This window comes from Salminus brasiliensis, chromosome 8 (assembly GCF_030463535.1).
Source record: "Salminus brasiliensis chromosome 8, fSalBra1.hap2, whole genome shotgun sequence".
NCBI classification, from domain to species: Eukaryota; Metazoa; Chordata; class Actinopteri; order Characiformes; family Bryconidae; genus Salminus; species Salminus brasiliensis.
In genome coordinates this window covers 29,294,986-29,438,565 of record NC_132885.1, presented here as the reverse complement: position 1 = coordinate 29,438,565, position 143,580 = coordinate 29,294,986, and the positions used below count along the sequence as shown (strand labels likewise).

The 143,580-nt window shown below is 39.6% G+C and overlaps 6 protein-coding genes and 1 long non-coding RNA gene across 7 annotated transcripts; all 7 read left to right on the top strand.

The window, feature by feature from the left end:
* The first annotated feature begins 3,279 nt into the window (after positions 1-3,279).
* Positions 3,280-8,323, top strand: LOC140561288 (uncharacterized). Its single transcript, XR_011980046.1, has 2 exons — positions 3,280-3,464; positions 7,799-8,323. It is a non-coding gene; the product is annotated as an uncharacterized lncRNA (long non-coding RNA).
* A 17,072-nt stretch (positions 8,324-25,395) lies between these two features.
* On the top strand, positions 25,396-37,446 carry LOC140561416 (cation channel sperm-associated protein 4-like). Its single transcript, XM_072686612.1, has 16 exons — positions 25,396-25,509; positions 26,903-27,043; positions 27,892-27,965; positions 28,675-28,725; positions 28,851-29,007; positions 34,357-34,518; positions 34,689-34,748; positions 34,953-35,093; positions 35,302-35,403; positions 35,515-35,603; positions 35,780-35,909; positions 36,051-36,187; positions 36,393-36,531; positions 36,691-36,893; positions 37,019-37,181; positions 37,300-37,446. Exons 1-16 carry the CDS (start codon positions 25,396-25,398, stop codon positions 37,444-37,446), a joined length of 2,010 nt encoding a protein of 669 aa, XP_072542713.1.
* Positions 37,447-38,517: 1,071 nt separating this feature from the next.
* Positions 38,518-53,673, top strand: LOC140561412 (cation channel sperm-associated protein 4-like). The gene is made up of 17 exons (XM_072686607.1): positions 38,518-38,675; positions 39,615-39,624; positions 43,155-43,295; positions 44,144-44,217; positions 44,927-44,977; positions 45,103-45,259; positions 50,584-50,745; positions 50,916-50,975; positions 51,180-51,320; positions 51,529-51,630; positions 51,742-51,830; positions 52,007-52,136; positions 52,278-52,414; positions 52,620-52,758; positions 52,918-53,120; positions 53,246-53,408; positions 53,527-53,673. The coding sequence occupies exons 1-17, from the start codon at positions 38,518-38,520 to the stop codon at positions 53,671-53,673; spliced, it is 2,064 nt and encodes a 687-aa protein (XP_072542708.1).
* Positions 53,674-54,744: 1,071 nt separating this feature from the next.
* Positions 54,745-69,925, top strand: LOC140561410 (cation channel sperm-associated protein 4-like). Its single transcript, XM_072686604.1, has 17 exons — positions 54,745-54,902; positions 55,842-55,851; positions 59,382-59,522; positions 60,371-60,444; positions 61,154-61,204; positions 61,330-61,486; positions 66,836-66,997; positions 67,168-67,227; positions 67,432-67,572; positions 67,781-67,882; positions 67,994-68,082; positions 68,259-68,388; positions 68,530-68,666; positions 68,872-69,010; positions 69,170-69,372; positions 69,498-69,660; positions 69,779-69,925. Exons 1-17 carry the CDS (start codon positions 54,745-54,747, stop codon positions 69,923-69,925), a joined length of 2,064 nt encoding a protein of 687 aa, XP_072542705.1.
* Positions 69,926-70,996: 1,071 nt separating this feature from the next.
* Positions 70,997-86,179, top strand: LOC140561407 (cation channel sperm-associated protein 4-like). Its single transcript, XM_072686600.1, has 17 exons — positions 70,997-71,154; positions 72,094-72,103; positions 75,636-75,776; positions 76,625-76,698; positions 77,408-77,458; positions 77,584-77,740; positions 83,090-83,251; positions 83,422-83,481; positions 83,686-83,826; positions 84,035-84,136; positions 84,248-84,336; positions 84,513-84,642; positions 84,784-84,920; positions 85,126-85,264; positions 85,424-85,626; positions 85,752-85,914; positions 86,033-86,179. Exons 1-17 carry the CDS (start codon positions 70,997-70,999, stop codon positions 86,177-86,179), a joined length of 2,064 nt encoding a protein of 687 aa, XP_072542701.1.
* A 1,071-nt stretch (positions 86,180-87,250) lies between these two features.
* LOC140561401 (cation channel sperm-associated protein 4-like) lies at positions 87,251-102,654 on the top strand. Its single transcript, XM_072686589.1, has 17 exons — positions 87,251-87,408; positions 88,349-88,358; positions 92,111-92,251; positions 93,100-93,173; positions 93,883-93,933; positions 94,059-94,215; positions 99,565-99,726; positions 99,897-99,956; positions 100,161-100,301; positions 100,510-100,611; positions 100,723-100,811; positions 100,988-101,117; positions 101,259-101,395; positions 101,601-101,739; positions 101,899-102,101; positions 102,227-102,389; positions 102,508-102,654. The coding sequence occupies exons 1-17, from the start codon at positions 87,251-87,253 to the stop codon at positions 102,652-102,654; spliced, it is 2,064 nt and encodes a 687-aa protein (XP_072542690.1).
* A 1,071-nt stretch (positions 102,655-103,725) lies between these two features.
* Positions 103,726-119,156, top strand: LOC140561399 (cation channel sperm-associated protein 4-like). Its single transcript, XM_072686583.1, has 17 exons — positions 103,726-103,883; positions 104,824-104,833; positions 108,586-108,726; positions 109,575-109,648; positions 110,358-110,408; positions 110,534-110,690; positions 116,067-116,228; positions 116,399-116,458; positions 116,663-116,803; positions 117,012-117,113; positions 117,225-117,313; positions 117,490-117,619; positions 117,761-117,897; positions 118,103-118,241; positions 118,401-118,603; positions 118,729-118,891; positions 119,010-119,156. Exons 1-17 carry the CDS (start codon positions 103,726-103,728, stop codon positions 119,154-119,156), a joined length of 2,064 nt encoding a protein of 687 aa, XP_072542684.1.
* The last annotated feature ends 24,424 nt before the right edge of the window (positions 119,157-143,580 follow it).

Below are 143,580 nucleotides of genomic sequence, written 5' to 3'. Positions count from 1 at the left end.
GAAGTTTGACTTTTTGCTCCATTACAATACTTATAGGCAACTACAACAAATTTCCGCGCAATGAAACATGGTAATGCTTAGTGGTGCACATAGATGCTCCTTTAATATATTTGATATTAGTAAAATGCATTCATTTTCAATAGGCATCTATGCAGCTGAAACAGGTAGCTTAGTGCATCCCAACCTTTTCAACATTAACATTTTAATATAACATTATAGTCATTATGGCTTTTAGAAAAATGTTTTTGTCAGGTGGGGGTAGTAGGGTAGTGTTTGTTTTCTTTACATTACTTACTTTTATACTTCAAGTAGTTTTGAAACCAAATTAGTGCAAGTCAGATTTTACTACATCGTAATTTGATATTTTAGTGAAATGTACACTTTTCTGTGTAAATGAGTTGATTATGGTTTATTCTTTTTATTAGCTTTGAATGTCCAAGCACCTCCACCCCCAGTAAGAGATAAATGGCCTCAGGAACAGTGTGTAAGTTGTAAATCATTGTTTTGAGCAGTGCTGGAGAAGTAAATGTACTTGTAATTTGATTCCTAGTATTTACTAATCTCAAATTTGACAGTTTTGATTGGGGAACAGATGATCAGGAAGAAAAGGAAAAGGTGACGACAGCCAAGATGAGGAATATGTTCCTCGTCTTTGTAAACAGTATGTTAGAGTTCCTACAGCTGCTGCTTCGTGACTGGCAGGGGAACGCCCAGACTAAGGATGCGTCGCCCTGATGATCCCAGAGGTTTTGACCTGGTTCTACCAGTCCCGGCACAAACCATAGAGGAACTCAAACCCAAGTCAAGAGAGGTGTTGGTAACTGGAAAACACCTGTGTATTATGTTTTTCTTGAGCTAAATAAAATACACTTGAGGCTTGACCGTATGCTGCACTAAACGGTCCTTTCTTTTCTACAGTTGAAACCAAAAGTTATATAGCATACAATATATGAAAAGACACACATGCATTTTCCCCCTCATTGTCTGACATGAATTTAGAATAAACTTTTCCCTTTTTAGGTCAATTAGGATTACCTAAATTATTTCTATTTGCTAAAAGCCAGAATAGAGAGAATTTAAGGCAATTGTCATGACTTTCTTCAAAGCTTAAATACACCAAGATTACTATGGTTTATTGGCAACATCTGAGTTAATCAGAGACACACCTGTGGATGTATTTTAAGGCACACCTGAAACAACATGGGAAAGTCGAAAGAAAGCCAGAATATCAGGAAGAGAATTGTGGACTTGCACAAGTCTGGCTCATCCTTGGGTGCAATTTCCAGATGCCTGAAGGTGCCTTGTTCATCTGTACAAACAATTATACACAAGTACAAACAAGATGGAAATGTCCAGCCATCATACCGCTCAGGAAGAAGACAGGAGACAGAGATGAACGTGCGTTGGTCCAAAATGTGCAGATCAACCCAAGAACAAAAGCAAAAGACCTTGTGAAGACGCTGCACTAAAGCTGGTAAGAGTACGTCATTATCCACAGTGAAACAGGTACTGTATTGACATGGGCTGAAACGTCACTCTGCCAGGAGAAAGCCATTACTCCAAAAGCCAGATTAATGTTTGCAAATGCACCCAGGGACAAAGACCTACATTTTTGAATACATGTCTGTATCCATATCTGTGGTCTGATAAAACTAAAATGTACCTGTTTGGCAATAATGACCATTGTTACGTTTGGAGGAAAAGGGGGGTGCTTGCAGGCCCGAGAACACCAGCCCAACTGTGAAACACGGGGGTGGCAGCATCATGTTGTGGGGTTGTTTGCACTTGGTGCACTTTACTAAAAAGATGGCATCATGAGGAAAGAACTTTATGTGGAAATACTGAAGCAACATCAAGACATCAGCCAGGAAGTTAAAAGCTTGGGTGCAAATGGGTCTGAATGACCCAAAGCAAACTGCCAAACTGGTTGCAAAGTGAGAACAAAGTCAATGTTTTGGAGTGGTCATCACAAAGCCCTGACCTCAATCCTATTGAAAATATATGGGCAAAGCTGAAAAGACATGTGAAAGCAAGTCGGCCTACAAACATGGCTCAGTTACACCAGTTCTGTCTGGAGGAATGGGCCAAAATTCCTGCCAACTATTGTGAGAAGCTTGTGGAAGGATATCCAAAACATTTGACCCAAGTTGTACAGTTTAACGACAATGGTACCAAATACTAATGAAATGCATTTAAACTTTTATGACTTTTGAGAAAGTCATAAAAATTGTAATTTCTAGTTTCAACTGTACATCACACTGTGCTAAAGAACTAGCCCACAAAACAATAACCACATTTTTTCTGTAATAACTTTAATTATTCTCCACAGTGCCAGTGTTCCAGACTAATGAGCAACAATTCCCATTGGAATTAGCTCTACTACATTTTCCACTTATTAATACTCTAAATCATGTTTATCCATCATTTTAAACAATGTGATAACTATTTTAATACTTTGTGTGTGTATGTAAACCTTAAACCCTGTTAAATAAAATTGATCATTTTCATCTTGTCTTTCATCAACTCATGAGTCACCCTGATGTGTATTTTTAAAGAAACAGTTTTTAATTAATAATTTAATTAATAATTTCAATTTATTTTCAGAATGTTAACAAAGTAAATGAGGGTAAACACAATCTAATAAACGAATGTGTAACAATAACTACTTGAAATGGAAGTACCTGGGTGAGGTTTCTAATATATGAAAACTAAAGGGATGAAAGCCCTGATGATGTCTCCATCGATGGACTGTGGAGTGCCTTTACAACAGCAGCTGGATCTGTGGGGCAAGCTTGACTACCTCCCTGCAAAGCGTCTGGAGAGCTCGTCCCTTTGCGGTCGCCATGTTCCTGCGACAAAAACGCAAACAACGGTCAGTGAGACAGAGTACTGTACAGTAACACAGGGAAAGTAGGGACGGTCGCTCGACGCTCTGTGTCGAATCACGTCTCGTTCCTTCAAAGCAGAACCACATGGAAACAGCATTTCACAATCACGCTTCAATACATGTCAGTTCCCCGGTCCCGCTGTAGACCGGAGCGCAATGAGCGGAATAGAAACTGAAATATGGCCTTAAATTAAATAGAAATATAGTAAGTGTGAGAATTTGGATGCGTTTCATTTTAAAAGACAACTTTGAAGGTCAAGTGTTGTATTCAAACCAACAAAAGAGAACAAAAAGTAACTGACAAACCTCCTCCGTATTCCAGGGTTTTTAACTGGAAACGATGGAAAATGACCTTGACTAACACAACGCTAACGCTTGTGGGAAATCCTTACTCCAGACCCGGTCCTTGGAGGAATCACTGTCTCCGTGTTTAGCTTGTTCTTTCTGCTTTCTATCACTTTCTAGCGCTTTTCCTCGTAACTGCTTTTAGGTTGTGTTTACAGTCCACAGGTTTATTAAAAAAGCGGAGTACCCCACAACAACAACTTTATTTCGGTGCCTAAATCAGCTGAAAGCGGTAAGTTTGTATTTTATTAAGGCTGTTTCTGGGCTTTTTGAGTGTGAGAAGTGTGGCATGTTTAGTCTAGACCCTTTTCCCACCGCTAGTGATAATGATAGTGTTTGCACTAAATGTGAGTTAGTTAGCTCTCTGGTGGAAAAGGTGGACCAGTTAGAGGTGTGCATCATGGGGTTACTGAAGGATAGAGAGCAAGAGTTGCCCCCCGTTGCCTCAGGGAGAGCTAGCACCCCCCCCCCCCCCACTCCGGCGTTAGAGCCCTCACAGCGGGGCGAATGGGTGACGTCTCGGCGGCATAGCCGGAAAGCTAAGGCTAATGCTAGCGCAAAGGCCGAAGCTAGCCCACCGGAACACCACGCTCCCCCCCACCCGCCCCACCCGATTCGCGTGTCAAACAGGTTTGCCCCGCTCAGCGAAACACCCGCTGAGGAGCCTGTTCACAGTACTCTGGTCATAGGAGACTCTATTGTTCGACACGTGAAGATAGCTAGTCCTTTAGGGGCTCCAGCAGTGACCGTTAGCTGTTTACCGGGAGCCAGAGCGCCGGACATTAGCGGCAACCTTAAGCGGCTAGCAAACAGGAGATATTCTAGGATAGTTATTCATGTAGGGGCCAATGATATCCGTCTGCGGCAGTCAGAAATAACTAAGGATAATATTAAAGAGGTGGTTAAACTGGCCCAGACTATGTCCGATGCCGTAATTTGCTCTGGTCCCATCCCAATGAGGCGCGGCGCTGAGTCCTACAGCCGACTCACAGCGCTGAACCGCTGGATGTCCAAGTGGTGTTCCGAAAATCATGTGGGCTTCATAGATAATTGGTTAAAGTTTGAGGGCAAGCCTGGTTTTTTAGGTAGGGATGGTGTCCACCCCACGCGGGAGGGTGCTGCCTTACTTTCGTGCAGCATAGCCCATAGTCTGCTAGTTAGTCGCAGAGGAGTGTAAAAGACTGCTGACAATCCAGAGCCGAGACCAGGCCGCAGACAGACCGGCTAAACCGACCGTCTGCGAGCTGCTTTGAGGCGTCACCCAGGTTTCACTGTATTGAGACTGTGTCTGTGCCCCGAATTAAAGCCAAACAGAGAACATCTAGATCAGCTCGTTTTAATACTTTAATCAGTGTTAAAATCTCTCATTTCAACGATAACACCAGCACCTCAGACCTAAAGCTCGGTCTACTTAACATTAGATCACTATCCTCAAAAGCAGTGATCGTGAATGAAATTATATGTGATCAGAAACTAGATGTTTTCTGCCTCACCGAAACCTGGATTAGACCTGATCAATATATAGCTCTAAATGAAGCCACCCCCGCAGGCTATAAATATGTACATAGCCCTAGATCATCAGGCAGAGGAGGTGGAGTATGTATAATCTACCAGAATACACTAGAGATTATTCAAAAACACTGTAACACCTTCACTTCTTTTGAGCTTATCTACATTAATATATCAAATCCGACCACAAATAAAAATGTTTTCTCACTGATTAATATTTATAGGCCTCCAGGGCCCTACTCTGAATTTTTAAAAGAATTCAGTAATTTTTCTGCAGACTTGGCAGTGTGCAGTGACAAAGTTATAATAGTAGGAGATTTTAATATTCACTTTGAAAAAGCAGACGATCCATTAACAAAGGCGTTTGTATCAATTTTAGATTCTGTTGGCATTATACAAAACATAACTGGACCCACACATTACTGTAATCATACCCTAGATTTAGTCCTGACCCTGGGTGTTAGCATTGATCAGCTAAATATTCTACCTCAAAGCTCAGTAATATCAGACCATTATCTAATCTCCTTTGAGCTACATCTAAGGCAAAATGTAAATTCTTCTCCCCAACACTGCCTAAAACGCACAATAACACCAATGACAGCTGTACAGTATACTAAAAATCTCCCACCCCTATCGACCTTAGCTTACACTCCGTCAGACCAAACGGAGCTCGTCAAATTAACAAACGATCTAGAGAATACCCTCCGATCAACCTTAGACAAAGTAGCACCGTTCAAAAATAAAATGATGAGGCAAAAAAGGCTTGCACCGTGGTACAGTGATCAAACTCGTACCTTAAAACAAACAGTGCGGAAACTAGAGCGTAAATGGCGGACGACCAAACTAGAGGTGTTCCACTCTGCGTGGAAGGACAGCCTCAGTCAGTATAGAAAGGCACTCATTAAAGCTCGCTCAGTGTATCTGGCCTCGCTGATCGAGAAAAACAAAAACAATCCCAGTTCTTTTTAATGAGATCTCTAAACTTACTAAAAGCCAGGCAGATACTCAACCCCAGATTCCAACATATTTAACTAGTCATGTTTTTATGGACTATTTTAATAATAAAATAGAAAATATTAGACAACAAATCCAACCCTGCTTATTAAATCAAACATGGCCGTCACCTGATGTAGTTGCTTTAGAACAAAACTTAGTTGTAGAACAAAGGCTGGAAGCCTTCTACCCACTTCCACAGCCAGAACTAGAAAAAATTATATCCTCAGCTAATTGTACAACATGTACACTCGACCCGATTCCCTCTAAATTGCTAAAAGAAATTCTCCCAATTATAATCGGACCTCTTTTAACAATTGTAAATTCATCCCTTAGCCTTGGGCATGTACCCCAAACCCTTAAAATAGCAGTTATAAAACCTTTAATCAAAAAACCAAATCTTGATCCTAGCGTATTATCTAATTATAGACCCATCTCAAACTTAACATTCGTATCTAAGATATTAGAAAAAGCTGTGGCCCAACAACTCTGCTTATACCTGAGTAAAAATGACATGTATGAGAAATTCCAGTCTGGATTTAGACTCAATCACAGCACAGAGACAGCCCTAGTGAAGATTACGAATGATCTCCTTCTTGCCTCTGATCAAGGCTACGTATCTTTATTAGTCCTACTAGACCTTAGTGCAGCCTTTGATACAATAGATCATACTATATTACTAGAAAGATTAGAGAAAATGGTTGGAATCACAGGGACAGCCCTATCATGGTTCCAATCATATCTAACGGGACGCTTTCAATTTGTAAAGATAAATGATTTATCTTCAAACTACGCAGAAGTAAGATATGGAGTTCCGCAAGGCTCAATTTTAGGACCACTATTATTTACATTATATATGTTACCACTGGGCTCAGTTATAAGCAGACATGGCGTTAATTTCCACTTCTATGCAGATGACACACAGCTCTATATATCAGCCAAACCTGACGATAAATTTAGATTACAGAAAATGGAGGACTGTGTAGAGGATATAAAACTCTGGATGTCACATAACTTCCTTCTCCTTAACAGTGACAAAACCGAAGTTCTCCTTTTAGGTCCAAAAGACTCTAGAAATAAACTATCAGACTTAATGTTAGACTTGGCAGATTCTCCCATCATTCCTGGTTTAGCAGCTAAAAATCTTGGCGTCACATTCGACTCAGATTTATCATTTGAGCAACATATAGCTAATATTAGTAGAACAGCCTTTATGCAGCTTAGGAACATCTCCAAACTAAGAAACTCCTTATCACTACAAGACGCAGAAAAGCTAGTACATGCTTTTATTACCTCAAGGCTAGATTACTGTAATGCACTACTGTCAGGTTGTTCCAGCAGGAACCTCAATAAACTTCAGCTGGTGCAAAATGCTGCAGCCAGGGTCCTTACTAAAACTAGAAAATTTGACCATATCAGTCCAGTTCTATCAGCACTTCATTGGCTCCCAGTTAAATTCCGTATTGAATACAAAATTCTTTTATTAAAATATAAAGCCCTACATGGCCTCGCTCCTGAGTACCTGCAGGATCTTATAGTATATTACGAACCATCAAGACTACTTAGATCTCAGGGTGCTGGCCTCTTACGCGTTCCCAAAATTCAGAAAACCTCAGCAGGGGGAAGAGCCTTTTCCTATAAAGCCCCCCAGCTCTGGAATAACCTTCCAGATAATGTTCGGGACTCAGACACAGTCTCAATCTTTAAATCTAAACTGAAAACTTATATGTTTAGTTTAGCTTTTGGTAATTAATGTTTCTTAGATAAGGGCTGCAGGTCCAGGGGTTCGCGGACCCAGGGAATTGTAGTACTCTGAGATGCTGGAGCTGTCGTCTCGCTGCTTACACGCGATCACTCAGGTTTGTTGACGGTGGAGCAGATAGATGCTGGTGTTCTCAGGGTACGCCTGTGTCCGTGTTACCTTCTGGCTCTCTCCTTTTAATTATGCTGTGATAATCAGACCTGCCGGAGTCATCAGACATACCCAGATGCTGATGATCACCATTCTCTGCACTCCATAAAATTCCTCTTAGAACTAACTTCTCTCTCTTTACCTTCCCCGAGTAAATGGCCACCCAGCCCGATCTGCAGGAAGATTGCCCGCTGAGGTCCCCTCTACCTGCATCTAACCAGCTGCCACCTACCAGTCCAGCCAGCGGGTCCCCCCCCCCCCCCCCCCCCAACCCGCCACCACCCATGGCTCACCCGCCAGCCGCTGCTGCCTGTTTGGTGGCCGTGCTGAAACCTAGATGGACTCGTGCCTGTCTGACACTATTAATATCACAACTATTAACTTTCTGTTGTACCTGGTTTGGTAATTTTTATCATTAATGTTTAAAACAGTCTGGCCAGAGGAGGATGGGTCCCCCTTGTGAGTCTTGGTTCCTCCCAAGGTTTCTTCCTCCAGCTCTGAGGGAGTTTTTCCTTGCCACTGTCGCCGTTGGCTTGCTCACAGGGGTCTTTGACGCTTCATGTTATTTCTTCTTTCTTCTCTGTCTCTGTTCTTTATTAAGTAATAATTATGTAAAGCTGCTTTGTGACGACAACAGTTGTAAAAAGCGCTATACAAATAAATTTGACTTGACTTGACTTGACTCTTCCTCCAGCGTTGGTTCTTCTAAAGCCAGGAGTTGTGAACGAAGTGTACGTGATGGGTTGTGTGGTTTAAGAAGTTCCTCAAGATATTGTGGGGCCAAAACATTTATTTTATAATCAATGCCGAATTTAACTGGTAACCAGTGCAGGGACGAGAGAATAGGACTAATATGGTCAGGTTTTCTAGCTCTGGTGGGAACTCTCATAGCTGCCTTTTGAACCAGATTTTTTAATGATTTACATGAACTTATGAATGCATGCACCAGCTTCTCTGTGGTCATGTAAGGAGAGTACATTATGCAGATTGGCAATATTACGTAGGTGGAAGAAGGCCGTTTTAACTATGTAACAGATGTGTGCATCAAATGAGAAGACAGAGTCAAAACAACTCCTGGGTTTTTTACAGTGCTGCTGGTTATGACTGAGAATCCATTTAATTTTACAGTAATATTTGCAATTTTTGGATTTATTCATATTTGGATCAATTAGTAAAACCTATGTTTTTTTCTGGATTAAGCAAAAACAAGTTGTGAGTCATTCAGTTCTTGTCCAGTTTATGTCTGCTCCAACATTCCTGCACATTTTAGTCTCTGTCTTGTGGAAACCTTTCTGTATTTGCTCACTCTATCCTACCTGCAAATTAGGATGGATAAGTGAACAGATTTGCCTGTATTGCTCTGCATCACAGCTGATCAAGATGGAGAGAAGAGTCTCTTCTTAAAGGGGCTTGAAAATCACTTTTTAAGAGAAAGAAGTTTGGGGAGATGATGAAGAGAAGGATCTTTCAGAATTTGAAGATCACATTTTTGTTGATTCAGGAAGAGGATGCTTGTGCCCTCTCAGCCCAACCCACAGAACAACCATCTGCAGAACCTGAAGTAGGTGTAAGATGCTGTGCATGTGGTGTACGTCTGTAGCAGCAGAAAGACTCAGTCTACCTGCATCAAGTGCAGGAAATACATCTGCAGCTCACACACAGTACAACTCTGCCCCTCATGTGTTCTGTAGGCTGGCATGAACTGACTATGTGTTCAGTGAGGCTGATGTGCTGATGTGGCTCTATTGGGTTAAAAAGCCAGTAATGCAGAGTGTCCAACCAGACCTACAGACATTGGCCGAGTGACACAAACACAAACAGCACAAGACTTCAGTCCATTTTGTAGCATTTTGTACTTTTATACTTGAGTAAAAAAATGTAAATCGTACTTCAGCTTTATTAGGAGCACCTGTACACCACTTCCATCCTGCAGTGATCTACTCAGCCAGTAGGTGGCAGCAGTGCAATAATGCCCATAATGCCCCAGAGTCTGTTCAAAAGCTTGAGCAGCTAATGCTGTCAGACACTCAACAGACAAGGTAATGCAGCTCAGAGCTGTGTGTGCTTTAGTTAAGGCCTTTTATAAGCGGATAACTTACCAACACACACATGAGAACAGTAAAGAAAAGGCATCAGTAGCGTTAGCATAGGCTGTATTTCTGCTAGCTAGTGAAAGAGGCTCTGATAACACAAGCTTGTAAAATGAGCGTCGCGAGCTCGCCAATATAGCAGTAACCTCCTCATTAAAAAGCCTGGCTTCTCCAACTAACATGAGCTGATGATGCAAAGATGACATCACTATTTCACATGTAGTTTTATTCAGCAAAGAGAATAGTTCATACATGTGAGTGACAGCAATATTACTAGTATAATAATCTTCTTCTTCTTATTAACTAGTAAAATGATTAGACAAGCAGAGGTAAAACTAGTCTAGAAACGCCCTGTATTGGATGATAACTATAAATAATACTACACTCCCATGAGGAGAACTTTGGAGATGATTTAATGAACACAGTGATGAAAAACCACAACTTTCTATAGGAATGTTATTAGTATTTATTTTAATATTAATGTTTTACTGAGGAAATAAACACTTGCTCAGAAAAGCCGCTTTTTAACTCTTAATTATCACAGATATCTAAAACATCTGCACAGAGCTGTATAGTTTTATATATTTTTAAATTATTTAATTTTTGTCACCTTGCAGTTACTTCTCTATCTAGATCAACATCATGAACCGAGCGGTGGAGCTTTTAAGGAGCAGACAGCAGCTGATCGAGTCTCAGACAGACGTGTTTCTGATGGAGGAGCTTCTTTAACCGCTCCGTTAGAAGAGATGACCGATCATCAGAGGAAGAAGGAAGAAGAAAGAGAGGAGAAAGCCCTTCTGTCTCCTAGCATGAGAACCTGAGGTGGCTTGTAATTAATGCTCACTCTTCTCTTCTCACATGTAGACTGAGTACAGCATTGGAAACTACCTCACTGCAATGTTCCAGTATATTGTGGAGCATCCCATTCTCCAGTTCCTCATCATGGTCATTGCTCTGGTTAACTGTGTCATCATCAGCGCCAAGACCATCTCAAGAATTGCCAAGGTGAGAACACTAAATCTTAACGCCACCAGATATTTTCAGACAGTCCGATCATGTTGCCTCTCCCACTGATTGACTAACTCTACAGCACAGCTCTGTGCTTCTATCAGTGTGTTTTGTAGGTGATGACGGGTGATGTTTCTGAGACTTTCAGAAACCCTGTATATTAAACTCCACTCTCTTTCTCACTGTAATTTCAGGACCATGAGACTGCATTCCTGATCTGGGAGCGGATCATCTTCACCGCTTTTATTTCAGAGATTGTTCTCAAATTGACCTGCGGTTTCAGTATTTTTTTGGTGGCATTGTTTTTTACAGTTTTCTCCTGGAACCTCCTCAAAATGTTTACTCCTATTAATCCATATTTTCCTTGTAGAAGGTTGCTGTGTCTCATCAAGTCTTATTTGATCTTTACTTCTTCTGTATCTGCAGAGCGGGTGGAATGTCCTGGATTTCTTGATCAATCTGGCTCTTAGATTGATCAAGGGTACAGATTCTTGCCCCCAAGCCAAAATAGGGTCATCAGGTGAGGAAAATTACAGTGACGTGTTCCCACATTTTAAGATCTCATCAGGTTTTTCATCTAGATCAATGGTCCTCATAAAGAAATGGACAAGAGGAGAGTGATGATGTATCTGTTTAGACCGAGTTTACAATTCTTAACTGTTCAATATTTGTGCTTCTTTCTTTTCTCCTTTTCCAGAATGCTGCGACTCTTTCGGCGTGTCAGGCTGTTTGCTTTCTTCTAGGGATTTTCCAGAGCACTCAACAGCATCTCCCGCTCCTTCTCTTGGGCATGGTGTAATGCTCTACGCTGTGTGTGAACAGCTTTGTCTTTAAATGTGCTCTAGATGTTTGGCCTGTGTGGAGTGATGCTGTTTGAGGATGATGTTCCATTTGCTTTTGGAGACTTCCCTACAGCCCTGTACACTCTGTTCATCTGCATCACCCATGGCTGGTTTAAAATCTACTATGGTTTTAAGGGGTAAGCAGCTCTTGTCTGGATCTCTGACTTTAACTAAATGAGTAAAAGTGTCAGTTCTGAAAGAGAACACTAGGTGAACATATGTGAGTGCAGTAAACTTCAGTGTACGTCCATCTGTTTTGGCACGTTTGTATTTGGTGAAGAGTCATATTTTATAGCCGCTCTACTGACAGTTTTGTCTAATTTAATATTCTGTCCATTTCAGTGTGGATGAAGCTCTTCGCTATGCTGCATTGGTGTACTTCTTCATCTTCAGCTGTGGGTTCATCTTCCTGAACATTTTTAGTTCTGTGATTATCATGAATCAAGAACTAGCTGTGGAAGCAGATTCCACTAAGGTAAGCCTGCTTTACATCCTAGCTTCACCTCCTGAGAACAACAGTGTGCAAATACCCAGTTTAACCCCCTACTTAAAGATACGCAAGATGAACATATTAATATTGTCTGCATATAAGTCATTTTTCTTTCTCTATATTTATTCAAACTGAATTATTTTTGTCACAATAACAGTCAGAAGAAGATGAATCCCAGAAGGATCTGGTACATGTGGAGGAAATAGTCGCATAAACCAGCATGACCCAGCGCCAGACACAGTCTCATGACAGGTGTCTCACGAACCTGACTTTTGACAAAATCTGGTCCTGTTAAGTTTGGCCATTGACCGGAATGAGTTCCAGGAGATTCGCCAGAAGTTGATGAAGTATGGGTCAACAGCACAGCTAATAAACACCTTATTTTACTTTCAGTCTGTCAACGGCTATTATGAAAAGGTCCGCCTGGACCGTAGAATGATGCACTGCTCTGACTGTAAATGTGTTCATCCAGGATTGTGGATGAGGTCCGAAACCTGCCCATCAATAAAGAGCGGGAGCTCCAGGCCCAGACGGAGAAAGAGATGGCCACCACCTTGACGGACAACTTGTTGGGTGATGACATCGCCTCTGGCCATGATATTCTGTCTACTTTCATCGCTCTGGAAGAGGTGAAGAAATACTGTTACTTAGCACAAACACTTGAAGCACTGTAATCAGATGAGAAGTGTATCTTGTTCCTCTAGAAATAAGACTTCTATTTACTCTGAGCTTTCTTCTCTGTTTCAGGCCAACCTTCTGTTTTCTATCAACCTTTTATTTTATATTCCTGTTAAAAACAGAAGGACAGAGGTGGACATCTGGCAACTGGTCTAAAAGATGAATAGTGAGAGATAGATATAGAGATAGAGATGCAGCAGAAAGATGATGGAGAGAGGTTAAGCAGTCGAGGATGGAAAGAGAAGGGCGGGGAAGGAGAAATAGGTGGAATTTGACCTGATGGAAAGAAGATTGATGTTCAGATAAACAGTTAAAAGAAAAAAACTACACAGCCTCGTCATTACTGCACTTTGTGACAACGCTGGGGTGTGTGGATATTGTAAGATTACTGTGGATATAAGTGTAAATATTGTTCAAAATAAATATATTTGATAACCGCCTTTTCTATCTTGTTTGCTTAATTTGGTATCAGCTAGCTAGCTGAGACTTTGTAAAACGCGTAGCTAGTCGCTAATAAGCTAGCATGTTAGCGAGCTAGCTGAATATTCAAAATTAACCAGCTAACGTTTTAAAGAGGGTCAAATATTGTGTTATGTGCTAAATATGAGATACATGGTCATAAATGTAATAAACTGCATTATGGACAGTTTACTTAGCTAGTGAAGTTATAATCAAACTCAAAAATACTGAATAACATGAAGTTACTTCAGAGAAGACGGCTATGAAGCTAGCACTAGCTAGCTAACTTACTGTTAGCTATGTTGATGGTTTCAGGGCAGCTTGGTGAAACTACTTACTGAAATGTATTATTAATAAGAAAATTAGGAGTGATATTTCATGAACTTGTCCCTCAGTAGATGATGAGTTAGCACTAATGTTATATTAATTGGGGTTTTGGGTGTTTTTTCATTCATTTAATGTAATGTTTAGCTTCTACAGTCTCCACTCACTCTGTGTAGGATTTGTACAGTAGGGGTTGGCTCTGTTCTCTTGTCTGCACTCATATTAACGGCCTGTGCTCCACCCATAACTTCATTACTTTAATGCTTTTTGTAGACCCACATTATATAAATTATGTAATTTACAAAAATCTAATTTATCCTGTGTGTTTTTTCTTTATTTTGGTTAGTTTGGAGGTGAGTGAGTGAGACTGTGGAATAGTTTAATTTTAAACTTATTATTAGCACTGCTGAGATAAATAATTATTAGCACTGCTGAGGTAAATTATTATTAGCACTGCTGAGGTAAATAATTATTAGCACTGCTGAGGTAAATAATTATTAGCACTGCTGAGGTAAATTATTATTAGCACTGCTGAGGTAAATAATTATTAGCAATACTGAGATAAATTATTATTAGCACTGCTGAGGTAAATTATTATTAGCACTGCTGAGGTAAATAATTATTAGCAATGCAGAGGTAAATAATTATTAGCACTACTGAGATAAATAATTATTAGCACTGCTGAGATAAATTATTATTAGCACTACTGAGGTAAATTATTATTAGCAATATTGAGGTAAATTATTATTAGCAATGCTGAGATGGAATTATTATTAGCACTGCTGAGGTAAATAATTATTAGCACTGCTGAGGTAAATAATTATTAGTACTGCTGAGGTAAATTATTATGCAGACTCTGAGGTAAATAATTATTAGCACTGCTGAGGTAAATAATTATTAGTACTGCTGAGGTAAATTATTATTAGCACTGCTGAGGTAAATAATTATTAGTACTGCTGAGGTAAATTATTATGCAGACTCTGAGGTAAATAATTATTAGCACTGCTGAGGTAAATAATTATTAGTACTGCTGAGGTAAATTATTATTAGCACTGCTGAGGTAAATAATTATTAGTACTGCTGAGGTAAATTATTATGCAGACTCTGAGGTAAATTATTATTAGCACTGCTGAGATGAAATTATTATTAGCACTGCTGAGGTAAATAATTATTAGCACTGCTGAGGTAAATTATTATTAGCACTACTGAGGTAAATTATTATTAGCAATGCTGAGGTAAATAATTATTAGAACTGATGAGTGCTGAGGTAAATAATTATTAGCAATGCTGAGGTAAATAATTATTAGTACTGCTGAGGTAAATTATTATGCAGACTCTGAGGTAAATAATTATTAGCGCTGCTGAGATGAAATTATTATTAGCAATGCTGAGATGAAATTATTATTAGGACTGCTGTGTGCTGAGGTAAATTATTATTAGCACTGCTGAGATTAAATTATTATTAGCACTAGCCGAGTGCTGAGGTAAATTATTATTAGCACTAGCCGAGTGCTGAGGTAAATTATTATTAGCACTGCTGAGTGCTGAGTTCAATAATTATTAGCACTGCTGAGTTCAATAATTATTAGCACTGCTGAGGTAAATAGTTATTAGCACTGCTGAGGTAAATAGTTATTAGCACTGCTGAGGTAAATCATTATTAGCACTGCTGAGGTAAATTATTATTAGCACTGCTGAGGTAAATTATTAGCAATGCTGAGGTAAATCATTTTTAGCAATGCTGAGGTAAATTATTATGCAGACTCTGAGGTAAATTATTATTAGCAATATTGAGGTAAATTATTATTAGCAATGCTGAGGTAAATAATTATTAGCACTGCTGAGGTAAATAACTATTAGCAATGCTGAGGTAAATAATAATTTGCTCTGCTGAGGTAAATTATTATTAGCAATGCTGAGGTAAATAATTATTAGCAATGCTGAGGTAAATAATTATTAGCACTGCTAAGGTAAATAATTATTAGCACTGCTGAGGTAAATAATTATTAGCAATGCTGAGGTAAATAATTATTAGCACTGCTTAGGTAAATAATTATTAGCAATGCTGAGGTAAATAATTATTAGCAATGCTGAGGTAAATAATTATTAGCACTGCTGAGGTAAATAATTATTAGCAATGCTGAGGTAAATAATTATTAGCACTGCTGAGGTAAATAATTATTAGCACTGCTAAGGTAAATAATTATTAGCACTGCTTAGGTAAATAATTATTAGCAATGCTGAGGTAAATAATTATTAGCACTGCTGAGGTAAATAATTATTTGCAATGCTGAGGTAAGTTATTATTAGCATTTACACTGCCCGCTGCGTCCGCAAAGCAACCACCATTGTGGATGACCCCACCCACCCTTCACACAGACTGTTCTCCCTCCTGCCATCAGGAAGAAGGTACCGCAGCATCAGGTCCAACACGACCAGACTCTGCAATAACTTCTTCCCCCAAGCCATCAGACTGAAAGTAGGGTGTCGGATTAAAAAAAACTAGCTTTCTACAAAACCACCTTCTCCAGTTTTAACTGGATGCACAAGAAAATAGAAATGAAGCTCCAGTCACTGGTTAATCAGTATTCCTCCCTACAAATGAAGACACCATGAAGACTAAAGAAAGAACACTCCACACAGCTCCGAGAAATGGTTATTGGTGAGTGTGAGTCAGGGAATGGAGACAAAACAATTTCCAAGTCACTGAACTTCACCTGGAGTTCTGTTAAATCCATCATTCAGAAATGGAATATGACACATGTGTAAATCTGCCTAGAGCCGGCCAGTCATAGGTGTCTTGGTGGCCTTCCTCTCTAGCCTCCTTCTTGCACGGTCACTCAGTTTGTGAGGACAGCCCTGCTCTAGAAAGATTTACGTGTGCCATATTCCTTCCATTTCTAAATTTAATTTAATTTCTTTTGTAAATTATTGTGACAAAAAAAATAAAATGATGTTGACCATGAAAGCAATAAAAGGGGAAACCATCCAATGGGCTGAATACTTTCATAGGCGCTGTAGGTCGTATATCACCTCCACATAAACAAGGGCACTATAGACTACTGTACTGTAAATCATCTGCAAACTGGTAAATCTGGTCTCTTCATTTCACTGTGATATAGAGAGACTATTCTCACAGGTCTCAGGTCAGTACCAGTAATTACCATTCACAGTTTCTCACTTCCTGTTCTGTTTGAGTATTTAAGCTTCATCCAAAACTCTTTTCTAACATCCAGCAAAACAAACGCTGATCTTACATTCAAGTTTTTCTTTGATCTCTGTTTATGCTTTATGAAACTTTGTGTAATTAAATCTGACATATGAAAATATTTAAACCTGCACAAGCCTTCATTTTCTATCTTTCCTCTTTCTTAGAGTGTCAGAACTGTCTGTATTTAAATGTAAAGGTAAATATTCAGCAGTTCCTGATTGTCACTCTCCGGCCTACCTGTGATTAGTAGCTTAGTGTGTTAAAATTATTACCTGTCCACATCTTAACTCATTGAATTTATGCAGTATAACAAATATTAAATATTATTTTATTATTAAATAAGCAGGCATTAAATGTGGTATTCACTTTAATGTGGCTACAATGTAAGTTTCAGTCTTTACCAAAAACCTGCAGATCAGTGCCCTCTACTGGTCACGTGTCCGACATTCTTGATGAATTTAAAATTTTCAATAAATATTTCTTTATTATTTAATAAACGTCCCTTACCCCATAAGCAGTCAATCCCCCAGACATGTTTGATATCTGAAGGTGCTTATTATGAGGGGAATATAATGATAAAAATGTATAAATGTGAAATCTAAATATAAATTTTGTAACTTTTGTTGATGTAAATTCCCAATATAAAATATGATAAAAATATCAGTGTGTTTGATGTGGAACAGACTGTAACATATCTTATATTTATAAAACAATGAAATCTTTAGTTTATGGATTTTCTTCTTTTTCATTTTTAAACACATCGTTGATGAAATTTTTCTTTAGACAAGTTTTTTTTTAAAGAAGCTGCAGAAAAGTTTATTTACTTATTTGCAAGCTCTGTATTTCCTTCAGGTAATGCTAATCTGTAATATCACAATACGGGTAGTGTATCGAACACAACCTAAACCTTTATATTTCATCAATATTCATTATTTTTTCTTTAAAGTGGAGCTAAATTGTCTGTTAACACAAATTCAGAATGACTTCAGTGAAACACTTCCAGCAATAAAGGGGTTGGTTTTATCAACCGGAAGTTGATCCTCCATGTTTACAGTTGTCAGTGAACCGCCTATAAATATAAGTATATCTATAAAAAATATTCTGTTCTAATAATTCTAATATTTTAATCTTCATTTTTATTGATCAGTGACCACTAGATAATATCATATATGAATATTCTGTCCATTTACAATCACTTAGTATTCAGATCAACGACATGTGATCAGTCCTCGTGACCCAACTAGACTAGCATATGCGCTAACTAGCAGATGCGCTTGTCGGCTGGGTGACGTTTGATGGTGGAACGTTTATGACGTCATAGAGTGAGAGCGATTCCATGGTAACGAACAGAGCGGCGGAGCTTTTAAGGAGCAGACAGCAGCTGATCGAGTCTCAGAAGAGATGAGCGATCGCCAAAAGAAGAAGAAGAAGGAGGAAGTAAGAGAGGAGAAAGCCCTTCTGTCTCCCAGCAGACAGAACCAGAAGCACCTCGCCATGCTCAAGGTGGACCAGGTTCTTTTTTACCTGTTCTCTTAAACTTCTCCATTTACCTGTTTTTTCAGGTTCTTTCCAGAGCTTTTGGTAAATACATTTTGTGTAAGATGTGTGTATGGATATAGAGTCTAAATGAATGTCTGTCTTTTTGGGGGCAGAAAACATCTAAAACCTCTTTGGAACCACAGTCCGTGATGGAGGAAGTGGAGGAACCAGGAGAGGGCTTCATGGAGCTGCTCCACGAAAATGTAAGAAAGACAAAGGAGTTTCACTTCAGTAATGAACTATAAGGAGTCACTGGGTTTAATCCATCATGTCCTGAGTTGTGGAATTGCTCTACTATAAATCCTAAGACCTTTATAAGACCAGCTTTGGCTCTTCACTGGGCCTTTGAGTCCTGACCAAAAGTTCTGAGATGTTAATAATTCTCACTCTTCTCTTCTCACATGTAGACGGAGTACAACATTGGAAACTACATCTCTGCAATGTTCCAGTATATTGTGGAGCACCCAATTGTCCAGTTCCTCATCCTGGTCATTGCACTCCTCAACTGCATCATCATCAGCGTCCAGACCAACTCGAGGATTGCCAAGGTGAGAACCCTAAATCTTGAAGTCACCAGATATTTTCAGACAGTTCGATCATGTTCCCTCTCCCACTGACTGACTAACCCTACAGTACAGTTCTGTGCTTCTGTCAGTGTGTTTTGTAGGACAGGTGATGTTTCTGGTACTTGTGTTTGAGTGTACTTTCAGAAACCCTGTATATTAAACTCCACTCTCTTTCTGACTGTAATTTCAGGACCATGAGACTGCATTCCTGATCTGGGAGTGGATCATCTTCACCGCTTTCATTTCAGAGATTGTTCTCAAGTTCACCTACGGTTTCAGGATTTTCTGGATGGTACTGTTTTTTTTTCTCAAAATGTTTACTTCTATTAATCCATATTTTCCTTGTAGAAGGTTGCTGTGTCTCATCAAGTCTTATTTGATCATTATTTCTTCTGTATCTGCAGAGTGGGTGGAATGTCCTGGATTTCTTGGTCAGTCTGGGTCTGATGGTGGGGTACAGATTCTTGCCCCCAAGCCAAAATAGGATCATCAGGTGAGGAAAATTACAGTGACGTGTTCCCACATTTTAAAACTCCTCAGGTTTTTCATCTAGATCAGTGTTCCTCATAAAAGGATGGAAAAGAGGAGAGTGATGGTGTATCTGTTCAGACTGAGCTCACAGTTTGTAACTGTTCAATATTTGTGCTTCTTTCTTTTCTCCTTTTCCAGAACGCTGCGACTCTTTCGGAGTGTAAGGCTGTTTGCTTTTTCCGAGGGATTTTCCAGAGCACTCAACAGCATCGCCCGTTCCATGTCTGCACTGCTGAACATCTTCATCCTCATCATGTGCTTCATGGTGGTATGTGCTCTTCCACAATTCGTATTTGTATGATAAAATCTCAGAAACGATCCAAAAGATAAGGTCTCTGTACTTGTGTTTTGTTCATGGTGAAATGCTGTACGCTGTGTCTGAAATGCTCTGTTATTGATTGTGCTCTAGATGTTTGGCCTGTGTGGAGTGATGCTGTTTGGGGATGAAGTTCCATCGGCTTTTGGAGACTTCCCTACAGCCCTGTACACTCTGTTCATCTGCATCACCCAGAATGGCTGGTTTAAAATCTACTATGGATTTAAGGGGTAAGCAGCTCTTGTCTGGATCTCTGACTATAACTAAATAAGTAAAAGTGTCAGTTCTGAAACACAACACTAGGTGAACATATGCGAGTGCAGTAAACTTCAGTGTACGTCCATCTGTTTTGGCACGTTTGTATTTGGTGAAGATTCATATTTTATAGCCACTCTACTGACAGTTTTGTCTAATTTAATATTCTGTCCATTTCAGTGTGGATGAAGCACTTCGCTATGCTGCGTTGGTGTACTTCTTCATCTTCATCTTCAGCTGTGGGTTCATCTTCCTTAACTTTTTTAGTTCTGTGATTATCACCAATCAAGAACTAGCTGTGGAAACGGATTCCACTAAGGTAAGCCTGCTTTACATCCTAGCTTCACCTCCTGAGAACAACAGCGTGCAAATACCCAGTTTAACCCCCTACTCTACCTGAACATATTAATATTGTCTGCATGTAAGTCATGATTTTCCTCTTATTTTATTCCAACTAAAACTTTTGTCTTAATAACAGTCAGAAGAAGATGAATCCCAGAAGGATCTGGTACATGTGGATGAAGTGGTCGCAAAAACCAGCATGACCCAGCGCCAGACACCGTGGCACGACAGCTGCCTGACGAACCTGACTCTGGAGAACTTTGAGAATCTCGTCCTGTTAAGAGAAGCCATCGACAGGAATGAGAAAGAGTTCCAGGAGATTCGTCAGAAGTTGATAAAGTAAGGTTCAACAGCACAGCTGATAAACACCTTATTTTACTTTCAGTCTGTCAACGGCTATTATGAAAAGGTCCGCCTGGACCGTAGAATGATGAACTGCTCTGACTGTAAATGTGTTCATCCAGGATTGTGGAAGAGGTCCGAAACCTGCCCGTCAATAAAGAGCGGGAGCTCCAGGCCCAGAGGGAAAAAGAGATGGCTACCACCTTGACGGACAACTTGTTGGGTGATGACATCGCCTCTGGCCAGGCTGGAGATATTCTGTCCACTTTCATCGCTCTGGAAGAGGTGAAGAAATACTGTTACTGAGCACAAACACTTGAAGCACCGTAATCAGATGAGAAGTGTATCTTGTTCCTCTAGAAATAAGACTTCTATTTACTCTGAGCTTTCTTCTCTGTTTCAGGCCAACCTTCTGGATTCACGGACAACAACTGACGTGTTTGGTGAAGGTTTGGTGCAGGAAGGGATTCGCAGGCTGGCCAGAGAAGCTGTGACCGATTCCCTGTTGCGCAGCAAGTCTTCAGTAATGTCCGTGACCCATAGTAATTAAGTCATGCTGAAGCATTGACTATTGATCCTTGGTGGGATGTTATTGGACTTCTGTGCTAGTCACAGTTTGTCCATAACAAACAGCACATTCAAACACAAGGTTGCTTATAAGTGTACTTGGTACAAGAGCACCTTGGGTCAGAGGTAAGTTACCGACATTGAGGTCTTGTCGTCTGACCTGTGGCTGCGTGTTTCGGATGCATTGGTAAAGAGAGGTGCTGAGCTGTGAGCTGATCACCATCTGATGAGTTGAATCAGGTGGCAGCTAAACCTGCCAGACAAACCTGACAGGCCCAAACGAGTAGTCTGTGTCTGCCAGGGAAAGCTGGCAGAGGACTCTGATTTTCATCTCCGAACTCTCATCTCCAAGGGAGCTTCTCACATGTTCTGGAGGAGGTTGGAGACACTGATTCAGAATTGACCTTGTTGAAGACCTCAGTTGTGGAAGCAACTGTTCATAGCTGTTGCCAAAACCTTGTCCGTGCCTGTTATGATGGCAACCAAAGAACCTGTTGGTGAACACCAGCAGTGAGGGAGGCTGTCAAGCGGAAGAAGGAGAATCGGGGCACTCTTGATTCCGCTGATTGGCACAGACAAGTAAATAAGGTAGCAGCTTTGGCAGTGGCAGAAGCGAAATCCAGGGCATGTGAGGAGTCTGTAGAGTTAATGGAGACTGATTTTCAGGTGTCTTCAAAGATGTTCTGGAAAAGGCTCCAACAACTCAGAAGGGGGAGGAGGGACATTGCCCAAACTGTGCTCAATAAGGGTGATGAAGCTCTGAACTCAGCTGAGGATATTGTTGGGCACCAGAAGGAACACTTTGAGAAGCTCCTAAAGCCGAGGAACATGCCTTCTAGCCTGAAGGTTGAGCTGGAGACTTCCAGGGAGGCAGAATTCGTCTGTGGCCAAAGTCACTGATGTAGTGAAAAAGCTTCACAGTGACAAGGCACTAGAGTGGATGAGATTCGCCTGGAATTGCTGAAAGCTCTTGCATGGACCTCGGAAAGCTCTCAATTTACCAGCTGAACTACATCCCCACCCTGGTCACGGACACAAGCGGTTGAAATGAGGTTATGTCCTCTGTTATCTGGGAGAGTCTCAGAGTAGAGCCGCTGCTCCTTCTCATTGAGAGGAGCCAGCTGAGGTTGTTGGGGCGTCTGATAAGGATGTCCCCCCAGTTGCCTCCTGTTGGAGATGTACTGGGCACAGCCAGCTGGGAGGAGACCCCGAGGTAAACCTTGGACTTGCTGGAAGTATTATATCTCCTGGCTGGCCTGGGAGCGCCTTGGGATGCTGGAGACAGGGATGCCTGGGTTTCTGTGCTTCCCCCATTGCCACTGCAGGCCCTGAGCTGAATGAAGTGGATAAGAATATGAAAAAAGACGATTAGGCATTCCACAACATCTTCTGGGTGAAACTGGTTGTTAGGTAACATTAAGTAAAGTCCAGCGGTAAGATGAGGTAAGTTTGTGTTTTTTTTTATTTCTCTTGGCTCTGATTTAAACTCCTGCAGCCGTGTTTGAATCAGCTGGAGATGTTTAATGATCTTTTTGGAGTCAGTTTAGGTTTTTGATTCTTTATTGTTGAGATTTTAATACAAAGTTGTTCTGGTGATTTTTTTTCAGGGTGAAGATCTGAAGGCCACTAGTGCCATGGAGATAACAGCTGCTTGAGACCTGGTTTATTAATTTCTAACTGGTTTTGATCAGAGGAGGATGGGTCTCCCCTTGTGAGTCTTGGTTCCTCCCAAGGTTTCTTCCTCCAGCTTTGAGGGAGTTTTTTCCTTGCCACTGTCGCCTTTGGCTTGCTCACTGGGGGGTTTTATCTTCTATGTTTTGTTTCTTTTTACTTTTTTCTATCTGTACTTTTATTTGTTCATTTTTTTAAACTGGTGTCTCTTTGAATGACCTTCAATCAAAGAACTGGTAAGTAATACTTTTTAAAGACATTTTTAAAAATCTGTATTGTATTCTGAAATATTTTATTAAGAAATAAAAATATATTAATATTAAGAAATAGCCAGTTGTTTATATTGTCAGGAAATTGAAAAGAGCCTGGTAAACTAATTACAGACCAGTGGGTCTAAAATGATCACTGATAGCAGCTGTATGGAGCTCATCATTTCTTCATTAATATTCTGTGTCTTTATTTTATGCCCTGTTATAAACAGGAGGACAGAGGTACATCTGGCAGCTGGTGTGAAAGATGAAGAACATAGCGAGAGAGAGAGAGAGAGAGACGCAGCAGAAAGATGATGGTGATCAGGTGATGGAGAGAGGTTGAGCAGGCGAGGATGGAAAGGGAAGGGTGAGGAAGGAGAAATTAGAGGAATTTGGTGTAAAGAAGAGAATAGTACAAATAAACAGTGAAAAGAAAAAACTACAAAGCCTTGTCATTACTGCACTCTGTGAGAAAGGTGGAAAGTGTCACAAGCTCCTCCAAAATCCTCTCTAACCATGTTTAGACACAGTGGTGCTCAGTTCTGGAGATCTATGAGAGTTCATATCCAACACATGGTTCTAATACTCTGATACCCCTGAAGGTCTTCATGACCTGTTTCTGGTGTGTTAGATTAGGACTGGAGATAAACTCATCAGGGTCAGGATTGGACACCCTTGTTCTAACAGCAACTTCTGTCTCAGGTAAACTGTTGTCATGAAGTCTGCTAAATGTCACTTATACCTCCACATTAATTATGGCCGTGTACGTTATGTGGTCTACATGTGTTTACAGTAGAAGTCTTAGTAAGTGTGTAGAATTTAGAATTAAGAAAAAGCACAGGCTTTCCTGAGGGTTGATTTATGTCTCCCTGTTTTCAGGAAACAGTGCCTTCATAAATGTTAGTCAGTTGTGCACGCTAGCTATTGTTTCTCCCATTCTGGTTCTGCCAATTAACCCACACGTTTGTAGCTCCTAGAAATGCTCCTGACACTCGGAGGGTACTTAACCCATGTCTCCAACAATACATGCGAAGCCAGCCCCCGCAAACATGCTGAACCGCAGCTCCACTGCACCAGCTAACAGAACTATGCCTGCCAACATCACTTAGGAGTGATAAGAGGAAAGAGCACGGCCAATTGTGCTCACGAGTCATAGTGAAAAGAACTAAATTCTAAAATAAGACCTGAAATCTAGACTGTTATTATGTGTGTAAATCGAAAACTCAAAAGGAGCATTAAAAAAAAAAATCACTTTTTTCTCTTTTACTTTTTTTTTTTTACACTCTGTCCTTCTTCTACATAGCCTGGTGTGTGTGTGTGTGTGTGTTTGCATGTGGTTACATTTCAAGCACTGAAAACCTGTCAATTCAATTCAAATTTGGGGGGTAATATAGGGGGACAGGATCCAAAGTGTAGGCAAGGGCAACCGACCACAAATGGACTCGGATCAGCAGCAAGCAGACAGCAGAGGGCAGTTCAGCACACAGGGGAGAGAAAACAAAGGAGAAAATGTTGATGTGTTTAGGAGTTTGAATAGACTGATGTGCAGCCTGTAAAGGAAGTAGATTAGAGAGACTGCAGCACTGATCAGGGACCTGTGAACAGAGAGCTGTACAGTCCAAATGTGTTAGTATTCTTACAAGCTCCATCAGCAAGGATAACAGTACAGTGCATTAATGGATTATCTGAGTCCCGTATTGAGTATTGTGGGGCCAAAACATTTATTTTATAATCAATGCAGAATTTAACTGGTAACCAGTGCAGGGACGAGAGAATAGGACACAGCTTCTCTGTGTCATGTAAGGAGAGTACATTACGCAGATTGGCAATATTACGTAGGTGGAAGAAGGCCATTTTAACTATGTAACAGATGTGTGCATCAAATGAGAAGCCAGAGTCAAAACAACTCCTGGGTTTTTTACAGTGCTGCTGGTTATGACTGAGAATCCATTTAATTTTACAGTAATATTTGCAATTTTTGGATTTATTCATATTTGGATCAATTAGTAAAACCTATGTTTTTTTCTGGATTAAGCAAAAACAAGTTGTGAGCCATTCAGTTCTTGTCCAGTTTATGTCTGCTCCAACATTCCTGCACATTTTAGTCTCTGTCTTGTGGAAAGCTTTCTATCCTACCTGCAAATTAGGATGGATAAGTGAACAGATTTGCCAGTATTGCTCTGCATCACAGCTGATCAAGATGGAGAGAAGAGTCTCTGCTTAAAGGGGCTTGGAAATCACTTTTTAAGAGAAAGACGTTTGGGGAGATGATGAAGAGAACGATCTTTCAGAATTTGAAGATCACATTTTTGTTGATTCAGGAGGAGGATGCTGGTGCCCTCTCAGCCCAACCCTCAGAACAACCATCTGCAGAACCTGAAGTAGGTGTAAGATGCTGTGCATGTGGTGTACGTCTGTAGCAGCAGAAAGACTCAGTCTACCTGCATCAAGTGCAGGAAATACATCTGCAGCTCACACACAGTACAACTCTGCCCCTCATGTGTTCTGTAGGCTGGCATGAACTGACTGTGTGTTCAGTGAGGCTGATGTGCTGATGTGGCTCTATTGGGTTAAAAAGCCAGTAATGCAGAGTGTCCAACCAGACCTACAGACATTGGCCGAGTAACACAAACACAAACAGCACAAGACTTCAGTCCATTTTGTAGCATTTTGTACTTTTATACTTGAGTAAAAAAATGTAAATCGTACTTCAGCTTTATTAGGAGCACCTGTACACCACTTCCATCCTGCAGTGATCTACTCAGCCAGTAGGTGGCAGCAGTGCAATAATGCCCATCATGCCCCAGCGTCTGTTCAAAAGCTTGAGCAGCTAATGCTGTCAGACACTCAACAGACAAGGTAATGCAGCTCAGAGCTGTGTGCGCTTTAGTTAAGGCCTTTTATAAGCGGATAACTTACCAACACACACATGAGAACAGTAAAGAAAAGGCATCAGTAGCGTTAGCATAGGCTGTATTTCTGCTAGCTAGTGAAAGAGGCTCTGATAACACAAGCTTGTAAAATGAGCGTCGCGAGCTCGCCAATATAGCAGTAACCTCCTCATTAAAAAGCCTGGCTTCTCCAACTAACATGAGCTGATGATGCAAAGATGACATCACTATTTCACATGTAGTTTTATTCAGCAAAGAGAATAGTTCATACATGTGAGTGACAGCAATATTACTAGTATAATAATCTTCTTCTTCTTATTAACTAGTAAAATGATTAGACAAGCAGAGGTAAAACTAGTCTAGAAACGCCCTGTATTGGATGATAACTATAAATAATACTACACTCCCATGAGGAGAACTTTGGAGATGATTTAATGAACACAGTGATGAAAAACCACAACTTTCTATAGGAATGTTATTAGTATTTATTTTAATATTAATGTTTTACTGAGGAAATAAACACTTGCTCAGAAAAGCCGCTTTTTAACTCTTAATTATCACAGATATCTAAAACATCTGCACAGAGCTGTATAGTTTTATATATTTTTAAATTATTTAATTTTTGTCACCTTGCAGTTACTTCTCTATCTAGATCAACATCATGAACCGAGCGGTGGAGCTTTTAAGGAGCAGACAGCAGCTGATCGAGTCTCAGACAGACGTGTTTCTGATGGAGGAGCTTCTTTAACCGCTCCGTTAGAAGAGATGACCGATCATCAGAGGAAGAAGGAAGAAGAAAGAGAGGAGAAAGCCCTTCTGTCTCCTAGCATGAGAACCTGAGGTGGCTTGTAATTAATGCTCACTCTTCTCTTCTCACATGTAGACTGAGTACAGCATTGGAAACTACCTCACTGCAATGTTCCAGTATATTGTGGAGCATCCCATTCTCCAGTTCCTCATCATGGTCATTGCTCTGGTTAACTGTGTCATCATCAGCGCCAAGACCATCTCAAGAATTGCCAAGGTGAGAACACTAAATCTTAACGCCACCAGATATTTTCAGACAGTCCGATCATGTTGCCTCTCCCACTGATTGACTAACTCTACAGCACAGCTCTGTGCTTCTATCAGTGTGTTTTGTAGGTGATGACGGGTGATGTTTCTGAGACTTTCAGAAACCCTGTATATTAAACTCCACTCTCTTTCTCACTGTAATTTCAGGACCATGAGACTGCATTCCTGATCTGGGAGCGGATCATCTTCACCGCTTTTATTTCAGAGATTGTTCTCAAATTGACCTGCGGTTTCAGTATTTTTTTGGTGGCATTGTTTTTTACAGTTTTCTCCTGGAACCTCCTCAAAATGTTTACTCCTATTAATCCATATTTTCCTTGTAGAAGGTTGCTGTGTCTCATCAAGTCTTATTTGATCTTTACTTCTTCTGTATCTGCAGAGCGGGTGGAATGTCCTGGATTTCTTGATCAATCTGGCTCTTAGATTGATCAAGGGTACAGATTCTTGCCCCCAAGCCAAAATAGGGTCATCAGGTGAGGAAAATTACAGTGACGTGTTCCCACATTTTAAGATCTCATCAGGTTTTTCATCTAGATCAATGGTCCTCATAAAGAAATGGACAAGAGGAGAGTGATGATGTATCTGTTTAGACCGAGTTTACAATTCTTAACTGTTCAATATTTGTGCTTCTTTCTTTTCTCCTTTTCCAGAATGCTGCGACTCTTTCGGCGTGTCAGGCTGTTTGCTTTCTTCTAGGGATTTTCCAGAGCACTCAACAGCATCTCCCGCTCCTTCTCTTGGGCATGGTGTAATGCTCTACGCTGTGTGTGAACAGCTTTGTCTTTAAATGTGCTCTAGATGTTTGGCCTGTGTGGAGTGATGCTGTTTGAGGATGATGTTCCATTTGCTTTTGGAGACTTCCCTACAGCCCTGTACACTCTGTTCATCTGCATCACCCATGGCTGGTTTAAAATCTACTATGGTTTTAAGGGGTAAGCAGCTCTTGTCTGGATCTCTGACTTTAACTAAATGAGTAAAAGTGTCAGTTCTGAAAGAGAACACTAGGTGAACATATGTGAGTGCAGTAAACTTCAGTGTACGTCCATCTGTTTTGGCACGTTTGTATTTGGTGAAGAGTCATATTTTATAGCCGCTCTACTGACAGTTTTGTCTAATTTAATATTCTGTCCATTTCAGTGTGGATGAAGCTCTTCGCTATGCTGCATTGGTGTACTTCTTCATCTTCAGCTGTGGGTTCATCTTCCTGAACATTTTTAGTTCTGTGATTATCATGAATCAAGAACTAGCTGTGGAAGCAGATTCCACTAAGGTAAGCCTGCTTTACATCCTAGCTTCACCTCCTGAGAACAACAGTGTGCAAATACCCAGTTTAACCCCCTACTTAAAGATACGCAAGATGAACATATTAATATTGTCTGCATATAAGTCATTTTTCTTTCTCTATATTTATTCAAACTGAATTATTTTTGTCACAATAACAGTCAGAAGAAGATGAATCCCAGAAGGATCTGGTACATGTGGAGGAAATAGTCGCATAAACCAGCATGACCCAGCGCCAGACACAGTCTCATGACAGGTGTCTCACGAACCTGACTTTTGACAAAATCTGGTCCTGTTAAGTTTGGCCATTGACCGGAATGAGTTCCAGGAGATTCGCCAGAAGTTGATGAAGTATGGGTCAACAGCACAGCTAATAAACACCTTATTTTACTTTCAGTCTGTCAACGGCTATTATGAAAAGGTCCGCCTGGACCGTAGAATGATGCACTGCTCTGACTGTAAATGTGTTCATCCAGGATTGTGGATGAGGTCCGAAACCTGCCCATCAATAAAGAGCGGGAGCTCCAGGCCCAGACGGAGAAAGAGATGGCCACCACCTTGACGGACAACTTGTTGGGTGATGACATCGCCTCTGGCCATGATATTCTGTCTACTTTCATCGCTCTGGAAGAGGTGAAGAAATACTGTTACTTAGCACAAACACTTGAAGCACTGTAATCAGATGAGAAGTGTATCTTGTTCCTCTAGAAATAAGACTTCTATTTACTCTGAGCTTTCTTCTCTGTTTCAGGCCAACCTTCTGTTTTCTATCAACCTTTTATTTTATATTCCTGTTAAAAACAGAAGGACAGAGGTGGACATCTGGCAACTGGTCTAAAAGATGAATAGTGAGAGATAGATATAGAGATAGAGATGCAGCAGAAAGATGATGGAGAGAGGTTAAGCAGTCGAGGATGGAAAGAGAAGGGCGAGGAAGGAGAAATAGGTGGAATTTGACCTGATGGAAAGAAGATTGATGTTCAGATAAACAGTTAAAAGAAAAAAACTACACAGCCTCGTCATTACTGCACTTTGTGACAACGCTGGGGTGTGTGGATATTGTAAGATTACTGTGGATATAAGTGTAAATATTGTTCAAAATAAATATATTTGATAACCGCCTTTTCTATCTTGTTTGCTTAATTTGGTATCAGCTAGCTAGCTGAGACTTTGTAAAACGCGTAGCTAGTCGCTAATAAGCTAGCATGTTAGCGAGCTAGCTGAATATTCAGAATTAACCAGCTAACGTTTTAAAGAGGGTCAAATATTGTGTTATGTGCTAAATATGAGATACATGGTCATAAATGTAATAAACTGCATTATGGACAGTTTACTTAGCTAGTGAAGTTATAATCAAACTCAAAAATACTGAATAACATGAAGTTACTTCAGAGAAGACGGCTATGAAGCTAGCACTAGCTAGCTAACTTACTGTTAGCTATGTTGATGGTTTCAGGGCAGCTTGGTGAAACTACTTACTGAAATGTATTATTAATAAGAAAATTAGGAGTGATATTTCATGAACTTGTCCCTCAGTAGATGATGAGTTAGCACTAATGTTATATTAATTGGGGTTTTGGGTGTTTTTTCATTCATTTAATGTAATGTTTAGCTTCTACAGTCTCCACTCACTCTGTGTAGGATTTGTACAGTAGGGGTTGGCTCTGTTCTCTTGTCTGCACTCATATTAACGGCTTGTGCTCCACCCATAACTTCATTACTTTAATGCTTTTTGTAGACCCACATGATATAAATTATGTAATTTACAAAAATCTAATTTATCCTGTGTGTTTTTTCTTTATTTTGGTTAGTTTGGAGGTGAGTGAGTGAGACTGTGGAATAGTTTAATTTTAAACTTATTATTAGCACTGCTGAGATAAATAATTATTAGCACTGCTGAGGTAAATTATTATTAGCACTGCTGAGGTAAATAATTATTAGCAATACTGAGATAAATTATTATTAGCACTGCTGAGGTAAATTATTATTAGCACTGCTGAGGTAAATAATTATTAGCAATGCAGAGGTAAATAATTATTAGCACTACTGAGATAAATAATTATTAGCACTGCTGAGATAAATTATTATTAGCACTACTGAGGTAAATTATTATTAGCAATATTGAGGTAAATTATTATTAGCAATGCTGAGATGGAATTATTATTAGCACTGCTGAGGTAAATAATTATTAGCACTGCTGAGGTAAATAATTATTAGTACTGCTGAGGTAAATTATTATTAGCACTGCTGAGGTAAATAATTATTAGTACTGCTGAGGTAAATTATTATGCAGACTCTGAGGTAAATAATTATTAGCACTGCTGAGGTAAATAATTATTAGTACTGCTGAGGTAAATTATTATTAGCACTGCTGAGGTAAATAATTATTAGTACTGCTGAGGTAAATTATTATGCAGACTCTGAGGTAAATAATTATTAGCACTGCTGAGGTAAATAATTATTAGTACTGCTGAGGTAAATTATTATGCAGACTCTGAGGTAAATTATTATTAGCACTGCTGAGGTAAATAATTATTAGTACTGCTGAGGTAAATTATTATGCAGACTCTGAGGTAAATTATTATTAGCACTGCTGAGATGAAATTATTATTAGCACTGCTGAGGTAAATAATTATTAGCACTGCTGAGGTAAATTATTATTAGCACTACTGAGGTAAATTATTATTAGCAATGCTGAGGTAAATAATTATTAGAACTGATGAGTGCTGAGGTAAATAATTATTAGCAATGCTGAGGTAAATAATTATTAGTACTGCTGAGGTAAATTATTATGCAGACTCTGAGGTAAATAATTATTAGCGCTGCTGAGGTAAATAATTATTAGTAGTGCTGACGTAAATTATTATGCAGACTCTGAGGTAAATTATTATGCATACTCTGAGGTAAACTATTATTAGCAATGCTGAGATGAAATTACTATTTGCACTGCTGAGGTAAATTATTATTAGCACTGCTGAGATGAAATTATTATTAGCAATGCTGAGATGAAATTATTATTAGGACTGCTGTGTGCTGAGGTAAATTATTATTAGCACTGCTGAGATTAAATTATTATTAGCACTAGCCGAGTGCTGAGGTAAATTATTATTAGCACTAGCCGAGTGCTGAGGTAAATTATTATTAGCACTGCTGAGTGCTGAGTTCAATAATTATTAGCACTGCTGAGTTCAATAATTATTAGCACTGCTGAGGTAAATAGTTATTAGCACTGCTGAGGTAAATAGTTATTAGCACTGCTGAGGTAAATCATTATTAGCACTGCTGAGGTAAATTATTAGCAATGCTGAGGTAAATCATTTTTAGCAATGCTGAGGTAAATTATTATGCAGACTCTGAGGTAAATTATTATTAGCAATATTGAGGTAAATTATTATTAGCAATGCTGAGGTAAATAATTATTAGCACTGCTGAGGTAAATAACTATTAGCAATGCTGAGGTAAATAATAATTTGCTCTGCTGAGGTAAATTATTATTAGCAATGCTGAGGTAAATAATTATTAGCAATGCTGAGGTAAATAATTATTAGCACTGCTAAGGTAAATAATTATTAGCACTGCTGAGGTAAATAATTATTAGCAATGCTGAGGTAAATAATTATTAGCACTGCTGAGGTAAATAACTATTAGCAATGCTGAGGTAAATAATTATTTGCTCTGCTGAGGTAAATTATTATTAGCAATGCTGAGGTAAATAATTATTAGCAATGCTGAGGTAAATAATTATTAGCACTGCTAAGGTAAATAATTATTAGCACTGCTAAGGTAAATAATTATTAGCAATGCTGAGGTAAATAATTATTAGCACTGCTTAGGTAAATAATTATTAGCAATGCTGAGGTAAATAATTATTAGCAATGCTGAGGTAAATAATTATTAGCACTGCTGAGGTAAATAATTATTAGCAATGCTGAGGTAAATAATTATTAGCACTGCTAAGGTAAATAATTATTAGCACTGCTTAGGTAAATAATTATTAGCAATGCTGAGGTAAATAATTATTAGCAATGCTGAGGTAAATAATTATTAGCACTGCTTAGGTAAATAATTATTAGCAATGCTGAGGTAAATAATTATTAGCACTGCTGAGGTAAATAATTATTAGCAATGCTGAGGTAAATAATTATTAGCACTGCTGAGGTAAATAATTATTAGCACTGCTTAGGTAAATCATTATTAGCACTGCTAAGGTAAATAATTATTAGCACTGCTTAGGTAAATAATTATTAGCAATGCTGAGGTAAATAATTATTAGCACTGCTGAGGTAAATAATTATTTGCAATGCTGAGGTAAGTTATTATTAGCATTTACATTGCCCGCTGCGTCCGCAAAGCAACCACCATTGTGGATGACCCCACCCACCCTTCACACAGACTGTTCTCCCTCCTGCCATCAGGAAGAAGGTACCGCAGCATCAGGTCCAACACGACCAGACTCTGCAATAACTTCTTCCCCCAAGCCATCAGACTGAAAGTAGGGTGTCGGATTAAAAAAAACTAGCTTTCTACAAAACCACCTTCTCCAGTTTTAACTGGATGCACAAGAAAATAGAAATGAAGCTCCAGTCACTGGTTAATCAGTATTCCTCCCTACAAATGAAGACACCATGAAGACTAAAGAAAGAACACTCCACACAGCTCCGAGAAATGGTTATTGGTGAGTGTGAGTCAGGGAATGGAGACAAAACAATTTCCAAGTCACTGAACTTCACCTGGCATATGAAAATATTTAAACCTGCACAAGCCTTCATTTTCTATCTTTCCTCTTTCTTAGAGTGTCAGAACTGTCTGTATTTAAATGTAAAGGTAAATATTCAGCAGTTCCTGATTGTCACTCTCCGGCCTACCTGTGATTAGTAGCTTAGTGTGTTAAAATTATTACCTGTCCACATCTTAAACTCATTGAATTTATGCAGTATAACAAATATTAAATATTATTTTATTATTAAATAAGCAGGCATTAAATGTGGTATTCACTTTAATGTGGCTACAATGTAAGTTTCAGTCTTTACCAAAAACCTGCAGATCAGTGCCCTCTACTGGTCACGTGTCCGACATTCTTGATGAATTTAAAATTTTCAATAAATATTTCTTTATTATTTAATAAACGTCCCTTACCCCATAAGCAGTCAATCCCCCAGACATGTTTGATATCTGAAGGTGCTTATTATGAGGGGAATATAATGATAAAAATGTATAAATGTGAAATCTAAATATAAATTTTGTAACTTTTGTTGATGTAAATTCCCAATATAAAATATGATAAAAATATCAGTGTGTTTGATGTGGAACAGACTGTAACATATCTTATATTTATAAAACAATGAAATCTTTAGTTTATGGATTTTCCTCTTTTTCATTTTTAAACACATCGTTGATGAAATTTTTCTTTAGACAAGTTTTTTTTTAAAGAAGCTGCAGAAAGGTTTATTTACTTATTTGCAAGCTCTGTATTTCCTTCAGGTAATGCTAATCTGTAATATCACAATACGGGTAGTGTATCGAACACAACCTAAACCTTTATATTTCATCAATATTCATTATTTTTTCTTTAAAGTGGAGCTAAATTGTTAACTGTTAACACAAATTCAGAATGACTTCAGTGAAACACTTCCAGCAATAAAGGGGTTGGTTTTATCAACCGGAAGTTGATCCTCCATGTTTACAGTTGTCAGTGAACCGCCTATAAATATAAGTATATCTATAAAAAATATTCTGTTCTAATAATTCTAATATTTTAATCTTCATTTTTATTGATCAGTGACCACTAGATAATATCATATATGAATATTCTGTCCATTTACAATCACTTAGTATTCAGATCAACGACATGTGATCAGTCCTCGTGACCCAACTAGACTAGCATATGCGCTAACTAGCAGATGCGCTTGTCGGCTGGGTGACGTTTGATGGTGGAACGTTTATGACGTCATAGAGTGAGAGAGATTCCATGGTAACGAACAGAGCGGCGGAGCTTTTAAGGAGCAGACAGCAGCTGATCGAGTCTCAGAAGAGATGAGCGATCACCAAAAGAAGAAGAAGAAGGAGGAAGTAAGAGAGGAGAAAGCCCTTCTGTCTCCCAGCAGACAGAACCAGAAGCACCTCGCCATGCTCAAGGTGGACCAGGTTCTTTTTTACCTGTTCTCTTAAACTTCTCCATTTACCTGTTTTTTCAGGTTCTTTCCAGAGCTTTTGGTAAATACATTTTGTGTAAGATGTGTGTATGGATATAGAGTCTAAATGAATGTCTGTCTTTTTGGGGGCAGAAAACATCTAAAACCTCTTTGGAACCACAGTCCGTGATGGAGGAAGTGGAGGAACCAGGAGAGGGCTTCATGGAGCTGCTCCACGAAAATGTAAGAAAGACAAAGGAGTTTCACTTCAGTAATGAACTATAAGGAGTCACTGGGTTTAATCCATCATGTGCTGAGTTGTGGAATTGCTCTACTATAAATCCTAAGACCTTTATAAGACCAGCTTTGGCTCTTCACTGGGCCTTTGAGTCCTGACCAAAAGTTCTGAGATGTTAATAATTCTCACTCTTCTCTTCTCACATGTAGACGGAGTACAACATTGGAAACTACATCTCTGCAATGTTCCAGTATATTGTGGAGCACCCAATTGTCCAGTTCCTCATCCTGGTCATTGCACTCCTCAACTGCATCATCATCAGCGTCCAGACCAACTCGAGGATTGCCAAGGTGAGAACCCAAAATCTTGATGTCACCAGATATTTTCAGACAGTTCGATCATGTTCCCTCTCCCACTGACTGACTAACCCTACAGTACAGTTCTGTGCTTCTGTCAGTGTGTTTTGTAGGACAGGTGATGTTTCTGGTACTTGTGTTTGAGTGTACTTTCAGAAACCCTGTATATTAAACTCCACTCTCTTTCTGACTGTAATTTCAGGACCATGAGACTGCATTCCTGATCTGGGAGTGGATCATCTTCACCGCTTTCATTTCAGAGATTGTTCTCAAGTTCACCTACGGTTTCAGGATTTTCTGGATGGTACTGTTTTTTTTCTCAAAATGTTTACTTCTATTAATCCATATTTTCCTTGTAGAAGGTTGCTGTGTCTCATCAAGTCTTATTTGATCATTATTTCTTCTGTATCTGCAGAGTGGGTGGAATGTCCTGGATTTCTTGGTCAGTCTGGGTCTGATGGTGGGGTACAGATTCTTGCCCCCAAGCCAAAATAGGATCATCAGGTGAGGAAAATTACAGTGACGTGTTCCCACATTTTAAAACTCCTCAGGTTTTTCATCTAGATCAGTGTTCCTCATAAAAGGATGGAAAAGAGGAGAGTGATGGTGTATCTGTTCAGACTGAGCTCACAGTTTGTAACTGTTCAATATTTGTGCTTCTTTCTTTTCTCCTTTTCCAGAACGCTGCGACTCTTTCGGAGTGTAAGGCTGTTTGCTTTTTCCGAGGGATTTTCCAGAGCACTCAACAGCATCGCCCGTTCCATGTCTGCACTGCTGAACATCTTCATCCTCATCATGTGCTTCATGGTGGTATGTGCTCTTCCACAATTCGTATTTGTATGATAAAATCTCAGAAACGATCCAAAAGATAAGGTCTCTGTACTTGTGTTTTGTTCATGGTGAAATGCTGTACGCTGTGTCTGAAATGCTCTGTTATTGATTGTGCTCTAGATGTTTGGCCTGTGTGGAGTGATGCTGTTTGGGGATGAAGTTCCATCTGCTTTTGGAGACTTCCCTACAGCCCTGTACACTCTGTTCATCTGCATCACCCAGAATGGCTGGTTTAAAATCTACTATGGATTTAAGGGGTAAGCAGCTCTTGTCTGGATCTCTGACTATAACTAAATAAGTAAAAGTGTCAGTTCTGAAAGAGAACACTAGGTGAACATATGCGAGTGCAGTAAACTTCAGTGTACGTCCATCTGTTTTGGCACGTTTGTATTTGGTGAAGATTCATATTTTATAGCCACTCTGCTGACAGTTTTGTCTAATTTAATATTCTGTCCATTTCAGTGTGGATGAAGCACTTCGCTATGCTGCGTTGGTGTACTTCTTCATCTTCATCTTCAGCTGTGGGTTCATCTTCCTTAACTTTTTTAGTTCTGTGATTATCACCAATCAAGAACTAGCTGTGGAAACGGATTCCACTAAGGTAAGCCTGCTTTACATCCTAGCTTCACCTCCTGAGAACAACAGCGTGCAAATACCCAGTTTAACCCCCTACTCTACCTGAACATATTAATATTGTCTGCATGTAAGTCATGATTTTCCTCTTATTTTATTCCAACTAAAACTTTTGTCTTAATAACAGTCAGAAGAAGATGAATCCCAGAAGGATCTGGTACATGTGGATGAAGTGGTCGCAAAAACCAGCATGACCCAGCGCCAGACACCGTGGCACGACAGCTGCCTGACGAACCTGACTCTGGAGAACTTTGAGAATCTCGTCCTGTTAAGAGAAGCCATCGACAGGAATAAGAAAGAGTTCCAGGAGATTCGTCAGAAGTTGATAAAGTAAGGTTCAACAGCACAGCTGATAAACACCTTATTTTACTTTCAGTCTGTCAACGGCTATTATGAAAAGGTCCGCCTGGACCGTAGAATGATGAACTGCTCTGACTGTAAATGTGTTCATCCAGGATTGTGGAAGAGGTCCGAAACCTGCCCGTCAATAAAGAGCGGGAGCTCCAGGCCCAGAGGGAAAAAGAGATGGCTACCACCTTGACGGACAACTTGTTGGGTGATGACATCGCCTCTGGCCAGGCTGGAGATATTCTGTCCACTTTCATCGCTCTGGAAGAGGTGAAGAAATACTGTTACTGAGCACAAACACTTGAAGCACCGTAATCAGATGAGAAGTGTATCTTGTTCCTCTAGAAATAAGACTTCTATTTACTCTGAGCTTTCTTCTCTGTTTCAGGCCAACCTTCTGGATTCACGGACAACAACTGACGTGTTTGGTGAAGGTTTGGTGCAGGAAGGGATTCGCAGGCTGGCCAGAGAAGCTGTGACCGATTCCCTGTTGCGCAGCAAGTCTTCAGTAATGTCCGTGACCCATAGTAATTAAGTCATGCTGAAGCATTGACTATTGATCCTTGGTGGGATGTTATTGGACTTCTGTGCTAGTCACAGTTTGTCCATAACAAACAGCACGTTCAAACACAAGGTTGCTTATAAGTGTACTTGGTACAGAGCACCTTGGGTCAGAGGTAAGTTACCGACATCGAGGTCTTGTCGTCTGACCTGTGGCTGCGTGTTTCGGATGCATTGGTAAAGAGAGGTGCTGAGCTGTGAGCTGATCACCATCTGATGAGTTGAATCAGGTGGCAGCTAAACCTGCCAGACAAACCTGACAGGCCCAAACGAGTAGTCTGTGTCTGCCAGGGAAAGCTGGCAGAGGACTCTGATTTTCATCTCCGAACTCTCATCTCCAAGGGAGCTTCTCACATGTTCTGGAGGAGGTTGGAGACACTGATTCAGAATTGACCTTGTTGAAGACCTCAGTTGTGGAAGCAACTGTTCATAGCTGTTGCCAAAACCTTGTCCGTGCCTGTTATGATGGCAACCAAAGAACCTGTTGGTGAACACCAGCAGTGAGGGAGGCTGTCAAGCGGAAGAAGGAGAATCGGGGCACTCTTGATTCCGCTGATTGGCACAGACAAGTAAATAAGGTAGCAGCTTTGGCAGTGGCAGAAGCGAAATCCAGGGCATGTGAGGAGTCTGTAGAGTTAATGGAGACTGATTTTCAGGTGTCTTCAAAGATGTTCTGGAAAAGGCTCCAACAACTCAGAAGGGGGAGGAGGGACATTGCCCAAACTGTGCTCAATAAGGGTGATGAAGCTCTGAACTCAGCTGAGGATATTGTTGGGCACCAGAAGGAACACTTTGAGAAGCTCCTAAAGCCGAGGAACATGCCTTCTACCCTGAAGGTTGAGCTGGAGACTTCCAGGGAGGCAGAATTCGTCTGTGGCCAAAGTCACTGATGTAGTGAAAAAGCTTCACAGTGACAAGGCACTAGAGTGGATGAGATTCGCCTGGAATTGCTGAAAGCTCTTGCATGGACCTCAGAAAGCTCTCAATTTACCAGCTGAACTACATCCCCACCCTGGTCACGGACACAAGCGGTTGAAATGAGGTTATGTCCTCTGTTATCTGGGAGAGTCTCAGAGTAGAGCCGCTGCTCCTTCTCATTGAGAGGAGCCAGCTGAGGTTGTTGGGGCGTCTGATAAGGATGTCCCCCCAGTTGCCTCCTGTTGGAGATGTACTGGGCACAGCCAGCTGGGAGGAGACCCCGAGGTAAACCTTGGACTTGCTGGAAGTATTATATCTCCTGGCTGGCCTGGGAGCGCCTTGGGATGCTGGAGACAGGGATGCCTGGGTTTCTGTGCTTCCCCCATTGCCACTGCAGGCCCTGAGCTGAATGAAGTGGATAAGAATATGAAAAAAGACGATTAGGCATTCCACAACATCTTCTGGGTGAAACTGGTTGTTAGGTAACATTAAGTAAAGTCCAGCGGTAAGATGAGGTAAGTTTGTGTTTTTTTTTATTTCTCTTGGCTCTGATTTAAACTCCTGCAGCCGTGTTTGAATCAGCTGGAGATGTTTAATGATCTTTTTGGAGTCAGTTTAGGTTTTTGATTCTTTATTGTTGAGATTTTAATACAAAGTTGTTCTGGTGATTTTTTTTCAGGGTGAAGATCTGAAGGCCACTAGTGCCATGGAGATAACAGCTGCTTGAGACCTGGTTTATTAATTTCTAACTGGTTTTGATCAGAGGAGGATGGGTCTCCCCTTGTGAGTCTTGGTTCCTCCCAAGGTTTCTTCCTCCAGCTTTGAGGGAGTTTTTCCTTGCCACTGTCGCCTTTGGCTTGCTCACTGGGGGGTTTTATCTTCTATGTTTTGTTTCTTTTTACTTTTTTCTATCTGTACTTTTATTTGTTCATTTTTTTGAAACTGGTGTCTCTTTGAATGACCTTCAATCAAAGAACTGGTAAGTAATACTTTTTAAAGACATTTTAAAAAATCTGTATTTTATTCTGAAATATTTTATTAAGAAATAAAAATATATTAATATTAAGAAATAGCCAGTTGTTTATATTGTCAGGAAATTGAAAAGAGCCTGGTAAACTAATTACAGACCAGTGGGTCTAAAATGATCACTGATAGCAGCTGTATGGAGCTCATCATTTCTTCATTAATATTCTGTGTCTTTATTTTATGCCCTGTTATAAACAGGAGGACAGAGGTACATCTGGCAGCTGGTGTGAAAGATGAAGAACATAGCGAGAGAGAGAGAGAGAGACGCAGCAGAAAGATGATGGTGATCAGGTGATGGAGAGAGGTTGAGCAGGCGAGGATGGAAAGGGAAGGGTGAGGAAGGAGAAATTAGAGGAATTTGGTGTAAAGAAGAGAATAGTACAAATAACCAGTGAAAAGAAAAAACTACAAAGCCTTGTCATTACTGCACTCTGTGAGAAAGGTGGAAAGTGTCACAAGCTCCTCCAAAATCCTCTCTAACCATGTTTAGACACAGTGGTGCTCAGTTCTGGAGATCTATGAGAGTTCATATCCAACACATGGTTCTAATACTCTGATACCCCTGAAGGTCTTCATGACCTGTTTCTGGTGTGTTAGATTAGGACTGGAGATAAACTCATCAGGGTCAGGATTGGACACCCTTGTTCTAACAGCAACTTCTGTCTCAGGTAAACTGTTGTCATGAAGTCTGCTAAATGTCACTTATACCTCCACATTAATTATGGCCGTGTACGTTATGTGGTCTACATGTGTTTACAGTAGAAGTCTTAGTAAGTGTGTAGAATTTAGAATTAAGAAAAAGCACAGGCTTTCCTGAGGGTTGATTTATGTCTCCCTGTTTTCAGGAAACAGTGCCTTCATAAATGTTAGTCAGTTGTGCACGCTAGCTATTGTTTCTCCCATTCTGGTTCTGCCAATTAACCCACACGTTTGTAGCTCCTAGAAATGCTCCTGACACTCGGAGGGTACTTAACCCATGTCTCCAACAATACATGCGAAGCCAGCCCCCGCAAACATGCTGAACCGCAGCTCCACTGCACCAGCTAACAGAACTATGCCTGCCAACATCACTTAGGAGTGATAAGAGGAAAGAGCACGGCCAATTGTGCTCACGAGTCATAGTGAAAAGAACTAAATTCTAAAATAAGACCTGAAATCTAGACTGTTATTATGTGTGTAAATCGAAAACTCAAAAGGAGCATTAAAAAAAAAAATCACTTTTTTCTCTTTTACTTTTTTTTTTTTACACTCTGTCCTTCTTCTACATAGCCTGGTGTGTGTGTGTGTGTGTTTGCATGTGGTTACATTTCAAGCACTGAAAACCTGTCAATTCAATTCAAATTTGGGGGGTAATATAGGGGGACAGGATCCAAAGTGTAGGCAAGGGCAACCGACCACAAATGGACTCGGATCAGCAGCAAGCAGACAGCAGAGGGCAGTTCAGCACACAGGGGAGAGAAAACAAAGGAGAAAATGATGATGTGTTTAGGAGTTTGAATAGACTGATGTGCAGCCTGTAAAGGAAGTAGATTAGAGAGACTGCAGCACTGATCAGGGACCTGTGAACAGAGAGCTGTACAGTCCAAATGTGTTAGTATTCTTACAAGCTCCATCAGCAAGGATAACAGTACAGTGCATTAATGGATTATCTGAGTCCCGTATTGAGTATTGTGGGGCCAAAACATTTATTTTATAATCAATGCAGAATTTAACTGGTAACCAGTGCAGGGACGAGAGAATAGGACACAGCTTCTCTGTGTCATGTAAGGAGAGTACATTACGCAGATTGGCAATATTACGTAGGTGGAAGAAGGCCATTTTAACTATGTAACAGATGTGTGCATCAAATGAGAAGCCAGAGTCAAAACAACTCCTGGGTTTTTTACAGTGCTGCTGGTTATGACTGAGAATCCATTTAATTTTACAGTAATATTTGCAATTTTTGGATTTATTCATATTTGGATCAATTAGTAAAACCTATGTTTTTTTCTGGATTAAGCAAAAACAAGTTGTGAGCCATTCAGTTCTTGTCCAGTTTATGTCTGCTCCAACATTCCTGCACATTTTAGTCTCTGTCTTGTGGAAAGCTTTCTATCCTACCTGCAAATTAGGATGGATAAGTGAACAGATTTGCCAGTATTGCTCTGCATCACAGCTGATCAAGATGGAGAGAAGAGTCTCTGCTTAAAGGGGCTTGGAAATCACTTTTTAAGAGAAAGACGTTTGGGGAGATGATGAAGAGAACGATCTTTCAGAATTTGAAGATCACATTTTTGTTGATTCAGGAGGAGGATGCTGGTGCCCTCTCAGCCCAACCCTCAGAACAACCATCTGCAGAACCTGAAGTAGGTGTAAGATGCTGTGCATGTGGTGTACGTCTGTAGCAGCAGAAAGACTCAGTCTACCTGCATCAAGTGCAGGAAATACATCTGCAGCTCACACACAGTACAACTCTGCCCCTCATGTGTTCTGTAGGCTGGCATGAACTGACTGTGTGTTCAGTGAGGCTGATGTGCTGATGTGGCTCTATTGGGTTAAAAAGCCAGTAATGCAGAGTGTCCAACCAGACCTACAGACATTGGCCGAGTAACACAAACACAAACAGCACAAGACTTCAGTCCATTTTGTAGCATTTTGTACTTTTATACTTGAGTAAAAAAATGTAAATCGTACTTCAGCTTTATTAGGAGCACCTGTACACCACTTCCATCCTGCAGTGATCTACTCAGCCAGTAGGTGGCAGCAGTGCAATAATGCCCATCATGCCCCAGCGTCTGTTCAAAAGCTTGAGCAGCTAATGCTGTCAGACACTCAACAGACAAGGTAATGCAGCTCAGAGCTGTGTGTGCTTTAGTTAAGGCCTTTTATAAGCGGATAACTTACCAACACACACATGAGAACAGTAAAGAAAAGGCATCAGTAGCGTTAGCATAGGCTGTATTTCTGCTAGCTAGTGAAAGAGGCTCTGATAACACAAGCTTGTAAAATGAGCGTCGCGAGCTCGCCAATATAGCAGTAACCTCCTCATTAAAAAGCCTGGCTTCTCCAACTAACATGAGCTGATGATGCAAAGATGACATCACTATTTCACATGTAGTTTTATTCAGCAAAGAGAATAGTTCATACATGTGAGTGACAGCAATATTACTAGTATAATAATCTTCTTCTTCTTATTAACTAGTAAAATGATTAGACAAGCAGAGGTAAAACTAGTCTAGAAACGCCCTGTATTGGATGATAACTATAAATAATACTACACTCCCATGAGGAGAACTTTGGAGATGATTTAATGAACACAGTGATGAAAAACCACAACTTTCTATAGGAATGTTATTAGTATTTATTTTAATATTAATGTTTTACTGAGGAAATAAACACTTGCTCAGAAAAGCCGCTTTTTAACTCTTAATTATCACAGATATCTAAAACATCTGCACAGAGCTGTATAGTTTTATATATTTTTAAATTATTTAATTTTTGTCACCTTGCAGTTACTTCTCTATCTAGATCAACATCATGAACCGAGCGGTGGAGCTTTTAAGGAGCAGACAGCAGCTGATCGAGTCTCAGACAGACGTGTTTCTGATGGAGGAGCTTCTTTAACCGCTCCGTTAGAAGAGATGACCGATCATCAGAGGAAGAAGGAAGAAGAAAGAGAGGAGAAAGCCCTTCTGTCTCCTAGCATGAGAACCTGAGGTGGCTTGTAATTAATGCTCACTCTTCTCTTCTCACATGTAGACTGAGTACAGCATTGGAAACTACCTCACTGCAATGTTCCAGTATATTGTGGAGCATCCCATTCTCCAGTTCCTCATCATGGTCATTGCTCTGGTTAACTGTGTCATCATCAGCGCCAAGACCATCTCAAGAATTGCCAAGGTGAGAACACTAAATCTTAACGCCACCAGATATTTTCAGACAGTCCGATCATGTTGCCTCTCCCACTGATTGACTAACTCTACAGCACAGCTCTGTGCTTCTATCAGTGTGTTTTGTAGGTGATGACGGGTGATGTTTCTGAGACTTTCAGAAACCCTGTATATTAAACTCCACTCTCTTTCTCACTGTAATTTCAGGACCATGAGACTGCATTCCTGATCTGGGAGCGGATCATCTTCACCGCTTTTATTTCAGAGATTGTTCTCAAATTGACCTGCGGTTTCAGTATTTTTTTGGTGGCATTGTTTTTTACAGTTTTCTCCTGGAACCTCCTCAAAATGTTTACTCCTATTAATCCATATTTTCCTTGTAGAAGGTTGCTGTGTCTCATCAAGTCTTATTTGATCTTTACTTCTTCTGTATCTGCAGAGCGGGTGGAATGTCCTGGATTTCTTGATCAATCTGGCTCTTAGATTGATCAAGGGTACAGATTCTTGCCCCCAAGCCAAAATAGGGTCATCAGGTGAGGAAAATTACAGTGACGTGTTCCCACATTTTAAGATCTCATCAGGTTTTTCATCTAGATCAATGGTCCTCATAAAGAAATGGACAAGAGGAGAGTGATGATGTATCTGTTTAGACCGAGTTTACAATTCTTAACTGTTCAATATTTGTGCTTCTTTCTTTTCTCCTTTTCCAGAATGCTGCGACTCTTTCGGCGTGTCAGGCTGTTTGCTTTCTTCTAGGGATTTTCCAGAGCACTCAACAGCATCTCCCGCTCCTTCTCTTGGGCATGGTGTAATGCTCTACGCTGTGTGTGAACAGCTTTGTCTTTAAATGTGCTCTAGATGTTTGGCCTGTGTGGAGTGATGCTGTTTGAGGATGATGTTCCATTTGCTTTTGGAGACTTCCCTACAGCCCTGTACACTCTGTTCATCTGCATCACCCATGGCTGGTTTAAAATCTACTATGGTTTTAAGGGGTAAGCAGCTCTTGTCTGGATCTCTGACTTTAACTAAATGAGTAAAAGTGTCAGTTCTGAAAGAGAACACTAGGTGAACATATGTGAGTGCAGTAAACTTCAGTGTACGTCCATCTGTTTTGGCACGTTTGTATTTGGTGAAGAGTCATATTTTATAGCCGCTCTACTGACAGTTTTGTCTAATTTAATATTCTGTCCATTTCAGTGTGGATGAAGCTCTTCGCTATGCTGCATTGGTGTACTTCTTCATCTTCAGCTGTGGGTTCATCTTCCTGAACATTTTTAGTTCTGTGATTATCATGAATCAAGAACTAGCTGTGGAAGCAGATTCCACTAAGGTAAGCCTGCTTTACATCCTAGCTTCACCTCCTGAGAACAACAGTGTGCAAATACCCAGTTTAACCCCCTACTTAAAGATACGCAAGATGAACATATTAATATTGTCTGCATATAAGTCATTTTTCTTTCTCTATATTTATTCAAACTGAATTATTTTTGTCACAATAACAGTCAGAAGAAGATGAATCCCAGAAGGATCTGGTACATGTGGAGGAAATAGTCGCATAAACCAGCATGACCCAGCGCCAGACACAGTCTCATGACAGGTGTCTCACGAACCTGACTTTTGACAAAATCTGGTCCTGTTAAGTTTGGCCATTGACCGGAATGAGTTCCAGGAGATTCGCCAGAAGTTGATGAAGTATGGGTCAACAGCACAGCTAATAAACACCTTATTTTACTTTCAGTCTGTCAACGGCTATTATGAAAAGGTCCGCCTGGACCGTAGAATGATGCACTGCTCTGACTGTAAATGTGTTCATCCAGGATTGTGGATGAGGTCCGAAACCTGCCCATCAATAAAGAGCGGGAGCTCCAGGCCCAGACGGAGAAAGAGATGGCCACCACCTTGACGGACAACTTGTTGGGTGATGACATCGCCTCTGGCCATGATATTCTGTCTACTTTCATCGCTCTGGAAGAGGTGAAGAAATACTGTTACTTAGCACAAACACTTGAAGCACTGTAATCAGATGAGAAGTGTATCTTGTTCCTCTAGAAATAAGACTTCTATTTACTCTGAGCTTTCTTCTCTGTTTCAGGCCAACCTTCTGTTTTCTATCAACCTTTTATTTTATATTCCTGTTAAAAACAGAAGGACAGAGGTGGACATCTGGCAACTGGTCTAAAAGATGAATAGTGAGAGATAGATATAGAGATAGAGATGCAGCAGAAAGATGATGGAGAGAGGTTAAGCAGTCGAGGATGGAAAGAGAAGGGCGAGGAAGGAGAAATAGGTGGAATTTGACCTGATGGAAAGAAGATTGATGTTCAGATAAACAGTTAAAAGAAAAAAACTACACAACCTCGTCATTACTGCACTTTGTGACAACGCTGGGGTGTGTGGATATTGTAAGATTACTGTGGATATAAGTGTAAATATTGTTCAAAATAAATATATTTGATAACCGCCTTTTCTATCTTGTTTGCTTAATTTGGTATCAGCTAGCTAGCTGAGACTTTGTAAAACGCGTAGCTAGTCGCTAATAAGCTAGCATGTTAGCGAGCTAGCTGAATATTCAGAATTAACCAGCTAACGTTTTAAAGAGGGTCAAATATTGTGTTATGTGCTAAATATGAGATACATGGTCATAAATGTAATAAACTGCATTATGGACAGTTTACTTAGCTAGTGAAGTTATAATCAAACTCAAAAATACTGAATAACATGAAGTTACTTCAGAGAAGACGGCTATGAAGCTAGCACTAGCTAGCTAACTTACTGTTAGCTATGTTGATGGTTTCAGGGCAGCTTGGTGAAACTACTTACTGAAATGTATTATTAATAAGAAAATTAGGAGTGATATTTCATGAACTTGTCCCTCAGTAGATGATGAGTTAGCACTAATGTTATATTAATTGGGGTTTTGGGTGTTTTTTCATTCATTTAATGTAATGTTTAGCTTCTACAGTCTCCACTCACTCTGTGTAGGATTTGTACAGTAGGGGTTGGCTCTGTTCTCTTGTCTGCACTCATATTAACGGCTTGTGCTCCACCCATAACTTCATTACTTTAATGCTTTTTGTAGACCCACATGATATAAATTATGTAATTTACAAAAATCTAATTTATCCTGTGTGTTTTTTCTTTATTTTGGTTAGTTTGGAGGTGAGTGAGTGAGACTGTGGAATAGTTTAATTTTAAACTTATTATTAGCACTGCTGAGATAAATAATTATTAGCACTGCTGAGGTAAATTATTATTAGCACTGCTGAGGTAAATAATTATTAGCAATACTGAGATAAATTATTATTAGCACTGCTGAGGTAAATTATTATTAGCACTGCTGAGGTAAATAATTATTAGCAATGCAGAGGTAAATAATTATTAGCACTACTGAGATAAATAATTATTAGCACTGCTGAGATAAATTATTATTAGCACTACTGAGGTAAATTATTATTAGCAATATTGAGGTAAATTATTATTAGCAATGCTGAGATGGAATTATTATTAGCACTGCTGAGGTAAATAATTATTAGCACTGCTGAGGTAAATAATTATTAGTACTGCTGAGGTAAATTATTATTAGCACTGCTGAGGTAAATAATTATTAGTACTGCTGAGGTAAATTATTATGCAGACTCTGAGGTAAATAATTATTAGCACTGCTGAGGTAAATAATTATTAGTACTGCTGAGGTAAATTATTATTAGCACTGCTGAGGTAAATAATTATTAGTACTGCTGAGGTAAATTATTATGCAGACTCTGAGGTAAATAATTATTAGCACTGCTGAGGTAAATAATTATTAGTACTGCTGAGGTAAATTATTATGCAGACTCTGAGGTAAATTATTATTAGCACTGCTGAGGTAAATAATTATTAGTACTGCTGAGGTAAATTATTATGCAGACTCTGAGGTAAATTATTATTAGCACTGCTGAGATGAAATTATTATTAGCACTGCTGAGGTAAATAATTATTAGCACTGCTGAGGTAAATTATTATTAGCACTACTGAGGTAAATTATTATTAGCAATGCTGAGGTAAATAATTATTAGAACTGATGAGTGCTGAGGTAAATAATTATTAGCAATGCTGAGGTAAATAATTATTAGTACTGCTGAGGTAAATTATTATGCAGACTCTGAGGTAAATAATTATTAGCGCTGCTGAGGTAAATAATTATTAGTAGTGCTGACGTAAATTATTATGCAGACTCTGAGGTAAATTATTATGCATACTCTGAGGTAAACTATTATTAGCAATGCTGAGATGAAATTACTATTTGCACTGCTGAGGTAAATTATTATTAGCACTGCTGAGATGAAATTATTATTAGCAATGCTGAGATGAAATTATTATTAGGACTGCTGTGTGCTGAGGTAAATTATTATTAGCACTGCTGAGATTAAATTATTATTAGCACTAGCCGAGTGCTGAGGTAAATTATTATTAGCACTAGCCGAGTGCTGAGGTAAATTATTATTAGCACTGCTGAGTGCTGAGTTCAATAATTATTAGCACTGCTGAGTTCAATAATTATTAGCACTGCTGAGGTAAATAGTTATTAGCACTGCTGAGGTAAATCATTATTAGCACTGCTGAGGTAAATTATTAGCAATGCTGAGGTAAATCATTTTTAGCAATGCTGAGGTAAATTATTATGCAGACTCTGAGGTAAATTATTATTAGCAATATTGAGGTAAATTATTATTAGCAATGCTGAGGTAAATAATTATTAGCACTGCTGAGGTAAATAACTATTAGCAATGCTGAGGTAAATAATAATTTGCTCTGCTGAGGTAAATTATTATTAGCAATGCTGAGGTAAATAATTATTAGCAATGCTGAGGTAAATAATTATTAGCACTGCTAAGGTAAATAATTATTAGCACTGCTGAGGTAAATAATTATTAGCAATGCTGAGGTAAATAATTATTAGCACTGCTGAGGTAAATAACTATTAGCAATGCTGAGGTAAATAATTATTTGCTCTGCTGAGGTAAATTATTATTAGCAATGCTGAGGTAAATAATTATTAGCAATGCTGAGGTAAATAATTATTAGCACTGCTAAGGTAAATAATTATTAGCACTGCTAAGGTAAATAATTATTAGCAATGCTGAGGTAAATAATTATTAGCACTGCTTAGGTAAATAATTATTAGCAATGCTGAGGTAAATAATTATTAGCAATGCTGAGGTAAATAATTATTAGCACTGCTGAGGTAAATAATTATTAGCAATGCTGAGGTAAATAATTATTAGCACTGCTAAGGTAAATAATTATTAGCACTGCTTAGGTAAATAATTATTAGCAATGCTGAGGTAAATAATTATTAGCAATGCTGAGGTAAATAATTATTAGCACTGCTTAGGTAAATAATTATTAGCAATGCTGAGGTAAATAATTATTAGCACTGCTGAGGTAAATAATTATTAGCAATGCTGAGGTAAATAATTATTAGCACTGCTGAGGTAAATAATTATTAGCACTGCTTAGGTAAATCATTATTAGCACTGCTAAGGTAAATAATTATTAGCACTGCTTAGGTAAATAATTATTAGCAATGCTGAGGTAAATAATTATTAGCACTGCTGAGGTAAATAATTATTTGCAATGCTGAGGTAAGTTATTATTAGCATTTACACTGCCCGCTGCGTCCGCAAAGCAACCACCATTGTGGATGACCCCACCCACCCTTCACACAGACTGTTCTCCCTCCTGCCATCAGGAAGAAGGTACCGCAGCATCAGGTCCAACACGACCAGACTCTGCAATAACTTCTTCCCCCAAGCCATCAGACTGAAAGTAGGGTGTCGGATTAAAAAAAACTAGCTTTCTACAAAACCACCTTCTCCAGTTTTAACTGGATGCACAAGAAAATAGAAATGAAGCTCCAGTCACTGGTTAATCAGTATTCCTCCCTACAAATGAAGACACCATGAAGACTAAAGAAAGAACACTCCACACAGCTCCGAGAAATGGTTATTGGTGAGTGTGAGTCAGGGAATGGAGACAAAACAATTTCCAAGTCACTGAACTTCACCTGGCATATGAAAATATTTAAACCTGCACAAGCCTTCATTTTCTATCTTTCCTCTTTCTTAGAGTGTCAGAACTGTCTGTATTTAAATGTAAAGGTAAATATTCAGCAGTTCCTGATTGTCACTCTCCGGCCTACCTGTGATTAGTAGCTTAGTGTGTTAAAATTATTACCTGTCCACATCTTAAACTCATTGAATTTATGCAGTATAACAAATATTAAATATTATTTTATTATTAAATAAGCAGGCATTAAATGTGGTATTCACTTTAATGTGGCTACAATGTAAGTTTCAGTCTTTACCAAAAACCTGCAGATCAGTGCCCTCTACTGGTCACGTGTCCGACATTCTTGATGAATTTAAAATTTTCAATAAATATTTCTTTATTATTTAATAAACGTCCCTTACCCCATAAGCAGTCAATCCCCCAGACATGTTTGATATCTGAAGGTGCTTATTATGAGGGGAATATAATGATAAAAATGTATAAATGTGAAATCTAAATATAAATTTTGTAACTTTTGTTGATGTAAATTCCCAATATAAAATATGATAAAAATATCAGTGTGTTTGATGTGGAACAGACTGTAACATATCTTATATTTATAAAACAATGAAATCTTTAGTTTATGGATTTTCCTCTTTTTCATTTTTAAACACATCGTTGATGAAATTTTTCTTTAGACAAGTTTTTTTTTAAAGAAGCTGCAGAAAGGTTTATTTACTTATTTGCAAGCTCTGTATTTCCTTCAGGTAATGCTAATCTGTAATATCACAATACGGGTAGTGTATCGAACACAACCTAAACCTTTATATTTCATCAATATTCATTATTTTTTCTTTAAAGTGGAGCTAAATTGTTAACTGTTAACACAAATTCAGAATGACTTCAGTGAAACACTTCCAGCAATAAAGGGGTTGGTTTTATCAACCGGAAGTTGATCCTCCATGTTTACAGTTGTCAGTGAACCGCCTATAAATATAAGTATATCTATAAAAAATATTCTGTTCTAATAATTCTAATATTTTAATCTTCATTTTTATTGATCAGTGACCACTAGATAATATCATATATGAATATTCTGTCCATTTACAATCACTTAGTATTCAGATCAACGACATGTGATCAGTCCTCGTGACCCAACTAGACTAGCATATGCGCTAACTAGCAGATGCGCTTGTCGGCTGGGTGACGTTTGATGGTGGAACGTTTATGACGTCATAGAGTGAGAGAGATTCCATGGTAACGAACAGAGCGGCGGAGCTTTTAAGGAGCAGACAGCAGCTGATCGAGTCTCAGAAGAGATGAGCGATCACCAAAAGAAGAAGAAGAAGGAGGAAGTAAGAGAGGAGAAAGCCCTTCTGTCTCCCAGCAGACAGAACCAGAAGCACCTCGCCATGCTCAAGGTGGACCAGGTTCTTTTTTACCTGTTCTCTTAAACTTCTCCATTTACCTGTTTTTTCAGGTTCTTTCCAGAGCTTTTGGTAAATACATTTTGTGTAAGATGTGTGTATGGATATAGAGTCTAAATGAATGTCTGTCTTTTTGGGGGCAGAAAACATCTAAAACCTCTTTGGAACCACAGTCCGTGATGGAGGAAGTGGAGGAACCAGGAGAGGGCTTCATGGAGCTGCTCCACGAAAATGTAAGAAAGACAAAGGAGTTTCACTTCAGTAATGAACTATAAGGAGTCACTGGGTTTAATCCATCATGTGCTGAGTTGTGGAATTGCTCTACTATAAATCCTAAGACCTTTATAAGACCAGCTTTGGCTCTTCACTGGGCCTTTGAGTCCTGACCAAAAGTTCTGAGATGTTAATAATTCTCACTCTTCTCTTCTCACATGTAGACGGAGTACAACATTGGAAACTACATCTCTGCAATGTTCCAGTATATTGTGGAGCACCCAATTGTCCAGTTCCTCATCCTGGTCATTGCACTCCTCAACTGCATCATCATCAGCGTCCAGACCAACTCGAGGATTGCCAAGGTGAGAACCCAAAATCTTGATGTCACCAGATATTTTCAGACAGTTCGATCATGTTCCCTCTCCCACTGACTGACTAACCCTACAGTACAGTTCTGTGCTTCTGTCAGTGTGTTTTGTAGGACAGGTGATGTTTCTGGTACTTGTGTTTGAGTGTACTTTCAGAAACCCTGTATATTAAACTCCACTCTCTTTCTGACTGTAATTTCAGGACCATGAGACTGCATTCCTGATCTGGGAGTGGATCATCTTCACCGCTTTCATTTCAGAGATTGTTCTCAAGTTCACCTACGGTTTCAGGATTTTCTGGATGGTACTGTTTTTTTTCTCAAAATGTTTACTTCTATTAATCCATATTTTCCTTGTAGAAGGTTGCTGTGTCTCATCAAGTCTTATTTGATCATTATTTCTTCTGTATCTGCAGAGTGGGTGGAATGTCCTGGATTTCTTGGTCAGTCTGGGTCTGATGGTGGGGTACAGATTCTTGCCCCCAAGCCAAAATAGGATCATCAGGTGAGGAAAATTACAGTGACGTGTTCCCACATTTTAAAACTCCTCAGGTTTTTCATCTAGATCAGTGTTCCTCATAAAAGGATGGAAAAGAGGAGAGTGATGGTGTATCTGTTCAGACTGAGCTCACAGTTTGTAACTGTTCAATATTTGTGCTTCTTTCTTTTCTCCTTTTCCAGAACGCTGCGACTCTTTCGGAGTGTAAGGCTGTTTGCTTTTTCCGAGGGATTTTCCAGAGCACTCAACAGCATCGCCCGTTCCATGTCTGCACTGCTGAACATCTTCATCCTCATCATGTGCTTCATGGTGGTATGTGCTCTTCCACAATTCGTATTTGTATGATAAAATCTCAGAAACGATCCAAAAGATAAGGTCTCTGTACTTGTGTTTTGTTCATGGTGAAATGCTGTACGCTGTGTCTGAAATGCTCTGTTATTGATTGTGCTCTAGATGTTTGGCCTGTGTGGAGTGATGCTGTTTGGGGATGAAGTTCCATCTGCTTTTGGAGACTTCCCTACAGCCCTGTACACTCTGTTCATCTGCATCACCCAGAATGGCTGGTTTAAAATCTACTATGGATTTAAGGGGTAAGCAGCTCTTGTCTGGATCTCTGACTATAACTAAATAAGAAAAAGTGTCAGTTCTGAAAGAGAACACTAGGTGAACATATGCGAGTGCAGTAAACTTCAGTGTACGTCCATCTGTTTTGGCACGTTTGTATTTGGTGAAGATTCATATTTTATAGCCACTCTGCTGACAGTTTTGTCTAATTTAATATTCTGTCCATTTCAGTGTGGATGAAGCACTTCGCTATGCTGCGTTGGTGTACTTCTTCATCTTCATCTTCAGCTGTGGGTTCATCTTCCTTAACTTTTTTAGTTCTGTGATTATCACCAATCAAGAACTAGCTGTGGAAACGGATTCCACTAAGGTAAGCCTGCTTTACATCCTAGCTTCACCTCCTGAGAACAACAGCGTGCAAATACCCAGTTTAACCCCCTACTCTACCTGAACATATTAATATTGTCTGCATGTAAGTCATGATTTTCCTCTTATTTTATTCCAACTAAAACTTTTGTCTTAATAACAGTCAGAAGAAGATGAATCCCAGAAGGATCTGGTACATGTGGATGAAGTGGTCGCAAAAACCAGCATGACCCAGCGCCAGACACCGTGGCACGACAGCTGCCTGACGAACCTGACTCTGGAGAACTTTGAGAATCTCGTCCTGTTAAGAGAAGCCATCGACAGGAATAAGAAAGAGTTCCAGGAGATTCGTCAGAAGTTGATAAAGTAAGGTTCAACAGCACAGCTGATAAACACCTTATTTTACTTTCAGTCTGTCAACGGCTATTATGAAAAGGTCCGCCTGGACCGTAGAATGATGAACTGCTCTGACTGTAAATGTGTTCATCCAGGATTGTGGAAGAGGTCCGAAACCTGCCCGTCAATAAAGAGCGGGAGCTCCAGGCCCAGAGGGAAAAAGAGATGGCTACCACCTTGACGGACAACTTGTTGGGTGATGACATCGCCTCTGGCCAGGCTGGAGATATTCTGTCCACTTTCATCGCTCTGGAAGAGGTGAAGAAATACTGTTACTGAGCACAAACACTTGAAGCACCGTAATCAGATGAGAAGTGTATCTTGTTCCTCTAGAAATAAGACTTCTATTTACTCTGAGCTTTCTTCTCTGTTTCAGGCCAACCTTCTGGATTCACGGACAACAACTGACGTGTTTGGTGAAGGTTTGGTGCAGGAAGGGATTCGCAGGCTGGCCAGAGAAGCTGTGACCGATTCCCTGTTGCGCAGCAAGTCTTCAGTAATGTCCGTGACCCATAGTAATTAAGTCATGCTGAAGCATTGACTATTGATCCTTGGTGGGATGTTATTGGACTTCTGTGCTAGTCACAGTTTGTCCATAACAAACAGCACGTTCAAACACAAGGTTGCTTATAAGTGTACTTGGTACAGAGCACCTTGGGTCAGAGGTAAGTTACCGACATCGAGGTCTTGTCGTCTGACCTGTGGCTGCGTGTTTCGGATGCATTGGTAAAGAGAGGTGCTGAGCTGTGAGCTGATCACCATCTGATGAGTTGAATCAGGTGGCAGCTAAACCTGCCAGACAAACCTGACAGGCCCAAACGAGTAGTCTGTGTCTGCCAGGGAAAGCTGGCAGAGGACTCTGATTTTCATCTCCGAACTCTCATCTCCAAGGGAGCTTCTCACATGTTCTGGAGGAGGTTGGAGACACTGATTCAGAATTGACCTTGTTGAAGACCTCAGTTGTGGAAGCAACTGTTCATAGCTGTTGCCAAAACCTTGTCCGTGCCTGTTATGATGGCAACCAAAGAACCTGTTGGTGAACACCAGCAGTGAGGGAGGCTGTCAAGCGGAAGAAGGAGAATCGGGGCACTCTTGATTCCGCTGATTGGCACAGACAAGTAAATAAGGTAGCAGCTTTGGCAGTGGCAGAAGCGAAATCCAGGGCATGTGAGGAGTCTGTAGAGTTAATGGAGACTGATTTTCAGGTGTCTTCAAAGATGTTCTGGAAAAGGCTCCAACAACTCAGAAGGGGGAGGAGGGACATTGCCCAAACTGTGCTCAATAAGGGTGATGAAGCTCTGAACTCAGCTGAGGATATTGTTGGGCACCAGAAGGAACACTTTGAGAAGCTCCTAAAGCCGAGGAACATGCCTTCTACCCTGAAGGTTGAGCTGGAGACTTCCAGGGAGGCAGAATTCGTCTGTGGCCAAAGTCACTGATGTAGTGAAAAAGCTTCACAGTGACAAGGCACTAGAGTGGATGAGATTCGCCTGGAATTGCTGAAAGCTCTTGCATGGACCTCAGAAAGCTCTCAATTTACCAGCTGAACTACATCCCCACCCTGGTCACGGACACAAGCGGTTGAAATGAGGTTATGTCCTCTGTTATCTGGGAGAGTCTCAGAGTAGAGCCGCTGCTCCTTCTCATTGAGAGGAGCCAGCTGAGGTTGTTGGGGCGTCTGATAAGGATGTCCCCCCAGTTGCCTCCTGTTGGAGATGTACTGGGCACAGCCAGCTGGGAGGAGACCCCGAGGTAAACCTTGGACTTGCTGGAAGTATTATATCTCCTGGCTGGCCTGGGAGCGCCTTGGGATGCTGGAGACAGGGATGCCTGGGTTTCTGTGCTTCCCCCATTGCCACTGCAGGCCCTGAGCTGAATGAAGTGGATAAGAATATGAAAAAAGACGATTAGGCATTCCACAACATCTTCTGGGTGAAACTGGTTGTTAGGTAACATTAAGTAAAGTCCAGCGGTAAGATGAGGTAAGTTTGTGTTTTTTTTTATTTCTCTTGGCTCTGATTTAAACTCCTGCAGCCGTGTTTGAATCAGCTGGAGATGTTTAATGATCTTTTTGGAGTCAGTTTAGGTTTTTGATTCTTTATTGTTGAGATTTTAATACAAAGTTGTTCTGGTGATTTTTTTTCAGGGTGAAGATCTGAAGGCCACTAGTGCCATGGAGATAACAGCTGCTTGAGACCTGGTTTATTAATTTCTAACTGGTTTTGATCAGAGGAGGATGGGTCTCCCCTTGTGAGTCTTGGTTCCTCCCAAGGTTTCTTCCTCCAGCTTTGAGGGAGTTTTTCCTTGCCACTGTCGCCTTTGGCTTGCTCACTGGGGGGTTTTATCTTCTATGTTTTGTTTCTTTTTACTTTTTTCTATCTGTACTTTTATTTGTTCATTTTTTTGAAACTGGTGTCTCTTTGAATGACCTTCAATCAAAGAACTGGTAAGTAATACTTTTTAAAGACATTTTAAAAAATCTGTATTTTATTCTGAAATATTTTATTAAGAAATAAAAATATATTAATATTAAGAAATAGCCAGTTGTTTATATTGTCAGGAAATTGAAAAGAGCCTGGTAAACTAATTACAGACCAGTGGGTCTAAAATGATCACTGATAGCAGCTGTATGGAGCTCATCATTTCTTCATTAATATTCTGTGTCTTTATTTTATGCCCTGTTATAAACAGGAGGACAGAGGTACATCTGGCAGCTGGTGTGAAAGATGAAGAACATAGCGAGAGAGAGAGAGAGAGACGCAGCAGAAAGATGATGGTGATCAGGTGATGGAGAGAGGTTGAGCAGGCGAGGATGGAAAGGGAAGGGTGAGGAAGGAGAAATTAGAGGAATTTGGTGTAAAGAAGAGAATAGTACAAATAACCAGTGAAAAGAAAAAACTACAAAGCCTTGTCATTACTGCACTCTGTGAGAAAGGTGGAAAGTGTCACAAGCTCCTCCAAAATCCTCTCTAACCATGTTTAGACACAGTGGTGCTCAGTTCTGGAGATCTATGAGAGTTCATATCCAACACATGGTTCTAATACTCTGATACCCCTGAAGGTCTTCATGACCTGTTTCTGGTGTGTTAGATTAGGACTGGAGATAAACTCATCAGGGTCAGGATTGGACACCCTTGTTCTAACAGCAACTTCTGTCTCAGGTAAACTGTTGTCATGAAGTCTGCTAAATGTCACTTATACCTCCACATTAATTATGGCCGTGTACGTTATGTGGTCTACATGTGTTTACAGTAGAAGTCTTAGTAAGTGTGTAGAATTTAGAATTAAGAAAAAGCACAGGCTTTCCTGAGGGTTGATTTATGTCTCCCTGTTTTCAGGAAACAGTGCCTTCATAAATGTTAGTCAGTTGTGCACGCTAGCTATTGTTTCTCCCATTCTGGTTCTGCCAATTAACCCACACGTTTGTAGCTCCTAGAAATGCTCCTGACACTCGGAGGGTACTTAACCCATGTCTCCAACAATACATGCGAAGCCAGCCCCCGCAAACATGCTGAACCGCAGCTCCACTGCACCAGCTAACAGAACTATGCCTGCCAACATCACTTAGGAGTGATAAGAGGAAAGAGCACGGCCAATTGTGCTCACGAGTCATAGTGAAAAGAACTAAATTCTAAAATAAGACCTGAAATCTAGACTGTTATTATGTGTGTAAATCGAAAACTCAAAAGGAGCATTAAAAAAAAAAATCACTTTTTTCTCTTTTACTTTTTTTTTTTTACACTCTGTCCTTCTTCTACATAGCCTGGTGTGTGTGTGTGTGTGTTTGCATGTGGTTACATTTCAAGCACTGAAAACCTGTCAATTCAATTCAAATTTGGGGGGTAATATAGGGGGACAGGATCCAAAGTGTAGGCAAGGGCAACCGACCACAAATGGACTCGGATCAGCAGCAAGCAGACAGCAGAGGGCAGTTCAGCACACAGGGGAGAGAAAACAAAGGAGAAAATGATGATGTGTTTAGGAGTTTGAATAGACTGATGTGCAGCCTGTAAAGGAAGTAGATTAGAGAGACTGCAGCACTGATCAGGGACCTGTGAACAGAGAGCTGTACAGTCCAAATGTGTTAGTATTCTTACAAGCTCCATCAGCAAGGATAACAGTACAGTGCATTAATGGATTATCTGAGTCCCGTATTGAGTATTGTGGGGCCAAAACATTTATTTTATAATCAATGCAGAATTTAACTGGTAACCAGTGCAGGGACGAGAGAATAGGACACAGCTTCTCTGTGTCATGTAAGGAGAGTACATTACGCAGATTGGCAATATTACGTAGGTGGAAGAAGGCCATTTTAACTATGTAACAGATGTGTGCATCAAATGAGAAGCCAGAGTCAAAACAACTCCTGGGTTTTTTACAGTGCTGCTGGTTATGACTGAGAATCCATTTAATTTTACAGTAATATTTGCAATTTTTGGATTTATTCATATTTGGATCAATTAGTAAAACCTATGTTTTTTTCTGGATTAAGCAAAAACAAGTTGTGAGCCATTCAGTTCTTGTCCAGTTTATGTCTGCTCCAACATTCCTGCACATTTTAGTCTCTGTCTTGTGGAAAGCTTTCTATCCTACCTGCAAATTAGGATGGATAAGTGAACAGATTTGCCAGTATTGCTCTGCATCACAGCTGATCAAGATGGAGAGAAGAGTCTCTGCTTAAAGGGGCTTGGAAATCACTTTTTAAGAGAAAGACGTTTGGGGAGATGATGAAGAGAACGATCTTTCAGAATTTGAAGATCACATTTTTGTTGATTCAGGAGGAGGATGCTGGTGCCCTCTCAGCCCAACCCTCAGAACAACCATCTGCAGAACCTGAAGTAGGTGTAAGATGCTGTGCATGTGGTGTACGTCTGTAGCAGCAGAAAGACTCAGTCTACCTGCATCAAGTGCAGGAAATACATCTGCAGCTCACACACAGTACAACTCTGCCCCTCATGTGTTCTGTAGGCTGGCATGAACTGACTGTGTGTTCAGTGAGGCTGATGTGCTGATGTGGCTCTATTGGGTTAAAAAGCCAGTAATGCAGAGTGTCCAACCAGACCTACAGACATTGGCCGAGTAACACAAACACAAACAGCACAAGACTTCAGTCCATTTTGTAGCATTTTGTACTTTTATACTTGAGTAAAAAAATGTAAATCGTACTTCAGCTTTATTAGGAGCACCTGTACACCACTTCCATCCTGCAGTGATCTACTCAGCCAGTAGGTGGCAGCAGTGCAATAATGCCCATCATGCCCCAGCGTCTGTTCAAAAGCTTGAGCAGCTAATGCTGTCAGACACTCAACAGACAAGGTAATGCAGCTCAGAGCTGTGTGCGCTTTAGTTAAGGCCTTTTATAAGCGGATAACTTACCAACACACACATGAGAACAGTAAAGAAAAGGCATCAGTAGCGTTAGCATAGGCTGTATTTCTGCTAGCTAGTGAAAGAGGCTCTGATAACACAAGCTTGTAAAATGAGCGTCGCGAGCTCGCCAATATAGCAGTAACCTCCTCATTAAAAAGCCTGGCTTCTCCAACTAACATGAGCTGATGATGCAAAGATGACATCACTATTTCACATGTAGTTTTATTCAGCAAAGAGAATAGTTCATACATGTGAGTGACAGCAATATTACTAGTATAATAATCTTCTTCTTCTTATTAACTAGTAAAATGATTAGACAAGCAGAGGTAAAACTAGTCTAGAAACGCCCTGTATTGGATGATAACTATAAATAATACTACACTCCCATGAGGAGAACTTTGGAGATGATTTAATGAACACAGTGATGAAAAACCACAACTTTCTATAGGAATGTTATTAGTATTTATTTTAATATTAATGTTTTACTGAGGAAATAAACACTTGCTCAGAAAAGCCGCTTTTTAACTCTTAATTATCACAGATATCTAAAACATCTGCACAGAGCTGTATAGTTTTATATATTTTTAAATTATTTAATTTTTGTCACCTTGCAGTTACTTCTCTATCTAGATCAACATCATGAACCGAGCGGTGGAGCTTTTAAGGAGCAGACAGCAGCTGATCGAGTCTCAGACAGACGTGTTTCTGATGGAGGAGCTTCTTTAACCGCTCCGTTAGAAGAGATGACCGATCATCAGAGGAAGAAGGAAGAAGAAAGAGAGGAGAAAGCCCTTCTGTCTCCTAGCATGAGAACCTGAGGTGGCTTGTAATTAATGCTCACTCTTCTCTTCTCACATGTAGACTGAGTACAGCATTGGAAACTACCTCACTGCAATGTTCCAGTATATTGTGGAGCATCCCATTCTCCAGTTCCTCATCATGGTCATTGCTCTGGTTAACTGTGTCATCATCAGCGCCAAGACCATCTCAAGAATTGCCAAGGTGAGAACACTAAATCTTAACGCCACCAGATATTTTCAGACAGTCCGATCATGTTGCCTCTCCCACTGATTGACTAACTCTACAGCACAGCTCTGTGCTTCTATCAGTGTGTTTTGTAGGTGATGACGGGTGATGTTTCTGAGACTTTCAGAAACCCTGTATATTAAACTCCACTCTCTTTCTCACTGTAATTTCAGGACCATGAGACTGCATTCCTGATCTGGGAGCGGATCATCTTCACCGCTTTTATTTCAGAGATTGTTCTCAAATTGACCTGCGGTTTCAGTATTTTTTTGGTGGCATTGTTTTTTACAGTTTTCTCCTGGAACCTCCTCAAAATGTTTACTCCTATTAATCCATATTTTCCTTGTAGAAGGTTGCTGTGTCTCATCAAGTCTTATTTGATCTTTACTTCTTCTGTATCTGCAGAGCGGGTGGAATGTCCTGGATTTCTTGATCAATCTGGCTCTTAGATTGATCAAGGGTACAGATTCTTGCCCCCAAGCCAAAATAGGGTCATCAGGTGAGGAAAATTACAGTGACGTGTTCCCACATTTTAAGATCTCATCAGGTTTTTCATCTAGATCAATGGTCCTCATAAAGAAATGGACAAGAGGAGAGTGATGATGTATCTGTTTAGACCGAGTTTACAATTCTTAACTGTTCAATATTTGTGCTTCTTTCTTTTCTCCTTTTCCAGAATGCTGCGACTCTTTCGGCGTGTCAGGCTGTTTGCTTTCTTCTAGGGATTTTCCAGAGCACTCAACAGCATCTCCCGCTCCTTCTCTTGGGCATGGTGTAATGCTCTACGCTGTGTGTGAACAGCTTTGTCTTTAAATGTGCTCTAGATGTTTGGCCTGTGTGGAGTGATGCTGTTTGAGGATGATGTTCCATTTGCTTTTGGAGACTTCCCTACAGCCCTGTACACTCTGTTCATCTGCATCACCCATGGCTGGTTTAAAATCTACTATGGTTTTAAGGGGTAAGCAGCTCTTGTCTGGATCTCTGACTTTAACTAAATGAGTAAAAGTGTCAGTTCTGAAAGAGAACACTAGGTGAACATATGTGAGTGCAGTAAACTTCAGTGTACGTCCATCTGTTTTGGCACGTTTGTATTTGGTGAAGAGTCATATTTTATAGCCGCTCTACTGACAGTTTTGTCTAATTTAATATTCTGTCCATTTCAGTGTGGATGAAGCTCTTCGCTATGCTGCATTGGTGTACTTCTTCATCTTCAGCTGTGGGTTCATCTTCCTGAACATTTTTAGTTCTGTGATTATCATGAATCAAGAACTAGCTGTGGAAGCAGATTCCACTAAGGTAAGCCTGCTTTACATCCTAGCTTCACCTCCTGAGAACAACAGTGTGCAAATACCCAGTTTAACCCCCTACTTAAAGATACGCAAGATGAACATATTAATATTGTCTGCATATAAGTCATTTTTCTTTCTCTATATTTATTCAAACTGAATTATTTTTGTCACAATAACAGTCAGAAGAAGATGAATCCCAGAAGGATCTGGTACATGTGGAGGAAATAGTCGCATAAACCAGCATGACCCAGCGCCAGACACAGTCTCATGACAGGTGTCTCACGAACCTGACTTTTGACAAAATCTGGTCCTGTTAAGTTTGGCCATTGACCGGAATGAGTTCCAGGAGATTCGCCAGAAGTTGATGAAGTATGGGTCAACAGCACAGCTAATAAACACCTTATTTTACTTTCAGTCTGTCAACGGCTATTATGAAAAGGTCCGCCTGGACCGTAGAATGATGCACTGCTCTGACTGTAAATGTGTTCATCCAGGATTGTGGATGAGGTCCGAAACCTGCCCATCAATAAAGAGCGGGAGCTCCAGGCCCAGACGGAGAAAGAGATGGCCACCACCTTGACGGACAACTTGTTGGGTGATGACATCGCCTCTGGCCATGATATTCTGTCTACTTTCATCGCTCTGGAAGAGGTGAAGAAATACTGTTACTTAGCACAAACACTTGAAGCACTGTAATCAGATGAGAAGTGTATCTTGTTCCTCTAGAAATAAGACTTCTATTTACTCTGAGCTTTCTTCTCTGTTTCAGGCCAACCTTCTGTTTTCTATCAACCTTTTATTTTATATTCCTGTTAAAAACAGAAGGACAGAGGTGGACATCTGGCAACTGGTCTAAAAGATGAATAGTGAGAGATAGATATAGAGATAGAGATGCAGCAGAAAGATGATGGAGAGAGGTTAAGCAGTCGAGGATGGAAAGAGAAGGGCGAGGAAGGAGAAATAGGTGGAATTTGACCTGATGGAAAGAAGATTGATGTTCAGATAAACAGTTAAAAGAAAAAAACTACACAGCCTCGTCATTACTGCACTTTGTGACAACGCTGGGGTGTGTGGATATTGTAAGATTACTGTGGATATAAGTGTAAATATTGTTCAAAATAAATATATTTGATAACCGCCTTTTCTATCTTGTTTGCTTAATTTGGTATCAGCTAGCTAGCTGAGACTTTGTAAAACGCGTAGCTAGTCGCTAATAAGCTAGCATGTTAGCGAGCTAGCTGAATATTCAGAATTAACCAGCTAACGTTTTAAAGAGGGTCAAATATTGTGTTATGTGCTAAATATGAGATACATGGTCATAAATGTAATAAACTGCATTATGGACAGTTTACTTAGCTAGTGAAGTTATAATCAAACTCAAAAATACTGAATAACATGAAGTTACTTCAGAGAAGACGGCTATGAAGCTAGCACTAGCTAGCTAACTTACTGTTAGCTATGTTGATGGTTTCAGGGCAGCTTGGTGAAACTACTTACTGAAATGTATTATTAATAAGAAAATTAGGAGTGATATTTCATGAACTTGTCCCTCAGTAGATGATGAGTTAGCACTAATGTTATATTAATTGGGGTTTTGGGTGTTTTTTCATTCATTTAATGTAATGTTTAGCTTCTACAGTCTCCACTCACTCTGTGTAGGATTTGTACAGTAGGGGTTGGCTCTGTTCTCTTGTCTGCACTCATATTAACGGCTTGTGCTCCACCCATAACTTCATTACTTTAATGCTTTTTGTAGACCCACATGATATAAATTATGTAATTTACAAAAATCTAATTTATCCTGTGTGTTTTTTCTTTATTTTGGTTAGTTTGGAGGTGAGTGAGTGAGACTGTGGAATAGTTTAATTTTAAACTTATTATTAGCACTGCTGAGATAAATAATTATTAGCACTGCTGAGGTAAATTATTATTAGCACTGCTGAGGTAAATAATTATTAGCAATACTGAGATAAATTATTATTAGCACTGCTGAGGTAAATTATTATTAGCACTGCTGAGGTAAATAATTATTAGCAATGCAGAGGTAAATAATTATTAGCACTACTGAGATAAATAATTATTAGCACTGCTGAGATAAATTATTATTAGCACTACTGAGGTAAATTATTATTAGCAATATTGAGGTAAATTATTATTAGCAATGCTGAGATGGAATTATTATTAGCACTGCTGAGGTAAATAATTATTAGCACTGCTGAGGTAAATAATTATTAGTACTGCTGAGGTAAATTATTATTAGCACTGCTGAGGTAAATAATTATTAGTACTGCTGAGGTAAATTATTATGCAGACTCTGAGGTAAATAATTATTAGCACTGCTGAGGTAAATAATTATTAGTACTGCTGAGGTAAATTATTATTAGCACTGCTGAGGTAAATAATTATTAGTACTGCTGAGGTAAATTATTATGCAGACTCTGAGGTAAATAATTATTAGCACTGCTGAGGTAAATAATTATTAGTACTGCTGAGGTAAATTATTATGCAGACTCTGAGGTAAATTATTATTAGCACTGCTGAGGTAAATAATTATTAGTACTGCTGAGGTAAATTATTATGCAGACTCTGAGGTAAATTATTATTAGCACTGCTGAGATGAAATTATTATTAGCACTGCTGAGGTAAATAATTATTAGCACTGCTGAGGTAAATTATTATTAGCACTACTGAGGTAAATTATTATTAGCAATGCTGAGGTAAATAATTATTAGAACTGATGAGTGCTGAGGTAAATAATTATTAGCAATGCTGAGGTAAATAATTATTAGTACTGCTGAGGTAAATTATTATGCAGACTCTGAGGTAAATAATTATTAGCGCTGCTGAGGTAAATAATTATTAGTAGTGCTGACGTAAATTATTATGCAGACTCTGAGGTAAATTATTATGCATACTCTGAGGTAAACTATTATTAGCAATGCTGAGATGAAATTACTATTTGCACTGCTGAGGTAAATTATTATTAGCACTGCTGAGATGAAATTATTATTAGCAATGCTGAGATGAAATTATTATTAGGACTGCTGTGTGCTGAGGTAAATTATTATTAGCACTGCTGAGATTAAATTATTATTAGCACTAGCCGAGTGCTGAGGTAAATTATTATTAGCACTAGCCGAGTGCTGAGGTAAATTATTATTAGCACTGCTGAGTGCTGAGTTCAATAATTATTAGCACTGCTGAGTTCAATAATTATTAGCACTGCTGAGGTAAATAGTTATTAGCACTGCTGAGGTAAATAGTTATTAGCACTGCTGAGGTAAATCATTATTAGCACTGCTGAGGTAAATTATTAGCAATGCTGAGGTAAATCATTTTTAGCAATGCTGAGGTAAATTATTATGCAGACTCTGAGGTAAATTATTATTAGCAATATTGAGGTAAATTATTATTAGCAATGCTGAGGTAAATAATTATTAGCACTGCTGAGGTAAATAACTATTAGCAATGCTGAGGTAAATAATAATTTGCTCTGCTGAGGTAAATTATTATTAGCAATGCTGAGGTAAATAATTATTAGCAATGCTGAGGTAAATAATTATTAGCACTGCTAAGGTAAATAATTATTAGCACTGCTGAGGTAAATAATTATTAGCAATGCTGAGGTAAATAATTATTAGCACTGCTGAGGTAAATAACTATTAGCAATGCTGAGGTAAATAATTATTTGCTCTGCTGAGGTAAATTATTATTAGCAATGCTGAGGTAAATAATTATTAGCAATGCTGAGGTAAATAATTATTAGCACTGCTAAGGTAAATAATTATTAGCACTGCTAAGGTAAATAATTATTAGCAATGCTGAGGTAAATAATTATTAGCACTGCTTAGGTAAATAATTATTAGCAATGCTGAGGTAAATAATTATTAGCAATGCTGAGGTAAATAATTATTAGCACTGCTGAGGTAAATAATTATTAGCAATGCTGAGGTAAATAATTATTAGCACTGCTAAGGTAAATAATTATTAGCACTGCTTAGGTAAATAATTATTAGCAATGCTGAGGTAAATAATTATTAGCAATGCTGAGGTAAATAATTATTAGCACTGCTTAGGTAAATAATTATTAGCAATGCTGAGGTAAATAATTATTAGCACTGCTGAGGTAAATAATTATTAGCAATGCTGAGGTAAATAATTATTAGCACTGCTGAGGTAAATAATTATTAGCACTGCTTAGGTAAATCATTATTAGCACTGCTAAGGTAAATAATTATTAGCACTGCTTAGGTAAATAATTATTAGCAATGCTGAGGTAAATAATTATTAGCACTGCTGAGGTAAATAATTATTTGCAATGCTGAGGTAAGTTATTATTAGCATTTACACTGCCCGCTGCGTCCGCAAAGCAACCACCATTGTGGATGACCCCACCCACCCTTCACACAGACTGTTCTCCCTCCTGCCATCAGGAAGAAGGTACCGCAGCATCAGGTCCAACACGACCAGACTCTGCAATAACTTCTTCCCCCAAGCCATCAGACTGAAAGTAGGGTGTCGGATTAAAAAAAACTAGCTTTCTACAAAACCACCTTCTCCAGTTTTAACTGGATGCACAAGAAAATAGAAATGAAGCTCCAGTCACTGGTTAATCAGTATTCCTCCCTACAAATGAAGACACCATGAAGACTAAAGAAAGAACACTCCACACAGCTCCGAGAAATGGTTATTGGTGAGTGTGAGTCAGGGAATGGAGACAAAACAATTTCCAAGTCACTGAACTTCACCTGGCATATGAAAATATTTAAACCTGCACAAGCCTTCATTTTCTATCTTTCCTCTTTCTTAGAGTGTCAGAACTGTCTGTATTTAAATGTAAAGGTAAATATTCAGCAGTTCCTGATTGTCACTCTCCGGCCTACCTGTGATTAGTAGCTTAGTGTGTTAAAATTATTACCTGTCCACATCTTAAACTCATTGAATTTATGCAGTATAACAAATATTAAATATTATTTTATTATTAAATAAGCAGGCATTAAATGTGGTATTCACTTTAATGTGGCTACAATGTAAGTTTCAGTCTTTACCAAAAACCTGCAGATCAGTGCCCTCTACTGGTCACGTGTCCGACATTCTTGATGAATTTAAAATTTTCAATAAATATTTCTTTATTATTTAATAAACGTCCCTTACCCCATAAGCAGTCAATCCCCCAGACATGTTTGATATCTGAAGGTGCTTATTATGAGGGGAATATAATGATAAAAATGTATAAATGTGAAATCTAAATATAAATTTTGTAACTTTTGTTGATGTAAATTCCCAATATAAAATATGATAAAAATATCAGTGTGTTTGATGTGGAACAGACTGTAACATATCTTATATTTATAAAACAATGAAATCTTTAGTTTATGGATTTTCCTCTTTTTCATTTTTAAACACATCGTTGATGAAATTTTTCTTTAGACAAGTTTTTTTTTAAAGAAGCTGCAGAAAGGTTTATTTACTTATTTGCAAGCTCTGTATTTCCTTCAGGTAATGCTAATCTGTAATATCACAATACGGGTAGTGTATCGAACACAACCTAAACCTTTATATTTCATCAATATTCATTATTTTTTCTTTAAAGTGGAGCTAAATTGTTAACTGTTAACACAAATTCAGAATGACTTCAGTGAAACACTTCCAGCAATAAAGGGGTTGGTTTTATCAACCGGAAGTTGATCCTCCATGTTTACAGTTGTCAGTGAACCGCCTATAAATATAAGTATATCTATAAAAAATATTCTGTTCTAATAATTCTAATATTTTAATCTTCATTTTTATTGATCAGTGACCACTAGATAATATCATATATGAATATTCTGTCCATTTACAATCACTTAGTATTCAGATCAACGACATGTGATCAGTCCTCGTGACCCAACTAGACTAGCATATGCGCTAACTAGCAGATGCGCTTGTCGGCTGGGTGACGTTTGATGGTGGAACGTTTATGACGTCATAGAGTGAGAGAGATTCCATGGTAACGAACAGAGCGGCGGAGCTTTTAAGGAGCAGACAGCAGCTGATCGAGTCTCAGAAGAGATGAGCGATCACCAAAAGAAGAAGAAGAAGGAGGAAGTAAGAGAGGAGAAAGCCCTTCTGTCTCCCAGCAGACAGAACCAGAAGCACCTCGCCATGCTCAAGGTGGACCAGGTTCTTTTTTACCTGTTCTCTTAAACTTCTCCATTTACCTGTTTTTTCAGGTTCTTTCCAGAGCTTTTGGTAAATACATTTTGTGTAAGATGTGTGTATGGATATAGAGTCTAAATGAATGTCTGTCTTTTTGGGGGCAGAAAACATCTAAAACCTCTTTGGAACCACAGTCCGTGATGGAGGAAGTGGAGGAACCAGGAGAGGGCTTCATGGAGCTGCTCCACGAAAATGTAAGAAAGACAAAGGAGTTTCACTTCAGTAATGAACTATAAGGAGTCACTGGGTTTAATCCATCATGTGCTGAGTTGTGGAATTGCTCTACTATAAATCCTAAGACCTTTATAAGACCAGCTTTGGCTCTTCACTGGGCCTTTGAGTCCTGACCAAAAGTTCTGAGATGTTAATAATTCTCACTCTTCTCTTCTCACATGTAGACGGAGTACAACATTGGAAACTACATCTCTGCAATGTTCCAGTATATTGTGGAGCACCCAATTGTCCAGTTCCTCATCCTGGTCATTGCACTCCTCAACTGCATCATCATCAGCGTCCAGACCAACTCGAGGATTGCCAAGGTGAGAACCCAAAATCTTGATGTCACCAGATATTTTCAGACAGTTCGATCATGTTCCCTCTCCCACTGACTGACTAACCCTACAGTACAGTTCTGTGCTTCTGTCAGTGTGTTTTGTAGGACAGGTGATGTTTCTGGTACTTGTGTTTGAGTGTACTTTCAGAAACCCTGTATATTAAACTCCACTCTCTTTCTGACTGTAATTTCAGGACCATGAGACTGCATTCCTGATCTGGGAGTGGATCATCTTCACCGCTTTCATTTCAGAGATTGTTCTCAAGTTCACCTACGGTTTCAGGATTTTCTGGATGGTACTGTTTTTTTTCTCAAAATGTTTACTTCTATTAATCCATATTTTCCTTGTAGAAGGTTGCTGTGTCTCATCAAGTCTTATTTGATCATTATTTCTTCTGTATCTGCAGAGTGGGTGGAATGTCCTGGATTTCTTGGTCAGTCTGGGTCTGATGGTGGGGTACAGATTCTTGCCCCCAAGCCAAAATAGGATCATCAGGTGAGGAAAATTACAGTGACGTGTTCCCACATTTTAAAACTCCTCAGGTTTTTCATCTAGATCAGTGTTCCTCATAAAAGGATGGAAAAGAGGAGAGTGATGGTGTATCTGTTCAGACTGAGCTCACAGTTTGTAACTGTTCAATATTTGTGCTTCTTTCTTTTCTCCTTTTCCAGAACGCTGCGACTCTTTCGGAGTGTAAGGCTGTTTGCTTTTTCCGAGGGATTTTCCAGAGCACTCAACAGCATCGCCCGTTCCATGTCTGCACTGCTGAACATCTTCATCCTCATCATGTGCTTCATGGTGGTATGTGCTCTTCCACAATTCGTATTTGTATGATAAAATCTCAGAAACGATCCAAAAGATAAGGTCTCTGTACTTGTGTTTTGTTCATGGTGAAATGCTGTACGCTGTGTCTGAAATGCTCTGTTATTGATTGTGCTCTAGATGTTTGGCCTGTGTGGAGTGATGCTGTTTGGGGATGAAGTTCCATCTGCTTTTGGAGACTTCCCTACAGCCCTGTACACTCTGTTCATCTGCATCACCCAGAATGGCTGGTTTAAAATCTACTATGGATTTAAGGGGTAAGCAGCTCTTGTCTGGATCTCTGACTATAACTAAATAAGTAAAAGTGTCAGTTCTGAAAGAGAACACTAGGTGAACATATGCGAGTGCAGTAAACTTCAGTGTACGTCCATCTGTTTTGGCACGTTTGTATTTGGTGAAGATTCATATTTTATAGCCACTCTGCTGACAGTTTTGTCTAATTTAATATTCTGTCCATTTCAGTGTGGATGAAGCACTTCGCTATGCTGCGTTGGTGTACTTCTTCATCTTCATCTTCAGCTGTGGGTTCATCTTCCTTAACTTTTTTAGTTCTGTGATTATCACCAATCAAGAACTAGCTGTGGAAACGGATTCCACTAAGGTAAGCCTGCTTTACATCCTAGCTTCACCTCCTGAGAACAACAGCGTGCAAATACCCAGTTTAACCCCCTACTCTACCTGAACATATTAATATTGTCTGCATGTAAGTCATGATTTTCCTCTTATTTTATTCCAACTAAAACTTTTGTCTTAATAACAGTCAGAAGAAGATGAATCCCAGAAGGATCTGGTACATGTGGATGAAGTGGTCGCAAAAACCAGCATGACCCAGCGCCAGACACCGTGGCACGACAGCTGCCTGACGAACCTGACTCTGGAGAACTTTGAGAATCTCGTCCTGTTAAGAGAAGCCATCGACAGGAATAAGAAAGAGTTCCAGGAGATTCGTCAGAAGTTGATAAAGTAAGGTTCAACAGCACAGCTGATAAACACCTTATTTTACTTTCAGTCTGTCAACGGCTATTATGAAAAGGTCCGCCTGGACCGTAGAATGATGAACTGCTCTGACTGTAAATGTGTTCATCCAGGATTGTGGAAGAGGTCCGAAACCTGCCCGTCAATAAAGAGCGGGAGCTCCAGGCCCAGAGGGAAAAAGAGATGGCTACCACCTTGACGGACAACTTGTTGGGTGATGACATCGCCTCTGGCCAGGCTGGAGATATTCTGTCCACTTTCATCGCTCTGGAAGAGGTGAAGAAATACTGTTACTGAGCACAAACACTTGAAGCACCGTAATCAGATGAGAAGTGTATCTTGTTCCTCTAGAAATAAGACTTCTATTTACTCTGAGCTTTCTTCTCTGTTTCAGGCCAACCTTCTGGATTCACGGACAACAACTGACGTGTTTGGTGAAGGTTTGGTGCAGGAAGGGATTCGCAGGCTGGCCAGAGAAGCTGTGACCGATTCCCTGTTGCGCAGCAAGTCTTCAGTAATGTCCGTGACCCATAGTAATTAAGTCATGCTGAAGCATTGACTATTGATCCTTGGTGGGATGTTATTGGACTTCTGTGCTAGTCACAGTTTGTCCATAACAAACAGCACGTTCAAACACAAGGTTGCTTATAAGTGTACTTGGTACAGAGCACCTTGGGTCAGAGGTAAGTTACCGACATCGAGGTCTTGTCGTCTGACCTGTGGCTGCGTGTTTCGGATGCATTGGTAAAGAGAGGTGCTGAGCTGTGAGCTGATCACCATCTGATGAGTTGAATCAGGTGGCAGCTAAACCTGCCAGACAAACCTGACAGGCCCAAACGAGTAGTCTGTGTCTGCCAGGGAAAGCTGGCAGAGGACTCTGATTTTCATCTCTGAACTCTCATCTCCAAGGGAGCTTCTCACATGTTCTGGAGGAGGTTGGAGACACTGATTCAGAATTGACCTTGTTGAAGACCTCAGTTGTGGAAGCAACTGTTCATAGCTGTTGCCAAAACCTTGTCCGTGCCTGTTATGATGGCAACCAAAGAACCTGTTGGTGAACACCAGCAGTGAGGGAGGCTGTCAAGCGGAAGAAGGAGAATCGGGGCACTCTTGATTCCGCTGATTGGCACAGACAAGTAAATAAGGTAGCAGCTTTGGCAGTGGCAGAAGCGAAATCCAGGGCATGTGAGGAGTCTGTAGAGTTAATGGAGACTGATTTTCAGGTGTCTTCAAAGATGTTCTGGAAAAGGCTCCAACAACTCAGAAGGGGGAGGAGGGACATTGCCCAAACTGTGCTCAATAAGGGTGATGAAGCTCTGAACTCAGCTGAGGATATTGTTGGGCACCAGAAGGAACACTTTGAGAAGCTCCTAAAGCCGAGGAACATGCCTTCTACCCTGAAGGTTGAGCTGGAGACTTCCAGGGAGGCAGAATTCGTCTGTGGCCAAAGTCACTGATGTAGTGAAAAAGCTTCACAGTGACAAGGCACTAGAGTGGATGAGATTCGCCTGGAATTGCTGAAAGCTCTTGCATGGACCTCAGAAAGCTCTCAATTTACCAGCTGAACTACATCCCCACCCTGGTCACGGACACAAGCGGTTGAAATGAGGTTATGTCCTCTGTTATCTGGGAGAGTCTCAGAGTAGAGCCGCTGCTCCTTCTCATTGAGAGGAGCCAGCTGAGGTTGTTGGGGCGTCTGATAAGGATGTCCCCCCAGTTGCCTCCTGTTGGAGATGTACTGGGCACAGCCAGCTGGGAGGAGACCCCGAGGTAAACCTTGGACTTGCTGGAAGTATTATATCTCCTGGCTGGCCTGGGAGCGCCTTGGGATGCTGGAGACAGGGATGCCTGGGTTTCTGTGCTTCCCCCATTGCCACTGCAGGCCCTGAGCTGAATGAAGTGGATAAGAATATGAAAAAAGACGATTAGGCATTCCACAACATCTTCTGGGTGAAACTGGTTGTTAGGTAACATTAAGTAAAGTCCAGCGGTAAGATGAGGTAAGTTTGTGTTTTTTTTTATTTCTCTTGGCTCTGATTTAAACTCCTGCAGCCGTGTTTGAATCAGCTGGAGATGTTTAATGATCTTTTTGGAGTCAGTTTAGGTTTTTGATTCTTTATTGTTGAGATTTTAATACAAAGTTGTTCTGGTGATTTTTTTTCAGGGTGAAGATCTGAAGGCCACTAGTGCCATGGAGATAACAGCTGCTTGAGACCTGGTTTATTAATTTCTAACTGGTTTTGATCAGAGGAGGATGGGTCTCCCCTTGTGAGTCTTGGTTCCTCCCAAGGTTTCTTCCTCCAGCTTTGAGGGAGTTTTTCCTTGCCACTGTCGCCTTTGGCTTGCTCACTGGGGGGTTTTATCTTCTATGTTTTGTTTCTTTTTACTTTTTTCTATCTGTACTTTTATTTGTTCATTTTTTTGAAACTGGTGTCTCTTTGAATGACCTTCAATCAAAGAACTGGTAAGTAATACTTTTTAAAGACATTTTAAAAAATCTGTATTTTATTCTGAAATATTTTATTAAGAAATAAAAATATATTAATATTAAGAAATAGCCAGTTGTTTATATTGTCAGGAAATTGAAAAGAGCCTGGTAAACTAATTACAGACCAGTGGGTCTAAAATGATCACTGATAGCAGCTGTATGGAGCTCATCATTTCTTCATTAATATTCTGTGTCTTTATTTTATGCCCTGTTATAAACAGGAGGACAGAGGTACATCTGGCAGCTGGTGTGAAAGATGAAGAACATAGCGAGAGAGAGAGAGAGAGACGCAGCAGAAAGATGATGGTGATCAGGTGATGGAGAGAGGTTGAGCAGGCGAGGATGGAAAGGGAAGGGTGAGGAAGGAGAAATTAGAGGAATTTGGTGTAAAGAAGAGAATAGTACAAATAACCAGTGAAAAGAAAAAACTACAAAGCCTTGTCATTACTGCACTCTGTGAGAAAGGTGGAAAGTGTCACAAGCTCCTCCAAAATCCTCTCTAACCATGTTTAGACACAGTGGTGCTCAGTTCTGGAGATCTATGAGAGTTCATATCCAACACATGGTTCTAATACTCTGATACCCCTGAAGGTCTTCATGACCTGGTTCTGGTGTGTTAGATTAGGACTGGAGATAAACTCATCAGGGTCAGGATTGGACACCCTTGTTCTAACAGCAACTTCTGTCTCAGGTAAACTGTTGTCATGAAGTCTGCTAAATGTCACTTATACCTCCACATTAATTATGGCCGTGTACGTTATGTGGTCTACATGTGTTTACAGTAGAAGTCTTAGTAAGTGTGTAGAATTTAGAATTAAGAAAAAGCACAGGCTTTCCTGAGGGTTGATTTATGTCTCCCTGTTTTCAGGAAACAGTGCCTTCATAAATGTTAGTCAGTTGTGCACGCTAGCTATTGTTTCTCCCATTCTGGTTCTGCCAATTAACCCACACGTTTGTAGCTCCTAGAAATGCTCCTGACACTCGTAGGGTACTTAACCCATGTCTCCAACAATACATGCGAAGCCAGCCCCCGCAAACATGCTGAACCGCAGCTCCACTGCACCAGCTAACAGAACTATGCCTGCCAACATCACTTAGGAGTGATAAGAGGAAAGAGCACGGCCAATTGTGCTCACGAGTCATAGTGAAAAGAACTGAATTCTAAAATAAGACCTGAAATCTAGACTGTTATTATGTGTGTAAATCGAAAACTCAAAAGGAGCATTAAAAAAAAAAATCACTTTTTTCTCTTTTACTTTTTTTTTTTTACACTCTGTCCTTCTTCTACATAGCCTGGTGTGTGTGTGTGTGTGTGTTTGCATGTGGTTACATTTCAAGCACTGAAAACCTGTCAATTCAATTCAAATTTGGGGGGTAATATAGGGGGACAGGATCCAAAGTGTAGGCAAGGGCAACCGACCACAAATGGACTCGGATCAGCAGCAAGCAGACAGCAGAGGGCAGTTCAGCACACAGGGGAGAGAAAACAAAGGAGAAAATGATGATGTGTTTAGGAGTTTGAATAGACTGATGTGCAGCCTGTAAAGGAAGTAGATTAGAGAGACTGCAGCACTGATCAGGGACCTGTGAACAGAGAGCTGTACAGTCCAAATGTGTTAGTATTCTTACAAGCTCCATCAGCAAGGATAACAGTACAGTGCATTAATGGATTATCTGAGTCCCGTATTGAGTATTGTGGGGCCAAAACATTTATTTTATAATCAATGCAGAATTTAACTGGTAACCAGTGCAGGGACGAGAGAATAGGACACAGCTTCTCTGTGTCATGTAAGGAGAGTACATTACGCAGATTGGCAATATTACGTAGGTGGAAGAAGGCCATTTTAACTATGTAACAGATGTGTGCATCAAATGAGAAGCCAGAGTCAAAACAACTCCTGGGTTTTTTACAGTGCTGCTGGTTATGACTGAGAATCCATTTAATTTTACAGTAATATTTGCAATTTTTGGATTTATTCATATTTGGATCAATTAGTAAAACCTATGTTTTTTTCTGGATTAAGCAAAAACAAGTTGTGAGCCATTCAGTTCTTGTCCAGTTTATGTCTGCTCCAACATTCCTGCACATTTTAGTCTCTGTCTTGTGGAAAGCTTTCTATCCTACCTGCAAATTAGGATGGATAAGTGAACAGATTTGCCAGTATTGCTCTGCATCACAGCTGATCAAGATGGAGAGAAGAGTCTCTGCTTAAAGGGGCTTGGAAATCACTTTTTAAGAGAAAGACGTTTGGGGAGATGATGAAGAGAACGATCTTTCAGAATTTGAAGATCACATTTTTGTTGATTCAGGAGGAGGATGCTGGTGCCCTCTCAGCCCAACCCTCAGAACAACCATCTGCAGAACCTGAAGTAGGTGTAAGATGCTGTGCATGTGGTGTACGTCTGTAGCAGCAGAAAGACTCAGTCTACCTGCATCAAGTGCAGGAAATACATCTGCAGCTCACACACAGTACAACTCTGCCCCTCATGTGTTCTGTAGGCTGGCATGAACTGACTGTGTGTTCAGTGAGGCTGATGTGCTGATGTGGCTCTATTGGGTTAAAAAGCCAGTAATGCAGAGTGTCCAACCAGACCTACAGACATTGGCCGAGTGACACAAACACAAACAGCACAAGACTTCAGTCCATTTTGTAGCATTTTGTACTTTTATACTTGAGTAAAAAAATGTAAATCGTACTTCAGCTTTATTAGGAGCACCTGTACACCACTTCCATCCTGCAGTGATCTACTCAGCCAGTAGGTGGCAGCAGTGCAATAATGCCCATCATGCCCCAGCGTCTGTTCAAAAGCTTGAGCAGCTAATGCTGTCAGACACTCAACAGACAAGGTAATGCAGCTCAGAGCTGTGTGTGCTTTAGTTAAGGCCTTTTATAAGCGGATAACTTACCAACACACACATGAGAACAGTAAAGAAAAGGCATCAGTAGCGTTAGCATAGGCTGTATTTCTGCTAGCTAGTGAAAGAGGCTCTGATAACACAAGCTTGTAAAATGAGCGTCGCGAGCTCGCCAATATAGCAGTAACCTCCTCATTAAAAAGCCTGGCTTCTCCAACTAACATGAGCTGATGATGCAAAGATGACATCACTATTTCACATGTAGTTTTATTCAGCAAAGAGAATAGTTCATACATGTGAGTGACAGCAATATTACTAGTATAATAATCTTCTTCTTATTATTAACTAGTAAAATGATTAGACAAGCAGAGGTAAAACTAGTCTAGAAACGCCCTGTATTGGATGATAACTATAAATAATACTACACTCCCATGAGGAGAACTTTGGAGATGATTTAATGAACACAGTGATGAAAAACCACAACTTTCTATAGGAATGTTATTAGTATTTATTTTAATATTAATGTTTTACTGAGGAAATAAACACTTGCTCAGAAAAGCCGCTTTTTAACTCTTAATTATCACAGATATCTAAAACATCTGCACAGAGCTGTATAGTTTTATATATTTTTAAATTATTTAATTTTTGTCACCTTGCAGTTACTTCTCTATCTAGATCAACATCATGAACCGAGCGGTGGAGCTTTTAAGGAGCAGACAGCAGCTGATCGAGTCTCAGACAGACGTGTTTCTGATGGAGGAGCTTCTTTAACCGCTCCGTTAGAAGAGATGACCGATCATCAGAGGAAGAAGGAAGAAGAAAGAGAGGAGAAAGCCCTTCTGTCTCCTAGCATGAGAACCTGAGGTGGCTTGTAATTAATGCTCACTCTTCTCTTCTCACATGTAGACTGAGTACAGCATTGGAAACTACCTCACTGCAATGTTCCAGTATATTGTGGAGCATCCCATTCTCCAGTTCCTCATCATGGTCATTGCTCTGGTTAACTGTGTCATCATCAGCGCCAAGACCATCTCAAGAATTGCCAAGGTGAGAACACTAAATCTTAACGCCACCAGATATTTTCAGACAGTCCGATCATGTTGCCTCTCCCACTGATTGACTAACTCTACAGCACAGCTCTGTGCTTCTATCAGTGTGTTTTGTAGGTGATGACGGGTGATGTTTCTGAGACTTTCAGAAACCCTGTATATTAAACTCCACTCTCTTTCTCACTGTAATTTCAGGACCATGAGACTGCATTCCTGATCTGGGAGCGGATCATCTTCACCGCTTTTATTTCAGAGATTGTTCTCAAATTGACCTGCGGTTTCAGTATTTTTTTGGTGGCATTGTTTTTTACAGTTTTCTCCTGGAACCTCCTCAAAATGTTTACTCCTATTAATCCATATTTTCCTTGTAGAAGGTTGCTGTGTCTCATCAAGTCTTATTTGATCTTTACTTCTTCTGTATCTGCAGAGCGGGTGGAATGTCCTGGATTTCTTGATCAATCTGGCTCTTAGATTGATCAAGGGTACAGATTCTTGCCCCCAAGCCAAAATAGGGTCATCAGGTGAGGAAAATTACAGTGACGTGTTCCCACATTTTAAGATCTCATCAGGTTTTTCATCTAGATCAATGGTCCTCATAAAGAAATGGACAAGAGGAGAGTGATGATGTATCTGTTTAGACCGAGTTTACAATTCTTAACTGTTCAATATTTGTGCTTCTTTCTTTTCTCCTTTTCCAGAATGCTGCGACTCTTTCGGCGTGTCAGGCTGTTTGCTTTCTTCTAGGGATTTTCCAGAGCACTCAACAGCATCTCCCGCTCCTTCTCTTGGGCATGGTGTAATGCTCTACGCTGTGTGTGAACAGCTTTGTCTTTAAATGTGCTCTAGATGTTTGGCCTGTGTGGAGTGATGCTGTTTGAGGATGATGTTCCATTTGCTTTTGGAGACTTCCCTACAGCCCTGTACACTCTGTTCATCTGCATCACCCATGGCTGGTTTAAAATCTACTATGGTTTTAAGGGGTAAGCAGCTCTTGTCTGGATCTCTGACTTTAACTAAATGAGTAAAAGTGTCAGTTCTGAAAGAGAACACTAGGTGAACATATGTGAGTGCAGTAAACTTCAGTGTACGTCCATCTGTTTTGGCACGTTTGTATTTGGTGAAGAGTCATATTTTATAGCCGCTCTACTGACAGTTTTGTCTAATTTAATATTCTGTCCATTTCAGTGTGGATGAAGCTCTTCGCTATGCTGCATTGGTGTACTTCTTCATCTTCAGCTGTGGGTTCATCTTCCTGAACATTTTTAGTTCTGTGATTATCATGAATCAAGAACTAGCTGTGGAAGCAGATTCCACTAAGGTAAGCCTGCTTTACATCCTAGCTTCACCTCCTGAGAACAACAGTGTGCAAATACCCAGTTTAACCCCCTACTTAAAGATACGCAAGATGAACATATTAATATTGTCTGCATATAAGTCATTTTTCTTTCTCTATATTTATTCAAACTGAATTATTTTTGTCACAATAACAGTCAGAAGAAGATGAATCCCAGAAGGATCTGGTACATGTGGAGGAAATAGTCGCATAAACCAGCATGACCCAGCGCCAGACACAGTCTCATGACAGGTGTCTCACGAACCTGACTTTTGACAAAATCTGGTCCTGTTAAGTTTGGCCATTGACCGGAATGAGTTCCAGGAGATTCGCCAGAAGTTGATGAAGTATGGGTCAACAGCACAGCTAATAAACACCTTATTTTACTTTCAGTCTGTCAACGGCTATTATGAAAAGGTCCGCCTGGACCGTAGAATGATGCACTGCTCTGACTGTAAATGTGTTCATCCAGGATTGTGGATGAGGTCCGAAACCTGCCCATCAATAAAGAGCGGGAGCTCCAGGCCCAGACGGAGAAAGAGATGGCCACCACCTTGACGGACAACTTGTTGGGTGATGACATCGCCTCTGGCCATGATATTCTGTCTACTTTCATCGCTCTGGAAGAGGTGAAGAAATACTGTTACTTAGCACAAACACTTGAAGCACTGTAATCAGATGAGAAGTGTATCTTGTTCCTCTAGAAATAAGACTTCTATTTACTCTGAGCTTTCTTCTCTGTTTCAGGCCAACCTTCTGTTTTCTATCAACCTTTTATTTTATATTCCTGTTAAAAACAGAAGGACAGAGGTGGACATCTGGCAACTGGTCTAAAAGATGAATAGTGAGAGATAGATATAGAGATAGAGATGCAGCAGAAAGATGATGGAGAGAGGTTAAGCAGTCGAGGATGGAAAGAGAAGGGCGAGGAAGGAGAAATAGGTGGAATTTGACCTGATGGAAAGAAGATTGATGTTCAGATAAACAGTTAAAAGAAAAAAACTACACAGTCTCGTCATTACTGCACTTTGTGACAACGCTGGGGTGTGTGGATATTGTAAGATTACTGTGGATATAAGTGTAAATATTGTTCAAAATAAATATATTTGATAACCGCCTTTTCTATCTTGTTTGCTTAATTTGGTATCAGCTAGCTAGCTGAGACTTTGTAAAACGCGTAGCTAGTCGCTAATAAGCTAGCATGTTAGCGAGCTAGCTGAATATTCAGAATTAACCAGCTAACGTTTTAAAGAGGGTCAAATATTGTGTTATGTGCTAAATATGAGATACATGGTCATAAATGTAATAAACTGCATTATGGACAGTTTACTTAGCTAGTGAAGTTATAATCAAACTCAAAAATACTGAATAACATGAAGTTACTTCAGAGAAGACGGCTATGAAGCTAGCACTAGCTAGCTAACTTACTGTTAGCTATGTTGATGGTTTCAGGGCAGCTTGGTGAAACTACTTACTGAAATGTATTATTAATAAGAAAATTAGGAGTGATATTTCATGAACTTGTCCCTCAGTAGATGATGAGTTAGCACTAATGTTATATTAATTGGGGTTTTGGGTGTTTTTTCATTCATTTAATGTAATGTTTAGCTTCTACAGTCTCCACTCACTCTGTGTAGGATTTGTACAGTAGGGGTTGGCTCTGTTCTCTTGTCTGCACTCATATTAACGGCTTGTGCTCCACCCATAACTTCATTACTTTAATGCTTTTTGTAGACCCACATGATATAAATTATGTAATTTACAAAAATCTAATTTATCCTGTGTGTTTTTTCTTTATTTTGGTTAGTTTGGAGGTGAGTGAGTGAGACTGTGGAATAGTTTAATTTTAAACTTATTATTAGCACTGCTGAGATAAATAATTATTAGCACTGCTGAGGTAAATTATTATTAGCACTGCTGAGGTAAATAATTATTAGCAATACTGAGATAAATTATTATTAGCACTGCTGAGGTAAATTATTATTAGCACTGCTGAGGTAAATAATTATTAGCAATGCAGAGGTAAATAATTATTAGCACTACTGAGATAAATAATTATTAGCACTGCTGAGATAAATTATTATTAGCACTACTGAGGTAAATTATTATTAGCAATATTGAGGTAAATTATTATTAGCAATGCTGAGATGGAATTATTATTAGCACTGCTGAGGTAAATAATTATTAGCACTGCTGAGGTAAATAATTATTAGTACTGCTGAGGTAAATTATTATTAGCACTGCTGAGGTAAATAATTATTAGTACTGCTGAGGTAAATTATTATGCAGACTCTGAGGTAAATAATTATTAGCACTGCTGAGGTAAATAATTATTAGTACTGCTGAGGTAAATTATTATTAGCACTGCTGAGGTAAATAATTATTAGTACTGCTGAGGTAAATTATTATGCAGACTCTGAGGTAAATAATTATTAGCACTGCTGAGGTAAATAATTATTAGTACTGCTGAGGTAAATTATTATGCAGACTCTGAGGTAAATTATTATTAGCACTGCTGAGGTAAATAATTATTAGTACTGCTGAGGTAAATTATTATGCAGACTCTGAGGTAAATTATTATTAGCACTGCTGAGATGAAATTATTATTAGCACTGCTGAGGTAAATAATTATTAGCACTGCTGAGGTAAATTATTATTAGCACTACTGAGGTAAATTATTATTAGCAATGCTGAGGTAAATAATTATTAGAACTGATGAGTGCTGAGGTAAATAATTATTAGCAATGCTGAGGTAAATAATTATTAGTACTGCTGAGGTAAATTATTATGCAGACTCTGAGGTAAATAATTATTAGCGCTGCTGAGGTAAATAATTATTAGTAGTGCTGACGTAAATTATTATGCAGACTCTGAGGTAAATTATTATGCATACTCTGAGGTAAACTATTATTAGCAATGCTGAGATGAAATTACTATTTGCACTGCTGAGGTAAATTATTATTAGCACTGCTGAGATGAAATTATTATTAGCAATGCTGAGATGAAATTATTATTAGGACTGCTGTGTGCTGAGGTAAATTATTATTAGCACTGCTGAGATTAAATTATTATTAGCACTAGCCGAGTGCTGAGGTAAATTATTATTAGCACTAGCCGAGTGCTGAGGTAAATTATTATTAGCACTGCTGAGTGCTGAGTTCAATAATTATTAGCACTGCTGAGTTCAATAATTATTAGCACTGCTGAGGTAAATAGTTATTAGCACTGCTGAGGTAAATAGTTATTAGCACTGCTGAGGTAAATCATTATTAGCACTGCTGAGGTAAATTATTAGCAATGCTGAGGTAAATCATTTTTAGCAATGCTGAGGTAAATTATTATGCAGACTCTGAGGTAAATTATTATTAGCAATATTGAGGTAAATTATTATTAGCAATGCTGAGGTAAATAATTATTAGCACTGCTGAGGTAAATAACTATTAGCAATGCTGAGGTAAATAATAATTTGCTCTGCTGAGGTAAATTATTATTAGCAATGCTGAGGTAAATAATTATTAGCAATGCTGAGGTAAATAATTATTAGCACTGCTAAGGTAAATAATTATTAGCACTGCTGAGGTAAATAATTATTAGCAATGCTGAGGTAAATAATTATTAGCACTGCTGAGGTAAATAACTATTAGCAATGCTGAGGTAAATAATTATTTGCTCTGCTGAGGTAAATTATTATTAGCAATGCTGAGGTAAATAATTATTAGCAATGCTGAGGTAAATAATTATTAGCACTGCTAAGGTAAATAATTATTAGCACTGCTAAGGTAAATAATTATTAGCAATGCTGAGGTAAATAATTATTAGCACTGCTTAGGTAAATAATTATTAGCAATGCTGAGGTAAATAATTATTAGCAATGCTGAGGTAAATAATTATTAGCACTGCTGAGGTAAATAATTATTAGCAATGCTGAGGTAAATAATTATTAGCACTGCTAAGGTAAATAATTATTAGCACTGCTTAGGTAAATAATTATTAGCAATGCTGAGGTAAATAATTATTAGCAATGCTGAGGTAAATAATTATTAGCACTGCTTAGGTAAATAATTATTAGCAATGCTGAGGTAAATAATTATTAGCACTGCTGAGGTAAATAATTATTAGCAATGCTGAGGTAAATAATTATTAGCACTGCTGAGGTAAATAATTATTAGCACTGCTTAGGTAAATCATTATTAGCACTGCTAAGGTAAATAATTATTAGCACTGCTTAGGTAAATAATTATTAGCAATGCTGAGGTAAATAATTATTAGCACTGCTGAGGTAAATAATTATTTGCAATGCTGAGGTAAGTTATTATTAGCATTTACACTGCCCGCTGCGTCCGCAAAGCAACCACCATTGTGGATGACCCCACCCACCCTTCACACAGACTGTTCTCCCTCCTGCCATCAGGAAGAAGGTACCGCAGCATCAGGTCCAACACGACCAGACTCTGCAATAACTTCTTCCCCCAAGCCATCAGACTGAAAGTAGGGTGTCGGATTAAAAAAAACTAGCTTTCTACAAAACCACCTTCTCCAGTTTTAACTGGATGCACAAGAAAATAGAAATGAAGCTCCAGTCACTGGTTAATCAGTATTCCTCCCTACAAATGAAGACACCATGAAGACTAAAGAAAGAACACTCCACACAGCTCCGAGAAATGGTTATTGGTGAGTGTGAGTCAGGGAATGGAGACAAAACAATTTCCAAGTCACTGAACTTCACCTGGCATATGAAAATATTTAAACCTGCACAAGCCTTCATTTTCTATCTTTCCTCTTTCTTAGAGTGTCAGAACTGTCTGTATTTAAATGTAAAGGTAAATATTCAGCAGTTCCTGATTGTCACTCTCCGGCCTACCTGTGATTAGTAGCTTAGTGTGTTAAAATTATTACCTGTCCACATCTTAAACTCATTGAATTTATGCAGTATAACAAATATTAAATATTATTTTATTATTAAATAAGCAGGCATTAAATGTGGTATTCACTTTAATGTGGCTACAATGTAAGTTTCAGTCTTTACCAAAAACCTGCAGATCAGTGCCCTCTACTGGTCACGTGTCCGACATTCTTGATGAATTTAAAATTTTCAATAAATATTTCTTTATTATTTAATAAACGTCCCTTACCCCATAAGCAGTCAATCCCCCAGACATGTTTGATATCTGAAGGTGCTTATTATGAGGGGAATATAATGATAAAAATGTATAAATGTGAAATCTAAATATAAATTTTGTAACTTTTGTTGATGTAAATTCCCAATATAAAATATGATAAAAATATCAGTGTGTTTGATGTGGAACAGACTGTAACATATCTTATATTTATAAAACAATGAAATCTTTAGTTTATGGATTTTCCTCTTTTTCATTTTTAAACACATCGTTGATGAAATTTTTCTTTAGACAAGTTTTTTTTTAAAGAAGCTGCAGAAAGGTTTATTTACTTATTTGCAAGCTCTGTATTTCCTTCAGGTAATGCTAATCTGTAATATCACAATACGGGTAGTGTATCGAACACAACCTAAACCTTTATATTTCATCAATATTCATTATTTTTTCTTTAAAGTGGAGCTAAATTGTTAACTGTTAACACAAATTCAGAATGACTTCAGTGAAACACTTCCAGCAATAAAGGGGTTGGTTTTATCAACCGGAAGTTGATCCTCCATGTTTACAGTTGTCAGTGAACCGCCTATAAATATAAGTATATCTATAAAAAATATTCTGTTCTAATAATTCTAATATTTTAATCTTCATTTTTATTGATCAGTGACCACTAGATAATATCATATATGAATATTCTGTCCATTTACAATCACTTAGTATTCAGATCAACGACATGTGATCAGTCCTCGTGACCCAACTAGACTAGCATATGCGCTAACTAGCAGATGCGCTTGTCGGCTGGGTGACGTTTGATGGTGGAACGTTTATGACGTCATAGAGTGAGAGAGATTCCATGGTAACGAACAGAGCGGCGGAGCTTTTAAGGAGCAGACAGCAGCTGATCGAGTCTCAGAAGAGATGAGCGATCACCAAAAGAAGAAGAAGAAGGAGGAAGTAAGAGAGGAGAAAGCCCTTCTGTCTCCCAGCAGACAGAACCAGAAGCACCTCGCCATGCTCAAGGTGGACCAGGTTCTTTTTTACCTGTTCTCTTAAACTTCTCCATTTACCTGTTTTTTCAGGTTCTTTCCAGAGCTTTTGGTAAATACATTTTGTGTAAGATGTGTGTATGGATATAGAGTCTAAATGAATGTCTGTCTTTTTGGGGGCAGAAAACATCTAAAACCTCTTTGGAACCACAGTCCGTGATGGAGGAAGTGGAGGAACCAGGAGAGGGCTTCATGGAGCTGCTCCACGAAAATGTAAGAAAGACAAAGGAGTTTCACTTCAGTAATGAACTATAAGGAGTCACTGGGTTTAATCCATCATGTGCTGAGTTGTGGAATTGCTCTACTATAAATCCTAAGACCTTTATAAGACCAGCTTTGGCTCTTCACTGGGCCTTTGAGTCCTGACCAAAAGTTCTGAGATGTTAATAATTCTCACTCTTCTCTTCTCACATGTAGACGGAGTACAACATTGGAAACTACATCTCTGCAATGTTCCAGTATATTGTGGAGCACCCAATTGTCCAGTTCCTCATCCTGGTCATTGCACTCCTCAACTGCATCATCATCAGCGTCCAGACCAACTCGAGGATTGCCAAGGTGAGAACCCAAAATCTTGATGTCACCAGATATTTTCAGACAGTTCGATCATGTTCCCTCTCCCACTGACTGACTAACCCTACAGTACAGTTCTGTGCTTCTGTCAGTGTGTTTTGTAGGACAGGTGATGTTTCTGGTACTTGTGTTTGAGTGTACTTTCAGAAACCCTGTATATTAAACTCCACTCTCTTTCTGACTGTAATTTCAGGACCATGAGACTGCATTCCTGATCTGGGAGTGGATCATCTTCACCGCTTTCATTTCAGAGATTGTTCTCAAGTTCACCTACGGTTTCAGGATTTTCTGGATGGTACTGTTTTTTTTCTCAAAATGTTTACTTCTATTAATCCATATTTTCCTTGTAGAAGGTTGCTGTGTCTCATCAAGTCTTATTTGATCATTATTTCTTCTGTATCTGCAGAGTGGGTGGAATGTCCTGGATTTCTTGGTCAGTCTGGGTCTGATGGTGGGGTACAGATTCTTGCCCCCAAGCCAAAATAGGATCATCAGGTGAGGAAAATTACAGTGACGTGTTCCCACATTTTAAAACTCCTCAGGTTTTTCATCTAGATCAGTGTTCCTCATAAAAGGATGGAAAAGAGGAGAGTGATGGTGTATCTGTTCAGACTGAGCTCACAGTTTGTAACTGTTCAATATTTGTGCTTCTTTCTTTTCTCCTTTTCCAGAACGCTGCGACTCTTTCGGAGTGTAAGGCTGTTTGCTTTTTCCGAGGGATTTTCCAGAGCACTCAACAGCATCGCCCGTTCCATGTCTGCACTGCTGAACATCTTCATCCTCATCATGTGCTTCATGGTGGTATGTGCTCTTCCACAATTCGTATTTGTATGATAAAATCTCAGAAACGATCCAAAAGATAAGGTCTCTGTACTTGTGTTTTGTTCATGGTGAAATGCTGTACGCTGTGTCTGAAATGCTCTGTTATTGATTGTGCTCTAGATGTTTGGCCTGTGTGGAGTGATGCTGTTTGGGGATGAAGTTCCATCTGCTTTTGGAGACTTCCCTACAGCCCTGTACACTCTGTTCATCTGCATCACCCAGAATGGCTGGTTTAAAATCTACTATGGATTTAAGGGGTAAGCAGCTCTTGTCTGGATCTCTGACTATAACTAAATAAGTAAAAGTGTCAGTTCTGAAAGAGAACACTAGGTGAACATATGCGAGTGCAGTAAACTTCAGTGTACGTCCATCTGTTTTGGCACGTTTGTATTTGGTGAAGATTCATATTTTATAGCCACTCTGCTGACAGTTTTGTCTAATTTAATATTCTGTCCATTTCAGTGTGGATGAAGCACTTCGCTATGCTGCGTTGGTGTACTTCTTCATCTTCATCTTCAGCTGTGGGTTCATCTTCCTTAACTTTTTTAGTTCTGTGATTATCACCAATCAAGAACTAGCTGTGGAAACGGATTCCACTAAGGTAAGCCTGCTTTACATCCTAGCTTCACCTCCTGAGAACAACAGCGTGCAAATACCCAGTTTAACCCCCTACTCTACCTGAACATATTAATATTGTCTGCATGTAAGTCATGATTTTCCTCTTATTTTATTCCAACTAAAACTTTTGTCTTAATAACAGTCAGAAGAAGATGAATCCCAGAAGGATCTGGTACATGTGGATGAAGTGGTCGCAAAAACCAGCATGACCCAGCGCCAGACACCGTGGCACGACAGCTGCCTGACGAACCTGACTCTGGAGAACTTTGAGAATCTCGTCCTGTTAAGAGAAGCCATCGACAGGAATAAGAAAGAGTTCCAGGAGATTCGTCAGAAGTTGATAAAGTAAGGTTCAACAGCACAGCTGATAAACACCTTATTTTACTTTCAGTCTGTCAACGGCTATTATGAAAAGGTCCGCCTGGACCGTAGAATGATGAACTGCTCTGACTGTAAATGTGTTCATCCAGGATTGTGGAAGAGGTCCGAAACCTGCCCGTCAATAAAGAGCGGGAGCTCCAGGCCCAGAGGGAAAAAGAGATGGCTACCACCTTGACGGACAACTTGTTGGGTGATGACATCGCCTCTGGCCAGGCTGGAGATATTCTGTCCACTTTCATCGCTCTGGAAGAGGTGAAGAAATACTGTTACTGAGCACAAACACTTGAAGCACCGTAATCAGATGAGAAGTGTATCTTGTTCCTCTAGAAATAAGACTTCTATTTACTCTGAGCTTTCTTCTCTGTTTCAGGCCAACCTTCTGGATTCACGGACAACAACTGACGTGTTTGGTGAAGGTTTGGTGCAGGAAGGGATTCGCAGGCTGGCCAGAGAAGCTGTGACCGATTCCCTGTTGCGCAGCAAGTCTTCAGTAATGTCCGTGACCCATAGTAATTAAGTCATGCTGAAGCATTGACTATTGATCCTTGGTGGGATGTTATTGGACTTCTGTGCTAGTCACAGTTTGTCCATAACAAACAGCACGTTCAAACACAAGGTTGCTTATAAGTGTACTTGGTACAGAGCACCTTGGGTCAGAGGTAAGTTACCGACATCGAGGTCTTGTCGTCTGACCTGTGGCTGCGTGTTTCGGATGCATTGGTAAAGAGAGGTGCTGAGCTGTGAGCTGATCACCATCTGATGAGTTGAATCAGGTGGCAGCTAAACCTGCCAGACAAACCTGACAGGCCCAAACGAGTAGTCTGTGTCTGCCAGGGAAAGCTGGCAGAGGACTCTGATTTTCATCTCTGAACTCTCATCTCCAAGGGAGCTTCTCACATGTTCTGGAGGAGGTTGGAGACACTGATTCAGAATTGACCTTGTTGAAGACCTCAGTTGTGGAAGCAACTGTTCATAGCTGTTGCCAAAACCTTGTCCGTGCCTGTTATGATGGCAACCAAAGAACCTGTTGGTGAACACCAGCAGTGAGGGAGGCTGTCAAGCGGAAGAAGGAGAATCGGGGCACTCTTGATTCCGCTGATTGGCACAGACAAGTAAATAAGGTAGCAGCTTTGGCAGTGGCAGAAGCGAAATCCAGGGCATGTGAGGAGTCTGTAGAGTTAATGGAGACTGATTTTCAGGTGTCTTCAAAGATGTTCTGGAAAAGGCTCCAACAACTCAGAAGGGGGAGGAGGGACATTGCCCAAACTGTGCTCAATAAGGGTGATGAAGCTCTGAACTCAGCTGAGGATATTGTTGGGCACCAGAAGGAACACTTTGAGAAGCTCCTAAAGCCGAGGAACATGCCTTCTACCCTGAAGGTTGAGCTGGAGACTTCCAGGGAGGCAGAATTCGTCTGTGGCCAAAGTCACTGATGTAGTGAAAAAGCTTCACAGTGACAAGGCACTAGAGTGGATGAGATTCGCCTGGAATTGCTGAAAGCTCTTGCATGGACCTCAGAAAGCTCTCAATTTACCAGCTGAACTACATCCCCACCCTGGTCACGGACACAAGCGGTTGAAATGAGGTTATGTCCTCTGTTATCTGGGAGAGTCTCAGAGTAGAGCCGCTGCTCCTTCTCATTGAGAGGAGCCAGCTGAGGTTGTTGGGGCGTCTGATAAGGATGTCCCCCCAGTTGCCTCCTGTTGGAGATGTACTGGGCACAGCCAGCTGGGAGGAGACCCCGAGGTAAACCTTGGACTTGCTGGAAGTATTATATCTCCTGGCTGGCCTGGGAGCGCCTTGGGATGCTGGAGACAGGGATGCCTGGGTTTCTGTGCTTCCCCCATTGCCACTGCAGGCCCTGAGCTGAATGAAGTGGATAAGAATATGAAAAAAGACGATTAGGCATTCCACAACATCTTCTGGGTGAAACTGGTTGTTAGGTAACATTAAGTAAAGTCCAGCGGTAAGATGAGGTAAGTTTGTGTTTTTTTTTATTTCTCTTGGCTCTGATTTAAACTCCTGCAGCCGTGTTTGAATCAGCTGGAGATGTTTAATGATCTTTTTGGAGTCAGTTTAGGTTTTTGATTCTTTATTGTTGAGATTTTAATACAAAGTTGTTCTGGTGATTTTTTTTTCAGGGTGAAGATCTGAAGGCCACTAGTGCCATGGAGATAACAGCTGCTTGAGACCTGGTTTATTAATTTCTAACTGGTTTTGATCAGAGGAGGATGGGTCTCCCCTTGTGAGTCTTGGTTCCTCCCAAGGTTTCTTCCTCCAGCTTTGAGGGAGTTTTTCCTTGCCACTGTCGCCTTTGGCTTGCTCACTGGGGGGTTTTATCTTCTATGTTTTGTTTCTTTTTACTTTTTTCTATCTGTACTTTTATTTGTTCATTTTTTTGAAACTGGTGTCTCTTTGAATGACCTTCAATCAAAGAACTGGTAAGTAATACTTTTTAAAGACATTTTAAAAAATCTGTATTTTATTCTGAAATATTTTATTAAGAAATAAAAATATATTAATATTAAGAAATAGCCAGTTGTTTATATTGTCAGGAAATTGAAAAGAGCCTGGTAAACTAATTACAGACCAGTGGGTCTAAAATGATCACTGATAGCAGCTGTATGGAGCTCATCATTTCTTCATTAATATTCTGTGTCTTTATTTTATGCCCTGTTATAAACAGGAGGACAGAGGTACATCTGGCAGCTGGTGTGAAAGATGAAGAACATAGCGAGAGAGAGAGAGAGAGACGCAGCAGAAAGATGATGGTGATCAGGTGATGGAGAGAGGTTGAGCAGGCGAGGATGGAAAGGGAAGGGTGAGGAAGGAGAAATTAGAGGAATTTGGTGTAAAGAAGAGAATAGTACAAATAAACAGTGAAAAGAAAAAACTACAAAGCCTTGTCATTACTGCACTCTGTGAGAAAGGTGGAAAGTGTCACAAGCTCCTCCAAAATCCTCTCTAACCATGTTTAGACACAGTGGTGCTCAGTTCTGGAGATCTATGAGAGTTCATATCCAACACATGGTTCTAATACTCTGATACCCCTGAAGGTCTTCATGACCTGGTTCTGGTGTGTTAGATTAGGACTGGAGATAAACTCATCAGGGTCAGGATTGGACACCCTTGTTCTAACAGCAACTTCTGTCTCAGGTAAACTGTTGTCATGAAGTCTGCTAAATGTCACTTATACCTCCACATTAATTATGGCCGTGTACGTTATGTGGTCTACATGTGTTTACAGTAGAAGTCTTAGTAAGTGTGTAGAATTTAGAATTAAGAAAAAGCACAGGCTTTCCTGAGGGTTGATTTATGTCTCCCTGTTTTCAGGAAACAGTGCCTTCATAAATGTTAGTCAGTTGTGCACGCTAGCTATTGTTTCTCCCATTCTGGTTCTGCCAATTAACCCACACGTTTGTAGCTCCTAGAAATGCTCCTGACACTCGGAGGGTACTTAACCCATGTCTCCAACAATACATGCGAAGCCAGCCCCCGCAAACATGCTGAACCGCAGCTCCACTGCACCAGCTAACAGAACTATGCCTGCCAACATCACTTAGGAGTGATGAGAGGAAAGAGCACGGCCAATTGTGCTCACTTGGACTCCAGCCACTGATGGCAAGGCGGCATGGCTCGGGATTCGAACTCAGAACCCCCCGAGTCATAGTGAAAAGAACTGAATTCTAAAATAAGACCTGAAATCTAGACTGTTATTATGTGTGTAAATCAAAAACTCAAAAGGAGCATTAAAAAAAAAAACATTTTTTTTTCTTTTTTACTTTTTTTTTTTTTTTACACTCTGTCCTTCTTCTACATAGCCTTGTGTGTGTGTGTGTGTGTGTGTGTGTGTGTTTGCATGTGGTTACATTTCAAGCACTGAAAACCTGTCAATTCAATTCAAATTTGGGGGGTAATATAGGGGGACAGGATCCAAAGTGTAGGCAAGGGCAACCGACCACAAATGGACTCGGATCAGCAGCAAGCAGACAGCAGAGGGCAGTTCAGCACACAGGGGAGAGAAAACAAAAGAGAAAATGATGATGTGTTTAGGAGTTTGAATAGACTGATGTGCAGCCTGTAAAGGAAGTAGATTAGAGAGACTGCAGCACTGATCAGGGACCTGTGAACAGAGAGCTGTACAGTCCAAATGTGTTAGTATTCTTACAAGCTCCATCAGCAAGGATAACAGTACAGTGCATTAATGGATTATCTGAGTCCCGAACACCAATAGGAAGTTTATTCCAGAGTTGGGGAGCCTTATAAGAGAAAGCTCTTCCTCCAGTGTTGGTTCTTCTAAAGCCAGGAGTTGTGAACGAAGTGTACGTGATGGGTTGTGTGGTTTAAGAAGTTCCTCAAGGTATTGTGGGGCCAAAACATTTATTTTATAATCAATGCAGAATTTAACTGGTAACCAGTGCAGGGACGAGAGAATAGGACACAGCTTCTCTGTGTCATGTAAGGAGAGTACATTACGCAGATTGGCAATATTACGTAGGTGAAAGAAGGCCATTTTAACTATGTAACAGATGTGTGCATCAAATGAGAAGCCAGAGTCAAAACAACTCCTGGGTTTTTTACAGTGCTGCTGGTTATGACTGAGAATCCATTTAATTTTACAGTAATATTTGGAATTTTTGGATTTATTCATATTTGGATCAATTAGTAAAACCTATGTTTTTTTCTGGATTAAGCAAAAACAAGTTGTGAGCCATTCAGTTCTTGTCCAGTTTATGTCTGCTCCAACATTCCTGCACATTTTAGTCTCTGTCTTGTGGAAACCTTTCTGTATGTGCTCACTCTATCCTACCTGCAAATTAGGATGGATAAGTGAACAGATTTGCCAGTATTGCTCTGCATCACAGCTGATCAAGATGGAGAGAAGAGTCTCTGCTTAAAGGGGCTTGGAAATCACTTTTTAAGAGAAAGACGTTTGGGGAGATGATGAAGAGAACGATCTTTCAGAATTTGAAGATCACATTTTTGTTGATTCAGGAGGAGGATGCTGGTGCCCTCTCAGCCCAACCCACAGAACAACCATCTGCAGAATCTGAAGTAGGTGTAAGATGCTGTGCATGTGGTGTACGTCTGTAGCAGCAGAAAGACTCAGTCTACCTGCATCAAGTGCAGGAAATACATCTGCAGCTCACACACAGTACAACTCTGCCCCTCATGTGTTCTGTAGGCTGGCATGAACTGACTATGTGTTCAGTGAGGCTGATGTGCTGATGTGGCTCTATTGGGTTAAAAAGCCAGTAATGCAGAGTGTCCAACCAGACCTACAGACATTGGCCGAGTAACACAAACACAAACAGCACAAGACTTCAGTCCATTTTGTAGCATTTTGTACTTTTATACTTGAGTAAAAAAATGTAAATCGTACTTCAGCTTTATTAGGAGCACCTGTACACCACTTCCATCCTGCAGTGATCTACTCAGCCAGTAGGTGGCAGCAGTGCAATAATGCCCATCATGCCCCAGAGTCTGTTCAAAAGCTTGAGCAGCTAATGCTGTCAGACACTCAACAGACAAGGTAATGCAGCTCAGAGCTGTGTGTGCTTTAGTTAAGGCCTTTTATAAGCGGATAACTTACCAACACACACATGAGAACAGTAAAGAAAAGGCATCAGTAGCGTTAGCATAGGCTGTATTTCTGCTAGCTAGTGAAAGAGGCTCTGATAACACAAGCTTGTAAAATGAGCGTCGCGAGCTCGCCAATATAGCAGTAACCTCCTCATTAAAAAGCCTGGCTTCTCCAACTAACATGAGCTGATGATGCAAAGATGACATCACTATTTCACATGTAGTTTTATTCAGCAAAGAGAATAGTTCATACATGTGAGTGACAGCAATATTACTAGTATAATAATCTTCTTCTTATTATTAACTAGTAAAATGATTAGACAAGCAGAGGTAAAACTAGTCTAGAAACGCCCTGTATTGGATGATAACTATAAATAATACTACACTCCCATGAGGAGAACTTTGGAGATGATTTAATGAACACAGTGATGAAAAACCACAACTTTCTATAGGAATGTTATTAGTATTTATTTTAATATTAATGTTTTACTGAGGAAATAAACACTTGCTCAGAAAAGCCGCTTTTTAACTCTTAATTATCACAGATATCTAAAACATCTGCACAGAGCTGTATAGTTTTATATATTTTTAAATTATTTAATTTTTGTCACCTTGCAGTTACTTCTCTATCTAGATCAACATCATGAACCGAGCGGTGGAGCTTTTAAGGAGCAGACAGCAGCTGATCGAGTCTCAGACAGACGTGTTTCTGATGGAGGAGCTTCTTTAACCGCTCCGTTAGAAGAGATGACCGATCATCAGAGGAAGAAGGAAGAAGAAAGAGAGGAGAAAGCCCTTCTGTCTCCTAGCATGAGAACCTGAGGTGGCTTGTAATTAATGCTCACTCTTCTCTTCTCACATGTAGACTGAGTACAGCATTGGAAACTACCTCACTGCAATGTTCCAGTATATTGTGGAGCATCCCATTCTCCAGTTCCTCATCATGGTCATTGCTCTGGTTAACTGTGTCATCATCAGCGCCAAGACCATCTCAAGAATTGCCAAGGTGAGAACACTAAATCTTAACGCCACCAGATATTTTCAGACAGTCCGATCATGTTGCCTCTCCCACTGATTGACTAACTCTACAGCACAGCTCTGTGCTTCTATCAGTGTGTTTTGTAGGTGATGACGGGTGATGTTTCTGAGACTTTCAGAAACCCTGTATATTAAACTCCACTCTCTTTCTCACTGTAATTTCAGGACCATGAGACTGCATTCCTGATCTGGGAGCGGATCATCTTCACCGCTTTTATTTCAGAGATTGTTCTCAAATTGACCTGCGGTTTCAGTATTTTTTTGGTGGCATTGTTTTTTACAGTTTTCTCCTGGAACCTCCTCAAAATGTTTACTCCTATTAATCCATATTTTCCTTGTAGAAGGTTGCTGTGTCTCATCAAGTCTTATTTGATCTTTACTTCTTCTGTATCTGCAGAGCGGGTGGAATGTCCTGGATTTCTTGATCAATCTGGCTCTTAGATTGATCAAGGGTACAGATTCTTGCCCCCAAGCCAAAATAGGGTCATCAGGTGAGGAAAATTACAGTGACGTGTTCCCACATTTTAAGATCTCATCAGGTTTTTCATCTAGATCAATGGTCCTCATAAAGAAATGGACAAGAGGAGAGTGATGATGTATCTGTTTAGACCGAGTTTACAATTCTTAACTGTTCAATATTTGTGCTTCTTTCTTTTCTCCTTTTCCAGAATGCTGCGACTCTTTCGGCGTGTCAGGCTGTTTGCTTTCTTCTAGGGATTTTCCAGAGCACTCAACAGCATCTCCCGCTCCTTCTCTTGGGCATGGTGTAATGCTCTACGCTGTGTGTGAACAGCTTTGTCTTTAAATGTGCTCTAGATGTTTGGCCTGTGTGGAGTGATGCTGTTTGAGGATGATGTTCCATTTGCTTTTGGAGACTTCCCTACAGCCCTGTACACTCTGTTCATCTGCATCACCCATGGCTGGTTTAAAATCTACTATGGTTTTAAGGGGTAAGCAGCTCTTGTCTGGATCTCTGACTTTAACTAAATGAGTAAAAGTGTCAGTTCTGAAAGAGAACACTAGGTGAACATATGTGAGTGCAGTAAACTTCAGTGTACGTCCATCTGTTTTGGCACGTTTGTATTTGGTGAAGAGTCATATTTTATAGCCGCTCTACTGACAGTTTTGTCTAATTTAATATTCTGTCCATTTCAGTGTGGATGAAGCTCTTCGCTATGCTGCATTGGTGTACTTCTTCATCTTCAGCTGTGGGTTCATCTTCCTGAACATTTTTAGTTCTGTGATTATCATGAATCAAGAACTAGCTGTGGAAGCAGATTCCACTAAGGTAAGCCTGCTTTACATCCTAGCTTCACCTCCTGAGAACAACAGTGTGCAAATACCCAGTTTAACCCCCTACTTAAAGATACGCAAGATGAACATATTAATATTGTCTGCATATAAGTCATTTTTCTTTCTCTATATTTATTCAAACTGAATTATTTTTGTCACAATAACAGTCAGAAGAAGATGAATCCCAGAAGGATCTGGTACATGTGGAGGAAATAGTCGCATAAACCAGCATGACCCAGCGCCAGACACAGTCTCATGACAGGTGTCTCACGAACCTGACTTTTGACAAAATCTGGTCCTGTTAAGTTTGGCCATTGACCGGAATGAGTTCCAGGAGATTCGCCAGAAGTTGATGAAGTATGGGTCAACAGCACAGCTAATAAACACCTTATTTTACTTTCAGTCTGTCAACGGCTATTATGAAAAGGTCCGCCTGGACCGTAGAATGATGCACTGCTCTGACTGTAAATGTGTTCATCCAGGATTGTGGATGAGGTCCGAAACCTGCCCATCAATAAAGAGCGGGAGCTCCAGGCCCAGACGGAGAAAGAGATGGCCACCACCTTGACGGACAACTTGTTGGGTGATGACATCGCCTCTGGCCATGATATTCTGTCTACTTTCATCGCTCTGGAAGAGGTGAAGAAATACTGTTACTTAGCACAAACACTTGAAGCACTGTAATCAGATGAGAAGTGTATCTTGTTCCTCTAGAAATAAGACTTCTATTTACTCTGAGCTTTCTTCTCTGTTTCAGGCCAACCTTCTGTTTTCTATCAACCTTTTATTTTATATTCCTGTTAAAAACAGAAGGACAGAGGTGGACATCTGGCAACTGGTCTAAAAGATGAATAGTGAGAGATAGATATAGAGATAGAGATGCAGCAGAAAGATGATGGAGAGAGGTTAAGCAGTCGAGGATGGAAAGAGAAGGGCGAGGAAGGAGAAATAGGTGGAATTTGACCTGATGGAAAGAAGATTGATGTTCAGATAAACAGTTAAAAGAAAAAAACTACACAGCCTCGTCATTACTGCACTTTGTGACAACGCTGGGGTGTGTGGATATTGTAAGATTACTGTGGATATAAGTGTAAATATTGTTCAAAATAAATATATTTGATAACCGCCTTTTCTATCTTGTTTGCTTAATTTGGTATCAGCTAGCTAGCTGAGACTTTGTAAAACGCGTAGCTAGTCGCTAATAAGCTAGCATGTTAGCGAGCTAGCTGAATATTCAGAATTAACCAGCTAACGTTTTAAAGAGGGTCAAATATTGTGTTATGTGCTAAATATGAGATACATGGTCATAAATGTAATAAACTGCATTATGGACAGTTTACTTAGCTAGTGAAGTTATAATCAAACTCAAAAATACTGAATAACATGAAGTTACTTCAGAGAAGACGGCTATGAAGCTAGCACTAGCTAGCTAACTTACTGTTAGCTATGTTGATGGTTTCAGGGCAGCTTGGTGAAACTACTTACTGAAATGTATTATTAATAAGAAAATTAGGAGTGATATTTCATGAACTTGTCCCTCAGTAGATGATGAGTTAGCACTAATGTTATATTAATTGGGGTTTTGGGTGTTTTTTCATTCATTTAATGTAATGTTTAGCTTCTACAGTCTCCACTCACTCTGTGTAGGATTTGTACAGTAGGGGTTGGCTCTGTTCTCTTGTCTGCACTCATATTAACGGCTTGTGCTCCACCCATAACTTCATTACTTTAATGCTTTTTGTAGACCCACATGATATAAATTATGTAATTTACAAAAATCTAATTTATCCTGTGTGTTTTTTCTTTATTTTGGTTAGTTTGGAGGTGAGTGAGTGAGACTGTGGAATAGTTTAATTTTAAACTTATTATTAGCACTGCTGAGATAAATAATTATTAGCACTGCTGAGGTAAATTATTATTAGCACTGCTGAGGTAAATAATTATTAGCAATACTGAGATAAATTATTATTAGCACTGCTGAGGTAAATTATTATTAGCACTGCTGAGGTAAATAATTATTAGCAATGCAGAGGTAAATAATTATTAGCACTACTGAGATAAATAATTATTAGCACTGCTGAGATAAATTATTATTAGCACTACTGAGGTAAATTATTATTAGCAATATTGAGGTAAATTATTATTAGCAATGCTGAGATGGAATTATTATTAGCACTGCTGAGGTAAATAATTATTAGCACTGCTGAGGTAAATAATTATTAGTACTGCTGAGGTAAATTATTATTAGCACTGCTGAGGTAAATAATTATTAGTACTGCTGAGGTAAATTATTATGCAGACTCTGAGGTAAATAATTATTAGCACTGCTGAGGTAAATAATTATTAGTACTGCTGAGGTAAATTATTATTAGCACTGCTGAGGTAAATAATTATTAGTACTGCTGAGGTAAATTATTATGCAGACTCTGAGGTAAATAATTATTAGCACTGCTGAGGTAAATAATTATTAGTACTGCTGAGGTAAATTATTATGCAGACTCTGAGGTAAATTATTATTAGCACTGCTGAGGTAAATAATTATTAGTACTGCTGAGGTAAATTATTATGCAGACTCTGAGGTAAATTATTATTAGCACTGCTGAGATGAAATTATTATTAGCACTGCTGAGGTAAATAATTATTAGCACTGCTGAGGTAAATTATTATTAGCACTACTGAGGTAAATTATTATTAGCAATGCTGAGGTAAATAATTATTAGAACTGATGAGTGCTGAGGTAAATAATTATTAGCAATGCTGAGGTAAATAATTATTAGTACTGCTGAGGTAAATTATTATGCAGACTCTGAGGTAAATAATTATTAGCGCTGCTGAGGTAAATAATTATTAGTAGTGCTGACGTAAATTATTATGCAGACTCTGAGGTAAATTATTATGCATACTCTGAGGTAAACTATTATTAGCAATGCTGAGATGAAATTACTATTTGCACTGCTGAGGTAAATTATTATTAGCACTGCTGAGATGAAATTATTATTAGCAATGCTGAGATGAAATTATTATTAGGACTGCTGTGTGCTGAGGTAAATTATTATTAGCACTGCTGAGATTAAATTATTATTAGCACTAGCCGAGTGCTGAGGTAAATTATTATTAGCACTAGCCGAGTGCTGAGGTAAATTATTATTAGCACTGCTGAGTGCTGAGTTCAATAATTATTAGCACTGCTGAGTTCAATAATTATTAGCACTGCTGAGGTAAATAGTTATTAGCACTGCTGAGGTAAATAGTTATTAGCACTGCTGAGGTAAATCATTATTAGCACTGCTGAGGTAAATTATTAGCAATGCTGAGGTAAATCATTTTTAGCAATGCTGAGGTAAATTATTATGCAGACTCTGAGGTAAATTATTATTAGCAATATTGAGGTAAATTATTATTAGCAATGCTGAGGTAAATAATTATTAGCACTGCTGAGGTAAATAACTATTAGCAATGCTGAGGTAAATAATAATTTGCTCTGCTGAGGTAAATTATTATTAGCAATGCTGAGGTAAATAATTATTAGCAATGCTGAGGTAAATAATTATTAGCACTGCTAAGGTAAATAATTATTAGCACTGCTGAGGTAAATAATTATTAGCAATGCTGAGGTAAATAATTATTAGCACTGCTGAGGTAAATAACTATTAGCAATGCTGAGGTAAATAATTATTTGCTCTGCTGAGGTAAATTATTATTAGCAATGCTGAGGTAAATAATTATTAGCAATGCTGAGGTAAATAATTATTAGCACTGCTAAGGTAAATAATTATTAGCACTGCTAAGGTAAATAATTATTAGCAATGCTGAGGTAAATAATTATTAGCACTGCTTAGGTAAATAATTATTAGCAATGCTGAGGTAAATAATTATTAGCAATGCTGAGGTAAATAATTATTAGCACTGCTGAGGTAAATAATTATTAGCAATGCTGAGGTAAATAATTATTAGCACTGCTAAGGTAAATAATTATTAGCACTGCTTAGGTAAATAATTATTAGCAATGCTGAGGTAAATAATTATTAGCAATGCTGAGGTAAATAATTATTAGCACTGCTTAGGTAAATAATTATTAGCAATGCTGAGGTAAATAATTATTAGCACTGCTGAGGTAAATAATTATTAGCAATGCTGAGGTAAATAATTATTAGCACTGCTGAGGTAAATAATTATTAGCACTGCTTAGGTAAATCATTATTAGCACTGCTAAGGTAAATAATTATTAGCACTGCTTAGGTAAATAATTATTAGCAATGCTGAGGTAAATAATTATTAGCACTGCTGAGGTAAATAATTATTTGCAATGCTGAGGTAAGTTATTATTAGCATTTACACTGCCCGCTGCGTCCGCAAAGCAACCACCATTGTGGATGACCCCACCCACCCTTCACACAGACTGTTCTCCCTCCTGCCATCAGGAAGAAGGTACCGCAGCATCAGGTCCAACACGACCAGACTCTGCAATAACTTCTTCCCCCAAGCCATCAGACTGAAAGTAGGGTGTCGGATTAAAAAAAACTAGCTTTCTACAAAACCACCTTCTCCAGTTTTAACTGGATGCACAAGAAAATAGAAATGAAGCTCCAGTCACTGGTTAATCAGTATTCCTCCCTACAAATGAAGACACCATGAAGACTAAAGAAAGAACACTCCACACAGCTCCGAGAAATGGTTATTGGTGAGTGTGAGTCAGGGAATGGAGACAAAACAATTTCCAAGTCACTGAACTTCACCTGGCATATGAAAATATTTAAACCTGCACAAGCCTTCATTTTCTATCTTTCCTCTTTCTTAGAGTGTCAGAACTGTCTGTATTTAAATGTAAAGGTAAATATTCAGCAGTTCCTGATTGTCACTCTCCGGCCTACCTGTGATTAGTAGCTTAGTGTGTTAAAATTATTACCTGTCCACATCTTAAACTCATTGAATTTATGCAGTATAACAAATATTAAATATTATTTTATTATTAAATAAGCAGGCATTAAATGTGGTATTCACTTTAATGTGGCTACAATGTAAGTTTCAGTCTTTACCAAAAACCTGCAGATCAGTGCCCTCTACTGGTCACGTGTCCGACATTCTTGATGAATTTAAAATTTTCAATAAATATTTCTTTATTATTTAATAAACGTCCCTTACCCCATAAGCAGTCAATCCCCCAGACATGTTTGATATCTGAAGGTGCTTATTATGAGGGGAATATAATGATAAAAATGTATAAATGTGAAATCTAAATATAAATTTTGTAACTTTTGTTGATGTAAATTCCCAATATAAAATATGATAAAAATATCAGTGTGTTTGATGTGGAACAGACTGTAACATATCTTATATTTATAAAACAATGAAATCTTTAGTTTATGGATTTTCCTCTTTTTCATTTTTAAACACATCGTTGATGAAATTTTTCTTTAGACAAGTTTTTTTTTAAAGAAGCTGCAGAAAGGTTTATTTACTTATTTGCAAGCTCTGTATTTCCTTCAGGTAATGCTAATCTGTAATATCACAATACGGGTAGTGTATCGAACACAACCTAAACCTTTATATTTCATCAATATTCATTATTTTTTCTTTAAAGTGGAGCTAAATTGTTAACTGTTAACACAAATTCAGAATGACTTCAGTGAAACACTTCCAGCAATAAAGGGGTTGGTTTTATCAACCGGAAGTTGATCCTCCATGTTTACAGTTGTCAGTGAACCGCCTATAAATATAAGTATATCTATAAAAAATATTCTGTTCTAATAATTCTAATATTTTAATCTTCATTTTTATTGATCAGTGACCACTAGATAATATCATATATGAATATTCTGTCCATTTACAATCACTTAGTATTCAGATCAACGACATGTGATCAGTCCTCGTGACCCAACTAGACTAGCATATGCGCTAACTAGCAGATGCGCTTGTCGGCTGGGTGACGTTTGATGGTGGAACGTTTATGACGTCATAGAGTGAGAGAGATTCCATGGTAACGAACAGAGCGGCGGAGCTTTTAAGGAGCAGACAGCAGCTGATCGAGTCTCAGAAGAGATGAGCGATCACCAAAAGAAGAAGAAGAAGGAGGAAGTAAGAGAGGAGAAAGCCCTTCTGTCTCCCAGCAGACAGAACCAGAAGCACCTCGCCATGCTCAAGGTGGACCAGGTTCTTTTTTACCTGTTCTCTTAAACTTCTCCATTTACCTGTTTTTTCAGGTTCTTTCCAGAGCTTTTGGTAAATACATTTTGTGTAAGATGTGTGTATGGATATAGAGTCTAAATGAATGTCTGTCTTTTTGGGGGCAGAAAACATCTAAAACCTCTTTGGAACCACAGTCCGTGATGGAGGAAGTGGAGGAACCAGGAGAGGGCTTCATGGAGCTGCTCCACGAAAATGTAAGAAAGACAAAGGAGTTTCACTTCAGTAATGAACTATAAGGAGTCACTGGGTTTAATCCATCATGTGCTGAGTTGTGGAATTGCTCTACTATAAATCCTAAGACCTTTATAAGACCAGCTTTGGCTCTTCACTGGGCCTTTGAGTCCTGACCAAAAGTTCTGAGATGTTAATAATTCTCACTCTTCTCTTCTCACATGTAGACGGAGTACAACATTGGAAACTACATCTCTGCAATGTTCCAGTATATTGTGGAGCACCCAATTGTCCAGTTCCTCATCCTGGTCATTGCACTCCTCAACTGCATCATCATCAGCGTCCAGACCAACTCGAGGATTGCCAAGGTGAGAACCCAAAATCTTGATGTCACCAGATATTTTCAGACAGTTCGATCATGTTCCCTCTCCCACTGACTGACTAACCCTACAGTACAGTTCTGTGCTTCTGTCAGTGTGTTTTGTAGGACAGGTGATGTTTCTGGTACTTGTGTTTGAGTGTACTTTCAGAAACCCTGTATATTAAACTCCACTCTCTTTCTGACTGTAATTTCAGGACCATGAGACTGCATTCCTGATCTGGGAGTGGATCATCTTCACCGCTTTCATTTCAGAGATTGTTCTCAAGTTCACCTACGGTTTCAGGATTTTCTGGATGGTACTGTTTTTTTTCTCAAAATGTTTACTTCTATTAATCCATATTTTCCTTGTAGAAGGTTGCTGTGTCTCATCAAGTCTTATTTGATCATTATTTCTTCTGTATCTGCAGAGTGGGTGGAATGTCCTGGATTTCTTGGTCAGTCTGGGTCTGATGGTGGGGTACAGATTCTTGCCCCCAAGCCAAAATAGGATCATCAGGTGAGGAAAATTACAGTGACGTGTTCCCACATTTTAAAACTCCTCAGGTTTTTCATCTAGATCAGTGTTCCTCATAAAAGGATGGAAAAGAGGAGAGTGATGGTGTATCTGTTCAGACTGAGCTCACAGTTTGTAACTGTTCAATATTTGTGCTTCTTTCTTTTCTCCTTTTCCAGAACGCTGCGACTCTTTCGGAGTGTAAGGCTGTTTGCTTTTTCCGAGGGATTTTCCAGAGCACTCAACAGCATCGCCCGTTCCATGTCTGCACTGCTGAACATCTTCATCCTCATCATGTGCTTCATGGTGGTATGTGCTCTTCCACAATTCGTATTTGTATGATAAAATCTCAGAAACGATCCAAAAGATAAGGTCTCTGTACTTGTGTTTTGTTCATGGTGAAATGCTGTACGCTGTGTCTGAAATGCTCTGTTATTGATTGTGCTCTAGATGTTTGGCCTGTGTGGAGTGATGCTGTTTGGGGATGAAGTTCCATCTGCTTTTGGAGACTTCCCTACAGCCCTGTACACTCTGTTCATCTGCATCACCCAGAATGGCTGGTTTAAAATCTACTATGGATTTAAGGGGTAAGCAGCTCTTGTCTGGATCTCTGACTATAACTAAATAAGTAAAAGTGTCAGTTCTGAAAGAGAACACTAGGTGAACATATGCGAGTGCAGTAAACTTCAGTGTACGTCCATCTGTTTTGGCACGTTTGTATTTGGTGAAGATTCATATTTTATAGCCACTCTGCTGACAGTTTTGTCTAATTTAATATTCTGTCCATTTCAGTGTGGATGAAGCACTTCGCTATGCTGCGTTGGTGTACTTCTTCATCTTCATCTTCAGCTGTGGGTTCATCTTCCTTAACTTTTTTAGTTCTGTGATTATCACCAATCAAGAACTAGCTGTGGAAACGGATTCCACTAAGGTAAGCCTGCTTTACATCCTAGCTTCACCTCCTGAGAACAACAGCGTGCAAATACCCAGTTTAACCCCCTACTCTACCTGAACATATTAATATTGTCTGCATGTAAGTCATGATTTTCCTCTTATTTTATTCCAACTAAAACTTTTGTCTTAATAACAGTCAGAAGAAGATGAATCCCAGAAGGATCTGGTACATGTGGATGAAGTGGTCGCAAAAACCAGCATGACCCAGCGCCAGACACCGTGGCACGACAGCTGCCTGACGAACCTGACTCTGGAGAACTTTGAGAATCTCGTCCTGTTAAGAGAAGCCATCGACAGGAATGAGAAAGAGTTCCAGGAGATTCGTCAGAAGTTGATAAAGTAAGGTTCAACAGCACAGCTGATAAACACCTTATTTTACTTTCAGTCTGTCAACGGCTATTATGAAAAGGTCCGCCTGGACCGTAGAATGATGAACTGCTCTGACTGTAAATGTGTTCATCCAGGATTGTGGAAGAGGTCCGAAACCTGCCCGTCAATAAAGAGCGGGAGCTCCAGGCCCAGAGGGAAAAAGAGATGGCTACCACCTTGACGGACAACTTGTTGGGTGATGACATCGCCTCTGGCCAGGCTGGAGATATTCTGTCCACTTTCATCGCTCTGGAAGAGGTGAAGAAATACTGTTACTGAGCACAAACACTTGAAGCACCGTAATCAGATGAGAAGTGTATCTTGTTCCTCTAGAAATAAGACTTCTATTTACTCTGAGCTTTCTTCTCTGTTTCAGGCCAACCTTCTGGATTCACGGACAACAACTGACGTGTTTGGTGAAGGTTTGGTGCAGGAAGGGATTCGCAGGCTGGCCAGAGAAGCTGTGACCGATTCCCTGTTGCGCAGCAAGTCTTCAGTAATGTCCGTGACCCATAGTAATTAAGTCATGCTGAAGCATTGACTATTGATCCTTGGTGGGATGTTATTGGACTTCTGTGCTAGTCACAGTTTGTCCATAACAAACAGCACGTTCAAACACAAGGTTGCTTATAAGTGTACTTGGTACAGAGCACCTTGGGTCAGAGGTAAGTTACCGACATCGAGGTCTTGTCGTCTGACCTGTGGCTGCGTGTTTCGGATGCATTGGTAAAGAGAGGTGCTGAGCTGTGAGCTGATCACCATCTGATGAGTTGAATCAGGTGGCAGCTAAACCTGCCAGACAAACCTGACAGGCCCAAACGAGTAGTCTGTGTCTGCCAGGGAAAGCTGGCAGAGGACTCTGATTTTCATCTCTGAACTCTCATCTCCAAGGGAGCTTCTCACATGTTCTGGAGGAGGTTGGAGACACTGATTCAGAATTGACCTTGTTGAAGACCTCAGTTGTGGAAGCAACTGTTCATAGCTGTTGCCAAAACCTTGTCCGTGCCTGTTATGATGGCAACCAAAGAACCTGTTGGTGAACACCAGCAGTGAGGGAGGCTGTCAAGCGGAAGAAGGAGAATCGGGGCACTCTTGATTCCGCTGATTGGCACAGACAAGTAAATAAGGTAGCAGCTTTGGCAGTGGCAGAAGCGAAATCCAGGGCATGTGAGGAGTCTGTAGAGTTAATGGAGACTGATTTTCAGGTGTCTTCAAAGATGTTCTGGAAAAGGCTCCAACAACTCAGAAGGGGGAGGAGGGACATTGCCCAAACTGTGCTCAATAAGGGTGATGAAGCTCTGAACTCAGCTGAGGATATTGTTGGGCACCAGAAGGAACACTTTGAGAAGCTCCTAAAGCCGAGGAACATGCCTTCTACCCTGAAGGTTGAGCTGGAGACTTCCAGGGAGGCAGAATTCGTCTGTGGCCAAAGTCACTGATGTAGTGAAAAAGCTTCACAGTGACAAGGCACTAGAGTGGATGAGATTCGCCTGGAATTGCTGAAAGCTCTTGCATGGACCTCAGAAAGCTCTCAATTTACCAGCTGAACTACATCCCCACCCTGGTCACGGACACAAGCGGTTGAAATGAGGTTATGTCCTCTGTTATCTGGGAGAGTCTCAGAGTAGAGCCGCTGCTCCTTCTCATTGAGAGGAGCCAGCTGAGGTTGTTGGGGCGTCTGATAAGGATGTCCCCCCAGTTGCCTCCTGTTGGAGATGTACTGGGCACAGCCAGCTGGGAGGAGACCCCGAGGTAAACCTTGGACTTGCTGGAAGTATTATATCTCCTGGCTGGCCTGGGAGCGCCTTGGGATGCTGGAGACAGGGATGCCTGGGTTTCTGTGCTTCCCCCATTGCCACTGCAGGCCCTGAGCTGAATGAAGTGGATAAGAATATGAAAAAAGACGATTAGGCATTCCACAACATCTTCTGGGTGAAACTGGTTGTTAGGTAACATTAAGTAAAGTCCAGCGGTAAGATGAGGTAAGTTTGTGTTTTTTTTTATTTCTCTTGGCTCTGATTTAAACTCCTGCAGCCGTGTTTGAATCAGCTGGAGATGTTTAATGATCTTTTTGGAGTCAGTTTAGGTTTTTGATTCTTTATTGTTGAGATTTTAATACAAAGTTGTTCTGGTGATTTTTTTTTCAGGGTGAAGATCTGAAGGCCACTAGTGCCATGGAGATAACAGCTGCTTGAGACCTGGTTTATTAATTTCTAACTGGTTTTGATCAGAGGAGGATGGGTCTCCCCTTGTGAGTCTTGGTTCCTCCCAAGGTTTCTTCCTCCAGCTTTGAGGGAGTTTTTCCTTGCCACTGTCGCCTTTGGCTTGCTCACTGGGGGGTTTTATCTTCTATGTTTTGTTTCTTTTTACTTTTTTCTATCTGTACTTTTATTTGTTCATTTTTTTGAAACTGGTGTCTCTTTGAATGACCTTCAATCAAAGAACTGGTAAGTAATACTTTTTAAAGACATTTTAAAAAATCTGTATTTTATTCTGAAATATTTTATTAAGAAATAAAAATATATTAATATTAAGAAATAGCCAGTTGTTTATATTGTCAGGAAATTGAAAAGAGCCTGGTAAACTAATTACAGACCAGTGGGTCTAAAATGATCACTGATAGCAGCTGTATGGAGCTCATCATTTCTTCATTAATATTCTGTGTCTTTATTTTATGCCCTGTTATAAACAGGAGGACAGAGGTACATCTGGCAGCTGGTGTGAAAGATGAAGAACATAGCGAGAGAGAGAGAGAGAGACGCAGCAGAAAGATGATGGTGATCAGGTGATGGAGAGAGGTTGAGCAGGCGAGGATGGAAAGGGAAGGGTGAGGAAGGAGAAATTAGAGGAATTTGGTGTAAAGAAGAGAATAGTACAAATAAACAGTGAAAAGAAAAAACTACAAAGCCTTGTCATTACTGCACTCTGTGAGAAAGGTGGAAAGTGTCACAAGCTCCTCCAAAATCCTCTCTAACCATGTTTAGACACAGTGGTGCTCAGTTCTGGAGATCTATGAGAGTTCATATCCAACACATGGTTCTAATACTCTGATACCCCTGAAGGTCTTCATGACCTGGTTCTGGTGTGTTAGATTAGGACTGGAGATAAACTCATCAGGGTCAGGATTGGACACCCTTGTTCTAACAGCAACTTCTGTCTCAGGTAAACTGTTGTCATGAAGTCTGCTAAATGTCACTTATACCTCCACATTAATTATGGCCGTGTACGTTATGTGGTCTACATGTGTTTACAGTAGAAGTCTTAGTAAGTGTGTAGAATTTAGAATTAAGAAAAAGCACAGGCTTTCCTGAGGGTTGATTTATGTCTCCCTGTTTTCAGGAAACAGTGCCTTCATAAATGTTAGTCAGTTGTGCACGCTAGCTATTGTTTCTCCCATTCTGGTTCTGCCAATTAACCCACACGTTTGTAGCTCCTAGAAATGCTCCTGACACTCGGAGGGTACTTAACCCATGTCTCCAACAATACATGCGAAGCCAGCCCCCGCAAACATGCTGAACCGCAGCTCCACTGCACCAGCTAACAGAACTATGCCTGCCAACATCACTTAGGAGTGATGAGAGGAAAGAGCACGGCCAATTGTGCTCACTTGGACTCCAGCCACTGATGGCAAGGCGGCATGGCTCGGGATTCGAACTCAGAACCCCCCGAGTCATAGTGAAAAGAACTGAATTCTAAAATAAGACCTGAAATCTAGACTGTTATTATGTGTGTAAATCAAAAACTCAAAAGGAGCATTAAAAAAAAAAACATTTTTTTTTCTTTTTTACTTTTTTTTTTTTTTTACACTCTGTCCTTCTTCTACATAGCCTTGTGTGTGTGTGTGTGTGTGTGTGTGTGTGTTTGCATGTGGTTACATTTCAAGCACTGAAAACCTGTCAATTCAATTCAAATTTGGGGGGTAATATAGGGGGACAGGATCCAAAGTGTAGGCAAGGGCAACCGACCACAAATGGACTCGGATCAGCAGCAAGCAGACAGCAGAGGGCAGTTCAGCACACAGGGGAGAGAAAACAAAAGAGAAAATGATGATGTGTTTAGGAGTTTGAATAGACTGATGTGCAGCCTGTAAAGGAAGTAGATTAGAGAGACTGCAGCACTGATCAGGGACCTGTGAACAGAGAGCTGTACAGTCCAAATGTGTTAGTATTCTTACAAGCTCCATCAGCAAGGATAACAGTACAGTGCATTAATGGATTATCTGAGTCCCGAACACCAATAGGAAGTTTATTCCAGAGTTGGGGAGCCTTATAAGAGAAAGCTCTTCCTCCAGTGTTGGTTCTTCTAAAGCCAGGAGTTGTGAACGAAGTGTACGTGATGGGTTGTGTGGTTTAAGAAGTTCCTCAAGGTATTGTGGGGCCAAAACATTTATTTTATAATCAATGCAGAATTTAACTGGTAACCAGTGCAGGGACGAGAGAATAGGACACAGCTTCTCTGTGTCATGTAAGGAGAGTACATTACGCAGATTGGCAATATTACGTAGGTGAAAGAAGGCCATTTTAACTATGTAACAGATGTGTGCATCAAATGAGAAGCCAGAGTCAAAACAACTCCTGGGTTTTTTACAGTGCTGCTGGTTATGACTGAGAATCCATTTAATTTTACAGTAATATTTGGAATTTTTGGATTTATTCATATTTGGATCAATTAGTAAAACCTATGTTTTTTTCTGGATTAAGCAAAAACAAGTTGTGAGCCATTCAGTTCTTGTCCAGTTTATGTCTGCTCCAACATTCCTGCACATTTTAGTCTCTGTCTTGTGGAAACCTTTCTGTATGTGCTCACTCTATCCTACCTGCAAATTAGGATGGATAAGTGAACAGATTTGCCAGTATTGCTCTGCATCACAGCTGATCAAGATGGAGAGAAGAGTCTCTGCTTAAAGGGGCTTGGAAATCACTTTTTAAGAGAAAGACGTTTGGGGAGATGATGAAGAGAACGATCTTTCAGAATTTGAAGATCACATTTTTGTTGATTCAGGAGGAGGATGCTGGTGCCCTCTCAGCCCAACCCACAGAACAACCATCTGCAGAATCTGAAGTAGGTGTAAGATGCTGTGCATGTGGTGTACGTCTGTAGCAGCAGAAAGACTCAGTCTACCTGCATCAAGTGCAGGAAATACATCTGCAGCTCACACACAGTACAACTCTGCCCCTCATGTGTTCTGTAGGCTGGCATGAACTGACTATGTGTTCAGTGAGGCTGATGTGCTGATGTGGCTCTATTGGGTTAAAAAGCCAGTAATGCAGAGTGTCCAACCAGACCTACAGACATTGGCCGAGTAACACAAACACAAACAGCACAAGACTTCAGTCCATTTTGTAGCATTTTGTACTTTTATACTTGAGTAAAAAAATGTAAATCGTACTTCAGCTTTATTAGGAGCACCTGTACACCACTTCCATCCTGCAGTGATCTACTCAGCCAGTAGGTGGCAGCAGTGCAATAATGCCCATCATGCCCCAGAGTCTGTTCAAAAGCTTGAGCAGCTAATGCTGTCAGACACTCAACAGACAAGGTAATGCAGCTCAGAGCTGTGTGTGCTTTAGTTAAGGCCTTTTATAAGCGGATAACTTACCAACACACACATGAGAACAGTAAAGAAAAGGCATCAGTAGCGTTAGCATAGGCTGTATTTCTGCTAGCTAGTGAAAGAGGCTCTGATAACACAAGCTTGTAAAATGAGCGTCGCGAGCTCGCCAATATAGCAGTAACCTCCTCATTAAAAAGCCTGGCTTCTCCAACTAACATGAGCTGATGATGCAAAGATGACATCACTATTTCACATGTAGTTTTATTCAGCAAAGAGAATAGTTCATACATGTGAGTGACAGCAATATTACTAGTATAATAATCTTCTTCTTATTATTAACTAGTAAAATGATTAGACAAGCAGAGGTAAAACTAGTCTAGAAACGCCCTGTATTGGATGATAACTATAAATAATACTACACTCCCATGAGGAGAACTTTGGAGATGATTTAATGAACACAGTGATGAAAAACCACAACTTTCTATAGGAATGTTATTAGTATTTATTTTAATATTAATGTTTTACTGAGGAAATAAACACTTGCTCAGAAAAGCCGCTTTTTAACTCTTAATTATCACAGATATCTAAAACATCTGCACAGAGCTGTATAGTTTTATATATTTTTAAATTATTTAATTTTTGTCACCTTGCAGTTACTTCTCTATCTAGATCAACATCATGAACCGAGCGGTGGAGCTTTTAAGGAGCAGACAGCAGCTGATCGAGTCTCAGACAGACGTGTTTCTGATGGAGGAGCTTCTTTAACCGCTCCGTTAGAAGAGATGACCGATCATCAGAGGAAGAAGGAAGAAGAAAGAGAGGAGAAAGCCCTTCTGTCTCCTAGCATGAGAACCTGAGGTGGCTTGTAATTAATGCTCACTCTTCTCTTCTCACATGTAGACTGAGTACAGCATTGGAAACTACCTCACTGCAATGTTCCAGTATATTGTGGAGCATCCCATTCTCCAGTTCCTCATCATGGTCATTGCTCTGGTTAACTGTGTCATCATCAGCGCCAAGACCATCTCAAGAATTGCCAAGGTGAGAACACTAAATCTTAACGCCACCAGATATTTTCAGACAGTCCGATCATGTTGCCTCTCCCACTGATTGACTAACTCTACAGCACAGCTCTGTGCTTCTATCAGTGTGTTTTGTAGGTGATGACGGGTGATGTTTCTGAGACTTTCAGAAACCCTGTATATTAAACTCCACTCTCTTTCTCACTGTAATTTCAGGACCATGAGACTGCATTCCTGATCTGGGAGCGGATCATCTTCACCGCTTTTATTTCAGAGATTGTTCTCAAATTGACCTGCGGTTTCAGTATTTTTTTGGTGGCATTGTTTTTTACAGTTTTCTCCTGGAACCTCCTCAAAATGTTTACTCCTATTAATCCATATTTTCCTTGTAGAAGGTTGCTGTGTCTCATCAAGTCTTATTTGATCTTTACTTCTTCTGTATCTGCAGAGCGGGTGGAATGTCCTGGATTTCTTGATCAATCTGGCTCTTAGATTGATCAAGGGTACAGATTCTTGCCCCCAAGCCAAAATAGGGTCATCAGGTGAGGAAAATTACAGTGACGTGTTCCCACATTTTAAGATCTCATCAGGTTTTTCATCTAGATCAATGGTCCTCATAAAGAAATGGACAAGAGGAGAGTGATGATGTATCTGTTTAGACCGAGTTTACAATTCTTAACTGTTCAATATTTGTGCTTCTTTCTTTTCTCCTTTTCCAGAATGCTGCGACTCTTTCGGCGTGTCAGGCTGTTTGCTTTCTTCTAGGGATTTTCCAGAGCACTCAACAGCATCTCCCGCTCCTTCTCTTGGGCATGGTGTAATGCTCTACGCTGTGTGTGAACAGCTTTGTCTTTAAATGTGCTCTAGATGTTTGGCCTGTGTGGAGTGATGCTGTTTGAGGATGATGTTCCATTTGCTTTTGGAGACTTCCCTACAGCCCTGTACACTCTGTTCATCTGCATCACCCATGGCTGGTTTAAAATCTACTATGGTTTTAAGGGGTAAGCAGCTCTTGTCTGGATCTCTGACTTTAACTAAATGAGTAAAAGTGTCAGTTCTGAAAGAGAACACTAGGTGAACATATGTGAGTGCAGTAAACTTCAGTGTACGTCCATCTGTTTTGGCACGTTTGTATTTGGTGAAGAGTCATATTTTATAGCCGCTCTACTGACAGTTTTGTCTAATTTAATATTCTGTCCATTTCAGTGTGGATGAAGCTCTTCGCTATGCTGCATTGGTGTACTTCTTCATCTTCAGCTGTGGGTTCATCTTCCTGAACATTTTTAGTTCTGTGATTATCATGAATCAAGAACTAGCTGTGGAAGCAGATTCCACTAAGGTAAGCCTGCTTTACATCCTAGCTTCACCTCCTGAGAACAACAGTGTGCAAATACCCAGTTTAACCCCCTACTTAAAGATACGCAAGATGAACATATTAATATTGTCTGCATATAAGTCATTTTTCTTTCTCTATATTTATTCAAACTGAATTATTTTTGTCACAATAACAGTCAGAAGAAGATGAATCCCAGAAGGATCTGGTACATGTGGAGGAAATAGTCGCATAAACCAGCATGACCCAGCGCCAGACACAGTCTCATGACAGGTGTCTCACGAACCTGACTTTTGACAAAATCTGGTCCTGTTAAGTTTGGCCATTGACCGGAATGAGTTCCAGGAGATTCGCCAGAAGTTGATGAAGTATGGGTCAACAGCACAGCTAATAAACACCTTATTTTACTTTCAGTCTGTCAACGGCTATTATGAAAAGGTCCGCCTGGACCGTAGAATGATGCACTGCTCTGACTGTAAATGTGTTCATCCAGGATTGTGGATGAGGTCCGAAACCTGCCCATCAATAAAGAGCGGGAGCTCCAGGCCCAGACGGAGAAAGAGATGGCCACCACCTTGACGGACAACTTGTTGGGTGATGACATCGCCTCTGGCCATGATATTCTGTCTACTTTCATCGCTCTGGAAGAGGTGAAGAAATACTGTTACTTAGCACAAACACTTGAAGCACTGTAATCAGATGAGAAGTGTATCTTGTTCCTCTAGAAATAAGACTTCTATTTACTCTGAGCTTTCTTCTCTGTTTCAGGCCAACCTTCTGTTTTCTATCAACCTTTTATTTTATATTCCTGTTAAAAACAGAAGGACAGAGGTGGACATCTGGCAACTGGTCTAAAAGATGAATAGTGAGAGATAGATATAGAGATAGAGATGCAGCAGAAAGATGATGGAGAGAGGTTAAGCAGTCGAGGATGGAAAGAGAAGGGCGAGGAAGGAGAAATAGGTGGAATTTGACCTGATGGAAAGAAGATTGATGTTCAGATAAACAGTTAAAAGAAAAAAACTACACAGCCTCGTCATTACTGCACTTTGTGACAACGCTGGGGTGTGTGGATATTGTAAGATTACTGTGGATATAAGTGTAAATATTGTTCAAAATAAATATATTTGATAACCGCCTTTTCTATCTTGTTTGCTTAATTTGGTATCAGCTAGCTAGCTGAGACTTTGTAAAACGCGTAGCTAGTCGCTAATAAGCTAGCATGTTAGCGAGCTAGCTGAATATTCAGAATTAACCAGCTAACGTTTTAAAGAGGGTCAAATATTGTGTTATGTGCTAAATATGAGATACATGGTCATAAATGTAATAAACTGCATTATGGACAGTTTACTTAGCTAGTGAAGTTATAATCAAACTCAAAAATACTGAATAACATGAAGTTACTTCAGAGAAGACGGCTATGAAGCTAGCACTAGCTAGCTAACTTACTGTTAGCTATGTTGATGGTTTCAGGGCAGCTTGGTGAAACTACTTACTGAAATGTATTATTAATAAGAAAATTAGAAGTGATATTTCATGAACTTGTCCCTCAGTAGATGATGAGTTAGCACTAATGTTATATTAATTGGGGTTTTGGGTGTTTTTTCATTCATTTAATGTAATGTTTAGCTTCTACAGTCTCCACTCACTCTGTGTAGGATTTGTACAGTAGGGGTTGGCTCTGTTCTCTTGTCTGCACTCATATTAACGGCCTGTGCTCCACCCATAACTTCATTACTTTAATGCTTTTTGTAGACCCACATTATATAAATTATGTAATTTACAAAAATCTAATTTATCCTGTGTGTTTTTTCTTTATTTTGGTTAGTTTGGAGGTGAGTGAGTGAGACTGTGGAATAGTTTAATTTTAAACTTATTATTAGCACTGCTGAGATAAATAATTATTAGCACTGCTGAGGTAAATTATTATTAGCACTGCTGAGGTAAATTATTATTAGCACTGCTGAGGTAAATAATTATTAGCAATGCAGAGGTAAATAATTATTAGCACTACTGAGATAAATAATTATTAGCACTGCTGAGATAAATTATTATTAGCACTACTGAGGTAAATTATTATTAGCAATGCTGAGATGGAATTATTATTAGCACTGCTGAGGTAAATAATTATTAGCACTGCTGAGGTAAATAATTATTAGTACTGCTGAGGTAAATTATTATGCAGACTCTGAGGTAAATAATTATTAGCAATACTGAGATAAATTATTATTAGCACTGCTGAGGTAAATTATTATTAGCACTGCTGAGGTAAATAATTATTAGCAATGCAGAGGTAAATAATTATTAGCACTACTGAGATAAATAATTATTAGCACTGCTGAGATAAATTATTATTAGCACTACTGAGGTAAATTATTATTAGCAATGCTGAGATGGAATTATTATTAGCACTGCTGAGGTAAATAATTATTAGCACTGCTGAGGTAAATAATTATTAGTACTGCTGAGGTAAATTATTATGCAGACTCTGAGGTAAATAATTATTAGCACTGCTGAGGTAAATAATTATTAGTACTGCTGAGGTAAATTATTATTAGCACTGCTGAGGTAAATAATTATTAGTACTGCTGAGGTAAATTATTATGCAGACTCTGAGGTAAATTATTATTAGCACTGCTGAGATGAAATTATTATTAGCACTGCTGAGGTAAATAATTATTAGCACTGCTGAGGTAAATTATTATTAGCACTACTGAGGTAAATTATTATTAGCAATGCTGAGGTAAATAATTATTAGAACTGATGAGTGCTGAGGTAAATAATTATTAGCAATGCTGAGGTAAATAATTATTAGTACTGCTGAGGTAAATTATTATGCAGACTCTGAGGTAAATAATTATTAGCGCTGCTGAGGTAAATAATTATTAGTAGTGCTGACGTAAATTATTATGCAGACTCTGAGGTAAATTATTATGCATACTCTGAGGTAAACTATTATTAGCAATGCTGAGATGAAATTACTATTTGCACTGCTGAGGTAAATTATTATTAGCACTGCTGAGATGAAATTATTATTAGCAATGCTGAGATGAAATTATTATTAGGACTGCTGTGTGCTGAGGTAAATTATTATTAGCACTGCTGAGATTAAATTATTATTAGCACTAGCCGAGTGCTGAGGTAAATTATTATTAGCACTAGCCGAGTGCTGAGGTAAATTATTATTAGCACTGCTGAGTGCTGAGTTCAATAATTATTAGCACTGCTGAGTTCAATAATTATTAGCACTGCTGAGGTAAATAGTTATTAGCACTGCTGAGGTAAATAGTTATTAGCACTGCTGAGGTAAATCATTATTAGCACTGCTGAGGTAAATTATTAGCAATGCTGAGGTAAATCATTTTTAGCAATGCTGAGGTAAATTATTATGCAGACTCTGAGGTAAATTATTATTAGCAATATTGAGGTAAATTATTATTAGCAATGCTGAGGTAAATAATTATTAGCACTGCTGAGGTAAATAACTATTAGCAATGCTGAGGTAAATAATAATTTGCTCTGCTGAGGTAAATTATTATTAGCAATGCTGAGGTAAATAATTATTAGCAATGCTGAGGTAAATAATTATTAGCACTGCTAAGGTAAATAATTATTAGCACTGCTGAGGTAAATAATTATTAGCAATGCTGAGGTAAATAATTATTAGCACTGCTGAGGTAAATAACTATTAGCAATGCTGAGGTAAATAATTATTTGCTCTGCTGAGGTAAATTATTATTAGCAATGCTGAGGTAAATAATTATTAGCAATGCTGAGGTAAATAATTATTAGCACTGCTAAGGTAAATAATTATTAGCACTGCTAAGGTAAATAATTATTAGCAATGCTGAGGTAAATAATTATTAGCACTGCTTAGGTAAATAATTATTAGCAATGCTGAGGTAAATAATTATTAGCAATGCTGAGGTAAATAATTATTAGCACTGCTGAGGTAAATAATTATTAGCAATGCTGAGGTAAATAATTATTAGCACTGCTAAGGTAAATAATTATTAGCACTGCTTAGGTAAATAATTATTAGCAATGCTGAGGTAAATAATTATTAGCAATGCTGAGGTAAATAATTATTAGCACTGCTTAGGTAAATAATTATTAGCAATGCTGAGGTAAATAATTATTAGCACTGCTGAGGTAAATAATTATTAGCAATGCTGAGGTAAATAATTATTAGCACTGCTGAGGTAAATAATTATTAGCACTGCTTAGGTAAATCATTATTAGCACTGCTAAGGTAAATAATTATTAGCACTGCTTAGGTAAATAATTATTAGCAATGCTGAGGTAAATAATTATTAGCACTGCTGAGGTAAATAATTATTTGCAATGCTGAGGTAAGTTATTATTAGCATTTACACTGCCCGCTGCGTCCGCAAAGCAACCACCATTGTGGATGACCCCACCCACCCTTCACACAGACTGTTCTCCCTCCTGCCATCAGGAAGAAGGTACCGCAGCATCAGGTCCAACACGACCAGACTCTGCAATAACTTCTTCCCCCAAGCCATCAGACTGAAAGTAGGGTGTCGGATTAAAAAAAACTAGCTTTCTACAAAACCACCTTCTCCAGTTTTAACTGGATGCACAAGAAAATAGAAATGAAGCTCCAGTCACTGGTTAATCAGTATTCCTCCCTACAAATGAAGACACCATGAAGACTAAAGAAAGAACACTCCACACAGCTCCGAGAAATGGTTATTGGTGAGTGTGAGTCAGGGAATGGAGACAAAACAATTTCCAAGTCACTGAACTTCACCTGGCATATGAAAATATTTAAACCTGCACAAGCCTTCATTTTCTATCTTTCCTCTTTCTTAGAGTGTCAGAACTGTCTGTATTTAAATGTAAAGGTAAATATTCAGCAGTTCCTGATTGTCACTCTCCGGCCTACCTGTGATTAGTAGCTTAGTGTGTTAAAATTATTACCTGTCCACATCTTAAACTCATTGAATTTATGCAGTATAACAAATATTAAATATTATTTTATTATTAAATAAGCAGGCATTAAATGTGGTATTCACTTTAATGTGGCTACAATGTAAGTTTCAGTCTTTACCAAAAACCTGCAGATCAGTGCCCTCTACTGGTCACGTGTCCGACATTCTTGATGAATTTAAAATTTTCAATAAATATTTCTTTATTATTTAATAAACGTCCCTTACCCCATAAGCAGTCAATCCCCCAGACATGTTTGATATCTGAAGGTGCTTATTATGAGGGGAATATAATGATAAAAATGTATAAATGTGAAATCTAAATATAAATTTTGTAACTTTTGTTGATGTAAATTCCCAATATAAAATATGATAAAAATATCAGTGTGTTTGATGTGGAACAGACTGTAACATATCTTATATTTATAAAACAATGAAATCTTTAGTTTATGGATTTTCCTCTTTTTCATTTTTAAACACATCGTTGATGAAATTTTTCTTTAGACAAGTTTTTTTTTAAAGAAGCTGCAGAAAGGTTTATTTACTTATTTGCAAGCTCTGTATTTCCTTCAGGTAATGCTAATCTGTAATATCACAATACGGGTAGTGTATCGAACACAACCTAAACCTTTATATTTCATCAATATTCATTATTTTTTCTTTAAAGTGGAGCTAAATTGTTAACTGTTAACACAAATTCAGAATGACTTCAGTGAAACACTTCCAGCAATAAAGGGGTTGGTTTTATCAACCGGAAGTTGATCCTCCATGTTTACAGTTGTCAGTGAACCGCCTATAAATATAAGTATATCTATAAAAAATATTCTGTTCTAATAATTCTAATATTTTAATCTTCATTTTTATTGATCAGTGACCACTAGATAATATCATATATGAATATTCTGTCCATTTACAATCACTTAGTATTCAGATCAACGACATGTGATCAGTCCTCGTGACCCAACTAGACTAGCATATGCGCTAACTAGCAGATGCGCTTGTCGGCTGGGTGACGTTTGATGGTGGAACGTTTATGACGTCATAGAGTGAGAGAGATTCCATGGTAACGAACAGAGCGGCGGAGCTTTTAAGGAGCAGACAGCAGCTGATCGAGTCTCAGAAGAGATGAGCGATCACCAAAAGAAGAAGAAGAAGGAGGAAGTAAGAGAGGAGAAAGCCCTTCTGTCTCCCAGCAGACAGAACCAGAAGCACCTCGCCATGCTCAAGGTGGACCAGGTTCTTTTTTACCTGTTCTCTTAAACTTCTCCATTTACCTGTTTTTTCAGGTTCTTTCCAGAGCTTTTGGTAAATACATTTTGTGTAAGATGTGTGTATGGATATAGAGTCTAAATGAATGTCTGTCTTTTTGGGGGCAGAAAACATCTAAAACCTCTTTGGAACCACAGTCCGTGATGGAGGAAGTGGAGGAACCAGGAGAGGGCTTCATGGAGCTGCTCCACGAAAATGTAAGAAAGACAAAGGAGTTTCACTTCAGTAATGAACTATAAGGAGTCACTGGGTTTAATCCATCATGTGCTGAGTTGTGGAATTGCTCTACTATAAATCCTAAGACCTTTATAAGACCAGCTTTGGCTCTTCACTGGGCCTTTGAGTCCTGACCAAAAGTTCTGAGATGTTAATAATTCTCACTCTTCTCTTCTCACATGTAGACGGAGTACAACATTGGAAACTACATCTCTGCAATGTTCCAGTATATTGTGGAGCACCCAATTGTCCAGTTCCTCATCCTGGTCATTGCACTCCTCAACTGCATCATCATCAGCGTCCAGACCAACTCGAGGATTGCCAAGGTGAGAACCCAAAATCTTGATGTCACCAGATATTTTCAGACAGTTCGATCATGTTCCCTCTCCCACTGACTGACTAACCCTACAGTACAGTTCTGTGCTTCTGTCAGTGTGTTTTGTAGGACAGGTGATGTTTCTGGTACTTGTGTTTGAGTGTACTTTCAGAAACCCTGTATATTAAACTCCACTCTCTTTCTGACTGTAATTTCAGGACCATGAGACTGCATTCCTGATCTGGGAGTGGATCATCTTCACCGCTTTCATTTCAGAGATTGTTCTCAAGTTCACCTACGGTTTCAGGATTTTCTGGATGGTACTGTTTTTTTTCTCAAAATGTTTACTTCTATTAATCCATATTTTCCTTGTAGAAGGTTGCTGTGTCTCATCAAGTCTTATTTGATCATTATTTCTTCTGTATCTGCAGAGTGGGTGGAATGTCCTGGATTTCTTGGTCAGTCTGGGTCTGATGGTGGGGTACAGATTCTTGCCCCCAAGCCAAAATAGGATCATCAGGTGAGGAAAATTACAGTGACGTGTTCCCACATTTTAAAACTCCTCAGGTTTTTCATCTAGATCAGTGTTCCTCATAAAAGGATGGAAAAGAGGAGAGTGATGGTGTATCTGTTCAGACTGAGCTCACAGTTTGTAACTGTTCAATATTTGTGCTTCTTTCTTTTCTCCTTTTCCAGAACGCTGCGACTCTTTCGGAGTGTAAGGCTGTTTGCTTTTTCCGAGGGATTTTCCAGAGCACTCAACAGCATCGCCCGTTCCATGTCTGCACTGCTGAACATCTTCATCCTCATCATGTGCTTCATGGTGGTATGTGCTCTTCCACAATTCGTATTTGTATGATAAAATCTCAGAAACGATCCAAAAGATAAGGTCTCTGTACTTGTGTTTTGTTCATGGTGAAATGCTGTACGCTGTGTCTGAAATGCTCTGTTATTGATTGTGCTCTAGATGTTTGGCCTGTGTGGAGTGATGCTGTTTGGGGATGAAGTTCCATCTGCTTTTGGAGACTTCCCTACAGCCCTGTACACTCTGTTCATCTGCATCACCCAGAATGGCTGGTTTAAAATCTACTATGGATTTAAGGGGTAAGCAGCTCTTGTCTGGATCTCTGACTATAACTAAATAAGTAAAAGTGTCAGTTCTGAAAGAGAACACTAGGTGAACATATGCGAGTGCAGTAAACTTCAGTGTACGTCCATCTGTTTTGGCACGTTTGTATTTGGTGAAGATTCATATTTTATAGCCACTCTGCTGACAGTTTTGTCTAATTTAATATTCTGTCCATTTCAGTGTGGATGAAGCACTTCGCTATGCTGCGTTGGTGTACTTCTTCATCTTCATCTTCAGCTGTGGGTTCATCTTCCTTAACTTTTTTAGTTCTGTGATTATCACCAATCAAGAACTAGCTGTGGAAACGGATTCCACTAAGGTAAGCCTGCTTTACATCCTAGCTTCACCTCCTGAGAACAACAGCGTGCAAATACCCAGTTTAACCCCCTACTCTACCTGAACATATTAATATTGTCTGCATGTAAGTCATGATTTTCCTCTTATTTTATTCCAACTAAAACTTTTGTCTTAATAACAGTCAGAAGAAGATGAATCCCAGAAGGATCTGGTACATGTGGATGAAGTGGTCGCAAAAACCAGCATGACCCAGCGCCAGACACCGTGGCACGACAGCTGCCTGACGAACCTGACTCTGGAGAACTTTGAGAATCTCGTCCTGTTAAGAGAAGCCATCGACAGGAATGAGAAAGAGTTCCAGGAGATTCGTCAGAAGTTGATAAAGTAAGGTTCAACAGCACAGCTGATAAACACCTTATTTTACTTTCAGTCTGTCAACGGCTATTATGAAAAGGTCCGCCTGGACCGTAGAATGATGAACTGCTCTGACTGTAAATGTGTTCATCCAGGATTGTGGAAGAGGTCCGAAACCTGCCCGTCAATAAAGAGCGGGAGCTCCAGGCCCAGAGGGAAAAAGAGATGGCTACCACCTTGACGGACAACTTGTTGGGTGATGACATCGCCTCTGGCCAGGCTGGAGATATTCTGTCCACTTTCATCGCTCTGGAAGAGGTGAAGAAATACTGTTACTGAGCACAAACACTTGAAGCACCGTAATCAGATGAGAAGTGTATCTTGTTCCTCTAGAAATAAGACTTCTATTTACTCTGAGCTTTCTTCTCTGTTTCAGGCCAACCTTCTGGATTCACGGACAACAACTGACGTGTTTGGTGAAGGTTTGGTGCAGGAAGGGATTCGCAGGCTGGCCAGAGAAGCTGTGACCGATTCCCTGTTGCGCAGCAAGTCTTCAGTAATGTCCGTGACCCATAGTAATTAAGTCATGCTGAAGCATTGACTATTGATCCTTGGTGGGATGTTATTGGACTTCTGTGCTAGTCACAGTTTGTCCATAACAAACAGCACGTTCAAACACAAGGTTGCTTATAAGTGTACTTGGTACAGAGCACCTTGGGTCAGAGGTAAGTTACCGACATCGAGGTCTTGTCGTCTGACCTGTGGCTGCGTGTTTCGGATGCATTGGTAAAGAGAGGTGCTGAGCTGTGAGCTGATCACCATCTGATGAGTTGAATCAGGTGGCAGCTAAACCTGCCAGACAAACCTGACAGGCCCAAACGAGTAGTCTGTGTCTGCCAGGGAAAGCTGGCAGAGGACTCTGATTTTCATCTCTGAACTCTCATCTCCAAGGGAGCTTCTCACATGTTCTGGAGGAGGTTGGAGACACTGATTCAGAATTGACCTTGTTGAAGACCTCAGTTGTGGAAGCAACTGTTCATAGCTGTTGCCAAAACCTTGTCCGTGCCTGTTATGATGGCAACCAAAGAACCTGTTGGTGAACACCAGCAGTGAGGGAGGCTGTCAAGCGGAAGAAGGAGAATCGGGGCACTCTTGATTCCGCTGATTGGCACAGACAAGTAAATAAGGTAGCAGCTTTGGCAGTGGCAGAAGCGAAATCCAGGGCATGTGAGGAGTCTGTAGAGTTAATGGAGACTGATTTTCAGGTGTCTTCAAAGATGTTCTGGAAAAGGCTCCAACAACTCAGAAGGGGGAGGAGGGACATTGCCCAAACTGTGCTCAATAAGGGTGATGAAGCTCTGAACTCAGCTGAGGATATTGTTGGGCACCAGAAGGAACACTTTGAGAAGCTCCTAAAGCCGAGGAACATGCCTTCTACCCTGAAGGTTGAGCTGGAGACTTCCAGGGAGGCAGAATTCGTCTGTGGCCAAAGTCACTGATGTAGTGAAAAAGCTTCACAGTGACAAGGCACTAGAGTGGATGAGATTCGCCTGGAATTGCTGAAAGCTCTTGCATGGACCTCAGAAAGCTCTCAATTTACCAGCTGAACTACATCCCCACCCTGGTCACGGACACAAGCGGTTGAAATGAGGTTATGTCCTCTGTTATCTGGGAGAGTCTCAGAGTAGAGCCGCTGCTCCTTCTCATTGAGAGGAGCCAGCTGAGGTTGTTGGGGCGTCTGATAAGGATGTCCCCCCAGTTGCCTCCTGTTGGAGATGTACTGGGCACAGCCAGCTGGGAGGAGACCCCGAGGTAAACCTTGGACTTGCTGGAAGTATTATATCTCCTGGCTGGCCTGGGAGCGCCTTGGGATGCTGGAGACAGGGATGCCTGGGTTTCTGTGCTTCCCCCATTGCCACTGCAGGCCCTGAGCTGAATGAAGTGGATAAGAATATGAAAAAAGACGATTAGGCATTCCACAACATCTTCTGGGTGAAACTGGTTGTTAGGTAACATTAAGTAAAGTCCAGCGGTAAGATGAGGTAAGTTTGTGTTTTTTTTTATTTCTCTTGGCTCTGATTTAAACTCCTGCAGCCGTGTTTGAATCAGCTGGAGATGTTTAATGATCTTTTTGGAGTCAGTTTAGGTTTTTGATTCTTTATTGTTGAGATTTTAATACAAAGTTGTTCTGGTGATTTTTTTTTCAGGGTGAAGATCTGAAGGCCACTAGTGCCATGGAGATAACAGCTGCTTGAGACCTGGTTTATTAATTTCTAACTGGTTTTGATCAGAGGAGGATGGGTCTCCCCTTGTGAGTCTTGGTTCCTCCCAAGGTTTCTTCCTCCAGCTTTGAGGGAGTTTTTCCTTGCCACTGTCGCCTTTGGCTTGCTCACTGGGGGGTTTTATCTTCTATGTTTTGTTTCTTTTTACTTTTTTCTATCTGTACTTTTATTTGTTCATTTTTTTGAAACTGGTGTCTCTTTGAATGACCTTCAATCAAAGAACTGGTAAGTAATACTTTTTAAAGACATTTTAAAAAATCTGTATTTTATTCTGAAATATTTTATTAAGAAATAAAAATATATTAATATTAAGAAATAGCCAGTTGTTTATATTGTCAGGAAATTGAAAAGAGCCTGGTAAACTAATTACAGACCAGTGGGTCTAAAATGATCACTGATAGCAGCTGTATGGAGCTCATCATTTCTTCATTAATATTCTGTGTCTTTATTTTATGCCCTGTTATAAACAGGAGGACAGAGGTACATCTGGCAGCTGGTGTGAAAGATGAAGAACATAGCGAGAGAGAGAGAGAGAGACGCAGCAGAAAGATGATGGTGATCAGGTGATGGAGAGAGGTTGAGCAGGCGAGGATGGAAAGGGAAGGGTGAGGAAGGAGAAATTAGAGGAATTTGGTGTAAAGAAGAGAATAGTACAAATAAACAGTGAAAAGAAAAAACTACAAAGCCTTGTCATTACTGCACTCTGTGAGAAAGGTGGAAAGTGTCACAAGCTCCTCCAAAATCCTCTCTAACCATGTTTAGACACAGTGGTGCTCAGTTCTGGAGATCTATGAGAGTTCATATCCAACACATGGTTCTAATACTCTGATACCCCTGAAGGTCTTCATGACCTGGTTCTGGTGTGTTAGATTAGGACTGGAGATAAACTCATCAGGGTCAGGATTGGACACCCTTGTTCTAACAGCAACTTCTGTCTCAGGTAAACTGTTGTCATGAAGTCTGCTAAATGTCACTTATACCTCCACATTAATTATGGCCGTGTACGTTATGTGGTCTACATGTGTTTACAGTAGAAGTCTTAGTAAGTGTGTAGAATTTAGAATTAAGAAAAAGCACAGGCTTTCCTGAGGGTTGATTTATGTCTCCCTGTTTTCAGGAAACAGTGCCTTCATAAATGTTAGTCAGTTGTGCACGCTAGCTATTGTTTCTCCCATTCTGGTTCTGCCAATTAACCCACACGTTTGTAGCTCCTAGAAATGCTCCTGACACTCGGAGGGTACTTAACCCATGTCTCCAACAATACATGCGAAGCCAGCCCCCGCAAACATGCTGAACCGCAGCTCCACTGCACCAGCTAACAGAACTATGCCTGCCAACATCACTTAGGAGTGATGAGAGGAAAGAGCACGGCCAATTGTGCTCACTTGGACTCCAGCCACTGATGGCAAGGCGGCATGGCTCGGGATTCGAACTCAGAACCCCCCGAGTCATAGTGAAAAGAACTGAATTCTAAAATAAGACCTGAAATCTAGACTGTTATTATGTGTGTAAATCAAAAACTCAAAAGGAGCATTAAAAAAAAAAACATTTTTTTTTCTTTTTTACTTTTTTTTTTTTTTTTACACTCTGTCCTTCTTCTACATAGCCTTGTGTGTGTGTGTGTGTGTGTGTGTGTGTGTTTGCATGTGGTTACATTTCAAGCACTGAAAACCTGTCAATTCAATTCAAATTTGGGGGGTAATATAGGGGGACAGGATCCAAAGTGTAGGCAAGGGCAACCGACCACAAATGGACTCGGATCAGCAGCAAGCAGACAGCAGAGGGCAGTTCAGCACACAGGGGAGAGAAAACAAAAGAGAAAATGATGATGTGTTTAGGAGTTTGAATAGACTGATGTGCAGCCTGTAAAGGAAGTAGATTAGAGAGACTGCAGCACTGATCAGGGACCTGTGAACAGAGAGCTGTACAGTCCAAATGTGTTAGTATTCTTACAAGCTCCATCAGCAAGGATAACAGTACAGTGCATTAATGGATTATCTGAGTCCCGAACACCAATAGGAAGTTTATTCCAGAGTTGGGGAGCCTTATAAGAGAAAGCTCTTCCTCCAGTGTTGGTTCTTCTAAAGCCAGGAGTTGTGAACGAAGTGTACGTGATGGGTTGTGTGGTTTAAGAAGTTCCTCAAGGTATTGTGGGGCCAAAACATTTATTTTATAATCAATGCAGAATTTAACTGGTAACCAGTGCAGGGACGAGAGAATAGGACACAGCTTCTCTGTGTCATGTAAGGAGAGTACATTACGCAGATTGGCAATATTACGTAGGTGAAAGAAGGCCATTTTAACTATGTAACAGATGTGTGCATCAAATGAGAAGCCAGAGTCAAAACAACTCCTGGGTTTTTTACAGTGCTGCTGGTTATGACTGAGAATCCATTTAATTTTACAGTAATATTTGGAATTTTTGGATTTATTCATATTTGGATCAATTAGTAAAACCTATGTTTTTTTCTGGATTAAGCAAAAACAAGTTGTGAGCCATTCAGTTCTTGTCCAGTTTATGTCTGCTCCAACATTCCTGCACATTTTAGTCTCTGTCTTGTGGAAACCTTTCTGTATGTGCTCACTCTATCCTACCTGCAAATTAGGATGGATAAGTGAACAGATTTGCCAGTATTGCTCTGCATCACAGCTGATCAAGATGGAGAGAAGAGTCTCTGCTTAAAGGGGCTTGGAAATCACTTTTTAAGAGAAAGACGTTTGGGGAGATGATGAAGAGAACGATCTTTCAGAATTTGAAGATCACATTTTTGTTGATTCAGGAGGAGGATGCTGGTGCCCTCTCAGCCCAACCCACAGAACAACCATCTGCAGAATCTGAAGTAGGTGTAAGATGCTGTGCATGTGGTGTACGTCTGTAGCAGCAGAAAGACTCAGTCTACCTGCATCAAGTGCAGGAAATACATCTGCAGCTCACACACAGTACAACTCTGCCCCTCATGTGTTCTGTAGGCTGGCATGAACTGACTATGTGTTCAGTGAGGCTGATGTGCTGATGTGGCTCTATTGGGTTAAAAAGCCAGTAATGCAGAGTGTCCAACCAGACCTACAGACATTGGCCGAGTAACACAAACACAAACAGCACAAGACTTCAGTCCATTTTGTAGCATTTTGTACTTTTATACTTGAGTAAAAAAATGTAAATCGTACTTCAGCTTTATTAGGAGCACCTGTACACCACTTCCATCCTGCAGTGATCTACTCAGCCAGTAGGTGGCAGCAGTGCAATAATGCCCATCATGCCCCAGAGTCTGTTCAAAAGCTTGAGCAGCTAATGCTGTCAGACACTCAACAGACAAGGTAATGCAGCTCAGAGCTGTGTGTGCTTTAGTTAAGGCCTTTTATAAGCGGATAACTTACCAACACACACATGAGAACAGTAAAGAAAAGGCATCAGTAGCGTTAGCATAGGCTGTATTTCTGCTAGCTAGTGAAAGAGGCTCTGATAACACAAGCTTGTAAAATGAGCGTCGCGAGCTCGCCAATATAGCAGTAACCTCCTCATTAAAAAGCCTGGCTTCTCCAACTAACATGAGCTGATGATGCAAAGATGACATCACTATTTCACATGTAGTTTTATTCAGCAAAGAGAATAGTTCATACATGTGAGTGACAGCAATATTACTAGTATAATAATCTTCTTCTTATTATTAACTAGTAAAATGATTAGACAAGCAGAGGTAAAACTAGTCTAGAAACGCCCTGTATTGGATGATAACTATAAATAATACTACACTCCCATGAGGAGAACTTTGGAGATGATTTAATGAACACAGTGATGAAAAACCACAACTTTCTATAGGAATGTTATTAGTATTTATTTTAATATTAATGTTTTACTGAGGAAATAAACACTTGCTCAGAAAAGCCGCTTTTTAACTCTTAATTATCACAGATATCTAAAACATCTGCACAGAGCTGTATAGTTTTATATATTTTTAAATTATTTAATTTTTGTCACCTTGCAGTTACTTCTCTATCTAGATCAACATCATGAACCGAGCGGTGGAGCTTTTAAGGAGCAGACAGCAGCTGATCGAGTCTCAGACAGACGTGTTTCTGATGGAGGAGCTTCTTTAACCGCTCCGTTAGAAGAGATGACCGATCATCAGAGGAAGAAGGAAGAAGAAAGAGAGGAGAAAGCCCTTCTGTCTCCTAGCATGAGAACCTGAGGTGGCTTGTAATTAATGCTCACTCTTCTCTTCTCACATGTAGACTGAGTACAGCATTGGAAACTACCTCACTGCAATGTTCCAGTATATTGTGGAGCATCCCATTCTCCAGTTCCTCATCATGGTCATTGCTCTGGTTAACTGTGTCATCATCAGCGCCAAGACCATCTCAAGAATTGCCAAGGTGAGAACACTAAATCTTAACGCCACCAGATATTTTCAGACAGTCCGATCATGTTGCCTCTCCCACTGATTGACTAACTCTACAGCACAGCTCTGTGCTTCTATCAGTGTGTTTTGTAGGTGATGACGGGTGATGTTTCTGAGACTTTCAGAAACCCTGTATATTAAACTCCACTCTCTTTCTCACTGTAATTTCAGGACCATGAGACTGCATTCCTGATCTGGGAGCGGATCATCTTCACCGCTTTTATTTCAGAGATTGTTCTCAAATTGACCTGCGGTTTCAGTATTTTTTTGGTGGCATTGTTTTTTACAGTTTTCTCCTGGAACCTCCTCAAAATGTTTACTCCTATTAATCCATATTTTCCTTGTAGAAGGTTGCTGTGTCTCATCAAGTCTTATTTGATCTTTACTTCTTCTGTATCTGCAGAGCGGGTGGAATGTCCTGGATTTCTTGATCAATCTGGCTCTTAGATTGATCAAGGGTACAGATTCTTGCCCCCAAGCCAAAATAGGGTCATCAGGTGAGGAAAATTACAGTGACGTGTTCCCACATTTTAAGATCTCATCAGGTTTTTCATCTAGATCAATGGTCCTCATAAAGAAATGGACAAGAGGAGAGTGATGATGTATCTGTTTAGACCGAGTTTACAATTCTTAACTGTTCAATATTTGTGCTTCTTTCTTTTCTCCTTTTCCAGAATGCTGCGACTCTTTCGGCGTGTCAGGCTGTTTGCTTTCTTCTAGGGATTTTCCAGAGCACTCAACAGCATCTCCCGCTCCTTCTCTTGGGCATGGTGTAATGCTCTACGCTGTGTGTGAACAGCTTTGTCTTTAAATGTGCTCTAGATGTTTGGCCTGTGTGGAGTGATGCTGTTTGAGGATGATGTTCCATTTGCTTTTGGAGACTTCCCTACAGCCCTGTACACTCTGTTCATCTGCATCACCCATGGCTGGTTTAAAATCTACTATGGTTTTAAGGGGTAAGCAGCTCTTGTCTGGATCTCTGACTTTAACTAAATGAGTAAAAGTGTCAGTTCTGAAAGAGAACACTAGGTGAACATATGTGAGTGCAGTAAACTTCAGTGTACGTCCATCTGTTTTGGCACGTTTGTATTTGGTGAAGAGTCATATTTTATAGCCGCTCTACTGACAGTTTTGTCTAATTTAATATTCTGTCCATTTCAGTGTGGATGAAGCTCTTCGCTATGCTGCATTGGTGTACTTCTTCATCTTCAGCTGTGGGTTCATCTTCCTGAACATTTTTAGTTCTGTGATTATCATGAATCAAGAACTAGCTGTGGAAGCAGATTCCACTAAGGTAAGCCTGCTTTACATCCTAGCTTCACCTCCTGAGAACAACAGTGTGCAAATACCCAGTTTAACCCCCTACTTAAAGATACGCAAGATGAACATATTAATATTGTCTGCATATAAGTCATTTTTCTTTCTCTATATTTATTCAAACTGAATTATTTTTGTCACAATAACAGTCAGAAGAAGATGAATCCCAGAAGGATCTGGTACATGTGGAGGAAATAGTCGCATAAACCAGCATGACCCAGCGCCAGACACAGTCTCATGACAGGTGTCTCACGAACCTGACTTTTGACAAAATCTGGTCCTGTTAAGTTTGGCCATTGACCGGAATGAGTTCCAGGAGATTCGCCAGAAGTTGATGAAGTATGGGTCAACAGCACAGCTAATAAACACCTTATTTTACTTTCAGTCTGTCAACGGCTATTATGAAAAGGTCCGCCTGGACCGTAGAATGATGCACTGCTCTGACTGTAAATGTGTTCATCCAGGATTGTGGATGAGGTCCGAAACCTGCCCATCAATAAAGAGCGGGAGCTCCAGGCCCAGACGGAGAAAGAGATGGCCACCACCTTGACGGACAACTTGTTGGGTGATGACATCGCCTCTGGCCATGATATTCTGTCTACTTTCATCGCTCTGGAAGAGGTGAAGAAATACTGTTACTTAGCACAAACACTTGAAGCACTGTAATCAGATGAGAAGTGTATCTTGTTCCTCTAGAAATAAGACTTCTATTTACTCTGAGCTTTCTTCTCTGTTTCAGGCCAACCTTCTGTTTTCTATCAACCTTTTATTTTATATTCCTGTTAAAAACAGAAGGACAGAGGTGGACATCTGGCAACTGGTCTAAAAGATGAATAGTGAGAGATAGATATAGAGATAGAGATGCAGCAGAAAGATGATGGAGAGAGGTTAAGCAGTCGAGGATGGAAAGAGAAGGGCGAGGAAGGAGAAATAGGTGGAATTTGACCTGATGGAAAGAAGATTGATGTTCAGATAAACAGTTAAAAGAAAAAAACTACACAGCCTCGTCATTACTGCACTTTGTGACAACGCTGGGGTGTGTGGATATTGTAAGATTACTGTGGATATAAGTGTAAATATTGTTCAAAATAAATATATTTGATAACCGCCTTTTCTATCTTGTTTGCTTAATTTGGTATCAGCTAGCTAGCTGAGACTTTGTAAAACGCGTAGCTAGTCGCTAATAAGCTAGCATGTTAGCGAGCTAGCTGAATATTCAGAATTAACCAGCTAACGTTTTAAAGAGGGTCAAATATTGTGTTATGTGCTAAATATGAGATACATGGTCATAAATGTAATAAACTGCATTATGGACAGTTTACTTAGCTAGTGAAGTTATAATCAAACTCAAAAATACTGAATAACATGAAGTTACTTCAGAGAAGACGGCTATGAAGCTAGCACTAGCTAGCTAACTTACTGTTAGCTATGTTGATGGTTTCAGGGCAGCTTGGTGAAACTACTTACTGAAATGTATTATTAATAAGAAAATTAGAAGTGATATTTCATGAACTTGTCCCTCAGTAGATGATGAGTTAGCACTAATGTTATATTAATTGGGGTTTTGGGTGTTTTTTCATTCATTTAATGTAATGTTTAGCTTCTACAGTCTCCACTCACTCTGTGTAGGATTTGTACAGTAGGGGTTGGCTCTGTTCTCTTGTCTGCACTCATATTAACGGCCTGTGCTCCACCCATAACTTCATTACTTTAATGCTTTTTGTAGACCCACATTATATAAATTATGTAATTTACAAAAATCTAATTTATCCTGTGTGTTTTTTCTTTATTTTGGTTAGTTTGGAGGTGAGTGAGTGAGACTGTGGAATAGTTTAATTTTAAACTTATTATTAGCACTGCTGAGATAAATAATTATTAGCACTGCTGAGGTAAATTATTATTAGCACTGCTGAGGTAAATTATTATTAGCACTGCTGAGGTAAATAATTATTAGCAATGCAGAGGTAAATAATTATTAGCACTACTGAGATAAATAATTATTAGCACTGCTGAGATAAATTATTATTAGCACTACTGAGGTAAATTATTATTAGCAATGCTGAGATGGAATTATTATTAGCACTGCTGAGGTAAATAATTATTAGCACTGCTGAGGTAAATAATTATTAGTACTGCTGAGGTAAATTATTATGCAGACTCTGAGGTAAATAATTATTAGCAATACTGAGATAAATTATTATTAGCACTGCTGAGGTAAATTATTATTAGCACTGCTGAGGTAAATAATTATTAGCAATGCAGAGGTAAATAATTATTAGCACTACTGAGATAAATAATTATTAGCACTGCTGAGATAAATTATTATTAGCACTACTGAGGTAAATTATTATTAGCAATGCTGAGATGGAATTATTATTAGCACTGCTGAGGTAAATAATTATTAGCACTGCTGAGGTAAATAATTATTAGTACTGCTGAGGTAAATTATTATGCAGACTCTGAGGTAAATAATTATTAGCACTGCTGAGGTAAATAATTATTAGTACTGCTGAGGTAAATTATTATTAGCACTGCTGAGGTAAATAATTATTAGTACTGCTGAGGTAAATTATTATGCAGACTCTGAGGTAAATTATTATTAGCACTGCTGAGATGAAATTATTATTAGCACTGCTGAGGTAAATAATTATTAGCACTGCTGAGGTAAATTATTATTAGCACTACTGAGGTAAATTATTATTAGCAATGCTGAGGTAAATAATTATTAGAACTGATGAGTGCTGAGGTAAATAATTATTAGCAATGCTGAGGTAAATAATTATTAGTACTGCTGAGGTAAATTATTATGCAGACTCTGAGGTAAATAATTATTAGCGCTGCTGAGGTAAATAATTATTAGTAGTGCTGACGTAAATTATTATGCAGACTCTGAGGTAAATTATTATGCATACTCTGAGGTAAACTATTATTAGCAATGCTGAGATGAAATTACTATTTGCACTGCTGAGGTAAATTATTATTAGCACTGCTGAGATGAAATTATTATTAGCAATGCTGAGATGAAATTATTATTAGGACTGCTGTGTGCTGAGGTAAATTATTATTAGCACTGCTGAGATTAAATTATTATTAGCACTAGCCGAGTGCTGAGGTAAATTATTATTAGCACTAGCCGAGTGCTGAGGTAAATTATTATTAGCACTGCTGAGTGCTGAGTTCAATAATTATTAGCACTGCTGAGTTCAATAATTATTAGCACTGCTGAGGTAAATAGTTATTAGCACTGCTGAGGTAAATAGTTATTAGCACTGCTGAGGTAAATCATTATTAGCACTGCTGAGGTAAATTATTAGCAATGCTGAGGTAAATCATTTTTAGCAATGCTGAGGTAAATTATTATGCAGACTCTGAGGTAAATTATTATTAGCAATATTGAGGTAAATTATTATTAGCAATGCTGAGGTAAATAATTATTAGCACTGCTGAGGTAAATAACTATTAGCAATGCTGAGGTAAATAATAATTTGCTCTGCTGAGGTAAATTATTATTAGCAATGCTGAGGTAAATAATTATTAGCAATGCTGAGGTAAATAATTATTAGCACTGCTAAGGTAAATAATTATTAGCACTGCTGAGGTAAATAATTATTAGCAATGCTGAGGTAAATAATTATTAGCACTGCTGAGGTAAATAACTATTAGCAATGCTGAGGTAAATAATTATTTGCTCTGCTGAGGTAAATTATTATTAGCAATGCTGAGGTAAATAATTATTAGCAATGCTGAGGTAAATTATTATTAGCAATGCTGAGGTAAATAATTATTAGCAATGCTGAGGTAAATAATTATTAGCACTGCTAAGGTAAATAATTATTAGCACTGCTGAGGTAAATAACTATTAGCAATGCTGAGGTAAATAATTATTTGCTCTGCTGAGGTAAATAATTATTAGCAATGCTGAGGTAAATTATTATTAGCAATGCTGAGGTAAATAATTATTAGCAATGCTGAGGTAAATAATTATTAGCACTGCTAAGGTAAATAATTATTAGCACTGCTAAGGTAAATAATTATTAGCAATGCTGAGGTAAATAATTATTAGCAATGCTGAGGTAAATAATTATTAGCACTGCTAAGGTAAATAATTATTAGCACTGCTTAGGTAAATAATTATTAGCAATGCTGAGGTAAATAATTATTAGCACTGCTGAGGTAAATAATTATTAGCACTGCTGAGGTAAATAATTATTAGCACTGCTTAGGTAAATCATTATTAGCACTGCTAAGGTAAATAATTATTAGCACTGCTTAGGTAAATAATTATTAGCAATGCTGAGGTAAATAATTATTAGCACTGCTGAGGTAAATAATTATTTGCAATGCTGAGGTAAGTTATTATTAGCACTGCTTAGGTAAATAATTATTAGCAATGCTGAGGTAAATAATTATTAGCACTGCTGAGGTAAATAATTATTAGCACTGCTGAGGTAAATAATTATTAGCACTGCTTAGGTAAATCATTATTAGCACTGCTAAGGTAAATAATTATTAGCACTGCTAAGGTAAATAATTATTAGCACTGCTAAGGTAAATAATTATTAGCAATGCTGAGGTAAATAATTATTAGCAATGCTGAGGTAAATAATTATTAGCACTGCTTAGGTAAATAATTATTAGCAATGCTGAGGTAAATAATTATTAGCACTGCTGAGGTAAATAATTATTAGCACTGCTGAGGTAAATAATTATTAGCACTGCTTAGGTAAATCATTATTAGCACTGCTAAGGTAAATAATTATTAGCACTGCTTAGGTAAATAATTATTAGCAATGCTGAGGTAAATAATTATTAGCACTGCTGAGGTAAATAATTATTTGCAATGCTGAGGTAAGTTATTATTAGCATTTACACTGCCCGCTGCGTCCGCAAAGCAACCACCATTGTGGATGACCCCACCCACCCTTCACACAGACTGTTCTCCCTCCTGCCATCAGGAAGAAGGTACCGCAGCATCAGGTCCAACACGACCAGACTCTGCAATAACTTCTTCCCCCAAGCCATCAGACTGAAAGTAGGGTGTCGGATTAAAAAAAACTAGCTTTCTACAAAACCACCTTCTCCAGTTTTAACTGGATGCACAAGAAAATAGAAATGAAGCTCCAGTCACTGGTTAATCAGTATTCCTCCCTACAAATGAAGACACCATGAAGACTAAAGAAAGAACACTCCACACAGCTCCGAGAAATGGTTATTGGTGAGTGTGAGTCAGGGAATGGAGACAAAACAATTTCCAAGTCACTGAACTTCACCTGGAGTTCTGTTAAATCCATCATTCAGAAATGGAATATGACACATGTGTAAATCTGCCTAGAGCCGGCCAGTCATAGGTGTTTTGGTGGCCTTCCTCTCTAGCCTCCTTCTTGCACGGTCACTCAGTTTGTGAGGACAGCCCTGCTCTAGAAAGATTTACGTGTGCCATATTCCTTCCATTTCTAAATTTAATTTAATTTCTTTTGTAAATTATTGTGACAAAAAAAATAAAATGATGTTGACCATGAAAGCAATAAAAGGGGAAACCATCCAATGGACTGAATACTTTCATAGGCGCTGTAGGTCGTATATCACCTCCACATAAACAAGGGCACTATAGACTACTGTACTGTAAATCATCTGCAAACTGGTAAATCTGGTCTCTTCATTTCACTGTAATATAGAGAGACTATTCTCACAGGTCAGTACCAGTAATTACCATTCACAGTTTCTCACTTCCTGTTCTGTTTGAGTATTTAAGCTTCATCCAAAACTCTTTTCTAACATCCAGCAAAACAAACGCTGATCTTACATTCAAGTTTTTCTTTGATCTCTGTTTATGCTTTATGAAACTTTGTGTAATTAAATCTGACATATGAAAATATTTAAACCTGCACAAGCCTTCATTTTCTATCTTTCCTCTTTCTTAGAGTGTCAGAACTGTCTGTATTTAAATGTAAAGGTAAATATTCAGCAGTTCCTGATTGTCACTCTCCGGCCTACCTGTGATTAGTAGCTTAGTGTGTTAAAATTATTACCTGTCCACATCTTAACTCATTGAATTTATGCAGTATAACAAATATTAAATATTATTTTATTATTAAATAAGCAGGCATTAAATGTGGTATTCACTTTAATGTGGCTACAATGTAAGTTTCAGTCTTTACCAAAAACCTGCAGATCAGTGCCCTCTACTGGTCACGTGTCCGACATTCTTGATGAATTTAAAATTTTCAATAAATATTTCTTTATTATTTAATAAACGTCCCTTACCCCATAAGCAGTCAATCCCCCAGACATGTTTGATATCTGAAGGTGCTTATTATGAGGGGAATATAATGATAAAAATGTATAAATGTGAAATCTAAATATAAATTTTGTAACTTTTGTTGATGTAAATTCCCAATATAAAATATGATAAAAATATCAGTGTGTTTGATGTGGAACAGACTGTAACATATCTTATATTTATAAAACAATGAAATCTTTAGTTTATGGATTTTCCTCTTTTTCATTTTTAAACACATCGTTGATGAAATTTTTCTTTAGACAAGTTTTTTTTTAAAGAAGCTGCAGAAAGGTTTATTTACTTATTTGCAAGCTCTGTATTTCCTTCAGGTAATGCTAATCTGTAATATCACAATACTGGTAGTGTATCGAACACAACCTAAACCTTTATATTTCATCAATATTCATTATTTTTTCTTTAAAGTGGAGCTAAATTGTTAACTGTTAACACAAATTCAGAATGACTTCAGTGAAACACTTCCAGCAATAAAGGGGTTGGTTTTATCAACCGGAAGTTGATCCTCCATGTTTACAGTTGTCAGTGAACCGCCTATAAATATAAGTATATCTATAAAAAATATTCTGTTCTAATAATTCTAATATTTTAATCTTCATTTTTATTGATCAGTGACCACTAGATAATATCATATATGAATATTCTGTCCATTTACAATCACTTAGTATTCAGATCAACGACATGTGATCAGTCCTCGTGACCCAACTAGACTAGCATATGCGCTAACTAGCAGATGCGCTTGTCGGCTGGGTGACGTTTGATGGTGGAACGTTTATGACGTCATAGAGTGAGAGAGATTCCATGGTAACGAACAGAGCGGCGGAGCTTTTAAGGAGCAGACAGCAGCTGATCGAGTCTCAGAAGAGATGAGCGATCACCAAAAGAAGAAGAAGAAGGAGGAAGTAAGAGAGGAGAAAGCCCTTCTGTCTCCCAGCAGACAGAACCAGAAGCACCTCGCCATGCTCAAGGTGGACCAGGTTCTTTTTTACCTGTTCTCTTAAACTTCTCCATTTACCTGTTTTTTCAGGTTCTTTCCAGAGCTTTTGGTAAATACATTTTGTGTAAGATGTGTGTATGGATATAGAGTCTAAATGAATGTCTGTCTTTTTGGGGGCAGAAAACATCTAAAACCTCTTTGGAACCACAGTCCGTGATGGAGGAAGTGGAGGAACCAGGAGAGGGCTTCATGGAGCTGCTCCACGAAAATGTAAGAAAGACAAAGGAGTTTCACTTCAGTAATGAACTATAAGGAGTCACTGGGTTTAATCCATCATGTGCTGAGTTGTGGAATTGCTCTACTATAAATCCTAAGACCTTTATAAGACCAGCTTTGGCTCTTCACTGGGCCTTTGAGTCCTGACCAAAAGTTCTGAGATGTTAATAATTCTCACTCTTCTCTTCTCACATGTAGACGGAGTACAACATTGGAAACTACATCTCTGCAATGTTCCAGTATATTGTGGAGCACCCAATTGTCCAGTTCCTCATCCTGGTCATTGCACTCCTCAACTGCATCATCATCAGCGTCCAGACCAACTCGAGGATTGCCAAGGTGAGAACCCAAAATCTTGATGTCACCAGATATTTTCAGACAGTTCGATCATGTTCCCTCTCCCACTGACTGACTAACCCTACAGTACAGTTCTGTGCTTCTGTCAGTGTGTTTTGTAGGACAGGTGATGTTTCTGGTACTTGTGTTTGAGTGTACTTTCAGAAACCCTGTATATTAAACTCCACTCTCTTTCTGACTGTAATTTCAGGACCATGAGACTGCATTCCTGATCTGGGAGTGGATCATCTTCACCGCTTTCATTTCAGAGATTGTTCTCAAGTTCACCTACGGTTTCAGGATTTTCTGGATGGTACTGTTTTTTTCTCAAAATGTTTACTTCTATTAATCCATATTTTCCTTGTAGAAGGTTGCTGTGTCTCATCAAGTCTTATTTGATCATTATTTCTTCTGTATCTGCAGAGTGGGTGGAATGTCCTGGATTTCTTGGTCAGTCTGGGTCTGATGGTGGGGTACAGATTCTTGCCCCCAAGCCAAAATAGGATCATCAGGTGAGGAAAATTACAGTGACGTGTTCCCACATTTTAAAACTCCTCAGGTTTTTCATCTAGATCAGTGTTCCTCATAAAAGGATGGAAAAGAGGAGAGTGATGGTGTATCTGTTCAGACTGAGCTCACAGTTTGTAACTGTTCAATATTTGTGCTTCTTTCTTTTCTCCTTTTCCAGAACGCTGCGACTCTTTCGGAGTGTAAGGCTGTTTGCTTTTTCCGAGGGATTTTCCAGAGCACTCAACAGCATCGCCCGTTCCATGTCTGCACTGCTGAACATCTTCATCCTCATCATGTGCTTCATGGTGGTATGTGCTCTTCCACAATTCGTATTTGTATGATAAAATCTCAGAAACGATCCAAAAGATAAGGTCTCTGTACTTGTGTTTTGTTCATGGTGAAATGCTGTACGCTGTGTCTGAAATGCTCTGTTATTGATTGTGCTCTAGATGTTTGGCCTGTGTGGAGTGATGCTGTTTGGGGATGAAGTTCCATCTGCTTTTGGAGACTTCCCTACAGCCCTGTACACTCTGTTCATCTGCATCACCCAGAATGGCTGGTTTAAAATCTACTATGGATTTAAGGGGTAAGCAGCTCTTGTCTGGATCTCTGACTATAACTAAATAAGTAAAAGTGTCAGTTCTGAAAGAGAACACTAGGTGAACATATGCGAGTGCAGTAAACTTCAGTGTACGTCCATCTGTTTTGGCACGTTTGTATTTGGTGAAGATTCATATTTTATAGCCACTCTGCTGACAGTTTTGTCTAATTTAATATTCTGTCCATTTCAGTGTGGATGAAGCACTTCGCTATGCTGCGTTGGTGTACTTCTTCATCTTCATCTTCAGCTGTGGGTTCATCTTCCTTAACTTTTTTAGTTCTGTGATTATCACCAATCAAGAACTAGCTGTGGAAACGGATTCCACTAAGGTAAGCCTGCTTTACATCCTAGCTTCACCTCCTGAGAACAACAGCGTGCAAATACCCAGTTTAACCCCCTACTCTACCTGAACATATTAATATTGTCTGCATGTAAGTCATGATTTTCCTCTTATTTTATTCCAACTAAAACTTTTGTCTTAATAACAGTCAGAAGAAGATGAATCCCAGAAGGATCTGGTACATGTGGATGAAGTGGTCGCAAAAACCAGCATGACCCAGCGCCAGACACCGTGGCACGACAGCTGCCTGACGAACCTGACTCTGGAGAACTTTGAGAATCTCGTCCTGTTAAGAGAAGCCATCGACAGGAATGAGAAAGAGTTCCAGGAGATTCGTCAGAAGTTGATAAAGTAAGGTTCAACAGCACAGCTGATAAACACCTTATTTTACTTTCAGTCTGTCAACGGCTATTACGAAAAGGTCCGCCTGGACCGTAGAATGATGAACTGCTCTGACTGTAAATGTGTTCATCCAGGATTGTGGAAGAGGTCCGAAACCTGCCCGTCAATAAAGAGCGGGAGCTCCAGGCCCAGAGGGAAAAAGAGATGGCTACCACCTTGACGGACAACTTGTTGGGTGATGACATCGCCTCTGGCCAGGCTGGAGATATTCTGTCCACTTTCATCGCTCTGGAAGAGGTGAAGAAATACTGTTACTGAGCACAAACACTTGAAGCACCGTAATCAGATGAGAAGTGTATCTTGTTCCTCTAGAAATAAGACTTCTATTTACTCTGAGCTTTCTTCTCTGTTTCAGGCCAACCTTCTGGATTCACGGACAACAACTGACGTGTTTGGTGAAGGTTTGGTGCAGGAAGGGATTCGCAGGCTGGCCAGAGAAGCTGTGACCGATTCCCTGTTGCGCAGCAAGTCTTCAGTAATGTCCGTGACCCATAGTAATTAAGTCATGCTGAAGCATTGACTATTGATCCTTGGTGGGATGTTATTGGACTTCTGTGCTAGTCACAGTTTGTCCATAACAAACAGCACGTTCAAACACAAGGTTGCTTATAAGTGTACTTGGTACAGAGCACCTTGGGTCAGAGGTAAGTTACCGACATCGAGGTCTTGTCGTCTGACCTGTGGCTGCGTGTTTCGGATGCATTGGTAAAGAGAGGTGCTGAGCTGTGAGCTGATCACCATCTGATGAGTTGAATCAGGTGGCAGCTAAACCTGCCAGACAAACCTGACAGGCCCAAACGAGTAGTCTGTGTCTGCCAGGGAAAGCTGGCAGAGGACTCTGATTTTCATCTCTGAACTCTCATCTCCAAGGGAGCTTCTCACATGTTCTGGAGGAGGTTGGAGACACTGATTCAGAATTGACCTTGTTGAAGACCTCAGTTGTGGAAGCAACTGTTCATAGCTGTTGCCAAAACCTTGTCCGTGCCTGTTATGATGGCAACCAAAGAACCTGTTGGTGAACACCAGCAGTGAGGGAGGCTGTCAAGCGGAAGAAGGAGAATCGGGGCACTCTTGATTCCGCTGATTGGCACAGACAAGTAAATAAGGTAGCAGCTTTGGCAGTGGCAGAAGCGAAATCCAGGGCATGTGAGGAGTCTGTAGAGTTAATGGAGACTGATTTTCAGGTGTCTTCAAAGATGTTCTGGAAAAGGCTCCAACAACTCAGAAGGGGGAGGAGGGACATTGCCCAAACTGTGCTCAATAAGGGTGATGAAGCTCTGAACTCAGCTGAGGATATTGTTGGGCACCAGAAGGAACACTTTGAGAAGCTCCTAAAGCCGAGGAACATGCCTTCTACCCTGAAGGTTGAGCTGGAGACTTCCAGGGAGGCAGAATTCGTCTGTGGCCAAAGTCACTGATGTAGTGAAAAAGCTTCACAGTGACAAGGCACTAGAGTGGATGAGATTCGCCTGGAATTGCTGAAAGCTCTTGCATGGACCTCAGAAAGCTCTCAATTTACCAGCTGAACTACATCCCCACCCTGGTCACGGACACAAGCGGTTGAAATGAGGTTATGTCCTCTGTTATCTGGGAGAGTCTCAGAGTAGAGCCGCTGCTCCTTCTCATTGAGAGGAGCCAGCTGAGGTTGTTGGGGCGTCTGATAAGGATGTCCCCCCAGTTGCCTCCTGTTGGAGATGTACTGGGCACAGCCAGCTGGGAGGAGACCCCGAGGTAAACCTTGGACTTGCTGGAAGTATTATATCTCCTGGCTGGCCTGGGAGCGCCTTGGGATGCTGGAGACAGGGATGCCTGGGTTTCTGTGCTTCCCCCATTGCCACTGCAGGCCCTGAGCTGAATGAAGTGGATAAGAATATGAAAAAAGACGATTAGGCATTCCACAACATCTTCTGGGTGAAACTGGTTGTTAGGTAACATTAAGTAAAGTCCAGCGGTAAGATGAGGTAAGTTTGTGTTTTTTTTTATTTCTCTTGGCTCTGATTTAAACTCCTGCAGCCGTGTTTGAATCAGCTGGAGATGTTTAATGATCTTTTTGGAGTCAGTTTAGGTTTTTGATTCTTTATTGTTGAGATTTTAATACAAAGTTGTTCTGGTGATTTTTTTTTCAGGGTGAAGATCTGAAGGCCACTAGTGCCATGGAGATAACAGCTGCTTGAGACCTGGTTTATTAATTTCTAACTGGTTTTGATCAGAGGAGGATGGGTCTCCCCTTGTGAGTCTTGGTTCCTCCCAAGGTTTCTTCCTCCAGCTTTGAGGGAGTTTTTCCTTGCCACTGTCGCCTTTGGCTTGCTCACTGGGGGGTTTTATCTTCTATGTTTTGTTTCTTTTTACTTTTTTCTATCTGTACTTTTATTTGTTCATTTTTTTGAAACTGGTGTCTCTTTGAATGACCTTCAATCAAAGAACTGGTAAGTAATACTTTTTAAAGACATTTTAAAAAATCTGTATTTTATTCTGAAATATTTTATTAAGAAATAAAAATATATTAATATTAAGAAATAGCCAGTTGTTTATATTGTCAGGAAATTGAAAAGAGCCTGGTAAACTAATTACAGACCAGTGGGTCTAAAATGATCACTGATAGCAGCTGTATGGAGCTCATCATTTCTTCATTAATATTCTGTGTCTTTATTTTATGCCCTGTTATAAACAGGAGGACAGAGGTACATCTGGCAGCTGGTGTGAAAGATGAAGAACATAGCGAGAGAGAGAGAGAGAGACGCAGCAGAAAGATGATGGTGATCAGGTGATGGAGAGAGGTTGAGCAGGCGAGGATGGAAAGGGAAGGGTGAGGAAGGAGAAATTAGAGGAATTTGGTGTAAAGAAGAGAATAGTACAAATAAACAGTGAAAAGAAAAAACTACAAAGCCTTGTCATTACTGCACTCTGTGAGAAAGGTGGAAAGTGTCACAAGCTCCTCCAAAATCCTCTCTAACCATGTTTAGACACAGTGGTGCTCAGTTCTGGAGATCTATGAGAGTTCATATCCAACACATGGTTCTAATACTCTGATACCCCTGAAGGTCTTCATGACCTGGTTCTGGTGTGTTAGATTAGGACTGGAGATAAACTCATCAGGGTCAGGATTGGACACCCTTGTTCTAACAGCAACTTCTGTCTCAGGTAAACTGTTGTCATGAAGTCTGCTAAATGTCACTTATACCTCCACATTAATTATGGCCGTGTACGTTATGTGGTCTACATGTGTTTACAGTAGAAGTCTTAGTAAGTGTGTAGAATTTAGAATTAAGAAAAAGCACAGGCTTTCCTGAGGGTTGATTTATGTCTCCCTGTTTTCAGGAAACAGTGCCTTCATAAATGTTAGTCAGTTGTGCACGCTAGCTATTGTTTCTCCCATTCTGGTTCTGCCAATTAACCCACACGTTTGTAGCTCCTAGAAATGCTCCTGACACTCGGAGGGTACTTAACCCATGTCTCCAACAATACATGCGAAGCCAGCCCCCGCAAACATGCTGAACCGCAGCTCCACTGCACCAGCTAACAGAACTATGCCTGCCAACATCACTTAGGAGTGATGAGAGGAAAGAGCACGGCCAATTGTGCTCACTTGGACTCCAGCCACTGATGGCAAGGCGGCATGGCTCGGGATTCGAACTCAGAACCCCCCGAGTCATAGTGAAAAGAACTGAATTCTAAAATAAGACCTGAAATCTAGACTGTTATTATGTGTGTAAATCAAAAACTCAAAAGGAGCATTAAAAAAAAAAACATTTTTTTTTCTTTTTTACTTTTTTTTTTTTTTTTACACTCTGTCCTTCTTCTACATAGCCTTGTGTGTGTGTGTGTGTGTGTGTGTGTGTGTTTGCATGTGGTTACATTTCAAGCACTGAAAACCTGTCAATTCAATTCAAATTTGGGGGGTAATATAGGGGGACAGGATCCAAAGTGTAGGCAAGGGCAACCGACCACAAATGGACTCGGATCAGCAGCAAGCAGACAGCAGAGGGCAGTTCAGCACACAGGGGAGAGAAAACAAAAGAGAAAATGATGATGTGTTTAGGAGTTTGAATAGACTGATGTGCAGCCTGTAAAGGAAGTAGATTAGAGAGACTGCAGCACTGATCAGGGACCTGTGAACAGAGAGCTGTACAGTCCAAATGTGTTAGTATTCTTACAAGCTCCATCAGCAAGGATAACAGTACAGTGCATTAATGGATTATCTGAGTCCCGAACACCAATAGGAAGTTTATTCCAGAGTTGGGGAGCCTTATAAGAGAAAGCTCTTCCTCCAGTGTTGGTTCTTCTAAAGCCAGGAGTTGTGAACGAAGTGTACGTGATGGGTTGTGTGGTTTAAGAAGTTCCTCAAGGTATTGTGGGGCCAAAACATTTATTTTATAATCAATGCAGAATTTAACTGGTAACCAGTGCAGGGACGAGAGAATAGGACACAGCTTCTCTGTGTCATGTAAGGAGAGTACATTACGCAGATTGGCAATATTACGTAGGTGAAAGAAGGCCATTTTAACTATGTAACAGATGTGTGCATCAAATGAGAAGCCAGAGTCAAAACAACTCCTGGGTTTTTTACAGTGCTGCTGGTTATGACTGAGAATCCATTTAATTTTACAGTAATATTTGGAATTTTTGGATTTATTCATATTTGGATCAATTAGTAAAACCTATGTTTTTTTCTGGATTAAGCAAAAACAAGTTGTGAGCCATTCAGTTCTTGTCCAGTTTATGTCTGCTCCAACATTCCTGCACATTTTAGTCTCTGTCTTGTGGAAACCTTTCTGTATGTGCTCACTCTATCCTACCTGCAAATTAGGATGGATAAGTGAACAGATTTGCCAGTATTGCTCTGCATCACAGCTGATCAAGATGGAGAGAAGAGTCTCTGCTTAAAGGGGCTTGGAAATCACTTTTTAAGAGAAAGACGTTTGGGGAGATGATGAAGAGAACGATCTTTCAGAATTTGAAGATCACATTTTTGTTGATTCAGGAGGAGGATGCTGGTGCCCTCTCAGCCCAACCCACAGAACAACCATCTGCAGAATCTGAAGTAGGTGTAAGATGCTGTGCATGTGGTGTACGTCTGTAGCAGCAGAAAGACTCAGTCTACCTGCATCAAGTGCAGGAAATACATCTGCAGCTCACACACAGTACAACTCTGCCCCTCATGTGTTCTGTAGGCTGGCATGAACTGACTATGTGTTCAGTGAGGCTGATGTGCTGATGTGGCTCTATTGGGTTAAAAAGCCAGTAATGCAGAGTGTCCAACCAGACCTACAGACATTGGCCGAGTAACACAAACACAAACAGCACAAGACTTCAGTCCATTTTGTAGCATTTTGTACTTTTATACTTGAGTAAAAAAATGTAAATCGTACTTCAGCTTTATTAGGAGCACCTGTACACCACTTCCATCCTGCAGTGATCTACTCAGCCAGTAGGTGGCAGCAGTGCAATAATGCCCATCATGCCCCAGAGTCTGTTCAAAAGCTTGAGCAGCTAATGCTGTCAGACACTCAACAGACAAGGTAATGCAGCTCAGAGCTGTGTGTGCTTTAGTTAAGGCCTTTTATAAGCGGATAACTTACCAACACACACATGAGAACAGTAAAGAAAAGGCATCAGTAGCGTTAGCATAGGCTGTATTTCTGCTAGCTAGTGAAAGAGGCTCTGATAACACAAGCTTGTAAAATGAGCGTCGCGAGCTCGCCAATATAGCAGTAACCTCCTCATTAAAAAGCCTGGCTTCTCCAACTAACATGAGCTGATGATGCAAAGATGACATCACTATTTCACATGTAGTTTTATTCAGCAAAGAGAATAGTTCATACATGTGAGTGACAGCAATATTACTAGTATAATAATCTTCTTCTTCTTATTAACTAGTAAAATGATTAGACAAGCAGAGGTAAAACTAGTCTAGAAACGCCCTGTATTGGATGATAACTATAAATAATACTACACTCCCATGAGGAGAACTTTGGAGATGATTTAATGAACACAGTGATGAAAAACCACAACTTTCTATAGGAATGTTATTAGTATTTATTTTAATATTAATGTTTTACTGAGGAAATAAACACTTGCTCAGAAAAGCCGCTTTTTAACTCTTAATTATCACATATCTAAAACATCTGCACAGAGCTGTATAGTTTTATATATTTTTAAATTATTTAATTTTTGTCACCTTGCAGTTACTTCTCTATCTAGATCAACATCATGAACCGAGCGGTGGAGCTTTTAAGGAGCAGACAGCAGCTGATCGAGTCTCAGACAGACGTGTTTCTGATGGAGGAGCTTCTTTAACCGCTCCGTTAGAAGAGATGACCGATCATCAGAGGAAGAAGGAAGAAGAAAGAGAGGAGAAAGCCCTTCTGTCTCCTAGCATGAGAACCTGAGGTGGCTTGTAATTAATGCTCACTCTTCTCTTCTCACATGTAGACTGAGTACAGCATTGGAAACTACCTCACTGCAATGTTCCAGTATATTGTGGAGCATCCCATTCTCCAGTTCCTCATCATGGTCATTGCTCTGGTTAACTGTGTCATCATCAGCGCCAAGACCATCTCAAGAATTGCCAAGGTGAGAACACTAAATCTTAACGCCACCAGATATTTTCAGACAGTCCGATCATGTTGCCTCTCCCACTGATTGACTAACTCTACAGCACAGCTCTGTGCTTCTATCAGTGTGTTTTGTAGGTGATGACGGGTGATGTTTCTGAGACTTTCAGAAACCCTGTATATTAAACTCCACTCTCTTTCTCACTGTAATTTCAGGACCATGAGACTGCATTCCTGATCTGGGAGCGGATCATCTTCACCGCTTTTATTTCAGAGATTGTTCTCAAATTGACCTGCGGTTTCAGTATTTTTTTGGTGGCATTGTTTTTTACAGTTTTCTCCTGGAACCTCCTCAAAATGTTTACTCCTATTAATCCATATTTTCCTTGTAGAAGGTTGCTGTGTCTCATCAAGTCTTATTTGATCTTTACTTCTTCTGTATCTGCAGAGCGGGTGGAATGTCCTGGATTTCTTGATCAATCTGGCTCTTAGATTGATCAAGGGTACAGATTCTTGCCCCCAAGCCAAAATAGGGTCATCAGGTGAGGAAAATTACAGTGACGTGTTCCCACATTTTAAGATCTCATCAGGTTTTTCATCTAGATCAATGGTCCTCATAAAGAAATGGACAAGAGGAGAGTGATGATGTATCTGTTTAGACCGAGTTTACAATTCTTAACTGTTCAATATTTGTGCTTCTTTCTTTTCTCCTTTTCCAGAATGCTGCGACTCTTTCGGCGTGTCAGGCTGTTTGCTT

What these genes read in the sequence shown, in the direction of transcription:
- LOC140561412 (XM_072686607.1), top strand. Translation starts at nt 38,518, where the DNA reads ATGTCCTCTGTTATCTGGGAGAGTCTCAGAGTAGAGCCGCTGCTCCTT. An exon ending in GGAGACTTCCCTACAGCCCT is followed by an intron (nt 44,218 to 44,926) that starts GTACACTCTGTT and finishes GGTCCTGTTAAG; the next exon opens with TTTGGCCATTGACCGGAATG. An exon ending in ATTCGTCAGAAGTTGATAAA is followed by an intron (nt 53,121 to 53,245) that starts GTAAGGTTCAAC and finishes GTGTTCATCCAG; the next exon opens with GATTGTGGAAGAGGTCCGAA.
- LOC140561401 (XM_072686589.1), top strand. Translation starts at nt 87,251, where the DNA reads ATGTCCTCTGTTATCTGGGAGAGTCTCAGAGTAGAGCCGCTGCTCCTT. An exon ending in ATTCGTCAGAAGTTGATAAA is followed by an intron (nt 102,102 to 102,226) that starts GTAAGGTTCAAC and finishes GTGTTCATCCAG; the next exon opens with GATTGTGGAAGAGGTCCGAA. An exon ending in CTTTCATCGCTCTGGAAGAG is followed by an intron (nt 102,390 to 102,507) that starts GTGAAGAAATAC and finishes TCTCTGTTTCAG; the next exon opens with GCCAACCTTCTGGATTCACG.
- LOC140561407 (XM_072686600.1), top strand. Translation starts at nt 70,997, where the DNA reads ATGTCCTCTGTTATCTGGGAGAGTCTCAGAGTAGAGCCGCTGCTCCTT. An exon ending in ATTCGCCAGAAGTTGATGAA is followed by an intron (nt 77,459 to 77,583) that starts GTATGGGTCAAC and finishes GTGTTCATCCAG; the next exon opens with GATTGTGGATGAGGTCCGAA. An exon ending in CCATGCTCAAGGTGGACCAG is followed by an intron (nt 83,252 to 83,421) that starts GTTCTTTTTTAC and finishes TTGGAACCACAG; the next exon opens with TCCGTGATGGAGGAAGTGGA.
- LOC140561399 (XM_072686583.1), top strand. Translation starts at nt 103,726, where the DNA reads ATGTCCTCTGTTATCTGGGAGAGTCTCAGAGTAGAGCCGCTGCTCCTT. An exon ending in AGCCAAAATAGGATCATCAG is followed by an intron (nt 117,314 to 117,489) that starts GTGAGGAAAATT and finishes CTCCTTTTCCAG; the next exon opens with AACGCTGCGACTCTTTCGGA. An exon ending in ATTCGTCAGAAGTTGATAAA is followed by an intron (nt 118,604 to 118,728) that starts GTAAGGTTCAAC and finishes GTGTTCATCCAG; the next exon opens with GATTGTGGAAGAGGTCCGAA.
- LOC140561410 (XM_072686604.1), top strand. Translation starts at nt 54,745, where the DNA reads ATGTCCTCTGTTATCTGGGAGAGTCTCAGAGTAGAGCCGCTGCTCCTT. An exon ending in CCAACTCGAGGATTGCCAAG is followed by an intron (nt 67,573 to 67,780) that starts GTGAGAACCCAA and finishes CTGTAATTTCAG; the next exon opens with GACCATGAGACTGCATTCCT. An exon ending in GTTTCAGGATTTTCTGGATG is followed by an intron (nt 67,883 to 67,993) that starts GTACTGTTTTTT and finishes CTGTATCTGCAG; the next exon opens with AGTGGGTGGAATGTCCTGGA.
- LOC140561416 (XM_072686612.1), top strand. Translation starts at nt 25,396, where the DNA reads ATGATGAAGAGAACGATCTTTCAGAATTTGAAGATCACATTTTTGTTG. An exon ending in ATTCGCCAGAAGTTGATGAA is followed by an intron (nt 28,726 to 28,850) that starts GTATGGGTCAAC and finishes GTGTTCATCCAG; the next exon opens with GATTGTGGATGAGGTCCGAA. An exon ending in CTTTCATCGCTCTGGAAGAG is followed by an intron (nt 37,182 to 37,299) that starts GTGAAGAAATAC and finishes TCTCTGTTTCAG; the next exon opens with GCCAACCTTCTGGATTCACG.